Consider the following 118,522-nt stretch of genomic DNA (forward strand, 5'->3'; position numbering starts at 1 on the left):
AAACCACAGATATATATTGAAGTAGAAGCCCCTATTCTCTGCAAGTAATTATAACTTAGCAGCAAAGTATTGCAGCATTTTTATCTTTAGCCTTATAAAAAGATACCCAACTATCAGCACAGCACATAATAACAATATTTCAACACTTCTTTGATTTTTATGATGCAGAATCATGAACTCACACAAAACATTTAGCTAAGAGTCCTTGGACAATAGCTGAATCCTAAGAAGACTCCCAATGACCCTCAATTTTATTATTGTCTCAAGTAGTCATACATAGCCAAAGAAGGTACGTTTTACAGCATATCATTTTATTACACCAAACCCTGTGGTCATAAATCACACATTGAGAATAGTGCAAACCCCACTTTAAAGGTGCTCTGTAGGGGCTATTCTTCATTATAAGAGCCATTAGCACAAAATCAAGATTATATAGTTGGGAATTTTCTTCCTGAAAACTGCATTATTTTGTATAGTCTCAAAGTCCATAATTCATCTCCAGATGGCAATTATTCAAAGGCAAAACTGTAAGGGGTAAGCAGGAGAAGTAGGTCTACATTGCTATTTAGCAGTATTTATAATAGTATTTATTATTTTAAAACATCAGAAAATGAATGTATTTTTGATAGATACTAAAAGATGCATATTCCAAGTTGTGTGTGAGTGATTCACATGCACAGGAGTTCACAGTATCAACATGGGATTGGCTTTTAGAAGCTATAAGTGAATCATTCTGATGGAAAACAAAATAACATGATCTCTGCCAGCCAGTTCTTAGAAAATAAACCACACGTGCATAACTTGTGAAACAAGGAGGCAGAGTTTCCATTCAATCAGCTTGTCTGAAACATCTATGATTTCTGTTTTGCTCTCAACAAATGTGCTAGTGTGTACAGAGGCTACAAACAAACCAAGTGGCTGCTGGGAGGTTGGGGTCATATTGCTGGAACTCCATCTCAGGCAAACATCTAGTCAAAAACATAATGCACAAATGCTTCATAGTATTCTGGGAAGCTGGTAGCAATACGGACCTAAAATACCAGAACTTGTCCCACAAGGATGAATTTTAACCATATTAGCAAATCCAGTATCCCAGCCATGCACTGAATCTGCTTTGAGCCTGTTGGAATATGACTACAAGTAATAAAAGAAACAGCAGCCACATTTGCAACAGGCTGCTCGGCACTTAGGATTGTCAGCATATGATCTATATCTAACCAAAGCAAGGAAAAAACCTCTCTTAATATTGCCAGTGGAATACTCTAGCACATTGCTCTTTTTTTCTCCCTCTTGCTTCATTTTGACAAGAGGTTTATCACTGCAGCTACTATTCAATGCATGATACTGGAGTGTTTTCCAGACAACCAAGAACTGAGGTAGAAAGCTTTGTCCCTTCCAACATGCAGAATCTCAAATAATATTGGGTTATTTTTAAGTTACAACTTGATAAACACGTGAATTTTCACCTTTGCAATAGCAGCCTTTATTTAATGTGTAAATTTTAAGAAAACAATAACAACAGAGGGAGGGGAAAAGAGCAATATAGCATTTTGTGAAACTGTCCACAGTATGATACAATACAGCTTGCTATAATGTAACAAATCAGTTGAGATCTTATCCGGAGCATTTGCTTTATCTGTGCACCTTTTAAATCGTTGTTATTAAAACCTCTTCTGCTTTCGATGCTCGTTCATCAGGAGGGCTTTTGTTATCTGAAGGCTAAGTAAACAGGAAGGAAAACAAGCAACCCAGCCTATTGTATGACACCGGACAATGTCTTACTGCCACCTTGTGTTGAGCAAAAAGCATGACTACCTCATATCTCACAGATATTTAAACAACAAAAAAAAAATAAAACATTGTACAGAAAATAAACAAGGACAAAAACTTTCATGAAGGTGTGTGTGAATATGTGAATTCATATGTAATAGTTTACAAATGGTTTAAGAGTTCACAAGGAGAAGAAAATTAGTATTTTCATTTCAAATTTGTCCTCACCAGCTAGCAGTAAATTTTATAGTTACTCCATGAAGAATGGGATTTTTTTGAGAAGACAGAGAGATTCTTATCCTACCGTTGGGCCACTAATCAAACACTGTAAATGCCTTTTACACACATCCAAGCAATGAAAAATTCCTACAGTGCTGTAGCTTCTTAGAGTTTGGAATAAATCCACCTGCTGCAGACAACTTTCTCACGCACCGAATAAATCACATACGATGTCAGGATTGGTCTTGTGCTTGAACAATATACAAAAATCAATGCTTAGAGAAAATCTTTCCTTGTGAAGCAATCACTGCACAGTAGCACACATACAGAGGCCAAGATAAGAGATGGCAAACTCTTCTGCAGCAAATATTTGACCTTGCAGAATGATGTTAAAAGAAAACAGTTAATTAGGATATATTAGAGATGCTACCATTACAAAATGTTTGCTCTCTATTCCTCATTACCAGATAATGTTGACTCTGGTCAACATTATGACAGTGATGGTTCACTGTACATTCTTTATGTTTTAAACCTGTAGCTTTGAACTTTCAGCTTCTGGTCTGCAGATCTCTCAAAGTCCTGTAAACTATTTCCAAGGTGCCCACAAAACCAGATTGCTTTAAGAAGACATTTTTAAGAAAGCATATATCTTTTGTAATTAACTGTATATTCTACCTTTTTAAAAGGTTTTATTTCTCCATAGGCCAAAATTTAAAAGTCCATAAACTGAAGGAGGTAGGAAAGCACTGAATTAAGGCTCAGACTTGATCCCAAAACTTTGGGCACCACTCAAATCAAAACTTTTTTTTTAGGACACCACATAATTTTACCTTCAGACCTGTTGAAATCAATAAAACGTTTCTATCAACTTAACTGGTGCCAAGTTATAAACTTCTTGAGGCTTTTCAAGGTTGCCATGCTATCATGGCCTTGGATTTCTTTAATATAGTAGATAGCATGATCATCAGACAAGCCTTCAGTAAATTAGAAAGTATCCTGGGGTGGTAATACTGATTGGTGAGAAGTGGTTCCATTAATTCCATCATCATCAAACAGTTTATATGAGCATTATGAAATGGTGGTGGACTAAAGGTGCACCAGTTCCACCTCCCAGCAAGTCAGTGTCTTCAGTCCCTGTATTCCCAGCACAAAAGAATGGAAGCTGTAGAGTTTAATCTAGTATGACAAATGGATGAACTAGTTACTTAACTCCCTGAACATGATAAAGACTCTTTTGAGACATTTATGAAGGTTGCTGCCCAAAGTCATAAAAATGAGCTATATTAATGTACTTGGCAGAGCCACGATGGTGTCTCTCAAGGCTCCACTAACTTCAGTCACTGCAGCCTGTCCTCAAGGCATTATGTGCAGGGTTTGTCAAAGTGCTGCTGCAGCAACTAAAAAAAAAAAAAAGGTTAAATCAAACAATAATAATTAAATATGTATACTATGAATTACCACTTCGGTTTTGAGGTCTCTAATAACTTCCCACTAACATATTAACTCTCTGCTCATTATAAGAAACTCTTATCTCCTACTGTTATACCTAACAAGGAAAATCGGTGCCTTAGGCAGTCATGGGAACATGTTCAGATTTCTGCTGGACAAGGAGAGGTTGGAAGGCAGCTGTCCTCTTACTCCTACTGTATTTGTTACTAGCCTTTCCTTCCTTCATTTAGTTTAATTTCCTTTCCTTATTGTTCCCCTCTGCTTTTTATCTTCTCCTTTTGTTACAAAAATAAAAAGCAAGACATATGCCTTTTTAAGCACAAAAAGTGCTAGGATCACCTAAGTCTGATACCCCTCTTGTATATAAGCAAGAAAGGTAACAGACATAGAGAGATTATCAGATTTTGTTTCCCAGGACATCTTCCATTCTGTCACTCTTCAAGTCTCAGTTGATTTTGGGACTCCTAAATTTGTAATAAGGTAATATGTTTGCTTGAATCTCTCCTATTCTGAAGAACCCACTCCATGTATATAATTCGCAGAAATGCTCAATGGCCTCATTCTAGATCCTGAAAAAAACTATGCGGTTAAATACCAGGAAGACATTAGAGATGCATTAATTTAAATATCCTTAAGTGTAAAGGAGAAGTAATTGAGGTGGTCTCTTCAGTGGCAGCACTATCAAGCTAGCAGTGCTCATCCAGATGCCATGCAGGACATGGGCATAAGAAAACCTACTAAAAACAGTTGTTAAAACTGAAGATGTCCCTTCACACTGCAGGGAGAAAACTTGCCCATACCCACAGGTGAAATACCCATCAATATCAAGGTGGTACAGTATGGATTTGGACTATAAATCCATGAGAAATCTTACTGCTGTCATCTGATCCCAGCAAACCCTTGACTGTGCCACAGCCTTGAGGGTGTTCAGTTGGAAAAGCCTCTCTGGAAGGTCCAGCATAGAAGCTATGCCTTTGGAGGTCTTTCAATCAGACTATTTTGATGGTAGCCATCACTAAAACTTCTAGTAGGCTAGTATTTGATCCTACTTCAGTCTGTAAACCCAGAAGATTAGAAGTCTATAGGACAAGGGGGAATGGTTTAAAACTGAAAGACAGTAGGGTTAGATTGGCTACTAAGAAGAAATTCTTTAGTGCGAGGGTGGTGAGGAACTGGAAGATGTTGCCTAAAGAAGTTGCGAATGCCCCATTCCTGGGAGGGTTCAAGGCCAGGCTGGATGGGACCGTGAGCAGCCTGGTCTAGTGGAAGGTGTCTGTGCCCATAGCAAGGGGCTGGAACTAGATTATCTTTAAGATCCCTGCCAATTCAGACCATTGTATTATTCTATGACCAGCCATTCACTTAATTACAGGAATGATGTTCAGCTGCTTTTCCTTACAAGAGTTAGAAGTAGTTCTTTGTTAAATTCTTAATCCTTTATTTAGGGTTTGGGAATGATATCACTCAATATTGTTTGAACTTGCCAGTGAAAGAAAACACAAGAGAAAATGTATGGTCATAGAGCAGCCCGTTGTGCCTGTTTAGATTCACCCACACCATCATGGACAATGGCTGCTCAGCTGCCAGTATTTAACAATAAATAATCATCAACAAACAAAAGTGTTTGACAATATATTTAACTACTATTGGGACAGCAGTTGGTTTCTTGTCTTACATAACACTGAGAAAGAACTTGTTCAGGAAGGACAGTCAGTATTTCAAACAGAGGTTCTATGCAAGTACATCATTCATGAAAAGAGTCCTGCATCTGGGACAGAAGATGAAAGGAAGCTAAACAGCCAGCAGGATGCAAAATGACAGCTGTTTAAACCTCATTTCTAACTGCTGTGGTCAAGGTTTGATATCTCTGGGGAACAAGCAGGCAGTCATAGAAGGGTGGGACACATTAAAACAGAAAAGATCAGCATATTATTTCTATTGTGATCAGACTGTCTGTTCCTGTCCTTTAACAGCTAATTATTGACTGCCAGAGTTTACCCTGTTTACCCAGTTCAAATATCTGGTTATCTAGACCCTGTTTTTCTCTCTAAAGCTTTAGAAAATTTTAACATGTTTAAAAGAGCATTTCCCTCTGGCTTACCAAGATAAACCAAGGTATAAACAGTCGCCTTGGGCCTGGTACATCCTCTGCTGAGTAGTGTGCCAAATTCCCCTATTGTCCCAGGCAACTTACTTGCCCCCAGACCCCCTAACTACTGATATGCTGAAAACAAGTATCTGGTGAAGTAAATGTCCTATGTCTTCTGAGAAGGAGCATTCCCTAGTCTGTCCAGGAACAAGAATAAAGCTGCTGGAGAGCATCTTACCACCAAATACTGTGGGGAGGATTTGCAGCAATGAAGGATGTTACTTCTGGCTCTGATACTCCTCTGCATGCTGCCTCCATCCACGACAAAGCAAATCTCTCATCTGCACCATCCCATCTGTGAATGCTCCCAGCCCTTGACTGCATTTTTATACTGCTTGCATCAACCAGACCTCCACAATTTTCTCTAGTGAAAGTAACTACAACCCACTCCCTCTAAATCTGTCTCTGACAGGAGGAAGATGGAAATACAGCTGGCAAACCAAGTAATTGAGATCAAAACCAGTCTTCCAGGAAAACGTAGAGCCCTATGTGGCAATGGGAAAGGATGACAAGAAGGGAGGTAGGGTACACTGACCCAACTCCAAATTCCTGGAATTGCCCCAAATATACTTTAGAAGTTCCCCATTGAACCAAACATCTGCCTTCATATGAAACATTGATTATTTTCTCATCCAACTTTTTATTCTGAGCACACAGGATATCTCACAGACAGGCAAACTCTTTAATCTAGCACTTTGTACTGTCAGCAGCTGGAAAGCAGAAAGAATTGTGCCAATTAAAGTTTTCATCCAAAATTCAGTAAGGTGCTTCTACACTGCTTCAAAAGGTTTTATTCAACTGTTTATTCATGGTAGTTTACACTGAAACCAGTTACAAAAATGTAAAATCTGGCTGCAGTACCACATGCAGAAATTGATGATAAACAATCTATTAAGTCTGACAAGGTGTTTGGTGAGAAGTCACAGGGTACTGGATGAAGCTATCCAGTTTTCTGCAGCTTACACAGAACTACCATATCAGAGGAAAAGTGAGTGTGCCTTTACACAGCCCTGTAAGCCTGCTCCTATGTTCACCCAGCCCTCGCTCCATCAAAGACACTCTGACATTAAGAAAATTCAGAAAAAAAAGATAAAAATAGATGGCTGAAGGATGGGTTTTCCTGCAGGCACTTTTTTCAGAACATGGATGATTACCACAGCTACTGTTACTATGAGTTCCTGTTTCTTAGTTCCCAGTCTATCTGTAAGTGTTCTCTCCCCTGCCTTCTCACTACAGCTGCCCTACAAAACGGCTCAGCTACCTCCCCTATCCCCTCCCAGGTGCTGCTGCATACACGATTCCTCTCTGCTCCTCAAGCATACTTCTCTTCAGACCTAGCTATGAGGAACAAGGCCAAGGAGAGCAGAAAGCTTGTGACTGACACCACTGTATCTTAGAAAGCCCCTACCCCATGCCAGGTCTTATAACACACCATGAGTCTCATGCAAATCCCATCTACTCTTATCTGACTAGAACGAGAAGAGAGGGAAACAGCACAACTGAGATGGTTTTAGATTGTATAGATAGAAAGCACAGCTAGAAATCACATCACATACTGGGACACTACAACTGTTGAATAAAACATAGCAGCTGTTCTGCTTCATTCTTTTGTCAGGAAACAGTATATGGCTGCAAGTAAAGCAGAACTTTGTGTCTGGATCCAAAACTCATTTTAGAAATGAGGCATACCTGTCCCTTCACCTCTTAATCCATAAGAGGACAACAGTTATACCTTCTTCTCTCTGGAAGTTAACTGACTTAATTTTCATTTGCCCTTTTCATATCCCTGAGATGAACCTTTGGTCTCCCTGAGAACTGTCCTTTTCTGGAATTTTCTCTTCTCTTTTTTTCCCCTTCCATACATAGGCACATATACACTCAAAATGTTTCTGCTATAGTTACCTGAGTCTTGTAGCACAGGTTATGGGAGGGCTTATCAGAGAAACAGGAAAGATAAGAGTTTCAGCTTAGGCTGCCTTGTGCAGCCTGTCAAAAATGAATGTAACAGCACAGATAGCAGGAGGTGTTGGCAATGGCTGCAAGACTTGAGAGACTGTCACAGGTGAACATTACCCGTAAATCTCAAGTGGTCCCAGCTGGAGGCCAGCTCTGAAATCTCAACTACTGGTCTCCATTTGAGGCAGGACTTCATGGTTCCATATCACATTCAACTTGGATTTCATATTTCTAAGAAAAACAGTGTGTTAAATTGCAGTGTCCAGACATATTTTTTATATATGAGTCTCTATTCCAGATCTGAGATCCCCTTACAGAGTTCTTCGTGGCTCTTGAGATGATGGAGATATGGCTTTTATTTTACTAGAGTCCTCTTAGTCATCATTCTTATATCCAGCTGATAGCCACCAATTTGTCACTGGCTACAGACATATTGGTGAGAAATAGTGAACACATACATAGGTTTATATCTGTGTGAGGTCATTACATCTGACAGATTCTGTTTGAGGGACTTCAGGCATCCATGTAATCAGCCTGTGGAGAAAACGCACAGGAAAAAGCAGCAGCACAATGACACAGACAGACTGAACTGTGGCATTTCCTGGTGTTTCGTAGTTAATGTCAGCCTTTGTATTTGATTTCCCTTGGATTTATTGTTTGCGATTTTCTCTTGAGGATAACCTTTCAAAAGACTAATCCCTTCTGCTTTGAAGCTATGCTGCTTAGACAATAATTACACAGACACCATGAAATGTTGTTGGTGTTTGACTATACATTAGGCCAATTCTATCACTTTATTCTACTCCCCTGTAACACAGCTGCCTTTAAAGTAATATATCAGTGAATTGTGAATAGCATCTTCCATTACTCCCTGGCCTAGCATATTTTTTTTAAATTATATGCTATCTAGTTTTCAATCAGTTTTGGGTTCAGGGAGCTTGGTTTATACTATGCAAGAATAGACTATTTCTTTCCAAATAGAAGCTTTTTTCCCCCTTAAATACATGCTTTCCAAATGCTCATAGTTTTATCAACTAAAATCAATTTTCAAAACAAAACGGTGCCCTGCAGTGCAGGAAGGACTATTTCTAGATCAGTTCCAATCTTCAGCTTTTCTTTTTCTTGAAAATGAGGTACCTTTTCTACTGTAAATTTTTGGGCTTTACTCCATCCAGTATCATTAGCTGAGCAAATGTTCCTAAATCCTTTCAAAGGCAAATGTCTTTCCATGGAAAGCTTCATAGCATTTTAGGAAGATTTTCTACTAATAGCAACCAATAGGGAGTATTTTTGGCTCTGATTTGTTTTTCTTCTATAGATCATGTTTTCATTTGCTTAATCTCCCCAGCTAAGAGCTAGATTTTTCCCTCTTTGGGGAAGGGTATGGCTTTGCTTGCTGACTGTCTGACCCCTTTCCCCTGAGAGTGTACTTCTTCTTGAAGATCCTCACCACCTCAGGGTGCCCAGGTCTGTCCTGAGGGGTAGGAAAGGACAGCTTTGAACACTGTAAAATCTGCAGACATTTGCATATTTCATCAGGCAACAAGGTCTGCTCCATTTCATCTGGTCCTGAAACTAATATCACCTTGAGAGCAGCATAAGGAGTCAAAAGAAAACAAAAACCAAAAAACAATAAAAAAGATACCACAAGCATACACAAACAACCCCCTCACCCAAAAACAAAAGACAAAAAATTCTTACATTCCTAAAGGTGCTTCTTAAAGCAAATACATTTGTACTATCAACTATCAGAGAGGGTGAGCACATTTCTTTTTCCTAGAAACCAAACTGGATAAATACTAATAAAAATGACGTAACACTGCCACGGTTTTGTAAATAAAGTATTTGAGTTTGTTTTCTCACTTCTTTCTCTCAGAATAATCTTCCCTCAATCCACAGTGCTATGCAAAAATCAAAGGCACTTACACCAGTTTAGGGATATCTGGATTTGGTTTGTGGATGAATTTTGACAAAAAACCTTTACAGAAAATGAAAGCTTTGTACTGCAAAGTTTGTCTGCATTTTCAAGCAAACATTTTCAAGTTCACTAAGCCCTCTTAAAATGTGCCTTAATTACACAAGAGAGCTGAACATTTGTGGACATTAGTGCTTTCTCGCAAGTTATCTATCAAAAAAAAACATCTTTTCTCAAGTTTCACTTTCAATTCATATAACCAAAAAATGCCTTAATTTCTGGTATTTTCCAAACAGTTCTACAACACAACAAAACAATGAAATATCAATGTTTGGATGAATTCTCAAATATTCTGGTACTAACAACGGTGTTCAAAATTACTTAACCAGTTAGCACACTTGTTAAAATTAAAAACTAATCATAAATAATATAAACAAGGGATAGACAACTATTATACTTCCATGAAAGATGTACAATGCATAGTTAGATGCAGCTGAATGAATCAAGACAAAAAGGGGAGGGGGAAAAAGATTGTTGGAGGAGTGGAAGCATTTTATCTGCTCTTGCAAATTATTATATACTTTCATGAGAGCTGTCTTCCCAAATTTTCTCAATGTGATTTAATCCAATGGATCATATTACCTTTGTTTAGGGGATTGATCCTGAAGCCACTTCCGTCTGACCTGATAAACAAATCCCCTAGAAACAAATCTACCAGAAAAAGCGTGTTCCCTACACCAGCATTCAGTAAGAAGGCTTTAAGAGAGAAAACACTACTGTTAAGACTAGCCATCAATTAATCAAGGACTTGTTGAAAATTTGATTTAAAAGGACATATTCAATTGGCTATCTTGGTAAGTTTGATAATATAATTTTTCTGTATGTGTGTGGTGTATTTCTGCACTTTTTTTAACAGTGTATTTTCTTTACAAACATTTTGCTGCTGAGAAATTCTGCTCACAAAAGGAACATAGAAAAATCCAAAAAGAAATAAGTAAATGTTTACTTCTTTTTAAAAAAGCTTGCTAAACTGAAAAGCAAAAATGGTCCTATTTTAAATATAAGACTACCATGAAAGATGTCTTTAAACTTTTCTACTTGTAGAACAGATCACTATTCACATGATTATCTGGAAACTGCATACCAAGTTGCAAAATTCTGCCTGGAGAAGAGAGGATTACAAAGAAAAAAATAATGAAAATAATTTTTAAAAAAACAGTGAGAATGACTGGCCAAACAACAATCAGTGAGATGTGATTACACATCACAAAATAAAAGTCTTGAAATATTAAAAAGCATTAACAGCAAATCTCAGAGTAATGGTATGCAATATCTTCATTCAAAAGAGGAAAATAGTAGCAATTTCTCTTTATCATTCTGCAATATCTTAAATGAGATGTTTAATAAGGATAAGTGTTAACTAGTTCTTACCCATTAGAGAGAAATTAATAGAAGCTAATATATTTGTGGCTATTCTCTACAGTTGTGAGAGAAGCTAATTCTATCAAAAAAATATGATTTTTCTCTCTGTAATAATCTGAATTATCATCTTCAAAAAGTTTTGGAAAAAGCAATACTTTGAACTTGATAAATTAACTTCTTTCTAATCAATCTGATGGGACTACATAATTGGATTTTAAAAAGATATTCAATGTCTAATAGTCAATTCAATAAAGAAGTCAACATAAGTTTGAATAAACTAATTCTAATAAATGACAGTTCCCCAAATAAGCTAGTAATCATAAACATATTTAAGATTCCACTTAGCAAAGAAGCTAAATTAAAGAGGTTGATTTCATAATCTTCACTATTACTTGAAATGTCAGTCCAGTTTTAGAGAGACTAAACATCAAAATATGTTAAAACAAAGCTTCATGAATCAAAGACTATTTTCTCATGAATCAACAGATAAATTACTAATATAAATAATTTTCTTCATTATTTGATTACAACATATACATAACATTTACTACAAAGTACTTTTAGGCTGAAAAGAAAGCAAGAGTGATGAGACATGCCTTACCTAAGTGTTATATTTGTATTTGCTTAAGAATTCAGCAAGAAATTAGTACTTGTACACAAAGAATTTTGCAGCAAGTCCTGAGAACAAGTGACTTCATTTTTATCCCACCTACAGCAGTGCTACAATCTCATTTATCGATGGGGGAGCTGCAACCAGAAATCAGGGGGCTGCAGTGCCAGATGAGCAGAGTTTCTGAACTCAGTTACTCTTTACCATCTAATTAGTTCTACTGACTGATGCTGACACTGCTGGCACACTCAAAGTCAGCAGCTGTTTAAACAGCTTGCTAAAATTGGGTCCTGAACCTGTTGAAACCTGCATTTAAGCAGGATTCAATGCAAAGGTAATTGTTTTTGTACTAGCGCACATACCTACCTTGGGTTGTTTTGGATAATTTTTCTATTTGCATATTTTCCCACTTAAAAATTCACATGGCAAGTTTGTAAGAACTGTTTCTGATCATGTTTCCTAGGTACACATGGATATAAATCCTTATGCTGCAAATTAAGAATGCAACAACCAAGCTCTGATTATTCTCCAGACCCAGTCAAAGAAACCTGCACCAGTGTGGAACCTCTAGACAGGGAAGCTGATCTCCATAAGGAAAATGCTGCTTCGTCTGAAAGCAGCAGCCCAGAAGATATATTCAGTTCCTCTGAAATGCAAACAGTACCAGTTTGTATGGACACCACCTTGTTTCCTGGGGACTACATTCTCAGACCAGGTTACACAGAGTCTTCAGTTCTGAGGCTTCCTACAGAGGAGTGCATTGGGATCAACCATGTACCTTTCCAGTTCGACCGTCATGCTCGGGCCAGAATTTCCACTTCTCCAACTTTAAGGCGCCTACGGATGGCCTCTGCCTCACAAGCACTGTCATTTCAGGACTGTTCTGAGACAGCTCAGCTGGGAAATCAAAAGGAATACACTGGCTCTCTCCACCACATTTGTAAGAGTCCACCTCGGTGCATTACAGTTTCTTCATTGTCGCTGCCTTCTTGTGTCCATGCAAAATTATTGTCATCCAAAGCCAAGTCTGAGAGAACTATAGCAGTTCCAGAGTCTGACATACCCAGATCAAAGCTTCCAAGCAAAAAGGATCCTCTCAGCAATGACAGTCCCAATGAGCCACCCAGAAACTCTTGGAGAGCCAACTCTGCTACACTTCCTACGAGACTCCCCCGCCCAAGCCCTACACTTTGGGCAAGTGAACAGGTAAGAGGAATAGACGGATGCAACCTCTTTTTTAGTCTTTCATATTTAGTGTTGGTCTATCATGAGTTTCTACACTTAATGGGAAGGGAGATTTTTCTTTCCAGATCAGCAAGAGACAGCAGTTCCAGCCTTGCCTCTTGGTGACCAGGTTAGCTTAGTCCACTCCTGTACAGGGCCACTCTTTCCCATCTCTGTCCATTCACGCTGGTGGGCCAGTACAACTGTTGGTGGGGATATGGAAGAATAAGACTAAGTAATTGATCCTGTTTAGGATTGGGTTTTAGAAGACTATTTTCTTTCAACTCACTCTTTAACCCTTCAACAGGATTATTCCTAAGACAGGGAAGTTCTCTATTCTGTTTTAATTAATGGCATTACTAACACTAATAAAACTAATAATTAAGCTGGTTGAGTCAAACTTAACGACTGCTACTACCAAAGGAAGAGGTACAATTCCCTTTATTTATTTCAACTTACCTAGCTTGGCCACTCACTGGCACCCCTCCCTTTTTATGTCCTGCTCTATAAACAAAGAAGCAATTGTGCAATCTCTTCTGAAAAAAAGAAACCCTGGTCCAATGAGTGTCAGAATCAGTAAAGAGAAATAAGCAAGGGAGGAGCCAACCCTGCATCTTTCAAGGGCAGGAAACTACAATTCAGGTCTCCACAAGCACAAAAGGAGAAGCTTTTTGTACAAGCCAGGTTTGCTACTAGAACTGCTCTCAAAGACCTACTACTGTGTGCAGAGGCAGTTAAAGTCACAGACACGCTCGACTCTGCCCTTATGCAAAGAGCCTACACACACATTTTGCTGAGGGTATATGGTGTCAAAAAGGTGTAGAGTTCTTCACTAGCTGGTTAGCTTTGCACTACAACCAACAGCTGTTTTCCTCCTCCGCCCAACCTCTTCAAATATAGAAAACATTCTGGATATCAAGTGAGTTCTCCTTGCTCCATAACAGTGAATTAGCCTATGCCCAAGCCTATTACACTGTTATTAGTATATTTCCCTTTACAAACAAGCTCTTTTTTCACAAAAAATCAGACTGCTTGCTTGCTTTCTGACCAACTAAGAATATTCACTTTCTTTCAGGAGAGTGGACTGCCCATGCAAAGGTATGTACATATTTATTTTATCCGATTCTAAGCTTGACTCTCCTACATTTTTAATGAATTTGCTTCACTCTAAGACAAAACTGAACACTGAGTCATATATACATAACTCAACCTTAATTTGTAGATTTGCTATATGAAATGCTTGTCACCAGCTCACTAAACTTCTTAATGAGTTTTTCTTTCAAAGGTGGCCCTTTCCCTAGCACGTTTAGCTACATTTCATGCAATATTTCATCCGGATCATTGGGAGCTTTGCACTAGGAACTAACTGCCAAAAGGTCTGGTTGTTTGGCTTAGCAGTGTCAAACTTCAGCTTGAAGAATGCGAAATACCTCAATCTTGAGTGACATTCTTCAAAAGTTTGTGGAAGGGAAAAGGGAACAAAGGAGCTAGCAGAACAGCTGAATGTTCTTCTTATACATAAGCAAAGAAGATCTAGGACTGCTACTGGAGAGGGGGATTATTAATCCTACAAACTAAGAAGAGTACATAGAATACATGGATTTTATAAGTTAGTGCAGACAAGATAGAGTGCTGCATACCATATACCTGTGCAGTGAATTGTGTCAAGGTCTTTGAAACAATTCTCAGAAAGTAAAATTGGTATTAGAAATTATTTTGATTAAGATATGTTTCTTTAAGATATTCAAATGTTTACAGAAGGGAAGGAAACTTTTATTTTCTCCCCACACAACAAGGAAGCGGGAGATAGTACCTCCATTAATAACGACCCCTCTTTCATTGATGGAGTAGTGCTCACTTTACTGCATAGCCCCCTCAAGGATATTTGGGACTGGGTGGTTTGGAGCAGACTCATATAGTCTAGGAGTCCTTACACAAGGCAGTTTCCTAGAGGAGATTCAAGAGATGTATGCATGCATGTGAAATTACATGTTCACTGAAGAAGAGGCCTCCCGGATATTCTGAACTGTTGCACTTTCCAACCCACCCTTTTGCATTTTGAATTTACAATGGAGATGGAGAGAAAAGGGGAGGCAAATATCTTTTCATGTGGATGCGAAAACAAGTAATCTAAACCTTTTGTGGGAAAAGCCTGGTCTGACCCAACCCAAAACAGGAATACATAAACATATCTCACTATCAGCAGGAAGATTTGCATGATATGTAACAAAGGTCGGGGAGAAACTGAAGATACTGAACACAGATGGTTTAACAGAAGAACACTGAACATTTAGTGTACACACTTTCTCTTGGTGCTGCTTGCCTATAGTGGCTTCAGGAGGGAAGTAATTTTATGCCAGCCAGGGTATTGGCTTTGGACCTCTATCCAGACACCTTTTAAAATCAAGAAACCACAACCCAAGGAAACAATCAAATATTTTTCTTCCATAGGCACCAGCAGGAAAGATTGTCAAAAGATGGTTGGGATGACATATTATGAATTCTATCTAGATAAATATTAGAATGTGCAAAATATATTTTAAAATGCACCAGTTTCTGCTTTAAACATTTTTTGTCAAATCTAATTTGGTCCAAGGTCTGGGTTAAGCCTGTATTCAGCTCCTCCTTTATTAAGATCATTAGTCTAACTCCTTAACAGCTAATCCCTTCTTATCACAGCCAGCAAAAACTGTTCACATGTCAGATTATTCTCTCCATCTAGAAGCACATTAGGACAGTTGGCAACTCTTCTCCAAGAGTGACTTACATATTGTCCTGGGTAAAATCATACCTCCATCCTTCAGTTTTAATGAACATCTCTTCTCCCCACTCCCCAGCTGTATTTTCAAAAAGCATCTTCAATGCACTCATACTCATTTTAAACAGCCTTCTCCCACACAGTCCTCAGTCAAGAATGCCAGCACATCCCTGTCAGCATGGCAACTTGCTGAACTGATGCTGTTTATAAAGAAATATCCAAAATAAATAAACAAAAAGGGCAAGAGGGGCAGCACAGATCGAGGTATATGTGGTGAAGAGCAGGTGAGATGCCAAACCAACACTGCCATAGAAGAAAACATTGATAAAACAAAACCTCAGGTTCACTTTGATCGCCTTTTCTCCTTGCACCATTCAGCATTATTAGAGACTGGGTGGAAAACTGCACTGCACTATTTCCTACAGCAAATCAGCTGCAGGAAGAGCCTTCACAGTAATTGCCAAGACAGCTCATATTCAATGCCTTGAAGGAGCTGGGCTCATCTACCTTGAAGTACTCCCATTCCTCTTTTAATGATTCACACAGCTGTAAAGTGTCACAGCGTCACAGAATCACAGAGTGGGTAAGGTTGGGAAGGACCACAGTGGCTTGTCTGTTACAACCTCTCTGCTCAAGCAGGATCATCCTGGAGCACACAGCACAGGAGGAGGAGTATCAATTACACTAAACCTAACTCCTTATGCAACCATAGAAATAGTTTACTTTTGACAATAGGTCATTTTCCATGCTAACTTTTTGAATCAGGGAGTCCAAACACCCTCCCCGAGCAGCTCGAGAAACAGTGTCACTGCCTGGCAGTTACCTCAGTACTGTGACCACCCTATAACATTTACCTTAGTAACAGCCTCCATTGCTTTTACTCATATCTAGTGGATATTCTTTACATAATATATCTGCTATTTAAGTAAGGTGATCTATATAGATGTCTGCTCCCTGGGACAGCTAGTTAGGCTAAGATTGGGGACATATGAAAATACTTTCTATGCCTTAGAAATAAATACATACACAGAATATTTATTTTGCCAGACCACGACCTGCTTCAATGTCTTTAATACTTTTCCATAACTTTGCCATGTAAATCTATGACATTATCATGTTTCAAAAAAAAGTGGATTTTAAGAACTAATTATTACAGATGATATCTCCTCAGATGCCTGAGTTTGTCCCTAAAGCACAAGAATTTATTTCATTCCATCACTGCAGTCCTCTGCCCCCAGTATGTAAAACCAACAAAAAATAAAGAAAAAGGCAAAGCTACATAGTCTAGAGTATGTAAAATCAACAAAAAATAAAGAAAAAGGCAAAGCTACAGAGTCTAGAGGCATGAGAAGATGCTAAGATATTGCAGACTTTAAACCTAGTAAATTTTACTACATAGAACTTCAGTAATTTAATTTCTCCAGAAAAAAACAACAGAAGCATCTGATGTATCTAATATGTCTACAGGCACCAGGCCAGGAAACCACAGATACCTGTGCTTCCCATGAGTATATAATCTAGACATGTAAGCCATTAACCAGCACAGGCTCATCATTGCAAAGGTATATTGTAGACAGGCACCCAGGTGATCTTGCCAGGCCCCCACATTTCACAGGCTTGTGCACCTATGTGAAGAGTTTGTTTAGCCATGTGTGTGCCTGGAGTTCAAGGCCTTTTTGATCTGGTAAGTAATATCATTTAACTCAGTTACAGTGACTCTGTGCTTCCATTATTAGTCTTCATAAGCCACTAGCCTGCAGCTTCAAATATATTGTGAAAATAGTAGTAGGCTAGATGCTTCAAAAATCAATAGTATACTGGCAAAATTTTACTGTGAAGCCAACCTGAAATAAATCTCTTGAATTTCCTAGTACAGTAAAAACACCTTTGAGGATTATCCTTATACTGTATTGCAGCACCTGACTTGTATAATAGCCCAGCTGCCCAAAAAATTGCACCATGGAATCACTAGAGGTTTCAGTGGCATCTTAATACAATCATTACCAACACTGAAAATTTGCATTGGGTAGCACTTGGTGCACATCTCAGGAAGGTACTCCTGAGAGGAACACTCCGCTCCCTTGCAGAGATATGGGCTTTGAGACAGCCAAGAAACAGATCCCCTACCCATTAAAGCTAACCACATACTGAGGGTTCAATTTCCTAAGAAACCACAGAGTTTCACTGTAAATCCTAAAGCCAAATAAATAAATCCTTTGTTCTCCATTCAGTAGGACTAGCAGAAAAACTTGTAAAGAATGCCTGCATTGCACAGTGTAACCTCCTCAAGATGTAGTTTTAAAACCCTGATATGTCCATGGCTCAAGTCTTAAAGTCCCAGGCCTGGCCCTCTTGACAGCCTACAGATCTCTCTCTAGTTAGGAGCAGCTTTCATCTAGACCATTCAATTGTTTAGCTAAGGCAATTGCAAGCAGTGTACCTGTCAGGTCATAAAAAGGCACAATCTCCGTGTCTTACTATACATATAAATTCCAGTTCTTCACCTCAGATCTCATCTGTCAGTTGATAAGCTGTCAAGTAACTATTTATGCACTTAAAGCAAAAAATACACCTGCCAGGTTTCACAACAAGTGTGGCAAATGGCTAGATACTCACAGTAAGATAACTGCCTAGACAAAAAAAGATCTCAGTAAGAATCATGCTTAACTGACCAAAAATATGATGCACAATAAGTGGTGACTGAAAAATTGAATTTTCATAAATGTCCATGTACTTTGTGCCTCCTCCCTCAGCTACTGAATTACTGGCCCTTTGAGGCCTAATGCAGTATTCATGTACTGAAGGCAACACAACAGCAGCTGCAGACAACAGTCCCTCTGCAGCATATACTAACACAATTCATTAGGTATCAGTGTGAGTTACTGGCAAAATACAAAAAGGTTTTTAACATACACCAACAGTTTCTGTATGTGAATGCAAGCAGCCTCTGGCTGGATACAGAATGCCAGTGTCACTTTTCTTCATGGATCTAAATCCTGGACAATGTTCTCCATTAGCAGCAACAATAGTTGGAAAGAGACATTTTTCGATCAGTAGGGCCACTGAGTTATATTACATTCAAAATATTTTAAATAGCAGAAAAAAAAAAGCCAAAAATACTTAGGAAGAAAATACTACAAACTAGCAAAAAGGTTAAATAATTTTTTTAAAACCTAACATTTTAACTGTTTCACTAGTGTGTTGTCTTTTCTTGAAATCACCTGAGCTAAAGGAAGGCTAAAAATAACAAGACATGTCAGCTAAAAACAGTATTCAATTGCTCCATTAAACTCCACTGCCAAAACATATATTCTAAAATCACCACTCACTTTTTGTCTCACCTCAGAAGAAACCAGAAACTTTCAATATTTAAATGCTCTAATTACTTATTATCTGAGGCAAGCCATGACCATAACAACCTTGATCTAAGCAACAACATAGAGTTTGAAAGACATCTAGGTATTTGCTGTCAATCACTGAAATTCTCTGCTTGTTGTTCTTTTAACACATTATGTTGTAGCTCCTGTGATTTGGTTTTTTAGCTGATTCCCTCCTGCATCAGCATGGAGCCCTTCGGAAGTTTCCCCTGCAGCCTCAGGCTGACAGAGATGACGTGTTGTTCTTGGTCTCACAGATCAGCCGAGCGCAGGCGTAGCTCCCTGGTAGTGAGTCTGCCTGGACTCGAGGTGTTCCCTGGAGATCTCCTGGTGTCAGACAGTGCCATGGACTACCTGCCCTACTCATCCTTCCTGCTCAGTGCAGGTCAGACACAGGGTGGTGTTTGCTCCTCCGAGCCCAGCAAAAACCAGGACTGGAACACATGTGTGTGTGGGATGGGAGGGAGGATGTATACAATGAGAACATGAGGTGGCACAGCTTCTGTGGGGGATCCATTTACACCACACCAAACTGACTTCATTGCCAATTTTAAGATTCTTATTTTCTTTTCTCCTGCATTTTACTGTTGAATGCAAAATGCAAGTAGATGAGAGGGTAGGACACAGATCACATTGCTCCGCCACAGGCTAGAAGCAACCAGAGCCCAGGCCAGGATCTCCATATGGAAGCAGCTGAGGTACAATTTCCTACCTCCACACCTTCAAGCAGAGAGAACAGCGGCCCATGCTGCCCTTTGCAGTAGTGTTCTGATCACAAGGGTAGCAAACCCAACCCATGTCCAGAGTTTTCTCACAAGACATTCCAAAACTGAAATACAGACCTGCAAGCAATTTCCACAAATAGCTATTGTAGAACACAGTATGGTGTGATTGACAGAGATCCTGGTGGCCAGAGATCAAGAGTTTCTCAAAAAACAAGTCAGCCAAGGTTACAACCAGCATTTTCATGACAACAAATAAGCCAGCCATTCCCAGAATGGCTAAGACCTTCAAAATACAGAAACACTGTGTGAGCCCCTGACACACCTGAAAATGGGTGCCACATAAAGAAAAGCTTTTCAGATTCCTTGCTGGACACAGTCGCTCCTCACAAGTCACCAGTGCACTCCTAAATCTAGATCCCCAGCTTTCCCTGTGCCTCACCAAGGACCACAAAGTACAGTCTGCCTCACTGCACCAGCCCCATGACAGATCTGAGGCTTAGGGCTCGTAGGATTGTTTATTCACTGGAGATTTAAATACCTGCATAACAAACTTATCATAATGAGAAGGCATAGACTAATTCTTGTTTTAAAACAACATCTTCAAAAATTGGCTTGAGGTATGACAGTTTTCCCAGGTAAAGAATCACACAGTGATCATAGCAATCACATAGTGATCACCTGTGATAAGTAGGAGTGTTCAGCATCATCCAAGATCCCACCATAGATAATCATAATTCTTGATGAGAGGAACCCAACAGCTTAATGGGTTTTAAGTCTGGTGCACAAACTGCATAAACTCAAGTATTAAATATGTGCCAAGTAGAATACTGTCAGAATTCATCCCCATACGGGCCACCAGTTGCTGGTGTCAGTGCTTGGCACCAACCAACAGTGGATGGGAGTTGACTGTCACTGTTAGTTTATTATCTTACTGTAAGACTTTCATACCTTCCCTCTGTGAGTTCTCATGGGCAGCTCCTTGCAACTCTGACTCCTTTTCTCTTTCTTCTGCACAGCTGGCTAACATCTTACTGCCCCTAACATGAACACTTGACCTTTACTGTCCCTAGCACAACCGCCTGACCCTTGCTCCTTATCAGGTCAGCCAACTGACTCCAACACTCCCCTCAACCAGCTAACCCAGTCTTTTATAACACCCATCCTTATTGGACACAGCTGTGACCTGTTAAAGGCAAGGCTGTTCCTACTCTTTGGTAATTAGTACAGCTGCAACTCCTCAGGGGTAAGATTGCCTTCAGCACCATCTCTGTTATCCCACAATCCATCCTCCCACAGAGTATAGTCTATAAAGTTGCATATAAACAATAGGGTTTTTATCTGTTTCCTTACTGATAACACTTGTTTTGCCCATTAGAGTCCAAAAAGTCAAGGTGGCCGTTTGCCAAAAGAGGAATTGTGAGTATTTTTACCATTTTATTTTCCCTTGCACTGACCTTGCCTTTTCCCAACTCTAACCTGGGTAAAAGTAGCTTCTTTACTTTCTTGCCCTTAGAGAAAGGCAGCCAGCAGGTGAGCTGAACTCAGAGGTGTCTCAGCCCTTTCTGGGACTGCTTGCACATGAATCTGCAATGAAGACTGGGTGGCTCCAGTGCAGCCATTGCATGTGATGCACATGAAAACAGTCAGTGCCACTGCTCCCCATCCCTGTGGGTGGTGGGAGGAGAGGTGTCCTTGGCACCAGGAGGACAGAGTAGGATGGGCAATGAGAGCAGGGGCTCTCATTCAGGGGTGGCAGCAGGCCCAGTGCATCTCCCTCGGATAAGGTAGCACAAGGTGGACAAATCAGTTGCATTGTTGCTTTCACCACCATGTATCCTGTATTTTCTGCGTGCCTTAGGGCTTTGGAGAGTGCGATTAAGTGCCACTCACATGGAAAGGATCTAAGCTTTACCTATAAAAGCAGCATTCCAGGACACTTTCTTAGGCCTTTCCTGTCCTCATGGGTGCCCTCACACTCAACAATGAAAGCACAACTCAGTGAATTTCCTTGTCTAACACCATTTCTTATCTTTTCCATTTATGAAAACTTTCACTCGCTAAGGTATCTGAATTTCCTTTCTGTGTACTGTTCAGCATTCAAAAAAGTATCTACAAGTTTCTTGATAACTTTTTCTCCCAATGCATGTAATTAAGAACAGTCCCTTCCCAGTATTTTTTGCATTTTATCAAAGAATAGTTTGTGTATACAAAACCAATGCAAGTACTCAGGTTTATATGTACAAGAACTCCCTCTTCATTTGATAGTAGTTTGATAGGATTAGAAGGAGTATGAACTAAACCTGAGGATTTTTAAATTCAGCAAAATATTTTAAATCTGCAATAAAAAGCATTTGATATTTAGACAAAAGTGATTTCTAAGACTATTAAATGCCATAAAATTCAATTCATGAAGATTCATTTGCTGCTACACTGGTTCAGTGTGCATATATATTAACTGCATTATTTTTTCTGCCCCATTTCAATCTATCTTTCTATCTATCAGGAGCTGAACTTAAACCCTAAATTTCAAATATTATAATCAAACACATATTTCAAAATTGGCCTGAATTCAGTACCTAAAGTTCAGACACTAGAAATCCATGAAGTGGGAATATACTGTTCCAGAGAACAGATAAAATTTAGGCAAACACCTTATAAGTCTGCACCCACAGTACTAAATTAGAGTTCATAAAGAAGGTTTAAATTTTTGACAAGGACTGAATAAACAAAGCCAAAACAAAAGCAATTGTTTTTATTTTGTGGTCCCTCACACAATGTCCTGCTGTTCTTTTAGCTTTCTGAAAGCTCATTTTACAGACACTACTCTGCAGATGACCAAGGGAGCTTTTTCCAGATGTAGTTCAAAAAATTAAAATAAAATAAGCACATAAATTTGTATACCTATGACAGGATTGCAACTATGAATCCGTTATCGCCTATCTCTGACAGTGCTAAGGGAAGCAAACATTTCATTTGTTCTGTCTTCCAAGGGTAGCCCATTGCCTGTTACCAATGGTTTGCCCTGTCAAAGACTTGTGTATTATGTGAATAATAGTAATAGTCTTACACATCCAAACCTGAGGCATTTCCACACCCCACCCACAGCTACAAAGAAACCTGCCATCACTGCCATGTCTCTGTGTAGAAGAGCCTGGAAATATAGAGAAATCACTCATTTAAGGGGAAACTCCTTAAGGATTAGGGCAAGAGGGGTAAACTTCTTAACAGTCTTTAAAATACTGTATGAATCAAGGGTGGTTTCTTGTCATTCAACAGGGTAAAGACAAACAGAAGCAAGCCTCTGATCTGGAAAGTTGTCTTTCTACTGTTAAGATCACAGACCACTACACAGATGAATTTTTCTGCTTAAAGGTATCAAAATACTCAGTACACTATATCAAGGATACTTAAGGATGGAAGGATGAATTCTATGTTCTTTATAAGCTAACATTTTTCAGTTCATTAATCTGGATATGAGACCTTTCTGTTAAATTAATGCATAAGTATATGGTATATTTTTGTCAAAATGACAAATGAAGGAGCAAGTGGGAAACTGAGGGTCAGAGTAGATTAGCAAGGACCCTCAAAATCATCTGGATTTTGCCAGTGTTCCAGACTTCCCTAGATCAGGGAGGTATCACCTCTAGAAAAGGTCTCAAGGCAACACCTACAGGTTCTAGAAAAGCAGAGGAAAGAAACTACAGCATCAGAGAGATGTCAAATGGGACACAGCCACTCCCATTGCTGTGCTCAGAGGCAGCCACATGCCAGTCAGTGCCAACACCAAGGTTTGGCTCCAGAAAAGCCACCAAAGCCAGTCTGCCAGACAAACAAGGCTTCTGGCCCCTAGCCACCTAACATCATCCCCTCTCTGAAGCAAACCTTTTGCTTCCTACAGCAGGCTGTTATTTGCAGATCCCCACGCGCAGTTGCTGAGGGCTTCTGTCCGTGCCTAATTTATATATGGACATCTGACTTCGGAGCAGGTCCATAATGTGATAGTAGCCACCTTAGGACTAAAAAAAACAATTTCCAAGTGACTATGACCTAGTCCTTTGGTACCTTGATTTTATCATCATCTAGAAAATAAGACGATATCATCCACCCAAGAGCTGCACAACAGAACAAATTCCTTAGCATTTGCAAGCTACCCACTAATTTTTGATACAACATACCTAAACACAGATTATCACATTGTGCTGCTTTCAAATTCAGTGTGTTTATATTGTAAGTGTTTTAGAGGAGAATGGTGGGGTTTAAAATATTTTAAAGGAACTTTTAAGCCTTCAGAAGAAAAATAACTAATACTGGTAGATGAAATTTACACAGTAAATAGGACATAGATTCTTTTCATAAGGTCTGAAGCAGCTGATGCAACATTTTTTCTTTCTTCTTCAATCAATAGAGTACATCTTGGTATGAATTTATAAATGAGCAACAGACTGAGCAGAAAGATGTCAACAGCCAGTTAGAAATGAAAAAAGAAGCAGCAGTGTGGGAACTTTTCACAAGTGAATGCACTTACTTTCTGGATCATTTGCTGGTTCTCAAGATGGTAACATCAGATTTCACTTTGCAAAAATAATGAAACATTATTTGTTCTGCTGTGATGGACACAAAGCCTCCTGAAACCTCTCATTAGAAGTCTGTGGGGGAATGACTTAAGCACCTGGTTTTTCCTCCCACCCTGCCTGCTCATCATGTTTCCATAGCTCCCTTTTCTGTCTTTATGATGGTATCTCTTCTAAACATCACTTTTGAGTGACGCAATCTAGTGCTTTGCAATTACCATCTGACTGCAGAGCCTTCCAGGATATTCAACTGATATTCCATTAGTTCTCTCACAAACACTGTACTGAAGCCATGCTACAACCAGTTATTTCTGTACAATTTCTGTACAATTGCTAATATTGCTAGTGTGCAACATTATATTTGTCATTTAACTTCATATAGAGCTGTGGTTAGATTATCCTGACAGGAGCATGAAAACCTCAGAATTCAGGAGACCTGTAGTTTTAATGTTACACGAAAACAAGTATACTGAAAACAATTCCTCTCCCAAAAACTCTGTATTACCTCCAATATAGTGAATTTTAAGAGCTTGAAATATGGACAGGAATATTACAGACTGTTACAAGAATAGCTGCACTATTTATATTCACCACACATCAAAAGTTAATGTATCCATTCAAAAGGATGGAAGCTTCCACAAACATTTTCTTATCATTTTTCTCTTAGTAGGCACAGACAATTTCTGATTTCTTATTAAGTCAAAGAAAAGAGATTTGTGAAACATCTTCCATGTGGCTGAAGTTATCCTGGATAACACAAGAGCAAAGTAAAGGAAATAAATAGAGGAGTGGGCTGAATTCCTTCTTGGTGGGGCAGAACAGGAAGGGACAGAAAACAGGATAGCAGGACCAGCTATTGGCTCAAAGCAGGAGAAGAGCATCCTTGTTTCTATACACTTTGTTTAGAAATCTGAAAAGTTTAAAAAGTGGTGAATACTGGGAAGAATGAAGACAACAGCAGGCATGCAGGGTCCTTGTGAGTCTGGTGTAGGAATCCACAGACAAGCCTTAGCCAGCCCTGCATGGCCCATGAATGATGAACTGTTCAATCAATGCCAGTTTCCCAACCTCTCCCGCTAAAGAAAGAACCCATTGCATTTGGGTAACCAGTTTTAAAGATACCTGCTTACTTCCAAGTATAGAAATATTCCACTGATTTTAATGAATCTCCACAGGGAGCTTTTAGACCACCATAAATCCCCTTTAAGCTCTCAGGATAACTAGGTCATGGAACTAAAGAATTACACAAAGCTAAGCAAACACTCTCACCAGTTATTCAGTCTTGGCACCTGGGTGACAGGTTTTTTCATTATGCTTTATACACATAAACAAAAAGAATCTACTCAGTAACCTATAAATTTTAAGACTTTTTCAGATTTAGGTCAGATTCAGCACAGCTCAATCAGATTAAAAAACATAAAATCTTAAACAGCCAATAAATACACACAAAGTTTTCACTGAATCCAGGCTAATAAAACAATCCAAAGAGATGAAAATCCTCCACAGGACCTCTACTTACCTTAATCCAAGAATATCTTTTTTCCTCATAGTAACTCTAAACAATTTAGATACCAGCAGTTGCACGGGGTAGGAAGGAAAGCATTTAGAAAGGTCATAGAAATCAGTAACTGTGACTCTGATGTTACTGAGTCCTTCACACAGGGATCTGCAGGGGGTTCACTTGCCCCTCTTCTGCCCAAGGGCACAGCAGGGACACAGCTGCCTCCATGGTAACCACAGAGAAACCCCAGAGACATCACTCACACCCTCTTCTGCACAAAACCCACTATTTAACCTTCAGGCAGATCAGGAAAATTTTGTCACAATGCCATCTTCTGCCCTCCCTAAATCAAACAATCCTTTCATGAATTTCAGTAAAGATGTAATTTGGGGGGTGGGGGGGTGGTGGAATTTTTATTGAATTGGCACAAACAGTAATTAACATGGCTTTGTTTTGGTTTTAAAGATATTTATGAACACTCTAAAATACCTCCAGAGTAATGAATTTCTCTTGGATGTGGATTTGTGGAGACTTTTTGCAAACTTAGAGGAGTTAAACAAGGTGAGTAGAAAAAGTGAAGAGTTACTCAGATCAGAAATCAGTCAGCCTAGTAAAAGAATACAACAAACCAAAAGCTTCTATTTAGTTTCAATGCTCACATTTGGTACTTTGTTCAAATAATCCACCTTTTCCTCTTTTCTATGTGATATATCAGTGAGAGTCAAATACCACCAGTGCAAATCATCTTCTTGTATCTCCAGCCAAAGAAACATGGCATTTTAAACATGGGGGAGAGCTCATTTGGCAGTGGTTTCTGAAGTAAACACACATTTGAGACTAATTCTCATAAGCAGTGACCTTTTAAAAGAGATGAAGAGAAACTACCCAATCCCTACACCAAAACAGAAAGCATAGCAAAATAACTACATAACAAGTCCCCTTTTGCAAGCAGATGGCCACAAAGACTTTGCTAGCTATTATGCCACTCCAAAAGAGCAAGTTAAAACAAAAGGCTGACCCCTTCTCTCCAGCAGAGGTTTCCTTTGGCATGTGTGTGAGGATCTCTCCCACAGAGACTGGATGCTCTGTGTTCATGTACTACTTACTCTGCGCCGTCCAGGAGGAGGGAGGCCACAAGGCTTGGCTGTGATGTGCTCCAGCTCTTTGCTGCTTTTTGTCAGTTGTTGGGAGACCCACTTCAGCTCCTGAAAGTTAAAAACCCCTAAGTCAAAAATAGCTTTTATATTACTTTAGAAACAAAAAAAAAAAAATTTCTTAGCTTGAGGGTCCTTTTATAGGACACCTCACCCTTCATTGCAAAGTGAGTTTTGGAAAGACCTCTGCAGTTGCTTTAATTGATTAACTACTCACAATCACATCACATGCCCTAAATCAGCTGCTAGGGTTCATTTATTTCCCTTACTGTAATTCCCTTGCCCTAGTACTGAATCTCTCCCTTTTTAGCCAAAACAAGAAAATTGGTAAAGGTCTTCAAAGTAAGGACAATTAGCCAGAAGTCAAACACATGAGCAAGGCACTGCGGCTAAGTCACAGATCTCACACCTGGTGAGCTGCTGAATGACTAACCAGTAGGTTTGGAGATACAAGGAAAAAGATTTTTAGCTGACAGGTTTCACCTTTGGCTTATTGTGGACTCAGACTGTACATGCAGGCAACTACTAGAGCTCAGCAGATGTGTGGTTGTTGATTGCCTTGTTCTTGTTCAAATAAGGGAGTGGGATATATTGCTGTGTTTCACTTAGCTTTGGGCTTGGCTGGAGCTTGGTCATGTCTTGAGGGAATTGTCTTAAAAACATGGCTAGCTTTAATTTCTGATCCTTATTGATGAGGATAATACATGATCATCTGTTATGCATACTTTAAATATTGATTAAATCTAGAAGAAAGAAGCTGCTCCCAATGCCTTTGGTGCCTTTTTTCATACATTTTACAGTATGCATATCCTCTAGCCAGCAGGCTGAATCCATGAAAAAAATGTATGCTGTAAAATTGTAAAGGTCAAAATTAAAGAATTAGCATCATCCTATAAGCATCCTTGCCCCCATAAATACACCAAATAAAGCAGCCTGTAGCAGTATCACAGCAGATTTATGTGCTTTTCTGGCCTAACATTTGGTCAGCAGCTTAGTCTAGTCATGAATTTGTGTGAAAATAGTATGAATAGTGAAATTTGTGTGTTCAGGATGTAAGTGTGGGCTTAGGAGCAGGCTTGCAGCCCCATCTGACCGATAAGGTAGGCATTTTGAATCCAATATAAACATGTAAAGTTAACTTATGCAGAATACGTAAGTTTTCATAGTATTTTATAGATACTTCCTTCACCTTCAATTGTATGAAACAAACCCAAAATGAGTGAAAGATGGTGTCTTCCTCACAGACTGTGAAGGCTTCCTTAACTGCCACAGTTCTGTCATACACAATCATTGTTTTCCAGCAGATACCATTCACCCATTGTCATTTTTAATGTCAATACATGCTAAATACAGCTGCTACCCTAAGAAAAGTTTAATGGACTAATTAATCTTGTTTCAAAGCTTTTCTCATCAGGCATTATCACAACATAAGTGGGTATTTGTATAGATTTGTCCTAGTTTCTGACTAAGAAAGCATTCTGGGCATAATTTTGAAGACAATTCTGGCAATGGTAGAGATAGGTATAGGCACCCATTACACTTGGAGCCTTTAGAGAGGCCAGGGATGGAAAAAAAAGCTGCTTTAATCTTAACTTCAGATCACTGATGCTAATTTATCTTTATTTTTTTCCCCTTACTTAGATAAGTCTCAGTTTTCTGAAAACATTTTTTGAAACTGTGAAGAAGCACGTCAGCAAGTCAGACTCTCCTGTGGATTTCAGCTCCGTACTCAGAATGGTAACACAATTAGAAGTATTCTTGCTTTTAATACAAGCAGCAGACCATTTATCATGGCATAGAGGTGCTCCAGAGCAACCAGGTCAGTCAAGTCCATGCCATCTGTCATGGGCAGTTTGGTCTCAGCCTCAGGTTGCTCCTGTTAGAAGGATGTTTTTGTTTCTACTCATTGGTATGATTGAAGCAGTCATGGAAAGGTGCTCTGTATGTGGAATCAAGTGTGGAAAGATTTTCCCTTCCTGGGGAACAGCAGCCCAGACTCTGAGGAGACTTTTCCACTGGCAGAGGCAAGCTTCCCCCTCTATGAAAGATGTTTCCCTGAAACCAGACCCCAGCCCCATCACTGCCTCCTTCCACTCCTTCACACTGATCCTCCTTTACATCATAGACCAGACCCACAAGTGTTTGTAATTGTTTAATTAAGAGCTCATTGACACTGAAATGACACTTTGGCCTGTGTCTGTTGTTAAGCAAGAGAGAGATGCAGCCACAGCTGTCCTAACACTGCCAACCTTGCCACCCTTTTGGTCAGTCTGTGTGGTAAACAAGGCAGTTGCCTGAACAGCAGTCTACAGGAGCTCTAATTCCTGCTCAACTTCCCAATGCCTGTAAAGCTGGAAATATTAATGAAGATAGAAAATCAGTTGATTGACCAGAACCTTCCCTAGCAGTAGAGGCCATTAGAAAACTTCTGGGAAATACTAGAAGACTCTACCTCAGTGTTAAGATTTTTAACAGAGAAATTCAGGCTAGAGCTTGGTTTCTTGCCCCTGTGACCTCTGATTTCAGGCATTCTTATTGATAATGTTTGTGTAGACAAAGTCCCAGACAAAGCTGCATTTTATCATGCATGACATTCAACATCTCCAACGTAAATGAGGCTATCCTGTTATTTCTAAGAGCATACTCAGATATAAGATACCATGATACATGAAGTCATCAAAGCTGTTTCAGAAATAGTGGGTTTCATCTTCAACTTCCATATGAATTTCACATCATTTATTTCTAATGAGAACAAAGTCTGTGTCACACCTCTGCAGATCCGTTAAAACTCTACTCCCATGCATTACTGAAACATTGTTGTGGTATTTTTACTACTTTACAGTTCTATTGCTGTTTAAACTGCCCTCTACTTTTTTAATTCCCTCTTTCCTTCCTAGGTACAAGGAAATCTCATATAAAATGCACATTACAAACCCAAACCCCCTGTTTCTCCCTTTGTCATTATATTTTTCTTTCTTGATAAATTTCCAAACCTTTTCTGCAGTTTTTCCAGGGTGACCTCTGCCAGACACATCAGATTTATTGCCTTAATTATACCTCTGCTGTCTTCTACTTGGAAAAATTGAGACAGAGAGAAGATTTTGGCATCTACCTGAAGGTAAAGTGATGTTGTTGTTGTTGTCTTCAGTCTTCCTACCTTATGACAAGATTTTAACAGCAAACAAGGGATGTTCATTAGAAGCAAAACTGTGTAGACAGCATTTCACATGGATTTTTTGAACTGCAGAGCCTATCAGCTATGGGAAGTCACCCTTCTGAGTGTATGTTCACCTGCATGTGTGAAAGTCCTACTTGTAATTTAGAACAGATTGGGGGGCGGGGAGAGCTGGGCTGTCTTTTTGCAGGCAGAAAATAAAAACTACTAGCCTCTTTCACGTATTTCACACATAATCTCTTGACTCAGTGACCTCCAACTTAACAAAGTGAAATGGTTACAGGAGAAAAAAAAAAAAAAAACAACACAAAAATCAATTTGAAATGTTTTACTTAGGCATCAAAACACTACCAGTAAGGGAGAATTTACCTCCCTCTAAGGCTGGAAAGAGCAATCAGTGGACTCTTTATCAAGTTGCAGTACTACAGCAGGTTTTGTCTTTGCTGACATCAGCCAGTGCAGTGGTGGGGATCTCAGGCTCTCCTCTTTCTGGCATCACTAGCAGACCAGTGTACCCTGTAAATACTTAAGATTAATCTTCAACATTACAGGTTTAGAAAGAGAAACCTGAAGTAGTGGGCTTTTCTCACAGCTAGCCCAAAACTGGAAGGATATCTTTTTGTGGCAAACAAGTTCTGCAGCTTGGACCTTAGAGTTTCACATTACTTGCTCCCTGATGAAGATTTCATATATTCACACCTAGGAAAAATGTTCCCCAGTGGCAAGTTCCCCAGTAGCAGTGACCCCAAAATATAAAGTGGCTTACAAACCTAACTCAGGTTAATTTTCTCTGGTCTTCCTGATAAAACTAAAACAGCAGCTAAATAAGAGCCCTACTTGATATGACAGCATGACTACAGCATCTGGAATGGTAAGCAGCAATGCAGAAACTGAATCTGGAGGGGCAATGCAATTCCCTCTGTAGAGAGCTGTCCTTGGCTTGGCTGGGATAGTGTTAATTTTGTTCCTAGTAGCTGGTATAGTGATATGGTTTGCACTTAAGATGAGAGTAATCTTGATATCACACTGATGTTTACTTGTTGCTAAGCGGTTTGCATTAAGTCAAGGACTCTTCTGTCTCTTACCACCACCAGCAAGGAGTCTGGTGGGCACAAGAAGTTGGGAGGTGACACAGCCACAACAGGTGACCCAAACTGACCCAAGGGGTATTCCATACCATATGGTGTCATGCTCAGTATATAAACTAGAGGGAAAGCTGGCTGGAGGGGCCTCTGCTCTGGGACTGGCTAGGCATGGACCAGTGGGTGGTGAGCATTGTGCACCACTTGTTTTGTATGTTCTGTTGTTTTTTCCATTCTGTTTCTATTCTATTAAACTGTCTTTATCTCAAACTACAAACCTGATTTTTTTTATTTTCCATTTCTCTTCCCCATCCCACAGGAGGGAGTAAAGAGTGAATGAGTGGCTGTGTGGTTTAGATACTTGCTGGGTTAAACTATGACAAGAGACTTTATACTGACCTTGTTCTCACTGAGTGAGACACTCATCTTTCATTAGTCCCTGTCTTGTTACAGTCAGCTAATGATGCAGAAAACTGTTTGCTACCTCCTAGCCAGGAGGAAGCTGAAGCCTAAGGCACATTTTCTTTGTCTTCAGCAGTGGTGTGAACAAAATGAACAGTGCAAAAGGTTGCATCTGCCAGAGTTGCTGGTTGCTCCTCTACATCGACTTACGCGGTATCCCCTCCTCCTCAATAACATCTGGAAGAGGAGCACTGACGAAACAGAGAAAAGTTTTATCCAATCACTTAAAGAGAAGGTGGAAAAGTCTATAAGTAAGTAACAAAGGTTAAAAGTCAAGTATGCAGTTACAAATTAGAAAGCTATGTGGCTTTTTTGTACATGTTCGTTCAAGTGTGAATTGGTCAAGTGTCTCCACAGAAAAGCAACAAGGATGTGTGTGCCTTCCTACAGTCCTGACCCTCATTCTGTAGGGAATTATTTGGGCCACCTTGTGCTGTCAAAGCCTCTCTGAGCAATGTCACAGGACTCCCAAATCAGTGAGTCACTTGTATTTTCCTAGAATCATCTGCAGTGACAGGCAAAAAATTAAAAGCAGATCTCAAATTGGACCATATCAAGAAAGATCTCAAACAAAGAAGTCTTTCAGTTGGATTTATGTCAAAGGAGGATTTTTTAGGGCTGATCCTTAATAGGATAAATTTGCACTCACAAGGGGAATATTATGTCCGTGACCTTTCACTAATGCCAGGGTCCTACTATGTAAAGTTATCTTGGCTACAGATTTTCTCTGGCTATTGTGGAAAACAAGTGGCTGGTCCAGATATTATTTTTTTCCCTGATTTTTTTTAAATATATATAATATTTATATATTTAACATATATAATGACAGCAGTTTTAGGTGTGGCCCCAAAAGACCATGGGATGTTTGTAGAGTATTACTGGCAGAATAAATAGGTCCTTCCAGAAATTAAACACCTCTGGATTAAACAAACCAAAGCTAGAAGGGTGACCCTTCTTGACTCACAGACATTGACAAAGATGTGCCTTCATTTTTTGATCAATGAACCAGTTACATAAGGAATAGTTCTAGTCCAAGAACTCCCCTTCTGGTGGGGAGGTATGTGTCTGAAACCATTATCTGCAATATCACTCCATCGAATACTTGAAATTTTAGTTGCAGGTCCATTAAAGCTTTTCCCATAATGGCCTTGAATCAGCAAAGATACAGTCCCCATTTTTCACATTTTGAGTGACCCCCTACTGCAGTCACTTCTGGCAACACTTCCTCTGAAATTAATTCTCATTCATTTCAACAGTCTGTCTTTATCAGGCTGTATATAATGAAAATTATTTTTCTCTCACCATACCAGAGAGTTTAGAATGGCAGGACTTTTTTTGAAGACATTTTGAAGATTACAGTTTAATTGAGTTTTACATGATGTCCTGTTCCCCAGACAGATTAGTAAACACAACTTTTTCATTTAGCAGTGAATTTAAGCATCTTTGAATGCATGAATTGAAATTCTGTCCCTGCTGATCTAAGTAGAGTTTAGACATTTTTTACAGTGAGCTCAAGATTTCATCTGGGGCCTCACATGTGAGGTACTTCAGCTTTCACTGGAGAAAATCAGTATTCAGCATCTTCTAGAAACAGGACTGCTTTTGCCAGCCCTAAAAGTAACTGATGTTTCACACATTTCAACACATTTCAGGGGATCTGGAAGGTAAAGTCAAGTGGTTGGACAACTTTCAGAAGTTCAGGCAGCTGCAAGAGGTCATAATTTGGCCTCAGGTCTGGGATCGTGACAAAAGGTTCTTTGTCCCAGAGGTAAGCAGATTTTAAAGGACTTTTTTTTTTTTCCTAGAGGAGGGTTTAGTTTCTTATCTGTCTTCATAGTGTGGTCTAAAGTTGGCTGGTTGTCTGTATTCTAGTTAGTGGGGATGGCTCTGCTCTAACAGGAGCAGTTGTAGCCTGGGCACTGCAAGTGCAGTAGCTGAACACACACAATGCCTTGGATGGCAGCACGGGTTGCTCTCAGCATCCAAGAGAGGGCAACGATACAGTCCAGGAGGACTCTGCCATATTTGCTTTTAAGGGACAGAAGGAAATGGGATAGATGTAAGTATTACCAGCATTCAATAAAGCAGAAATTATTTGCCTCTTTCACTTCTCAAGCTGAGCCAAAGAACTTCCCATTTACACTTAAATTGCATTACAAAAAATTACACAGGATACCTGGGTGTGCACATTTTTGCCGTAGCTACCCTGTTAGCCAGAAAGACTTTAAGCAGCACTCCATAGTGGAGTAACATCAAGTGGATCTCATCTCAAGGATTATGTCTGTTCACATACAAACCGGGCCCCAAACACTATTAAACTCAAATTGGAAAAGTAAAACCCAGCTTAACATTGCAAAAGCATAAACACATTTAAGCAATAGCACTGCTGAAGAAACACAGGCATGCTCAGTTATCAGCTGTGTGATGTACTTAGCCTGAGGCACAAACACAAAAATGCTCATCTTGTCTAGCTGCTGGTTGCTTCCCAGTTCATCATCCATTTATGCATGATTAGCCCATTCTTTCTCTCTTTTTTTTTTGGGTCAAGTGTTTGAAGCAAAACTTAAAAGAAAACAGCAGTGAAAACATTTTGTCTTCAGCGAACAGACTTCTCCTTTATGAAGGGAAGCTGATGCTAGCAGGTAAAGTCTCGGAATCTCCTGGTGTCCAGATATAGCTTAACAGAATTATACATTGTTATGGTAGGTCCAGAATGAACCTCTGCAACAGCATTTGGGCAGGTGCAGGAAAGAAAAAGCAACTGCATAGTTTATCAGAGAGAGACTGAGATACAGCCAAGCTGCCAATAGGATGATGGTCTATAAGATTGTTTATTGTCCTTTTTCCTGGCAAGCAAGTAGTTGTTATGTCAGAATGACGTAGCTGCTACAAGGTACAAATTTAGTAGCCAAAATGACTGAAAATATTATTTAGTGCATTTGAGAATGCAGATTGGAGAAAGAGTAGCTGTGAACTATACTGGAAACAAGGCTGCTTTGTTAAAAGCATTCTGTAAGGTGCAGTGATTCATTAGATGTGCCTCATCTTAGTAGTAGCAATTCCTTAAAATAATCACACCATAAAACTGATTTTTTGTTTTCCTTCTCAGAAAGCACAAGACTCCTTGATGTCTACCTCTTTTTATTTGATGATTTCCTACTAATTACCAAAATTAAACGTAACAAAAAGGTAATATTGTCTAGAGATACACATGGTTGCAGTTGTTGCATTTTTTAACTTTTGGATGGCTTTTGAGCATACTTTGGAAGATTGATTTAATGATAAAAATACAAGACGACTAATCAGCATGAAGAACAGCTGATACTTCCTTATGTGACTAGCAAACCATAACACTGATTCAAAAGCCTGCTTCTAGGCTCAGTATGGTACAGGAGCACTATTACTGGCAGAATTTACATTAAAAGACCTTAATATCTTCCTGATGTTGTTCTGATGTGCTGGACTCCTAAAGCTCAGAAAAGTTTCAGGAATGTAAGACTTTTTGTAATGGTCCCTGCAACCTGAGAATTTTTTATCCCAGAGATATCAGAACTGCTGGAAAGAAGAAAAAATTAAAAGGAAAAAAAACAGAGAAAGGCTAAAATGATGGAAGATTGGCTATACTGCTTGTTGTCCTCTCTTTGCCTTGATTTACCCAAGTTTAAAAATGAGATATAATGACTCCTTTTAAGAAAATGTTTCTTGATGAATGATTCTATAGAGTTCTATAGATAATAAATATCTGTATTTAGACACCCACAGAAGAATCAGATGACCTGAAATTCCTAAAGCTTCAGTATAGGAGTGCATTTAGGTAATTAAGTTTATGAAACTGATGTAAACTGAGTCTAAATGAACCTGTGATAATCTCCTAGGTTTTTTGGGCTTTTTTTTTAAGAAGCAGGTGTTCTGCTTTAGAGAGAAAGGAGATAGAGAAAGCATGCAGTGAAAGGTTTTAGAATCGCAGCACCATCCCTTAGCAACGGGGCTGGTAAAGGAAGCAGAAATTCAAGGGACCTGGTACCCTCAGGCAAATCTCTTTGAGGGTTGTCCCACAGACATGTCTTGGTGAACCTTCTGTGAAGGGCTGCTACTCATCTGGAGCTCCAGGAATTCTGTCTTGTGCATATGCAGGAGGGGAGATAAGGAAACTTACACCCAAGGAAAGGAAAAAAGCCCTGCTATTAAAATAAAGAGGGAAAGGGGGAAAATACTTCTGGAACGCTTATGACTGTCTTCTGCTTGTGGACTTGTATTGTGTTTCTTTTGTCGTTTTTTAATGCAAAGTGTGACATTGCTGAAGATCTCCAGGTACCAGTCAGTTTTTCTAAGATTCCTCAGGCAAAGAAGCTGTCTGTGTATCTTTGATAAGAGAAAACCCATAATTTGGAGTTGTTTAGTGCCTATACCTCATGAGCAGATGGCAGACAACCTGCTAACCAGCTTCATTTTCTATTCCCAGAAATATGGAGGCTCAGACACCAATTTAATTCCTGTCTGTCCTTCCCTCACTCCTGAGCTGCAGTCCTTCATAAGAGAGGGGGGATTTTGCACAGTCCTAGACCAGCCCATCCCACTAGACAGACTCGTACTGAAAAATGTTGAACCCATCCAAGTTACAGGTATGTGCCTGCAAGCACTCGAATGCCTTCATAAACAGCATGTCAAGGAACTGTGTGTGTGGTAGCATAAGGACAAGCTGCTGTTTGCCCACAAACCACACCCAGATGCCCGGAGTGCAAACACTGGTGCCTCAGCACTGCCTGGCTTCACAGCTCTGCTCCTGCTGGGAGGCATGTCTGGGCTGCTGCCTCAGACTTCATAGCCCGCAGCCCCCTGCTGCCAGCAGTGACTCACACACACACCAGTGACTGTCACATACTATCCATTCTCCCCAAAGGAGGTATCAAGACTCCAATGACTCCTCCTTCTCACAAGCCAGGTGTTCCCTTGTCCTAACTGTCCTTATATGCTCTCTCAAACCCCAAGCATCTTTCAGTTCACCCCAAGAACATTTTCAGTTCCATACTAGTTACGCAGCATTTTTTCAGCTGCACCACTACATTGTTCTCCTGGGTGTCTTCCCACATACACAGCAGCCATTCTCAAGGAGGCTGGAGAGGAGATTTACATCCTGCTACTGCTCCTACTCACATCTCCACCAGCTCTTGAGAGGATGGAAATCACCCAGCATACATCAATGCTTCCTTGCTTTCAGACATCCAAACGCATCACTGGGGAATACGCCTCCTATCCCTGCTGCTGTGCAGCTGGGTGTGGAGTGAAGGAGGGCTGACTGCCACAGAGAGTGACCAGCCTTACCCTGACAAAACAAGGTTCCTGAAGTCACCAAAATCAGATTTTGGGTCAGGGAACAGGCATGCACCATCAGGCCTCCCCTTGGTCTGAGAGCAGCAGGCTCTCACATGCGTCACCTTGGTGGTGAATAGTGCCACATCCAGTTGGTGGCCAGTCACTTGTGAAGTTCCCCAGGGCTCAGTATTGGTGCTAGTCCTGTTTAACACCTTTACAAAAGACCTGGATGAGGGGAGTGTGGGAAGCCTTATAGATGGCATTAATTTGGGTGGGAGAGTTGATCCACTGGGAGGTAGGAAAGCTCTGCAGAGGGATCTAGACAGGCTGCATCGATGGGCCGAGGCCAACTGCATCAGATTTGGTAAGGCGAAGTGCCGTGTACTGCACTTCAGTCACACCACCACCATGTAGCATTATGAGCTTGGGGAAGAGTGTCTGGGAAGCAGCCCAGAGAAGGACTTGGGGATGCTGGTTGACAGCCAGATGAACATGAGCCAGCATGTGCCCAGGTGGCCAAGCAGCCCAATGGTATCCTGGCCTGTAGGAGCAATAATGTGGCCAGCCCAACTAGGGAAGAGACCTGTACTTGGCACTGGTGAGACCACACCTCAAATTCTGTGTCCAGTTCCAGGCCACTCTACAAAAAGTACATTGAAAATCCAGAGTGTGTCCAGAGAGGAGCAGTGAAGCTTGGGAAGGGTCTCAAGAGTAAGTCCTAGAAGGAGTGGCTGAGAAATCTGGGGATGTTTAGCCTGGAGAAAAGGGGTGACATCATCACTCCCTACAACCACTTGAAAAGAGGCTGTAGCCAGGTGGGAGATGGCCTCTACTCCCAGGCATGCAGTGATGGCACCAAAGGAAATGGCCCTAAGCTGCACCAGGAGAGGTTCAGGTTGGACACCAGAATAATTTCACCAAAAGGGTGATTAAGGATTGGAATAGTCTGGCCAGGGAGGTGGTGGAGTCAGCACCCCAGGAAGTGCTCAAGAAATGACTGGAGGTGGCACTTAGTGCTGTGGTCTAGCTGACATGGTGGTGTTCAGTCAAAGGCTGGACTCCATGATTTTGAGGGTCTTTTCTAGCCTTAAGGATCCATTGATTCAATCTAACACTGCCAAGATCACAGAAGCCTCCTATATCAAAGAGAATGAAAAGAAATACAAATCTCTGGGCTCCAGGGTCATCCTAATCTTAAAGACTGAGAGGAAAAGCTTAGGGAGAGAGCTCTGTGAGAAAGCAATAGATAAGGAAAGTAAATCTAGAGTCTGTAAAATTTATGATAACTTTGAAATACATTCACCCAGACTATTTAGCATTCAGCATCAATGCTGAGAGGATATAAAGGTAGGCAATAAAAGGCAAATTACTAAAGACAAGATAAGGGGAAGAACACAAAGAATAATAACCTTTTTTCAAAACATGTTCCAGGCACTGCCTGCCTGCCTAATTAGTAACCCTACCAAACCAGCAGAAATGGAGAAAATGTATCAGATACCTCTTGCCTGCAGGGTGGAGGGGAGGGCAGCCCCACATCCCATGTAAGCCCAGGCTGAATGCAAGGTCAACAGTTCCTGGGTGCTGGAGAAGGCAGTGCAGCCACCCCTCCAGTTTTCACCTAATAGATTGGCAATAAAAATCATAATGGAGATGGAAATAATATTTTTGGTTTTTTTTTTTCCCAAACCAGCATTTCCCATAGAGATTCCTAACCACAGTCTATCTCTGTGATCCAGCTGCAATCATTAGAATAGAAAAAGCTGACTTGTGCCTAGGCTCTGTCCACTGGTTATGACCCTTCCCTGCACCCTCGGCCTCATTGCTTGACTCCTCTCCCATATTTTCTTAACAACTTTATTACAGCTGTAGCCATGGCAGTCTCTGATACTCACTTGTAGTCTTATAACACCTTGGAAGCCCCATCCTAAGAGAGGACCCCTTGGGGTGAGGTACAATAAAAACAGTGAGAAAAATTACTATTGGAGATTGTAGTTCAGATTCACACCATTCTGAGTAAAACAACAAGCCAACATTCCAGTGTCAACAGAAAGCATCCCTTTGCAGGAGAAAGAAAAATTTTTAATATTGTCTGGAATGTGTGACCTTGGGGAACGTTGCCAATATATCTGCGCTCTTAAAGAGACTTTTTATTACTGGTGGCACTAAAAGATTAGTTAGCATGCTCTCAGAAAGGTCATGTGATCTATCACAGTAATCAAAAATTAAATCCTGATTTTTGATCTAGCAAGTACTTTTGCTTCTGTTAGTTTGCTGAGAGTTGACATCACTTTGAAAATAAACAAAGCTCAATGCAAATACTAGAAAAAATATATGTTGCAATATCCTAGAAATACCCTTTTGACAGCAGGCAGGAGGCTGATAATTATGTAGGATAATTCTTGTCCAAAGCCTTCTATGCATTAGTGAAGGGATAGAAGATAAAATGGTGTGTTCATAACACCAGGAAGGTACCCTAAAAGCAGAACTATCTGCAAATATGAGATGCAACTTTACATGTAAATACAATAGTAGGAACCCAGCTCTGAAGGTTGTAAGCAGCAACATACTTTCTGATTAGAAAATCACTAGCCAACTTAAGCTCTCCCTTTATTCCAGATGTGTGACATTGGTGTCACTTTGTCTCCTTGCAGAGAAACGCACTACATGACGCTCACAGTCACCCTCAGGAACAAAAGTCTGGCAGGAAACAGAGGCAACATGCCTGGCTTCTGGCAGCCAGCCAGGGCATCCCCGGGAGCACCAGCTCAGGCACATGCCCAGGGAGAACCCAAAGCCAGCACTAGCCTGAGTGCAGCCACTTCCCCATGCGCCAGCCATCATACAGACTTACTTAAATAAAATGGGACCTCTCCTTTTAATTTTTGATATTTGCTTTTCTCTAGCTTCAGTTATTATTTAGGCCAGTTTGAATGGAAATATTTCTTAATGATCCTCAGGTAGACTCAAAAGCACCTTAGCTGCACCATGATGAAGCAATTAAAAATAAAACAAACGCAAGTAGAACTAACATTTTGGAATAAGAAAGCTTCCTACACAACAAAATTAACTCACCCTGTGAGGGTGAGGGTGCAATTGCCCTTTTAGAAACCTGAAAAGATGCTTACATGTATCATTTCTTTGATCATAATCAATGTGATATAAAATTGGACTGTCAGTTGTATGAGGTGCATTTATATCACTTCTTTACATTTTCCACAGTCTTCAGCCTGCGAAATGCTTTTCTAATTCAGCATGAGAACAGGTATCAGCAGTGCATTGCAGTCTTCTTGCTACAAGCTCAGACAGAGACTGCCAAGGTAGGTAACACATCTTTTTTTCTTCTCTAATTACACAACTATGCTTTCCCTAAAGGAGGGTGGCAGCCTAAAAGTGGTCATGCTGTGATAAGAATCTCTTACAGTTGTGACACTTGACCAAAACTAAAACAAAACAAAGTAACACCCCAGTGCTCTGGCTCACATATTTGTTAGAGAATTTTTGCTGCTGAACATGTTCCAGTTTTCTATCAGGGTTGATAGCAGGTCATATTCTTGTTGAAAAACATTATCAATTCTGACTGCTAAAAAAAAATATCCATTTCCTATGTCACAGAAGATGGTCAGCCCCTCCAGAGAAGTCAATAACAAAACAAACCCCTCTATACCCAACTCACATGCAGAAGTACTCAGATCAGAAAACTGTCTTGTGCTCATCTATTCACAACATGCATTTTGCAATTTCAGACTGAACAGATGGCATGATTAATTCCACTGTTCTATAAATTTAACGCTCATTTTCACACCATGTCACATTTCTAGTAACAGCACTGTGTATAACATCTGAAAGTGTGTCAGGCACTTCACAGTATTTTGCTTTCTCATGTAAGTTGAATTTCCCTCTCCAATACCTAATGCACAGAAATTTGACCAACTCTAATACTAATTTTGACAAGTAAATGGTGGCAGACTTCTTCTAAGAGAAGCACTGAGTGAATTCTTTCCATTTTCAAGTCACTGGCTGGTACTCGGAATAGCTATCCACTCAAGAAGTCATTAATTTCTCCTGTTACTGAAATATGACCTTCCTTTTCCAAAACTGCCTTCATACCAGGGCTACCATCTTCTCAATGTCATGGAATCATAGAATACTTTGGGTTGAAAGGACACTTGAAAGGTTTTCATCCAAAGGATAAATCCTCTTAGGGTTAGTCCAGTGTCTAATCATAACAATTCAGAGACAACTCAACTTCTGTGACCAGACTATCTGGACTAGTAGAGAGAAGGAAGTTATATATTTAAAATTATCTCTCCATCACTTCCTGTCCTCATACCTGGATGACAGCAAACATAGACCTGAATGCTGTCAGCATGATAACAGAAACTGAAATTCAGTTGGCAGATCTTGGAGGGGGACAGAACTTGTGATGCTGATAGGACTGGAGCTGTCTTAATCAGAAAAATAAGGAACCCAAACTGCAGGGACAGCATTAAGCTAAGGAATAAACACCACACAGAAAGGGGTGAAATAGCCTGCAACAAACTTCACCACTACAAACAGAGCATTAAAATCCTACCTTCCAACCACGAATGGAAACATTTGCTGGAAATCCCTGGCCCCAGACACAGATTCCAGCAGCATGTAGTGGCCTTAACAACTGGGAGAGTGTCAGTTGTGGGAAAATTCATGTTTCCTTCAGCAATTATGAGCACAAGCCTGAAGAGCGGCTAAATAAAACTAAAAGCTCTGGATGTTTATGTGTCTAACTTACTGGAAATATTTTGGTTGTCTAGGTTTACAAATATTTCTTCTTATTACAGAAAGCATGGATGTCACAGATAGAAACAGCAATCTCCAATTACACCACACAACATGAAACCAAGAAAAGTACTGCTTTCTGCTTCCCTGTTGAATCCTCTGAAATTTAATAATGTCAGCATTGCACTGATAGTGGAAGACTATTGTGGTGATAATACAGTTATTTTATAATATAAATATAATGCCTTAGGTCTCTGAAGCTAACAGATTTCTGACGTGACAAAAATATGGCGCATAGACCACATGTGTAGGAATAAACTGGAGGAGGGGAATGAGCCATGCAATAAATGTATCGCTCCTAGATGCTCCTTTGCTTCACCTAGGGAAGGCTCTTGCCACCCAGGGAAGCTTTAATAGAGCTTGTCATTTCCTATAAAGCATGACAGGGGAAAAAACCCCTATGTTGGTAAGGACAACTCATTCACCAGAGAAGTTCAGAAAGGTTATTGCATCATTCAAACTGTATTAATAAATTTCATTAAATTAGAATTGTGTAGCCATATCTTCTGATATTTATGCGTCTCTACCCACTAACCTATAATATCCCAATATGTTTTTTGCATTAATACTGAGCGTGTGTATATATGTATACATATGTATGCACTTACCTGGTCCGGTGCTCTCCAGATACAGCCTGGCCACTATGATACACAAATTCCTGCTCTTTCCCTGTGCCTGTCATAGGCAGGTTTTTCCTTCCTGGGAAAGGAACAGCCAAAAGGCTCCATGTCAAGTGGTGAATGTGTGAAGCAGGAGGGCAGAACAGAGTACAGACAGATCTGCACCAGGGCATCACATAAGCTGCCAGCACCTTGCCACAACTTGGCTGGCACAGCTGTGCTCCATCTCCCCAGTCCCATGCTCAGCTGCATGCTGCATCACACCGAGGGCTCACCAGAACCTCACAGCATCCTGAAACCAGTGCTGACAGGACAAAGGTATTTCAAGCCTAGAGGAGTCACACCTGACAGACTAAGGTGTGTGCTTTGTGTGCTGGCAGAAGGGAGACGGTATTTCACTTTGCATACTTTTTAACAAAACAACCTTTAGCCAGGTCTACTCACTTTACCAGACAAGCAGTCATTCCTGACCAGCACGTCTCTAAGGAGGACAGCCCAGGGGAAGGAAGTATTTACACACAGGCTTGTCTTCATGGAGATGCAAGCTCAGTAGGCTCTTCTGTGGTGTCAAGAGAACAATACCTCAGGAGGCAGCTGAGGCAGAAACTGACTTCCCAATTCAAACTGCCTTTCAGAGGAGACCTCTCCTCTCCATCTTTCTCCATATCTACACAGAGCCCCTGCTTCAATAGCTAAACATGGGGTGTTTGCTTGTACCTCCATAATTCAACAGTGGCTTTGTCACAGGACTGATCTCCCACATTAACCATCTGGCTTCTCTGCAACACAGTTCCACCCTGAAAAAGCTTTCCATTTCACAAGTGAGACCTTCATTGGTCTAAAAAATAAAACAAGTGCTACTTTTTGAGTCTTCCAGTTATGCCAATGGTCCAGCTGCATTGATTATGATGTCAGAACACAGCCAGTGACAGAAGGACTTTCATCAAATGTGGGATACTTGGCAGCCTTGCACAGCTATTGGGAATGAAAAGACTACTCTGAATTTAACCTGTGAAAAAAACAGATTTGAAAAACAGCCATTATTACTGTGTCCTCAGGAATGTGAAAGTCTTTGCTGCAGCTCCCTACAACTCTAAGAAACTGGAACATTTAGCTTGTTCTTACATGTGTGTAAGAACAGTTCATCTACATTTGTAAAACTATATATCCACCATTTCAAAGTAGTTTTTCTGTCTGAAACAGAGCAAAGTAGTTTTAAATGATATAACCTGGTCTATTAGAAAGGTCTAATTTTTTTTTATTATTATTAATAGTCATTCCTTTAACATATTAGAAAACAAAAATGACATTTCAGCAACAATTCATCATAGTTTATACAGAACCCGTTGATGCATGGTGTCACCGTCCCATTCAAATCCACAGCCACCTTCCATATCACAGAGTTTAAGAATTACAGTGCACACTGGACTAAATTCTTTCACAATGTAAGGCACAACTACATGATCACAAGTAGTAAACACAACCACTGAAAGTAGAACTTAAGAGAATAAAACTTCAATTAAAAAGAAATAAAACCAAAACAGACTCATGCAAAAAATCTATTTACACCTACCAAGATGGTATGATCCAGTTTAGAAGTACAGTACTCTGGTAAGTAAAACTGCAACATAAGTCTTTTATAATACATTACTTCTAAATACCAAGTAAAAACTTATATTTTTTCCATTTATATTTTTACAATTATACAGAAATTAAGCTGTATGAACAATATTCACAACTGCAATAAACTGATCATTAAAAGTCAGAAAAGAGGCAAATGAGACCATGTAATTTGTGGCACGCATCCATTACAGAACACCATTCATCAAGTTCACATCTCAAGTACTGAAGAAAAAAACACAACCAAGTGAATGGTACATTTGGTGCCTGAGGCTATCTGCAACCAAACAACAAAGCTCCATACAAAATTGGTTTTACCCAGCAGATCTTAATTATGAAAGCTTGTGGTTATAATTTATTTCCTGTCCAGCAGCTAGTTTGCAAAGTTGAAACTACAGAAGTTAAAAAAAAATTAAGAGAATTCACATAACTTGAAACTGTTGGATTATTTCAAATACACATAAAAAAAAAAACCAACTCTTTTCCTTTTTGTCGATAAACTTTTGCAATTTTGGCATTCACTGTAACTTTTACTTAACGTGACTGTGAGAAAACCTTATTAAACTTATCAAATGTTTGAATTTCACATTGAGAGGTAGCTTAAATTAAATCTTATGTAATGGCATCAAATGGGGAGGTGGGGGATGTGACTTTTTTTGTGACTTTTTTCCTTTTCTTACAAAAGTGACTATTTCTATACAAGCAGCATTTCGGACATATTACTATAAAAAGTTCTGGTATTTGCTAACCCAGCGAGATGTTCTTTCAAACATCCCTTTTGTGCCAGGAATCAAGCTCCAGCATGATACAATGGAGGACTTTACCATAAAGCCAACAGCAGTAGCCTGGGCCTGCCAGCACTGACCTGTTGATATATAACAATGAACATCCTCTCCCAGCCCTCTTTACCAAAAAAAAAAAAAAAAAAAAAAAGCACGAAATACAGACAAATTTGGTTTTAGTGTTACGTTTCAGTCACAGGGGGAGGGAAAATTGGAAAATGTGCCTTCCAGGCTCCTGCTTTCATACAACATTGATCCAAAGGGATAGCAGGGCTTCATCAATCTTTAAATGCACAGACACTTCTCTATCCACTGCATAGTGAATGCGTAATTTGTGGACAGCTACAGACAATAGGCAGAGTTTATTACATTACCTAGTACCTACACTCTTCATTACTGGGAACTTAAGTGGTATCTAATACTCTCTTTAAACATGCAAACTTTTTTATTCAGTGTCCATTTAAAAAGAAATAGAAAAAATACCATAAAAAGCAAATTTCCATGGCGGGACTTACATGCAATTATATCTGGTTTTGAAAAGTACATCAAATAGTCCTTTTGGAGAGACTACATTTGGATAATAGTTTTAAACTCATTCTAAAATCGATGCTGAGGTCAAGACTTCAAAACCAAAGAAATGGACAACTGGCAAGATCCTTGCAAATACATAAAATTATTTTTTTATTCTCACTTTATAATCTTAAAATTAAGTTCTACAAAGACACGTGTGTGACCAACAAGGTTTTTGTTATATGTGCTCTCAGATGATGATTGTGTTTTTGGTAAAAGGAACTGTGAGTGCAGTTCTCCTTCAGGCCAAATTTATACAGCAAAAAATCCAGCTGATTATAAACCTGCTGTCCAATGACTACAGCTAACACATGCAATGCACATGATGCCATTCCACTTACTATGGATTCTCTTAGACAGCAAAAAGTGCACAGTGCAAATGACAGTGTTGTTTCCTAGTTCTCTGAGAATATGAGAGCAGGAGAGGTGGTACCTGGAAGAGTAATTTATCAGTTTCTACATGCTCAATGATATTCTTCTTGGCATAGTTTAGATTCTATTTGAACTTCAGCTCCAGCACTTTTCTGTCCGTCACTGAGTACTGGCCTTAATTTTTTTTTAAGTTTTGCAACAAGCATTTGTTTCCATTCCATGGTGAACTGACACTTAACAATCCAGAAAAGCAGTTGAGCTTTCCAGGTTCCTTTATGAATGTCACTTCTCTTACATCTAGCATGAGAAGCTCAATTGTTCTGGCTCATGTAATACAAACACAGAGAGGTTACTTCATGCTTCTGCTCCCAAATCCCTTCTTGCTTCACTAATAAGAAAGCTTTTCCAGTGAGGATTCACAAACAACCCTAACGGTCCCAAAGCCAACAAATGTTCTCATTGTTCTTGTGTACCTTGTGCTCCACACTCCATGGCAACTTGGTTACTTGACACCTTCCAAACACAGAGGCAAAAACCCACATTTCACCCTACAGTCTTAGACTCTTGTGCCAGAGAGTGAAGCCAGCTGAAAAAATAAGAACCCTCTAAACCTCTTGCCTCTGTTGGAAGCTGCAGTAGAAAATTCCTTTTGTCTCTTCATCTCCAGAAAGCAACTTTTCCTACTGTGACTCATTATTTTTATCCTTTTCATTCAACCTTTGCAGAAGGGGGAAGATTACCTTAAGGAGTATATGGGAAGAAGAAATAAGTAACAGTGAAGCAGAGCCAGCTAAGATCAAAAGCCTGCCACTGACCTCTGCAATGCTACCTGTCTCCAGTATGATGTACTGCTGACATGAGGCCAGAGTGGAACAGCAGGATTTGGCATTTGCAAAAATGCAAGGGGGACTGTGGGTCTTCGACTGGGAAGAGAGGTGTTGTCTCCAGAAGTTAAAAGAACCTCTCCCCACCCTTAATAAGACCATCCTCTCCGCATTTACAAAAGCTTCTGTAGCTTATCTCTGTCCATGAAGCAGCTGGTCTCTCACAATCTGCTCTTGCAGCAATTCTGAATGTGGATGGAGTATCCAGCAGATGGGACAGTTTCAAGAACAAAGCCCACACTTCACTGTCCCATTCCTGATGCCATAGTAATGACTAGTAATCAAAGGTTGCTTGAGGATCCCACAAACCTGCTGGTTTGAGTGTTGGTTTTGCCATCATTTTCACCTCTTCCTCTATAATGGCCACTCCTCAGTGAATCAGAGCAATCTGCCTATTGCTAGAAGCTGTAAAAACACATAACTATGCATCCTCCAATTCCAAGACTCAGTCTCTTCTGCCATTTTATTGGTTTTCCCCTCTGTTCCTGTGTCTGCAGTCTGAAAAATCAGTGAATTCAACTATTTTGCCTGGAATCCTTTATTTTACTGTCGTAAAAGTCACCAGGCTTTTTACTTGGTTTTCCAGTTACTTAGATTTTAAGGCTGTGGAACAAAAAGCCCATATTCCTACTGAAACATGCCCATCAAAACAGTCAGAGTCTGCAAGCATATTTGTAAATACACAGCTTTTCACCTTCCAGTTTCCCTTATTATGGGATATTTTCTTGAGCTTGAACACAGCTTCCAACCTGGTAGTGAAGCCAAGTATTAGAGTCAGTCTACCATCAATTCGTCAACAAATACAGACCAGCACTAAGAGTTACAAGTACAAAAGGAGCATAAGACTCAGCAATGGAGTCATTAATTCACTTTTCACAGTGAAAAGCTGTAGAAATCATGATCTATTGCTGCAGAATCAAAGCTCAAACATGAAAGTCTCTACCCCACTGTTCCTCCAGATTTTAACAATCCTTCTTTCTGTATACAAATGTGCGTTCAAAAAGCATTTCCATCCCCTCAAAAAGCTGCTTATATAAACTGGGCAGCAAAAAGCAACTTTCAAAAATCAACCTGGTTTTGCCCCTGAAGATGAAGAGCTCCACACCAAGGTGTGATCTGCAGTCAACCAACTGCACTGTTTCAGCAGCCTACTGAGAAAGGTGACTCTGCTTGTCTTTACAAAATGGTATCCCAAAAGGCTGAATTAAGAGACCTTCCAGAGCTTCCATCACTGCAGAAGCCTCTCCTGAGCTTTTACAGGTTCCCAAGCAAAAGCAAAACACCTAAATACAACTGAATCTTCTAACCACTTTCCTACTTCCCCTGAAAGATCTCCATCTTCCTCTGCCTCATGTGTTTTGATCTTAGGCAGCTGTGGGAAGTTTCTACCTTCCTGCTCAAAATCCCTCCTGTTCTATGTGGTTGTCCTTCACCCCAAGAACAGCACAAGGCTCTTGTGTGTTACACAAAAGGGCAGAATGCATCCAGGATGGAGCACAGCTGTCACGTCTCTACTTTTCCCACATTTCTAAAGTCAGACAAAGAAAGATTCTAAAGCAATTTTTTGTGTTTCTCTCAGTAAACAAATAACTAGAAAAAAATTCCCAGAGGCAGAGATTCTGTTCGTATTTTCTATTCAAAAGATTCTTATGCCAAACAGTTACACTGATGAGGAGAAACAGGGAGTCCAGAGGCTCTGTTCATATGGAATTGTTGCAGCAGTTGTTTCTTTTTTTTTTGAGCAAGCAACTCTCAAGTTCAAACCAGAAAAGCAGGTCAGTGTTTTGTATGAACCACAACTGTAACCCAAACCCTTTTACAGAAACAAGAACAAGTTACATCATCCAGTTGGCTTTTGGGAAATAAGAACTGAATTTTAAGAAAACTTCTTGACAGTGCAAATGTAGAACTTGCTGGGTAAGTTAAAAGGGAATTTGAAACACATAGATCACTACTTCTGGAGTAGAAGGATGAAGTTTCTTCACTTGACAGTTAATCAAGACATTTTTTATAAAGAAGACACTTCTTCACTCACATCTAGAGCTGTTACTAGATAAAAGCTAACAAATCTTTCTAATGATGACTAAGTTACTATCATTGTGACAGAATTTGATTCCTTGCCTCAGAAAAGAAGTAGAGGAATTCAGGACACAACCTTTTTCTCTGAACAGCTGGCAAAACTTGGTAAGATACTGAAGCATTTGAGGGGTGGAAAATTTATTAGGGTATTTAAGACAAAAAATCCTAAATATTGGAAGGCATAACCCCTGCTTAGAAGGAATAATCTTAAGGGTTTTGAAATACCAGATACAAACAGAAGGAAAGTTAGTTAGAGACAGGTAAGCAAAAATGAAGAGGTACAAATAAAATCACAACAAAAAAGTATGGAGCCTACATGAACCGTACAAGAAACTTCTGTTCCCAGTACAGAAAGTATGAATAAAAATTTATAGTCATATATATTGGCCTCTTAGAGCTCTTTGGCTTATAACAAAGCCAGTTTTCCATTCTAAGCAGACTAAATCACATAACTAACATAACACTTCAGAACCCTTGGTAATGGGGGTCAGATGGAGTAATGGAAAAGTGAGGTTTGGTAGGTGTTACAGAGGTTCAGCTTCTTCCACCAAAAGCTGAGGGAAGGGACAGAAGAAAAGGCCAGAAAAACTACAGCTGTCTCAAAAATACATTTTCTTATTTGGATACCTGTCTTGGAAGATCTGGATGTCCCTTAGAACAGCAGTGATCTCTCAGTGCTTCCAGGGTACAGGCAGGGGCAGAAATGTGCTATAAGCTTCTACCAGGATTGTTTGTTTGCTTTTTAAAAACCCACATGATGTAAGGGTTTCTTGAATATTAAAATATGTCAACCAAACTTGTAAAAGAGAAATCAATTACTATGGGATGAAATATTGTAATGTATAATACAATATTGCTACAATGCCACATAAACTTTGTCTCATCATTTGTTCACACATACTCAGAGAAACAGATGCACTCACACACCAACTATGCAATATAGGATGTGTAAAGATGTTCCAGCACCCAAGTGCTGTATTAGATAAGGACTTGGGTGCTGATACTACAAGTGGGCAAATAAAACTGAGTTGAAGTTGAGTTCAGCCATTACCCTCATTGTGCAGTTCAAACTTTAGACAGAAAAATGCAAGAACCAGAGAGATAGGAAAAAAACCAAAATCACAGGGGGTTATAAAGACCATCAGATATGCAAGCAAATGTAACAATTAGTTATGTTTTTACGGCAACATTTGATACATAAAATCCTCACAAGTTTTTGCATCTTCCTTTTTCTTTGAAGGAAACAAGAATAAACTTCAATATCACATAAATGCTGTTTCTCTTGAACAAAAAAAAATAAAAGATAAAAAAATACATTGTTACTCCTCTGTTTAAACTTTATTTACAAATAACTGGATATTCCTAATCTAGACATAAAAGCTCTTTCCATGATTAATGTCAGTAAGCTATGAATGATTGGAGCCCATTTCTCACCAAAAAATACAATAGTTTTGCTTGGTATCAATAAACATTTTAAAATAGACTAGATTTTGCCAAGTGTTACAATCATTGTCCAAACTGAATAGTAGTCTGAGTGCTGAATGAAGTGCATCAACCGAAATAGTAAATTTTAGTGTAACATTTCTTTGTCACTCACGATAGCCAGTTATCCTTGCAAGTCATTAAAGCAAGTATCACACACTCGGACAGGCTTCTTGGAAGAAGGAGTTAAGGCATTCTTTGCTGAGCACTCAGCACAGAAGATATTGCCACACTGTCTACAGTGATGCTGCAAAAGAGAAGAAACATACATGCTGAACATCAGTGGCAGAGCAGTGGTCACTAATAGAGATCACTATCATGTCAAGTCAGCTCTCAGCCAAATCAACACTCATGTTTCAAAAATTAATCTTAATTTTTAATTGGCAGTTACACAGCATAGAGAAGGTCAAGTAAATCCTTTCTAAAGGGTAAATGAGTAAAACATTGAGAAGTGCTTCACTGAGTCAAGAGAATATACCACTTTCAGAAAATAGATGGTTACGTTCATCTTTCTCTTGAATTTGTTCTCCTGATCTTGTTCTGGTCACATGAAATACATTCTTCTTATACGTAATTACCTGCTTTCACATTGAGAAGTATCCTTGAGTCAAATGATCCAGCAGCCTCTGTTCAAAGACTACTCAAAGAACATCACCAAAATATTGCAGGCCAGGGGGAGTCACCTAAGACTGTATCAGGAAGCTCTGCAAAAATGAACCTCACAAATATCCCTCATCTATTTCATTGCCAAGTCACTTGTTGGAGGGGTGCTCATCTCTAGATGAATGGCAGACCCTGCCAATTGATGCTAACATCTTAGCTGACCACAGCAGTTTTTCAAGCAAGGTCTGACTCCAGACCTAAAACACATCTAGTTGCTTCTTCTGTTCCATGGTTACAAATGTATAGTCACAAAGCACCAGATCATGGTGATGCCTCATATTTTCATACATACCTAATTTCAAACAATTTACACTCCTTTTATACCCATAAATCTAGTTCAAATCAGTTAAAAATATATTTTCTGTAAATATGCTTACAACAGTGTGATTCTGCCTGCTTGCTTTGGGGATTGAAGCATTTTAACACTGTTTATAAATTGATGCTGTTAAAATGGAAAAAGAATAATGAATAAAGCAAGCTCCACAGCCATTATTTTTAATATGTTAAGGCACTTTAAATAATAACTGTATTCTGAGATGTCTTGAGAATCACAGTACTATTCAGGCCATTTTCTGAAGTCTGTATCCAATCCAAGGGTTTGAAAACAATAAAAACAGAAAATCACCATAGACACAGAGTAGAACACACCTACCCTTCTTACTGTCACTGAAAACCCTTTTCCACAGGCCATACAATTCTGTACCTCATTGTCTTCTGCCCACTTCCTGTTGAGAGCTTGTGTGTGTTTTATCTATACAGAAGATGTAAAAAAAGCATCAGGCGTTTTAAAAAATGCATGTCTATTCCCTCTAATATTCTCTATTTACACAGCATGCACTACCTATCGCAAAATAAAAGCGCCAATTCTATCATGATACTCAGGGTTTATGGCTGTTCAGCAAGGAAACCTTCCAAGCTTCAAAACTATAAGAAGATTTAATAACACACAGACAGAAGTATGACCCTCACACACCACAAACATAACACCTTAATTCACTCTAGAAAGGCAACCCACCACCAAACTGACACAAATTTGAAATTCTCCTAAGGTCCCAAACAGAGAATCAACGGGTTTTATAGCTTCAAATCAAATTATACCTGCAATGACTGGTTTTCTCGGCCAAGTTCCTGCATTGCAGCGGTTGTATTGTCCAGCTTTTTCTTCATTTCTACAAGTTTGGCCTGAAGCTTTTCAATTTCTCCCTCACTTTTTATGCACCTGAGACAAAATAAAAAACAGTCAGCTCAAAGCATTTAAGACAATGTACACTGTGTGTCCTTTGGGCCAGCTGTCAGTCTGAGTACTTACCCCCATAAAATCCAGCCAAAAAAATCCTTGCTCTGAAAAGTTATTGGATGCCTTAACTAGGAAAACATTATGTTGTAACAATCAGTTAAAGATTATACTGGCATTGTTCCTAAGTATCTGCAGCTTATCAATACCTAGCTGTTACACCCCAAACCAGGGACAGTGCTGAATTCAGTCAATCATCAGCACACCCTGATAAATATCCCTGTGCAACAGGACACACTTGCAAACCAGCTGCTGCAGATCAGGTCAGGCAACAGAGCAGAAAAGAAACCTTTTTCTTCGATCAAGGCTGCCTTCCATCAGCTGAAACTCAGCTGATCAAAGACAAATTTCAAACGGTATTTTTCTGCCAAGCTGTAAACAGCTACTGGATGAGTTCAACACAGTACAGCAAGGGATTGCCAAAGAAAGATGATCTCACTTCAACTGATCCCATCCTTTTCCAAGGTCTACTGCTCAAAATTCAAACCACCAAGCTTGACAGCACCACCAAAAGTTTTCCCCTCTGCCTTCACCTAACATGTCAGGAAAGAAGGACAAAGGAAGCTTCCTGTCTCACAGGTGCTTCTTCTACCCTGGAAATCACTGCATTCAAGTAGCTCCTGCTGCCTTGCAAGGCCTCCTGCTGCCTGAAGGAAAAGCACTCTGCTTACCTTAGACTTAAATACACTGTAGAGACAACAGCAGGACAGGAGAGAATAAGACTGCAGGTTTTCAGGAGGAAGAAAATGCCTCCCTTGTGAACTTTAGTCTATCTAATCCAATTACACGTTCAGTCTCCTAACACAGAGTAGTGGGCACACCTGGGAGTTCCTATACAAATTCTATGTTACTTAAGGGGTCTCTTCCAGGCTTCTGGATGACCAGGGCATGTATTCAAACTGAATCAAGGCATGGGAGCCTCAGAGTGATAGAGAAGGACAGTTAGCTCAGGTAAGAGAAGTTCTCTCTGCCAGGCCTCATAAGGTTGACACAACAGATGAGAATCCACAGCCTATCCACCTGAAATCTCAGAGAAGCCCAGTGGATTTAGAAGGGTCTTACAGATGGACATAAATCTTTGAGAGCAAGCAGAGAGCTGTGGCTTTGGTGATAAGTAAAGATCCTGATAAGCCTGCCTTGTTTTCTACAGAACAATCACAAAGAGCACAGTTGGTTCCCAAAACCTCTTGCTGTGCTTTGGCAGGGATGACAGAGGGTTGCACTCTGGAAACACCACCCACAGCCCAGGCACTAAGAAAAAATACAGATTTAAATGAAGCATGAATACAGATTCCCAAATCAACTCAAACAAGTTTTCACCCTCAGTTCATTTAATTTCTCAAACTACACTTCCTCATCATCATGACCACAGCTTACCTCTCCAGCAATGCTCTTCTCTCATCCTGATTATTCTGGACTGTTGCTTCCAAGACAGCATTGTCCCCACGTAAATCATCTGTCTGTTTCTCCAGCTCGCTCACTCGTCTTTGACTGCTTTGCCACTCTTTCTTCATGGTAGCCAGGTTTTCATTCAGGGCTGTGACCTGCATGGTGAGCTTGGTCTCTTTTTCCTCATGTTTCCGTTTTTCTTCTTCTTTGTCTTTTTTCTCTGTGTGCTATGAAAACAATGGAAAAATGAAAAACAAGCTTCCAAGCATTCTTTCCCTATTCCCTACATTTAATTGAGGCAAAGAATCTTACTGTAATAGAATCACTACTTTTAATTAACATACTCCACTGGACAAGGCTGTCACCTCACTGAATTTTCCTATACCATTAAATGCCTCAAAGATTTTTGATCTTCTCATTTAAAGCTCATGTAAAGTGAAACTAAAATCAACCCATTGCTTCCTTTCTGTCCCTGGAAAAATCCAAAGGCATATTCACAAAACAGCAGTCTCATTGTCTCTAACATACTAACCAGTTTGGCTTCAATTTCAGCACATTCTTTCTTCAGCTCCTCTTCTCTCTTTTTCAGCTGATCTCTGACAGCTTGATGTTTTTGTTTCTCCTGTTCCAGAGTTGAATTTGCATTATCTATTTTGCCCTGCAGTTCTAATTTCTGTTGAATCAATAGCTGGTTTCCATCCTTGAGATTTGTCACCTCCTGTTAGGATACAGTGTTCAAAGTTAAAGTAGAAACACTGAAAGTGTAAATGGATTTAAATTCAAAAATACTGTAATTCTTTCCTAGGAGAGGACAGCAATAATTTTTAGTTTCATCACTAGAAGAAAGGATGATTTTATACAGGAAAGTATCAGTGATTTTCATGATCAAAGATTTTAAACTCATATTATGATCAATATTCAATTTTTAAAATAATTTTAATGTATGTTTCTACTAAAGTAGAGAGGAAGATCTGTTGAATTGTTTTCTACTACTCCTTGAAAAGACTTATCCAGTGTCACTTTCTAGGTACTGCTCTAAAATTTACTTCACATTGTTCTCTGTTTGCAATAATGAGGTTAAAAACTTTGTAATGACAATGTAAAACTGAATGCTGATGGAAGACAGTTAATTTCTATTAGTCTTCAATGTATAAAAAATTACTCCATTTTAAGCAAGTGGGATGATATAAATAATGACTTTACTTGTCCTTCTGTAACTGAGCTCAAGTAGAATAGTTCATTTAATTTATAGAAATCATCTATCTTAAAATTACACAGCCAACGATATAACAGACTAATAGGGGTGGACCATTTTCCGTAAATCAAAATTCACAATACAAGTTAAAACCAAACCAAGGACAGTGAAAAGAACATATCCTCAGAACAAGAGGATGCCCTACAGATACATATACAGCCATTCCTTGCTAGGAAATGGGAAACAATTTAAGTCTTTAGGAGATTTTCAGTCTGATTGCTTGAAGGAAAATGAAGACATTACAATTAGGCTGATATTGGTGTGCACACCTTTTACATCTTCATAAATTTTATTCTTTAGAATAGAGATTTTAGGAACAACAAGAATTAGAATACCTTTCCCCAAGCACAGAGTGCTCAAAAAAAAAACAAAGTACAGTCTTATATCTAAAAATTACAGACCATTTTCTGAACAATGGAGAACAAAAGAACATCTGAAAGTTCTAAGTTATCATGTTATTTTCTTTTTATTAGTGTATAGGGAATTGAACCTGTATTTATACTTGTGCAACAATTTAAACTAAGTGCGCTTAACAGATGCAAATATAACTGCTAATAATACATTATGGAAAGCACAAACTGCAGCCTTTTAGGAATGTTAGTTTTTATAGAGACTAAAAAAAAACAGAATATGTAGAGTGTACCAAAAAAACTTAGTTAGTTTCACTGAAGACTAAAAATTATTTCATTAAAGCCTCCCAACATTTACACTTTAGAGAGCTCAACTGATTGTTTTGATTTTGGAAGAGAGTTTGTCTTTTATGAAGCTCCTGACATTTGCCTTTTATGAGGCTTCTCCAGCTGTGACTTTTTAAGACATTTTAAGAAACAACAGTAGAAGAGCTTCAACTCTACCATGCATCCTTGAGAAGTCCCAGATGTGCCTAGAATATGTGGAAGACTTCACCATTGTGACTCTTTTGGACAGCTTTTCATTTCAGAATAGTCAAGCAGGGCTATGCAGAGCGAATTTACAGTGGAACTGAAGAAAAGCCAGGATATACATCCCATCCTGAAGCTAAGACAAGTTATGCAGCCCACCTGGCTCACTAGGCCGTGGTGGTCATGGATCATCACCAACCAAATCATTACTGAGGGAGCTCAATAAAATCTGGGCTTTGGTTCCCTTACCTGTACTACCAATATTTACAGTAACCATCTTTGCAAAGCCATTCCAGATAACATCTACTGAGTAGGCACATATTTCTCATCAGATAACCAAACACTTGAAAAAGACTTAGTTTGTCTCAATGTACCTTCTCAAATTCTTGCTTGCAGGCTCTAAGCTCTTCACCCAGCTTGGCACTTTCTTTTTCAAGTCTAGTCCTTATTTCCTGGAGCTCTGCCGTTTTACATTTTTCGTTAGCCAAATCTTTTTCTTTCAAAATCTTGAAGAGAAATAGAAGTGCTAGAAAAGTTACATCTTCCAAATTCACAAAATAAAAAACTCAACCAATCAAAAAAACATCCAGGGCCCAAAAACTACTGGTGACTTTGTAATTATGGGGAAACAACTGCCATATATCTATCCACAGTTCGTAATGCAGCATGATTGCAGTTTTAGATTTAAAACTAATAATTTTTTCCCACCTGTCTAGACACAAACCTGTCTAGAAAAAATTAACGCATATTCTGAACCAAATTCAATACAATTGCCTCTTTTTTAAGTCTTTTCACCAGAGGTTCAGTAAAACTGTTATTCTTATGCTCTACAACAGTGTTATGCTCTCAAATTAGGGACGCAATAGAAAATAATAAAGGGTGCCTGCATGGGGTGGATGTGAAATCTCCTGTGTGGAAATTTCAAAAGGCAGAGGCATTTACCCTGTCATTCTGAAGATCTTGTAGCATTTTGGTCTTCTCACCCAGCTGCTGCTCTTTCTTTGATGCATCCTGCTCCAGTGTAGACTTAGCTTTCTTCAGTTCCTGAATCTGGTGATTATTGCTAGCAATTTGATTCCTGCTGGAAACTAATTCTTCTTGAGCTAGAGCAAGTTTTTCTTCTGTGGACTAATTACAAAGAGAGTTCTAAGTTATTCGTCAGTATAAAAGTTTCAGATACTAAACAGCCACTTAAACATTTTCCAAGTAGAAAAACTGCTACCTAGTGTGCAACATTTAGCTTCAAATTTTGACAGAGCATAATTACAGAAACATCTAGTTTACAAAGTTACCCTAAGTAAAACGAAACTATGCCAGCATCATATCCAGGAACAAAAACTTACTGTACTTATTCCAGCCTGCATCCTTACACAGACAAAAGGTGGTAACATGCAGAAGGGCAAAGAACAAAAGGTAACTGACAAAAAGAGAATACGCTTGAATTTGCTCACATAAATTAATTTTATTATCTGGGCAAATCAACTGCTTTATAACTCTAGACAGCTGTTACTTAAGAAGCAGTGAAGCTGTACTTTGAAGATTTCAAAAATCATTCAATGCTATTTTTCACCAATGGCTTAATAAAGTTAGTGCTAGGACAATTGTAATTTTTTTTTAAATTCTGAAGTGAAATATATGAGATAAAAATGCTAATATGAGGATAAAATGTTTCACAGTTTCTGCTGCATAAGCATTATAAACAGTAAGTTTAAACTTTCATTCAAAATCCAGAGATGATACTTTATTTGCTTCTAATTCTCACCATTAGCTAGAAAAAGAACTTTGATTTATGTCTCTGAAACAGGTCACAAAATGCCATGAAGTAATACAAAACTTGCACCCAAAGCCAAGCTCATTCTGTTTGCCCACAACAAAATCTATCTTTGGGGGTCTTTTTGAGTTAATATTCTGAAGGTTTTTTAAACCTTCTAGCTTAGATAAAGGCTAGTTCCACTTGAAACCAACAAGAAAAAAAAAAAAAAAAACAACTAAACAAACTCATAATCCGCTTCTCCAAAATACCGGTATTTTACATAAACTTTTGATGCTGCAATACAGAAGGTGAGCTGAGATTTGTTATTACTAATAAGTTTATTGCCTTCAGTGCCGTAGTAAGGATTTAAATTCTTTCAAGACAAACTCAATTCTTTTCAAAGTTCTTGCTTAAATATTAATCAAACCTCTTGTTGAAGGTTAGTGGTTTTAAGAGGAACTATAAGCAGAATTTTCACTTCATTCAATTATGCATATGCTTTAGTCACTTCCATGTTGATTTAAAAGCTAATTCAATTTGGATGCCTCATGACCCTCCTTTGTAATATCTACAGTATTTTGCCTGTAGAGTCAGATTTAATTTGAAACAGCAGTGATGGAACACTGCTGATTGAACAGCATTTTCAAGAATCACCATGACTCTTAAAAAGCTCACACCAGCTTTAGAATTAATATTCAGACAAATTACTTTACTTGTTTTCTGAGATGTTAGAGTTTACTACTTAATAATTTGAAAGGTGTTGACTCAGAATTTTTTGTAAAAAAATATGAGATGCTTTTGCAGTTCCAAGGTTTCAGTAGGGTGGGTATTTCAGAAAGCAAAATTATCTCACTCTGTTCCACTGTGTGCAGTGGAATACCATCTTTTCCTAACACTGAGGAAGCATAGGAAGTCTAGCATCATCATATAACATCTTCACAGGAAAACCCAACAGTCTCTGAAGTTTTAGAAAGAAACACAGTAAAGCCACAACTTTCATTCAATTTTGTTTCCAGTAGAAGAAATGTGGTTACATCAAATTTGCTACACCTGATGATGAAATGTGATTAAGTGGACAGTGACACCCACACACAGTGGGTACTTCTCTCTCAACGCATGCCTCAAAGTGTCTGCACTGTACAGATTATCTCACTATTTCTATACCGAGGCTGAGACAAGGAACAGGTACAGAACAAAAGAGGTCAAACAGTACTTATTTGTGTAAATAAAGAGAAGTGCTAGGATAACTAGTACAGAGTTTAAATAAATAAAAATATTTTAAAATTACAGTTTGATTCACTCCAGCTTGGGCTGTGCCAGTGCAAATCATAGCCCCAGCACCACAACTGGTGCAGGGTGGTAAGATCTAGATTCACTCCACCTACATGAAGTGCACAAACAGGCATTTGAGTCTGTGTGCTTCCTGATCCCAGTTCACAAGGTTCAACATTAAATAATTCACAGATGCTAACCTGATCTCTCTTCACCCTCTAAGAAAAAGAGTTAGACTGACTGTATGCAACTTAGGCTCCTGACTTACACAACTGAGGTCTGGCAAGTATGAATTTTCTTCCAGAACATCCACTGAATACATGCTGACAGCAATGCCAGCATTGGAGACAAAGAAATATTCTTTTGAAACACAGAAGAAACCAGGACTGACTACAAAAAGCACAAATGCCAAAACTCAAGAATATCTGGCAGAGCTCAGGAGATCAGATTCACAGAAAGTATTCTCGCACTAAGTCAAAAATCAAGGCAAAAATAACAGTTTGTACATTTTTATTAACTCTTCTATATAAAAAATGCCTTTTTCACACACACACAAAAAAAAAGTGTGAATATACACACAGAGATATTTGTATAAATACCTTTGTGTGTATACAAAAGTTATTTAGTGGTATTCTTTTTTCATTATATATATCCCTTTTTTAATCAAAAACTACAGCTTTAACAAACACTCAAATCGTACCCTATTTCTTTTTCCCGTCACAAAGACGAAAGCATGTGTGAACGGTGCTGTTAGAGACATTTTTAACCCAAAGTAAATTTGCAGCAAATAGTATCATAAAGTTATAACTACATTCCCACTTCTGGTTTTTTTGTTTTGGTTTGGTTTGGTTTTTTTTTATGACAACGCTTCTCCAGTTTCCTCTGCAGGACTCAGAGCTCCACGGTTTGCACGTGGCCACACTACACGGCTCGGTGCCCTGCTGAGGGGCCAGGAGCTCGGGCTCCGCGGTGCCGGTGGAGAGCAGCGCCCTGCCCTGCAGCTCTGGCTCAGGAAGCGCCGCGTCTCCCGCTGCAAAACCGCCCCGGAGCGTTCAGTCCCTTCCCTCGGCTCACCGCGGCCCCAGCCGGAGCCGGGCCGCGGGTGCCAGCAGTGACTTTCCCGCCTGGTGCCGGCAGATGGTGCTCTGTGCACAGCCCAGCTCCGCCGTGCCCTCCCAGAGCAGAGCACCCTACGCACGTCACCCACCAGCCTCTCATCATCCATCCCCACGCCTGGGACCTGGGCCCCGCCACCGGCATGGTGCCACACCACGTGAGCGTGGTTCAGTTTTCCATTCAATCTAGCATTGCTAGGAGGTCACGATATGGTCTGGCCATGCCTGGTCTGGACAATGCTGGCCTCCCGACAGTGCTGACTCAACACAGCTCTGCAGAGAGCTCATAACTCTGCTAAAAATCCTGCACTGAAAGACACCCAAGCTGACTCTACATACGGACAAGTTTTAAAAACTTCTGCCACTGCCTATTAAGAAGATTAAGGCCAATCTAAAGCTCAGCCTGCCTATCAGCTTTGGTTCCAAACTTCAGTCAAAACACACAGCTCTGGCTGAGATGAGCTACTTTTAGTAAGTAATTTGCCCAAGGCAAAATATCATGCAGATAACTGATTTTGAGTAAGTTGTGAAATTCTACTAGGAAGTTCTTCAGTGGCATTTTGATATTCATCTCTCAAGACTAACACTGTCGCTCTGAGGCTGTCTGAATGTGCTTTTCTCTTTTGTGGTCTTCTAAGACAAGTTATCACTGCTTCTTTAGTTTAATGTTGTACTGAGGTAGCACAGCCATGACTGAAGTTCAGCTCCCCACCTTTTTCCTCTTCCAGGGGAAAAAAAAAAAGTGGCTCCAATCAGACTTCACTAATCCTAATATATGTTTTTTTTTCAAAAATTTTAAATCAGGCAAACAGCCTCCAAATTTGTATACCACTTCACTACTTAAATCTTCTTCAGGCTCTCTAGGCTCCACATAAACTTACATCATAAATCAAGTTACCTGATTGCTCACCTTAAAAATCTTGTTTCCCCATTGCCATCACCTTATTTTACCTTTTAGCATAGAGCTCTCCCTCTCTCTTGCTACCATCCTCATCAGGTCTAAATACATGTGAGACACTGTTGTATTTTATACTTGCCAGAACTAGAGGTCATCAAACTGCTTTAATAACAATACTTATTCACAGGTATTTTGCAACAAGTGATACTTTAATGAAAACTACACCAAAAAAAACCCTGAGTTCCTGAACACATCCAATGCTTCTACAGGCTACTCCATTACCAAAAGGTGATTTAAATGCATTGCAGGAAAGAAACTCACAGATGTTTATGTGCAATAGTAACAAACTGAAAGAAAGAATATGCTTAAACCACCACTGTTTGTTAATCATGCAGAAATTCTCCACAATTCAGCGTGGCAATTCAACCATGGTGCACTGAACGTAAAGCTTCAGTAACCTGCAGGGAAACATGGCGGGTAATTTATCACTACAGAGGAGTAAGTCTAATAAAACTGCAGTGGCCTGTATGTAAAGGAGGTATTTCTCTGTTTCTTAAAATAACCTGAACCTGGCGTTCAGTCTCCGTGGCACAGGATGTCCTGGGACTAACTGAAGCATTGGCTTAGTACTGACGCAAAGCAGAAGGCCAGAAAAAAGGGCCAAAAAACACATTTGCTGACTGGCTCTCAGCAATACCTCTTTGAAGGCACTCCACACTAATACAAAACCAGGTAACTTCAGTGTAGGAATAGCAAAAACTTCAAGGACTAAATTCTGGCACTTGTACTCCAGGTAGGTCCCTAAGGCTACTGTTTCTTTAAGTTTGACATCTCCTAATATCTACCATCAGCCAGGAATATTCTAGTTAAATCACCTGGAAGACAGCAGTTGCTCACATGTAGCAGACCTTGCCCTAATTAGCTATGGTATTTAAATTAGTTGAAAGCTACAGTATGTAACAAGAAAAAGCAACATTAAAAAATAACTCTGATGAATATGAAACCAAATCACCTTTCACTTTGCTGCTGCAGAAATGCAAAGCATTTTGCAAACTGGCAAATCTGTTTGCCTTTTAATTAGTTTCAGAATATCTTTTGTCTCAGGGGAAGGGATTAAACAGCACTAAATTCTATATATAGCAGAAGAATTTTTTTTTTCACTAATACAGTTCTTGCATTGTTTCTTGGTCTTCAAAATGGATATTAACATCTGCTAAGTAACATAAGACATTAAAATGACTGCAAGTACCTTAAGGTCTTGCCTGGTTGCCAGCAGCTCAGATTCTTTCCCATAGAGATCCAGCTGCAGCCTCTCCATGTTTTCTTTATGCTTATCATGGGCTTTCTGTAAGTCTGCTAGCTTGCCTTTCTCTGCTTTAAGCTCCTGTGCTGACAAAATAGACTGCTGTTGTAGTTTATTCTCCAGCTCTGCCTGAAACATAAGCATAGGAAGTTTTAGTTACAGACAGTAAAGTTAGCTTAAGCATTTCAATAAAATATATTTCTACTGCAAGAAGAGAATTTGTTCTTCTTATGGAGTAACAGTTAAGTAACTTGATATTTGTGATTTTACAGTAACATTTTGTAACTAATTCAACAACAAAATTTAATTCACTACAAAAGACAAAGTGAAACACATAAAGACTAAACAATAAAAATTGGAATAATGTTTCCAAGTGTGGTGGTTTTGGCTGAGGTAGAATTTTCTTCATAGTAGTTGGTATGGGGGCTGTGTTTTGGATTTGTGGTGGGAATACTGTTGTTGTCACAGGGATGTTTTAGCTACTGCTTAGCAGCACTCACACAGAGCCAAGGCCTTTCTTGCTTCTCACACCACTCCACCAGCAAGAAATCTGGAGGTGCACAAGAGTTTGGAGAGGGCACAGCCAGGACAGCTGATCCCACTGACCAAAGGGATATTCCATACCATAGGACATCACGCCCAGCTTATGGAGCTGGCAGAAGAAGAAAGGGGAGGGAGTTTGGAGTGATGCTGTTTGTCTTCCCAAGCACTGAGCAGCTCTGTGGTGCTGAGTTGATGACTGGGTTAAACCACAATACCAAACTTAATGTTTCCACAGGCTGTCAAAAGCACAAATGTGAACATGCAGCATTGGGCAGCCAAAGTTGGAGCCACATTTAACAGTGCATGGCACATAGCACAACATTCCCTAATGTTGTAAGACATTTGAACTCTTTCCATTATGGTTTATGAGTTTTACACTGTCACTCTCATAATTTTGGTATAATATGAGAAGACTCGGTTTAAAACTGCCATGGACATTTTAAAACACTGCAGAGTTTGTCTAAAAATACTCTCACTAAATGCTTCTGCTTTATAAGCAAATGGCAGCTCTTAATTTGCTCCTGAAGCAAAAAACCCACATTCAATCTAGGTTATTTTATCCCTTTATTAAAATTCAATTCCTATGGAATTCATATTTCAGCACTGGTTTTTTTTCATTATTGCTGTTGATGTTGTTGTTTTTATCTCCAACAGCATCTGAAGATCTCACTTCCACATCCTGACCTTATCATTTCCAACAAGACTACAGCAAACGGAGTTTATCACAAAATTATTGACATAAAAGCTTCAACATTTATCAGAGGAATTTACATTCATTTTCTTATAAGAGTAAGAAAGGACAGTCTTACCTTTTCTAAAAGGGCAGTTTTCAATTCAGCTTGCAGTGTTTCACTGTGTTTTTTCTTCTGCTCAAAAGATTCCTTTAACTCTCTCAGCTTTCCCTGGAGATGTTGCTCACTTTTTTCTTTTTCCTTCAGAAAACCCTGGATTTCCAGTACTTGTGCTCTTGCTGAATCAAGGTCTATAGACAACTGCTTAGAAATCTATATCCAAAAATATTAAGTAACTGTATATAATTTAAATTTAAATCACTTTTTGTACATGCTGTTCACAGAACCAGACCATCCCACAGTGCCACTGCTGTTTCATAGCTATGTGGTTGAACACTGGCAAGCAGATTTAAGAACTACCATAACATATTAAAATAATCTGTTATTCCAAATTTACTACCCAGAGATCAACAGCAGTCTTTTTTATCCATTCTAAATTAAGATCAGGCAAGTCTTCTCACACCAGCAGTGGTTTGGGCTCTCCTGCTGCCAACTGCAGCATACGCTATGCTCATCCTTCTGCATTTTCCACTGAGCACCACAGCACTTCAGCTGAACAAGTGAGGAGTCAGGGAAGTAGCAGCAATAGTCACAGAGCAATTACCATCACACCTGCACACGCCCAAACCTCTTTCAGACAGTAAGTGTCCATCACAGTCTATCACACTATCTCCACCGATCAAATCTTTTCTGATTCCTTTATGGAACAGAAGGTGCCTTGGGTAAAGAAATCCATGAAAGCAGACATGTCCTTCAGGCTGCCAGCTGCACTGCATGCTCTGAATGCTCATCTTTGAAAAAGTACATTTGTTCCTTATGTAGTCACAAGCAACTTACACAAGTTTGAAAAAGCAATCCAATCCTTGAAGAATATCTGAAAATGTCCTGTCAACTACACTCAGAACATACTGAATAAGTCTGAGAATAAAATAAATCTAAGGATGTGAAAGAACAACTTTTATTGTATGAAAATAAAAAAAAAAATAAAAAAAAAACAAGGACACAGTAATAAAATGTAACTGTTTCACTAATGGAAAAACCTGAAGGGCTAAAATCTCCTGCTATGGTATGTGGAGCACAGAAAACTATGACTAAAACCTCTATTTTAAAGCTTCACATTACCCTCTAGGAAAGTTTTAGTATCACCTTATTTCAGTGCCAAAGATAGTTTACAATCTGAGAATTGAAACATCATTATCTCTCACCAGTCCCAGCAGGTGAGACTGAATATCAATCTTTTAAGCATTTATTATTATTGGTTTTTAGATTTTTGAAACTAAGTGGACAACTTACCCCCTCCTTTTTCTCCAGTGAGTTTTTCAATTCATTCCTCTCTTTAGCTACAGACTCTGTTTGTATCTGAAGTTGGTGTTTTAATTCTTGGCAAGATTTTTCCTAAAAAACATAAGACAAGGAAATATTCCTGGTAGCTTCTAAGACCGTGTATGGGGTATTTTTGCAGGAGTTACAAATCCTTAAAAATACCACTTTCATTTTCAATGAAAAAAATCTTACCTTCTCAACTGCAGATATTTTCAGCTCAAAACCTCTCAAAACTTTAAGGGGCAAATCTAAGCTACACCTTAGATGCCCTGTACTAATGAACTCAGCCAGGTGCCAGAGTTTTTCTGATTAGGGATAGTCTCCCTGTTTGAAGCTGTGGTTGGCACCCCTTCTCCTTCTTGATGAAGTAGCAGGCTCATTGGTCTCGCTCAGGATCTAAAATTCCCTCATGTTCTAAAACTCACAAGCAAGTAAATTTGCAAACCTCCATGCATGTGCAACCATATATTAAGTCCAAATATACATTTAAGACAGTGGAGAGCCTCCAAAAGACTACAGAACTAGAAGCAGAATCTGGACTACTACCTTTAAGTCTAAACTGGGGAGAAAATCCTTCAAATTTTTAGGAGAAACAAATCTTTAAACAGCCGTAAGTAAGAAAAGCAAACAAAAGAGCTTTTCTTCAAAAGGTGAATGAGTAAGAGAAAAATGTTCTTTTAAACTAGGAGCAGATTTTTTTTTAGATCAAAATAAAAGCAGCTCTAAATGGAAAATGGTGACATGTAGGATGAGAAGAGTATGAGAAAGATACCCCTTGCCACGTCTGAGACAAGGGTGTCAGAACAACTGCATTCATATGGTGCCCATTCATATCACCAAGGCGGAAGAGGTAAGAAAAAGGTGTATCTTAACCCGAGTAATAGTTTACTTTCTTTACCATAATAGGTTGCTCTGGTGATCAAGTACTTCTTATTCTGTCACTTGTAAGACCTTTCTGAAATTCTAACAGTTCTAGTACTCCAATAATACCTTAAGCTAGGCATTCCCCAAATCACAGATGATGTTACTCTCTTTGACTGCAGTATGCAGCTTTCCAGACAAACACATGTCCTGCTGCAGTATGCAGCATGTCCAGACAAACACACAGGAAGTTCTATATACAGACTTCAGAAAGGGAATTTAAATGGCCTCAGAAAAATAACTTCTTCAATACAACATCATTTTAGCAAAGGTTCTAAAACTTTGTGTTGTTATAATACGGTTGATGTATTTTTTAAAAGGGGGACATTTGCCATCAAACTGTTTCATCACTTGTCATGTCCATTTAGTTTCTTCATTACGTTAAAGGCATGCAGCAAGAAGAAAGGATCCTGTCACGTGATATGACTGATGTTTACTTCTGTAAATATCCAGGCAAAAATGTAAGGTGGGAAACATGTATGAACTACTTAAAATCACAATTTTGTTTCCCCTACAGTTCTAAATATTCATGCATTTTCATCATATGTACACTGTTTTCAAACAAAGCAAAGTCATTTTATCAGAATGTATATACACCAAACTTAATACCTAACTAAAGAATCTACTAACCATTTCTGCCATAGCTGCTTTTCCTTTTTTAATTTCTTTTTCTAATTCCTCCTTTCTTTTTTTGAAGGATTCAGAGCTTTTTGAGAGCTTATCTTTGGTATCTCTAAGGTCCTTTAATAGAGTGTCCTTCTCTAACTTCACTTGTTGCAGCTCTGATGTGGCTGCTTGCATTTTACAATCAAGTTCCTTGAGCTGTTTACTTGTATCTTGATTTGATTTCTCAAGGTTTTGTTTGAGACTGGCCTTTTCTGCCACCTGCTTTATAATTTGTTGGTTTGCTTGGTCAAGGGCCTCAGATTTCTTCTGCAAATCCAGTTGAGCATTAGACATCCTGCAAATACAAAAGGATAAAAACATACTTTTTAGAAGTTCTTTTTCATAGGTTCTTTTGTATCCTTAAATGTCTCTACTTTCATACATGGCCATTACATCTCTCCAGTTAAGACAAAACAGCAATTTCAGAAACTAGTTTTGAGATTGTTCTTTCTTCCTCAACTATAATGAACAGAAACTATCCCTTTGCTGCTTATGCATAAATTGCAAATTTGTATTTGAAAAAGGTTACAGAGCTATAGATATTTAAAGATGGACCTCACTACATCAAACTGTTCAGACATTCAGCTGACAAGCAGCACAGTGAATAAAATGAGGAAGTGTAGTGAATCACAGCAGTCAGTGACTCCTGTGAGACAACACGGCAGATGGAGTGAAAGACAACAGGTGGGAGACAACACAGTTCTTGTAGCAGAGGGGACACAGCACTTATTTATGACTTTATGAAATCACAAGAGAGAAGCAGAAAATTTCAACTCTAGTCCAAACTGATGTAGTTTTATGTCTGACTTTGAAAACTACTGTAACACAGGAAAGGCATACGCTTCTCTTGCTGCTTCAAGTTGTTTACTCAGTTCTGCTGTGTGGAAGTCTAACTCTTTGTTCTGATGTTGCTGTTGCTGTAACTCCTGAAGAGCTTGGTCTTTACTTGCTTTAGCCTCAAGAATGTCACCTTCAAGTTTCTGAGAGAGAAAAATAAAAAGATAGAGCCATCAGAACACAACCAACAAAATAAAAATAGCAATAAAAAGCAAAGTCATCTAGTCTGTGAGTAGCATTAACTGTAGAAAGCAGTCACAACTCTCACATATCATCTGTTTCATTACTTTGCAATTTATCTTTCACTATTTAGTTCCTTCTAATCGCCTGCTCCTCCAGAACAGAACTATTGTGGTAAAACATTCTAAAAGCATCTCTAAATAAAAGGCCAAGCAGGCATTTTACTGCAAAGTAATAGTCAAAAAGCTTTACAGCAGAAGCAAAAACACAAACTACAGTGGTGAGGAAATTCTATGCTTGACTAGACGAGGTTTTTCTTCTGTTTTTTTTCCAAAGCTTTTTCACTCACATGGAATATAAAGAACACAGGAGCCTTCAGCAAATGGGCACTGTTTAGTCTCTTCAACATACTGACTGTTTTACAGGCACTTCTGCTTTCAAACAGAGGCCACAAAAAAAAGTGGCCAAGTTTCTCCAAAAATTTCCAAAGGGCCTTTTGTTTTCAATTTTTTTTCTATTTTTTTTAATGCTAAACATTGAACAGGAATAATCTCAAAGAATGGTGATAATGCCAAGATTTTACATAGAATTGCATTCCTGTTGACAGCATCCACAACCCTGCTCAGTTTCAAACTTCAGCTACCAGGAACCTCATAAAATCATACACAAGCATGCTCTGTACTTCTCCCAAGCATTTGTGTCCATTGGCTGTTTGTGAAACTTGAGCAAAAGAATGAGAACTGAAAACACAAATCAAAGTAGGCAAGAAAAAAACCCAGTGTCCAAAAGAAGAGATGGAAGAACAAAATAATTATCCTGATAATGAAATGCATGACAGTTTTAATTTTTAATAGCTTTGGATTTAAAATTTCATACAGGGAAAACAATCTTTGTTCTCTTCTATAGAGCACAAAAGCTAGGAAAAACACCCAACTCAATCTTGAGCAAAAAAGACTACTAACCTCCCTCACAGATAGACAACACTGTAAAACCAGTTCTGTATGGCTCCCATGATCCCTGAATCATATGTTTTTGTGTGTTATGAATTTTGACTACCAAGATTTTTTTTAAATAGTGAACAAAGGTCAAAGCCCAAATTTTAAAGCTCTCGAGCATTAAGACTAATCCATATCTTTAACTGAAAATACCAAAAAGTTCTGCAAACCTTCTGCCAGAAGTATGTGGACTTTAAAATAAAAACTGATTTCAGAAATGGAATGCAAAACTCCAGATCAAGTTAAGAGATGCAGTAGTGATAAATAAATCTTGCTAAAAGCCTACTGAAAGGCTTCAGAAATAAATTAAACCAGACAGGTGGTGTTAAGCAGGGCTAGCCAATATAACACATATTCCCTGCTACTACTTGTAAAATGTGTAAGTTCAATTTGAAAACTATGATTTTGGGACCTTCGCATAACAATTTCCAAGCAGCAGAAAGGTTGGTAGAAGCACACACAGAGGAAATTACACAACAGTGGCAGTGTCATAGGCCTATCTTTTTAATGTGATATACTAGCATGGAAGAAGAGAACAGGATTAAATGGCGAATCAGGAAATATTAGTGAGAAATAAAACCCACAAGAGTGATATTGATATAATCCTTCCCCCCAAATTTGAGCACAGCTTTTACCACATGCTGTGTAACAGCAGAGATCAGTTTCTATAGGTCTAGATACTGTGCTCAATACAGACCTTAATCTGTGCCTCTAGTTCTTCAGTTTTCTGTTCTAAAGAAAGGCATTTTTCTTTGTACTCTTTAAGACTGGCTTCCAGCTGAGTACAGTATTCCTGCTTGTCATTCAGCTTAGCTGTAACCTGATCCAACTGAGCGCTGACCTTATTTAACTCCTGGGTAAAACAAAAATACAAAGGTTGTTACTTTCTAAATAACTTCAAAAATTACTAATGTCATATATGCTTTAAATGATCTAATGTGTTCAAATTAAAAGGAAAATAATGTTTATTTTTTATTTTGAGGGGCAGGATATTGAAAGGAGAAACACAAACACATGCACAAATTCCCTCTGTTTCACTGAAAAAAAATTATTTTAAAGCCTCAATATTCTCTCAAACCTTACAGGCTCTGGGCTAAATGTTAACAAAGGTGTTTGAAGTTGTAAATGGAGGAGGAACTGTAGGTAATAAAGGCACTAAATCCTCAAGTTAGTACAGCAGTAACTAGAAAATGACATTAAAAAACCGAGATAAAATTTTTGATGTCTTTGTCATGAAATCAGCCATCAAAGAGAAAAGTCAATAATATGGAAATGCTCAGTTCCCCACAGACCAGAGATGATTTCAAAACATTTTGTTCAACACAAAACAAGTAAATTCTGCAAGAGACACAAACACATTCACCTAGTAACCACTATGATGACAGCTACATCAAAGTTCACTGTTCTCCAACCAAGCTGATGTATTTAGTTATTGATTAATTATTTAATGGCTGCAAAAAGTTGTCTCCTGTTTACAGCAACTAATTACATTCCCATGCTACGAAATGGTACCATATTAACATCTGCTGGATGTTTCCATGAAGACCACAGCAGCACTGATTTTAACTATGCATGTATTTGATTCAACAGACAGTTCAGTGCTTCACTAGGATTAAAACGCATTAAAAAACATGTAATTTTGTCACCAGCCTTTTGAGTTTTTATGTCAGCTGGCACACAGATAATTATTTCTGAATACCAGCAGCTGATAGGAAATTTATGAGTCAGCAATAAGAGTTAGGAGTTTTTGCTTCTACTGAGTGCGTTCTACAGTCTTTTCTTCATAGCATACACACAGGAATTGAATGATACCTCCAGAATACCTAAGGAAAGCTTGGATTCTGAAGAATAACCCTACAGCAAGGGGTGGACTCCCAAGTAAATTCCTTGCACTGCGAAATACATCTGCTCCAGAGCAGCAAAAGGAATTGAATGCATACCACATGGTTAAAATATCCTAAATTATCATTCCCAATCCTTACTCATATGTGCATTGAGTTTGTAAACAGAATATTCTTAGGCTTTTAAGCAGTTTTTAGGTAACATGGAAAATTTATGTGTTGCTTATTACCTGTTGTTTATCTTGCAGTGCATTCTGGGCAGTGTCCAGATGGTTCTGTAGATCTGCTCTCTGAGCAGCTTTTGATGCTTCTGCCGAAAGTAGCAATTCAGTCTTTGCTTTTACCTGAAAGATAAATTGTACTTCACTAAAACATCTGTTTTACCACAGCTCATACTAATTTTTTGATAGCCATCAGTAATAGTAAAATCAGCAGTATTCAGGAGTTAGTATAAGCATTTCCTTGTAGAAAAACACATATTTTCCGAAGTGGGCAATCACAACCAGAATTTTTCATCACCATAAAATACAGAGATCCATTACCTGCACATCAAGTTGTGACACTTTCTCTTTACTTTCATTTAACTGACTGGTTAGTTCAGTGATGTTTGTTTCTAGGGAAAGCACACGATCTTGAGCAGCTCTTAGTTGTGCCTTTTGTTCCTGCACTTGTTCATGCAAATTCTCTTGGGCTTGTTTATGACTTTCTGATTGATTTTTCAGCTTTTCTGTCAGCTGAGTTACCTGCAGTGGGAAATAAAACAATGTGGGAAGGCTGGAACAGCATGTCCAAGGAAGTAAAAACTTAATTTTAGTGTGTCTTATTATGGCTCTGGAGACTCAATGCTATCACATTTCTTTTCCTGAACCATTACAGTAAAGCTATATTGTATACAACACCAGAGTTTAAATAGGTTACCGGCTGAGAATAGAAGCAAAAGGGAATTGTCAATTTGGCCTTAATGTAACAGAAACAAAATACTAAGGAGACAACAGATGCAGGCTAAACTGAATTTTGGTGTTGAAAGCAGGAATCAAACCTCTTTTTAAAATGAGTAAAACAAACATATATTATATTTATTTACATACAGTTATAACTATATTTATAGTTTTTTTACAAGCATACACATATACCAATACATATATAAAGTTATGTGTATAACTATTTGTAAGTACATATTACTAGCATATATACAAATGAAATAGCTAGGAATTCCTTTCCCTACACTGATAGCATGGAAGTCACCAAAACACAAGTTATGTGAAATTTACAGTAAGATTTTTAAAGCAAGTTTAAAGAAATGGAATAGTATAGAAAAGATTAGTGTAATATCTGATAGAAAAAAAAGGAAATAAGATTCAAAAATGAGAATTAATGAAAAGAACCAGATCTTGAAGTTCTTACCTGTATTTGCAATGCATGGTTTTTCTCTTGTAGCTGGTTAAGAACTGCAGTTTCTCCTTCACCAGCTTGAATCTTGGCATATAAGTCCTCTCTTTCCTTTTCTAGCAGAGAGATGTTGTCCTTACTTTTTTGAAGCAAAGCCTCAAGATTTTGAATTTTTTGGTCCTTATCTCCAATTTGTCGTAGTACTTGCTCCAGATCATTCTAGACAAGAAGATAATAGTGTTTAATTATAAGGACCTTAAAAGTTGCGCCTAATGCATAAAAATATTGGATAAATTTATCAAACACTTTCCGTATATTCTATTCCAGATTTCTAAGTTAATTTCTTGAAACTAATTTAATTCCTGCAAGTCACTTTTAGAAAGAAGAAGTATTTAGCATAATGAAACCCTGGAACCCAATTTCACACAAGGATACATAACTACATTACCTGGGCTTCTCGTAGTTTTGCTGTTGTATTTTGCTGAAGTGTCTGCTGCTCCTGGTGCTGCTGCTTTGCCTTTTCTAACTGATGTTGCAATTCTGTGGAATTTGCTGCTTTTTCCTTTAGCTGAAAAAAAAAACCCAAAACCAAATACCAAACAAACCAGACTAATAATTGGAAAAAAAGCACCACTCCGTATGCCAATTTTACTCAATGTTCACTCTAACTATAAAAGATTTTAGTCTAAACATGGATATTTAAAAACAAAACTCGGTAACACTGGATCAAAATCTAATCAAAGCATTCATTACAATTAATCGGTGAGATTCTATATCACAAGCAAGAACTATAAAAGAATTATCAGATGCATGTAATTTAGCTCTCAAATAATCTAAATCATAAGAAATTTTTAGTATGTTTTTTGCAATAGTTGTTAAGATGTAACATGACTGATAATAGATACCTGTAAAACAACATTATCAATACTTTTTTTGGCAATTTCAGTAGCAACTGTCAGTCATTATTTTAGTAGCAACTTCAGTTTAGCAGTCTCTCCACTTCTATACTAGTTAAGGCTTGGCAAATTAGCTACAGAAAAGTTTAAAGATTTGACAACATACCACTCAGATATTTGGCCAATCCCCCTAAGTCAGCAGAAAATCAGCAACATATACAAGATATTAATTTAAAAAAAAATGTATAAAAACAAGTGTTTTCTGCCCATCCAACCCACACTGATTATTAACTATCAGTGACCTGCTGTACCATGTTTACTTTTTCTTCATGTAGGGCTTTATCTTAAAAAAAATATATCTACATACAAAACTACCCCTATGGGCCTATATGCACCTAAGTTATTTTTTCATAAGACCCTTAGACAAAGCTCATAAGTGCAAAATGCACAACTTTTGTTCATTTGTTAAGCACCACAAACACACATACATCTGTAAAGACAAGCAGCATCTAAGCAGATTTTGATAATTTTACTGTAAGTCCTTGACAGCATTAGTCAAAGGAAATTCCCATGAAAAACAAACTTTATAAACTGCAATATCACCACAAGTGTGTGTACAGACATATCACCAGAACAAACTATACAATCTGCATAAAACCCCTACCTGCTCTTCAGCACGAGAAAGTTTTAACTGTAGGTCAGCCACCTGCTGCTCTTTGTCCATCAGTTTCTCACTGGACAACTGCCTCTGTTCCTTGAGCCGCCCATGTGCTTCCCCTAACTGGCGCTCTGTTTCTAGGAGTTTACTGTGCAACTGCAAAAAAAGAGTCATCCACTTTTTCAGTCACTCCTTAGCCGACAGTGACATAGACTCATTTTGTGCAAGGTTCATGCAAAGTTTTCATAACCCAGACCAAAACAAGTCCATAACCTCCTGAAGTCATGTATGTACCTCGTACACCTCAGAAACACAAATCATGTTAAAAAACAGCGTCAACGGCACAGCCAAGAAGAGACATTCAAAAAAGTAGGTTGGAAGGACCCAGAAACATCCTCATTTATCTGCAGGAGCCCTTCAAAACAAGTTACAGAGATTTAACAGAAAGAGGGTGGTCCTTCAAAAGTATAAGGACTATCATGTAAAACAATGATGCTTTGATCCATCTCAGCTTATCCAGTTCACCAACTGACTCCTGTAAATCCAGTGGCTGAAGCACCCTGCCTTTACCTGCTCCACTGCCTCCCACAATGCACTGTTTTGCTAGAATATTAAGAGCGTAATTTTTAGCTTGAGCTGGCTACATCAGTGGCATTCATTCTCTGAAGAGAAGAGATACATGAACAGTTAGTGTAGGGTACACGGCAACTTTGGTGGCTCATAGTCCAGTACCTTCCACCAGCAAAGAGTAAGTAGGTGGATGTGCTCTTCCAGCTGGACACAAACCTGCTTCATGATTTTATCAATCAAAAGCAGTACTGCACCATCTTCAAAGTGCATGGATGGCCTTTTACAATTCACTGCTCTAAAAAGCTCCTTTCACAAAGTCAGCTTACTCTATGTGAAACTGCCACTATAGATCCTGGGTTGCCTCCTGCCTACTTCTACACGAACACGTTCAAGGATACAATGACCTGTTAACTCAGTGCAAAACCAGAGAAAGGATCAGTCCTTGCAGCACAGCAAGAACTTTCCATAGGTTGTGGGAAAGCTACGAATGAAGCTTGCTCCCCCTATGCATTTATGTCCAAGGCCCTTGAACCATTCACCTTTTAACTCAGGTCCTCCCTTCAATACCCCTAAACCTTCCTCATTCTTTCCTTAAGTCCCTACTAATATCTATGCAAAAGGCAGCCCAATTTTACTGTTCACTGCAAGCAATCACTCTTTGACTAACTGGCTGCCTAGCAGAGCAGAAAAAGGAACAGTGATTGTGATACCATTACACTTTCCACCCAGGCATTAAGGTGGGGTGAAGCCTCTCTCCTGCTGTCTGTTTCCCAAAGAATTTAACACTGAAGTCCTTTGAGCCATGTATCAAAATTTAGCTCAAGTTATCAAAAAAATGCAAAAGTTTAAAGGGTTTGGAGACAGGGAAAGAAATATATCCATTTCTTACCTTCTTAAAAAATCAAGCTAAATTACCTGCCCACAACCACAAAAATCATGAGTGAAAAGCTGTTTGTCATGTGGCCAAGATGCTGACTGCTAAGGGTAACTGTACAGTTAAGAAAGAGGTAGGAGAAGAGGGAGGACAGAGTGAGGAGAGACCCTAATCTCTCCTCCAGTAACAAAGAACATTTGTCTTTTCTTGCAGGATCACCAATTTATAAATATTTCCTCCTCACTAAAAATACAAACAAGAACTGCTAGAAAAAAACTACTGAAGAAAGGGTGCAACAAGATAACTATTAATTATTCATGGCTATGCTGATACTGGGAGAAAATGTTTGGAAAGAGGGAAATCAGTATACAATATTTTACACTAGTTACTTTTATTACAGGCATAGTTAAGTATTTTTGAAGAACTTTTAGATGACATGTCCTGTTTAAGCAAACAAGACCACAATAGCCAGGATTAACCTATGCTACAGAAGGCAAAAAAAAAAAGAAAAAATATCTAGACTTTGAAAGATATAATCAAGTAGATTCACGTTTTCTCAACAGAATTTATTAACATTTAACATTTCTTCAAAACTGAAGGAGTCCAGACTCTCTTGTCCACACCCTCCTCCAACTGCCACGCTGGAACCAACACTGTAATTGAAATTTCTTCCATTGAGATCACATCTTCCACATCACCCAAATTCTAAAATGTACAAACTTAAACCAGACATGCACTCATTCAAATGAATTTTGAGAAGATGACAAAGATTCTTAAAAAATGTGATTTGACTAAACAACTATACATATACTTCCCTAAACAGAATTCATATTCTAAATGTAAGCTAATGGACTACATGCATAAAAAGGTAATTCCAGTGAAGTACCAAGTGAACAAACATGACACATTTAGTCTTTTCATTACAATAGTAAAGTAACTCTTCTTTGCAGGAAGAGAAGGGAAAATATATTTATGCTTGGTTTTTCTTTTCTTTTATACCAGGTATAATGGGGTTTTTTCTTGCTCTATTCTTTTACTATACAATTCTAAAACACATCCTGAAGTCCAGCAGTTTGTGGAAGATTTCTTGCTTAGGCTGTCTTCCTTCCCAGTGGTATCACCAGAGAATGTGTCATGCCTCCATTTCCTTTCATAGGAATTCATTCAGCAATGCCTTACTCACATCCTCCTCCTTAATTTTCCCACCCCAAAAATCCTTCTTGAAAATGCCCTCTGAGGCTGAAGACAGATTTCAGCTCAACCACTTGGCTATGCTTCTATTGCCCAGGCAGTTTCACCAAATGCAGATAACTAATATAATTATCGCCTCTCACCCTATCAGAAGACTGATCGGAGAAGAAAAGACATTCTGGGAATGTAATACACACATAAATGTGGTTCAGCCAAGTCACAGTTCTCCCAAGATAAACTATACACAGGGAGCTTGCAACTTGATATGTTTCAGATTTTACAAAGGCTTGAAAACTCAAAAACACTCACTTTAAAATAAATAAGCTTTAACAAAATTAAAATTAAGTATGTCATACTAACAAATATATAATTTTTTACATCTTAAGACTGGACATGATTACTGATACACAAATATTTCTCCAGTCTAACACATTACTCTCCAAAAAAAGAAAAACTGAATTCAACCAGCCTCAAGTTTCAAAATGCTCAATGTTATATGAAACTCCTACTTCTCTAAGTCATTTGACTCAGAAGAATAATAGGTTCTGATGGGGGGGATGTAGGCTCTGGGTGCTCTCCCAGCTATCAGCAACATAAAGAGATGATGTTTGGGGAGAAACACTAAGGAAGCAATATCAAGATTTCAAATGACCCTGGCTTTTCACACTAGATATTCCCTACTATATACACTACTCAGACTTAAATCAAACACTGTTCAGTTCTAATGTAAAACCAAGACTCACTTTTCTCAAATTCTATAGAGTAGTAAAATACAAGTGCTGGTTGATTACTCTCCTTCAAATAAGGAAATGTAAATGCATGTCCATAAGAAATAAACATGTGCAGTTTTTTTAACTTATGAGATGGTTTTAGGGAACTATTCAAACAGGATGCTCTAGAAGGCTTAAGGAAACTTACCTGACTGAGCTCGCTTTGGAGTTGCAGGCCATGCTGCTCTTTTTCCTCCCTCTGCTGCTGGAGCTGTTTACATTCTGCCTTGAGATGCTGGTACTTTGCCTCTACTTCAGACAGCTCTTCTTTAAGTTTCTGGCTTGCTTCTGCCTTCTCACCTAGCTCTGTCTGCAATCTCTGTACTGAGGCCTCAGATGCAGACAGCTTTGCCTGAAGCTGTTGGCAGTCCAGGTCCTTCTGGTGAAAACTTGCCTGCACATTCTTCTTACTCACAGATACTTCATTGTGTTTTTCTTCCAGCTGGGTGTAGTCCTGTTCTTTCTTCAGCAGCTTCTCAGTCAGACTCTGTGAAGAGTTACATAGCAATTCAAGTACAATTCTGCTTGCAGCTGTTTAACGTATTATTCAAATTTCTTTCTAAGTGTTGATGCTGAACAGTGAAGAACTTGCTCAAAAACATTATTAAAGAAAATATTAACCTGTATCTTGTATTACACGTTGGTTCTGGAGCCCACAGAGAACACGGTTTCAACTGGTAATACTGTTTTTCATATTCTCACATAAATTCACTTCCTCTTACTGAGAACAAAACAAACTCTATTTCCATATCCTGAAAACTAATTTATTTTCCCTGAATGTTCAAATCAACTTAATTACAACTGCAATTGCTTGGTGAAAAGTTGGAAAGCTTTCCATGCTAGCTATCTTCTGGGCTACAGGCCCTTACTGGCCTCTGCAAGGCAAGCCAAGCCCCATAATTACTGTGCTTTAAAAATGACAGAGTTCCAGCTGGTCTCAGAAAACTGATCCTATATACTTACATATAGCTCTGTTCTTAGTATAGCTCCTGAAAATATAAGAAACAGCTTTCTTGCTTGAGGTTGCAGATGAGCTTGAAAATCTTCACATCAATGCACAGAAATATCTTCCCACATTGCAACTGGATTATAAATCAATGCTCCTATGAAATGTATTATTCTATATATTCTACATATAATGTGTTCTGTCATGAATTAATGGCTCCTCCCTGACAGATTTTTCAAGGATGACACACTGTTCAAATTGAAAGCAATTTCTCAAATTGGAAGCTAGTCTTACCTTTTCCAGTTCTAGGTCCAACTCCTCCAGGGCCAAAATTCCTTAGCTAGCATATAATTCTTATGGATTCCACCTTACAAAAAGCTGCATTAAGAGATGGCTGTAAACTGCTTTAAGTCACTAAAACTGCAAGAGGAAAAGCAGTTCACTGCCACTTCATCTCTTCCTATTCCTCAAGATGTGTTTGACATTAAACTGACATAGCAGAGGACTCTCTCTAAATGTGTGGTTATGCATCAATCTATTTCACTCCTCATTGTTAATGAAATACCAACAGATTCAGGAAAGGGCTCTGTATTTTACAACACCACTTATACCAAAAGCTTGTTTCATTGTTGCTAGTCTGTGGAAAATTACGGCATGACAACTCTTACTTTTTCAGTTCCACACCTGATTTAGTGAGCCAAACAGAGTCATCCTGATAAAGGTAGTTTCATTTGCCAAACTTTAATTGCACCTTCTTATATTTTTTGCAAATGCTTTAATATTAGATTACATTAAATACACTGTTTGGTCCCTGCCCTTTCCTATTTCCAAGGCTGACAAGGTTCCTAGTAAATGCATGTATATAATGTCCAGTTCATATCTAGTGTTACATGCAACATAAAGCAGTACACATCTTTGTCCTTGTTTCCTGTCCCCCTTTATTTCCATTTTCACCCCCACAATACATGACTTCTAAACACACATACAAAACGCAGCAAGCTCAAAGAGCTCTGATAACAGCTCTCAAAGAATTTGAGAAGTTTCTGGAATTAATTTCCATTTTCTACCATTCATGATGCCAGTAAATGGCCTAAAAATATGACAAAAGTACAATCTAAAAGCTAAGAAACTGGAAAACCAACAAAGATAACTCAGAATATCTTTCAAATTGTGATTTTTAGGCAAATGTATTATTTCCAAGAGTACTACTTTTAATGTGTGAGATGGCAATTCTGCTTAATGATAGGTAAGCATAAACTACATCAATTAAAAATTTGGAATCATAGCAACCAAAAGAATTTCAGTTGTAGGATATGATGATCATTAAAATATGGTGTTTGCTTGTGCAGTATAATAGTCCAATTGTTAAACAAAATGGCAAAGGAATTCTCAACTCCTGCAATAAGCCAGTCTTCAGTGCTTCCAAAGGCATTGTGTGATGTGTTTCCATTTTAATATGAGCTGACAAGCATAGGAAATAATAGCATTCTCACCTGATTCTTCTGTTCTAGCTCTTTGACAGAACTTTGAAGTTTTTGCAGCTCCTGAACATACACAGCTACCTCCTGAGGTCCTTTGGCAAGTTCAGCTCTTAATTGGTTAATGGTAGCCTGAAAAAACAAAAAGAAAAATCCACATTTAAAACAAAGCTTTCCATGCATAATCCAACAAAAGCAAGATGTCTGGTAGCAAAATAAAAATACGTTTTTACGTTTTCTATACAAATAAAAAGCCTAGGGAAAAAATCACCTGTAAACTAAGCTCAGAACACCATCAGAAGTATCACTGAGTGTAATTTCCCAGCTGAGATTAATTTATGTTCTATTCTGGAAGATGAAAATCTGACTCAATCCAGTAGCAAATGCCAGGTTGAACCCAAAACTGATGATTACGATTTTTCATAACAGATTATCCATTAATAATTATCACAGTTCTAGGCAAAGGTGAGACCTTTCCAAGTAATTGCAGTTACATGGCCAAAATCTTGGCCACTCTAGGAAGGGAAATGTGCTGGAAAAGGCTCTAGAAGCAAGTCTGGCATTTGATGCAAACTTGGCGTGTGACTTTTGGACACATCAACCCTGCAGGTTAGCATAAGCAGAGGAACAATACTATCCCATTAAACAGGATCAGTACAGAACAGAATATATCAATGACTGCAGTGACTTCAATACAGTAACGGAAGAAAACAAGAAAAGCACTTTAGGGCACAGCTGCCCTAAAGCATGTTGTGTGTGAATGCACTCATTTCAAATACACTATATAGTAGTGACCTTTTTAAAAAAAGTTTTCTTTCCTATTGTTCTCATAAGCAGACATTTCAGCACAAATGCATAAAAAGCGAACTAAAGCAGAACAGAAGTAACAGACAATTACCATCCAATTAACAACCTTCCTACAGAAAAAGGAACACCAAAGAGAACATAAGAACACAGTATATGACTGCATATAGTTAACTGACTTTCTGTAATGCTGTGCTTTACAACACTGTTTCATAACAGAGCTGTTAGCTAAAACACATCCTAGGATCACTCATTTTTGGCCAAACATTCCAGGAAGTTATCAGAAAACAGTATGGTTATTTCATACTGAGAGAATATAATGCAGAAAATGTGCAGAAGCTTACAAAGGACACCACTGCAGGCTTTCCAGCTAGAATCGTAATTTAAATGCATTAAGATCCATTTCTTGTTCACAATTCAGTAAGACCATCCCACATTTCTTTCTTAAGAGGGAAACACATCCTGGGTAAATATTCAGTCCTGGTATTTTCTTGCTGATGTGTTTGTATGAATAATGAACCATTAAAAAACGAGGAATGCTTCTGTTTAATAATAACTTGAATTGGTCTTGATATGACAGAAATTTGCTATAAAAATTAAATGCTTTCCAAAAAATTCACCTCAAATTTAAGTGTCTCTATGAGAAAGCAGAAAAATAAAGTGGATAACATGGAAAGATGGAAAGAAGCAGTGTAGTAGACACACTTCCTCAAATTTGTTTTATAAATATTCCAGTGTTTCTAATGCTTTTGCTTAGTGGGAGGGGAAAAAAAACCCAAAAAAACACTAGTCCTGGCTTTATTAAATTTACCCTCAATTTAGGCTACTAATTCTGTTTACTTCTTTGGGCACTCAAGTTAACAATCAAGCCCAGGTGCTGCATTTAATGAAGATTTCTAAGATATTCAAACAAATCCCAATAAGCAGAGATTCATAGCAATGCTTAGCTCCAAAGCAGTGCAGCTGTTTTCATAACACATTCACTATGCAGGAGCCACTATAGTGAAAAACTAAAGATGAAAGGAACCGCTCAGTATAAATATTCAAGTGAAATATGTAGATGCCAGTTTCAGGTACAGCTCTGAAAAGAGGTATAAACACCCAACAGATTTAGGTGACAGTTGTGGACTGTACTATTCTTCACATCCCTCTCCTGCAGTATTTGAAGATGCTCATATAGGGCTAGTACGATTTTTGTTATTTTCACCCATACTGAGCATTTACCTTATTTTAAAGATATTCACTTTGAAAACCAGTATTAATATGTGTATCCCCAGCCAGCCTGTAAAACCAGCCAAGGATGGTGTAAAAACCACTTTAAACTTTCAGTCCTTGATGTGATCTTGAAGAGCACTTGAAGCACTGCAGCCAATGTGCCAATAAAGGACTCCCAGTTTTTATTTTCTTATGCATAACACTTAGCAAAATTGTGTTTTACTTAGTAAAATTGTGTTTTAGCCAGGAGCTGTTTGATACAGTTTGAGGAGTAGAGTCTTCTTAAAGATCCAAATCTGAGTTGTTGCATCCCTTTTCCTCTGCTTGTATGCAAGTGGAAGTCATAACTGACAGAAGAGCAGAATAACCAAAGCTTTTGAAGAAGTGAGAAGATTTAATTAAGAAAAATGCTTTTTCATTGTGATTAATTATTATTTTCCATTTTCATATGATAACCACGACAAAGCTAGAAATCACATCTTAATGTATTATTATTATGCATGATTATTATACCTCAGAGTTAGCCTGCTCAGCCTGCAAGTGCTTGCACTCATCTTTCAGCTTTTCAGATTCTCTTTCACGTTCCAGGGTCATTTTATCCATCAGTGTTTGAACTTGGACCAGCTCCTTTTTCAGGACAGCCACATCTTCCACACCAGGCCTTTGTAGCTGAAAAGTTGTGAGCAGTGAGCAACATCACAATGGCAGACATGCTTCCAGTGTCAATGTCATTTCTAAAAATCTATCAAATCATCCATTTATAGACAAGGTGACATATACAGTGTTACACCTAGGCTTAAAAAATATATATATATAAAAACCGCCCCATAAAAAACCCAAAACCACAGAGAAGTGCTTATAATTCCCAAAGAAAACTGTATTTAAGGGCTAATTTTAATTTTTGTCTGATAAATTTTGATCTTGCTAATTGATTTCAACCAAATTTGACAAAAGGAAAATTGTCTCAAAGATTTAATTTTTTTAACTTTTATGTAGGCAGATGGCTAGATACAGGATACTGCCCCTGTCTTCAAGAATTATTCCAGAAAATCACCACAGACAAAACAAAAGGGCAGCTGAAGGCAGAGTCTTGAAGATACTATCAGATATGGCTCATCTGAAACCCACAGGTAAAATCTGTTGTTAATTGCTTCTCGAGCAGCATAACATCCCTCAGCATGAAACAGTATGGAGGGAAAGGAGAGGGACGGCAACTAGGAGCACTAAAGAAAGCAGAGAAAAGGAGTATTGGCATCTTTAGTAGAGAAAAGGAACAGAATAAATGATAAGGAAAACGCAAGACAAGAAGCAACTGAACAGGGAGGAATGGATAGGTCCAGCATTTGGACAAGGCCAATAGGCCCTTAAGGGCAGTCGGCTACAGGGAAGAAGGGGATAAACAAGTCCTACTTTCCTCCAGAGTCTAAGCAGTAGCTGAGTGTGACAAACTAGGAAATTCCTTGCATTACTGCTTTAGAACTTGCTGAGTCACTGGGATTACTCCCTGGAGCCATGGCTGAATTATAAAAGTCATCAGGAGCATAAATGCTGGAATACACACACATTGGTATTATCAGCCAAGCACAAGAGGGACAAGATTAACATAGGCATGATGATGACAGCTGCCAGTTTTTCAGCCACCACGTCACAAAACACCTCTCAGAGCACTTCTTAAAAATCCAGCTGCTCAAGGACAATCAGAGCATAACACCTCATGGAAAAAGAGGGACCTAAAGATAGCTGTGGCAATGGCATGCTCCAAGTTCAGGTCAGTGCAGCACATCTATATGTGTAACACACTGCAGAAATGCTGAAGGGCAGAGCATCAAATAAAAAGACTATAACATAATGCAGGGTGAATTTTAATATATGTCAGAAACAACATGAAATTTCTCACTGGAAAATCACTGAAAATGCAGATCAACTTTTTCAGCCCACAAGCAGATATCTTCAAGTTCAATAGTGTTTCACTGCTTTAAAACTGTGTTTGCAAGCACTTAAATAAACCCCTCCCTTGACTTGAAAACAGCAAAAATATTAATGTGATGTGAATACCAGTTCTGTCTTTAAGTCTTCTACTGTACTTCTCTCTTTCTGTAGTTCTTGTCTCAGGTTTGTCACTTTCTGTTCTGCACCGTCCCGAAGGCTGATTTCTTCATCATACTTTGATTTAAGATCTAATAAGAAAGAAGTTGAGTAAACGATCCCTTTCACAAATTGCACAAGTAAAGAAGAGAATCAGATCTCATTCTAATACACTTACCCACAATTTCCGTGGCCAGTTGTGCTGCTTTTTGCTCAAATAAGTCTTTCATTTGCTTAATGTTAAAATTTTCTACTTGGATCTCTTCTAGTTGCCGTTCTAATGATTCTATTTCCATAAAAAGAACAGTATTATTTTCTAGAAGAACTAGGACAGTACAGTTCCTCATGCTCATAACTAACCATGAGAGGTGAATATATAATCAAAAATCCCTTAACATCTAATCATCTTAGCAAAGTGAACAACTTCACTGAAGTTCAATATCTGCAAGCATGACGTCACTGTCACTAGCTGAGTACTCTGCAGGATGAAGTACATATTGGTTTTCATTGGTCACAAATAGTTCTTCAGATCACTGCAACATGATGTTGAACTCTAAGCCCTGAACTGTAATTAAAAGCTTTAATCAATATAATTCAGATATTTTATGTATAAATAGGTAAAATTTTATTCTATGAGAGCCTCAAAGAGAAAAACAGAGGAAAAATTATGGGTCTTTAAAACAAAAAAAAAAAAATTCACTGTTTTCTTTGCTAGCGATGAGCACAGAAAAACATCACTGAAAAATGCTATAGTTTATATAGGACAGTGCTATAGTATATATCTGACTGCTTGAATATATGAAATGATTAAAGAAGTGTTCAAAATGCCTCATGAAAACTGCTTTCAGATTCAGAACTCCTGTTTTGCTTCTAAAAATTTCAAACCCTGAGCCCCTGGAATATTTCCCCAGACTACTGCTTAACATAAATAGTTCTTAATAGATCTTAAAATTAACTTTTTTTGCCAGTAATTGTAACATTCCAGCTTTCTAGCTCTTTAATTTAGCAAAAGTGCTAATTTACCTAAAAGCTAAACCAAAATAAATTCCAAAGCTGTGCAGAAGTTAATATAATAAAATGTTAGCCACCTGTAGACGTAGCTGTTGTCAATCCATCAGATTTAGATTCCTTAAGAAAACAGAATAAATGCAGCATTAGATAGTAGGAATATAAACTACTACTTCCAAAGTTCATCCATTTTTTGGAAAAGACAGGGAAACAAAGACTTCTGTGCTCAAATTCTGCACAGCAGTATAAAAATACCTGAATTCAAACAGTTGTATTTGGAAGACTCGAAAAGGCCAAGATGACTTTTCATTTCATATATTGCTACACTATTAAGGTTTCCACTCGTAAGGCTCCAGTAAGAATGCCCTCCCCCTCCCTTTCCTCAATATAGAAATCCGTCCTAAAACCAGAGGTTACAGACATCAAGAAGTACATCCTGAGAGGGAGCTTTGTCAGAAAGCAATTTTGGAGGTTTGTAACTATGCCGCATCTAAGCAGCTCATAGTAATGAAAAAAGAGCTTCCTTTAGGGAACAACAAACTACAATTTGCCTTGCATTATTTTTTGAGCTCAGCTGGACACCTATGAAATACCACTGCTGTTTTCCAAAAGTTATCACAAGAAAGACTCCATAGCCTTTTCTCATAAAAAATGAAACACCACATTCAATTTATTTTCTTTAATAGACTGAGTTCTTAATAAGGTCAACAGAAGGAAAAGTCTAAACTAAACTTGTAGTAAGTAATATGGAATAGATAATAGTATCTATTCTGACTTTGTTCTTTATATTTACATATACAGTTACATTGTGTAGAGATAACTAACTTTGTTTGCAAGAACACGTCAATATTTAAATTACAGAACTAACTAAATCAGGCCACGTGCCTTACAAAAAAGGTTTTAATCTTCAATGTCAATGCTGACGATAAACCTGCTTCAAGTATTTTAAAGCAATTACTTGCTGCCGCTGCCCCTGCAATTTCTCTAGTTCTTTCTTCAGCTCTTCTGAATACCATCTCTCCTCCTGAGTGGGAAAATAATAACAAAAAAAAAAAAGGAGATGGGGAGAGAGACTATAAATTTGGTTGCTTAATACAGTGGAACACTTCAATTTGAAACAAAGAACCAAGTGCAAGTAAAATACATTTCCAACCTTCAGTGAAGCTTGCAAGTCTTGGACTTCTTGTCGGAGCAGTGATACTTCATCTCTGAATAAATATATCCACAGAGTGGAGAAAATGAATACACAGTGGTTATATTTTGTCAATTACATACAAGTTGTAAGGTGTGTTAAGTAATTGGACTGATAGTCATGTACTACATAAATATAACTTACATAATTATAAATATTTATTTTTAGGGGTTTTTTTTAAACTTGGAACAAACAAGATTAATATCATTTTGCACATCTCCTAAAAAATGCCAAACATATTAAATGGATAAAAAGTAAAGAAATAGATATTTTAAAAAGTCTAATGAAAACAGAATGCAAATTTATATCAGTGCATCAGCTCAACCACATGAGTTCAGAATGACAATGCTACGCATTGGGACATTTAAATGGTTTGCATGCCTTCATACAAAAAGGACAGGTTTCTTCTCTTTCTCTTTCCATATCATGTAAAGGAACACTGCTAAACGACAGCATGCTATCTTACTCCTGAAATATGCAGTTACATAATTTTTCATCCACACAGCAATTTGGTATGCCCCACAGGCATATTCACTTAATGGTCTGAATATTTAAAGCCTTAGAATTTTAAATTCTCAAATTTCATGCTCAAGCCTCCAGCCACACAAGAACGCACAATCCAAGGCTAGAACTGTTAGTAATTGATTGACACAGAACCCTTTAAAATCACAGGTCTCCTTACAGAGCTGCACAACTATACACACAAGGATAATGTTGCATTACAGAGATACAGCCACTCCAAATCAAGAATACAAGGGTCATTAAAATAATGCAAAAATACTCTTTCTTATTGTTTGTACAGTGGCAACACTAAGGATTACACAGAATATATACGTGAGGGTACCAGTGCCAACAAATCCTCTCAGTTTTATAAATTTTATTGCTGCTGGTGTGCATTATCCCCTCCTCCACAGATGTTCTTTCAAATTATCTCATACTTAGGAGAAAAGAAACCACCAAAGCAAGTTATTCCTTAGCTAAACTGGTGAGGAATAAATTTAATCTACATTAGCATATTAACATCAGGTCAGGGTCATCAAGTAGCAAGTGAAACATGCATTTGAACCAGTGGAGCAAGAACTCCAAGGTGCATCAATTTTAATGACAAAACAAACACAGGATATTGTAAGATCTAATTTTTTTCAGTGGAAAATTTTGTTATGTATACATGATTCTGCCTGTGTGATACATTTACTAGAGGTTTGCAAATACAACTTTACTGACACAGGTGTAGCTGCATTCCAAAACCTGTACATTGGTTGTGGGTGGAGAAGAGGGAGTCACTTTCTCATCAGTATTAATTAAATAAATGAGCTAAGACTCAGATCTAATATTATAAATAACAAAGCAGGTGGAACAGTTAGCTATATTGAAGTGAACATATACCAGACTTGCAATACCAAAGCATTTAATATGCTTTGGTCTTCACAACAGATTGAAGGGTTTGAGTTGTATAAAGCAAGTTTGTAGTAGAGGGGAAAGCGGAGGGGAGGAGAATGGAATCAGTTTGTTATTTAAGGAGCCTTCTACAGCCTTGATATCCCCAACAAAATTTTGCTCAACCATTCTAAAATGAAACCTGAATTTAGTTTAACCAGTGGAAAATGCATGGAGGAGGGGGGATGGGGGGGGGGTCTGGAGGGATTCGTGTAAGGGATCACTACAGGCACTGTAACTTTGCTTTTCTTCCCATCAGCCAAATCCTCACCCCATCTCCTTTTTTTGCTAGCACTGTGAGTATCCTTTCCTCCTCTCAACACATCTGAGCCTACCAACTGGAAAATCCTTAGTGCCTTTTCATTATGGTCCACTTGGTTTCCCACTTGTAAAGCCAGTGTCTCCACCCTAGTACTGAGTACTGATGGCCTTGCTGAATCACACTGAAGGGAGCTATACGATTTACTCTTGGAACTCATTCATCATAGTTTACTGGGGAGTGAGAGGAAGAGGAAACTGTAATCCCCAGTACTTAACTTGTCCTGTTTACTACAGAGGGAATTTCACCTCCCAATCTTGGTCCTAAGAATTGCACATAAGCTTCACACATGGAGAGCAAGTGGAGTGGCTCCCTGCTGCAGGCTGCAATATTTCTTTAATATGGAATTCCAAGGCTTGGAAAAACATATTTATGTTGAATGAGAGTTTTCTCAAGCAAGCACACAAATTAGTAGCATTAAGGAATGCCATACTAATAGGAAAATATAGCTCATGTGTTACACAATGGCTCTCACCAGACTCCCTTTATTCCATCTAAACTCCCTGACCTCGTCCACTTTTTCAATTATGTGAGAGAAAACAAAACTAGTTGTCCTTAAACTGTCATGAGCCAGGGAAAAATAACTAAATTTCACCAGTCAACATCTGGCTGGCTTTGGAAATTTGCAGTCATAAAAATAAGTATTTCATAAGCTATATAAACAATATAGTTATGACCAATAATTTTCCCACGTGAATGCTATTATCCTACAAAAGTACCACTTCAGGTCAAAGTTGAACTACTCCAAAAAGACTTAAATCAGGCATGAAAAGAATATTCATTATTGAATAAATATGTATATCAGAAGCCCAATATGACTTCACTAGTACTCTATCACTTTATCCTGTATAAAGCCCCAATTTTGATTTCTTTTGATACAACAGCTGAGAGAGAAGGCAGCTTTCCACAAGGAAGGATTCATCCAAGACCTCTGCTAATGCTGGCTCCTACTGGCTTGCCAGCTTTGCTCACTACTGGGGAGATAGAGATCTGCATTTGGGTAACAACTGAAACATGCTATCTTACACACTCTTTGGTCACTGAAGAGCCATGCTCTCTTGAGCTAGTTACATAAATATATGTATGTCTTTCAATTTAATTTTTTGTCATTTGAGGCCATATTTCTACTTGTGACAAAACATTTGAACTGTTTACTTCCCAGGATCAGCAGAAGCCACAGGATCACGTGCTGTGTCTTTGTGCTGCTCACTCTGACTCTCCTGTGTACAAACCAAGGGAGTATGGGGGAGTGTGACAAAACAGCAGTATGGACTGCTATTTACAGCAGCACAAAACAAGCACTGAACTGAAAAAGAATTAGCAGGAAGCAAGGGGAAACCTATGTAAATTTTACCCCCAAGAAAAACCTTCCCAAATCAATTCAGACTACTAAGTTAAACATTTCTAGAGAATGTTTCACATTATCAGTTCCTGCTACATACCACTGCTCTCAAAAATGGAACAACCTGATAATCTTCCTAGGGATGTATTTAATAATACAGTTTAGACAAAAAAAATTTAAATAAACTAGTTAAGATTTCTGAAGATCAGCAGAGATTTACTGAAACACAGAAGGAGAATTACTGGCACACATAGAAACTTCTCAGATTTGCAAATAACTAGGTAATAAGGGAAGCTATTTAGGCAAACACAGATATTGTAATTACCCAGTAAGTACCCTAATTAACTAGGGACAAAACTGGGTTTCTTCTCTATCTTTAGGGTTGTCCTCTCCACTCTCCAATGATGATATTTCAGCTTTATGTTAGAAACCCATATTTGTTCTGCCACACTTGTAAAAATCATTCTGGTCTGTAATGCTGCATTGTCTACTGAATCAGAAACAGGTGGCTTAATATCATAAACACATGTATCTGATTTTCACTTACTGTCAGGTCAGTATCAGACAACATAAGTTACAAGCTGCATTTTAATTCTAGTTGGAAATGGGACCTGAACATTTAAATACTTGACTGCATAAGTTCAAATTAATAAGACCTTCAGCGTAACTAGAAGCAGCTCAACACTGGCACAAAAGCACATGCACAAAGGAGTTCTGTTTTACCTTTCCAGTGACAGATGACCTTCCCCTCCGTGAGTTGAATCAATGCCAGAATTATGAACTGCTTCATAGTGCTTGAACAGCTCCTCCGCTGATCCATGAGACTTCATACAGAGAGGACAAATAAAGCCCTATTACAAAAAGGAAAAACAAACAAACAAAAATATGAAATATGTTTCTTTTCCATCTTATTTTTATACAGAATGGTAAATTTTGTTTAAACATTTAAGAAGTAGTAAATGCAATTTTGAAGATTCATACTAATTCTTTCATGCTCTAATAAGAGTTTTTGCAATTAAAATGTTAGAAAATGTCTGCAAAAGGCACATTCCATTATTCAGTGAGTTTTTTCCCCAACAGTATTGCATACTAGCAACAAAATTTTATTTAGCAAAATAAAAAGGACTGTTCTGCAATTTCTTCCCCCCCGCACAACAAAACAATTTCCCATACAACTTTTCATAAAGTCCCATTCTTATTCCAAATACAAGGTAGCATCTGGAGTTTGGTCTTTAAAAAGGAGATATTAAAATCCACTCTAAAGCACAGTTATTAATAAACTGATTATCTCCATATTGAAACAACTGATTTTAATATGGGCCAGACAACTAAGAATCACTTTTTTCCTTTCATATAATTAATTGGTAAATGCCACTCAGATAAATACCACATCAAGAAAATCAGATCTCTACAGCCTTAAGAATCAGAAATCATCCATTTTCTTTCCAGCATATATACTACAAGCTTACCAGAGTGGAAATTTAGCAGATCAATGCCCTCATTCTACCTATTAGCCCACAAATGAAAACAGTGTTATGTTCCTCTTTATGTATCTCTAAACATTTGTGGACTGTTCAAGCTGCCACTTAGCAGAAGTACCATTCACCTAATTTTTCACAGTTTATTGCATCTGGTGTTGACTGCTGGACTACACACTGGCTCCTAACTCATGTGGTTATCATGCCAACTCTGAGCCCAACTCCAATCCACACTTCAGCCCATAACAGTAGCTACACTGAGACACCCCCAGAGTAAGAGCTAAAAGCCTCCCTGTAATTCCTGTAATTCAAGCAGTGCAAAAGGGACATCATGTAAGTGGGATGCCTAACTTTTTTAAGGCCCCTGTCCCTTTAATTCATTTCAAATATGCATTTTTACATTTATATGTTATCCTTAGGTTTCTTATGCCACTACAAACTGTGGTGTACTCCAACATTAAACCAAGGCTCTCCAGTATCCAAGATGAGAGCACTCCTCTAAATGGGATTATCACACTTCAACTAGCACAGGCTCACATACCAGTTATGAAGGACACATGAAGACTTTTGACACTTTTCTGCTCTTAACTTTGCATCTGGATGCTAATAGATTTAAATATTAGGGCAAAGTGAACATAATGAATGTGTATGTTGATAACCACAAATAGCACTCATTTATTAATTTGCTATTCACAGTATTTTGTTTCACAAGTCACTAAGTATTCAACAACATTTACATGGTTTTAACCCAGGAAAACTACCATGTTCAGCTACTCAAATGTAGCCAAAGCTATAAACAGAGCCTTCATAACTTCTATTATTTATTTAGTGTTTCAGAAATTAATTACTAAATACAGTTGCTTGTCAAGTCCACCACATATCATATAGAAAACTAATTTTGTCACAACTATACCAAACAAAAAAGAGTACTCTTTCCTAAGCAGGAAACAGGCATCCAACCTTAACAACCATTTATTTATTTGCAGAGTTGATCAGCACATTTTCACTCCAGATCAAACCAAGTTAACTAATATGTAAGTATAGTACAGAAAATTTGTTCAGCTACTAGGTTCCCAGTAATGTTTATCTGATACAATTAGCATAGGGTGCCAGTGAGAGTCACTCTGAGTGCAAGAACCAGAGGTAGTTGCCTGGCACACAGCAAATGGCAATGAACTATAGGGGGTCACAAAATATAGGAGTGAGTTTTTTCCTAGTAAGCTTTATACAGAAAGAAGTCAATTTCATAGAGTGACAGTGCAACAGCATCCTTTTGGGATGAAACTCTACTAAGCAATTCTTAGCGTTGTGTTTAGTTTCCCAGTGATGGGAAGGTCTGCTGTTCATAGAGAAAAGCTGTTCATAGAGAAAAGCATGTGTTCCTCATAGTTCCAGTAAGAGCATCTAGAAAGAATGAGTGCAGAAAATTGCTCTGGCCTCTCCTTCCTTTTGCCCTTTATCTCTTTTCATTTAAACAGCAAAATCTGTTTTTTTGATTGGGTTTTGGTTTTTTTTTTTGTGGTTTTACTGTGCTTGGCTTTTATTCTGTGCAAACAGGAGCCCTAGAGAAGAGGAAAGAATAGATTACATGTGCAATTAGCCCAGGGGGACAGCAATCGTTCATCTCAATTATTGGGCAAAGCCAGCCAAGATCTCCCAGGCAAGCAGGGAGGAAGATTTGAAGGCAAGGTCCACAAAGACAAGGGGCCAGAGGCAGAGCAGAGCTGCCGAGCAAAGGGAATGTGCCACAGTTGTGAGCCTCCAGGGTGGATGGGAGCTCTGGGGAGGCAGGCATACTGTCATTGGCAGAGAGAGGAAACATGGACAAAACCTCCTCCTCTTCTTTTTAGAAACTGCCTTCCTCTCACACAAGAAGGGATAAAGTGAGCATCACCCACCAGTCTCAGGCTCTCCACCAGCACTGTCATGATTGTGCTTGGCCTCAGTTTTGGGGGACCTGGAACTGCTGGAGTCAGCTCTCACATGCACCCTTACTCTAAGGCAGCTTTTGCTGGAGGTCTGACATACAGGCTATAACAGAGTGAGCCGTCATCCTCTGGCAACAAGGTGCCCTTGCCATGGGAAATGTCATCTTTCCTGTACAGAGGTGGGCAGGAACACCAGCTCCTACAGATACAAGCAACTACCACTCATACATCAGAGCCTCAAACTGCATGAACCCAGGAACCAGCTGCACCTCACAGACTGATAATATCCAATGTCAACTCTGATGTTAGCAGCACTAATTCAGTTGTCTTTACAGTAGGAAAATTAGAATCATCAGGATCCTTCTGGAAGCAGGCAGTAACAGGTAGAAGTGTATAAGTTTCCTGGATCAGTAACTATCAGCCCCAGTGACAATTTTGTTTGGGAAACTGGGTTGGTAGATCACTAATTTTATCTCTTAAAAAAATTAAAATTAAATACAGCCAAATAAAAAATATCTCTCAGTATCATCTTGAGATTAACTTTGTAAATACGTTCAAAAGTGTATTTTACTATTCTAAAGACAAAGTATATTTTACTTCAGAATAGTAAAACACACTTTTTTTTGCAGATGCCTGCCAGTTTCACAGAAAACAAAAAATAAACCACAACAACTGCATGCACTAGTTTTTATCAGGAAAAGGTTCTTGAGATCACCACAGAATTTCTGAAGCCATGCACAGAAAGAACAATTTTTTTAAAAAGGTATTCAAACCAAACCCCAGTATACATGCACAAACAACCAACTAGGAGACAGCACACAATTTACAGCTCAAAACAGTCCCTGACCCAATAGTCCAGGCACTCCAACGAGAATGAGTGAGACACTAAACTTCAAATCCCAATTTTCTGATCCCAAGGGAAACATTCTTCTTTCAGGAGGCCCATGAGCCATGCCAAGCATCAAGCACCACCAGAGTACCATGCTGTTTGCAGCAGGACAGGCCTTCCTCAGTGCAAAGATTCCAAAACACATGGGTTTCACTCACAACAGAACAGAAACTGCTACATAGAAGTTTTGTAGGAAAGCATCTTGCCTCAGCTTGAGTTATAATGCCAAATTTCACTGAAGATCTCAGACTTCTAGAAAGCACTAGAAGATTTTTTTACTTACCTTTCTCAAGATAGACTTACAAATAAGCCCAAAGAACAAAAAACTACTTATCTCCTCTAATAGTTGAGGTTTATTTTCAGGCTTGATAAAGTTAAGCTTCTAAGTGCTCTATCTCCTTAAAGGCATTCAAGGTAAATTATTTCTTTCTGGTAACATTAGTATTTGTATGAATCATTAAGACAGCATTCTTTGGGAAGTATGCCAGGATACTAAAAGGAACACTAGAAGGAAAATCTCACTACAAAAACTAGCATGGGTTTTGGGAGTTTTTTGTACTAAAATAATTTACAGAGCTATTAACTATTGGAAGAACTTTGGCCAAGAACACTGAAACACAGTGCCCAGCAAAAGCAGGGCACAGACCCACAGGCAGACAAGCACACAACCAGATCAACTGCAGGCTACCATAGAGTCCTCCTAATCCTCACATAAACTATTTGCAGTTTAAAATCATGTAACAGGAAAATGAATGTGTACAACTGAAGGGCTTCTGGGTTTCTGTCTTCTCCTTATATTACTCTGTAGGACTAGGGGTGATGGGGTTGGCTGTGTAAAGAAGTATTTTGAAAATTTCAGCCTTTTCAGAATATTGTCTTACTTTTAATGATTTTTTTTTCATCAGCTGAAGGCTCCCAACTGACATTTAAAAAAACCCAACATTAACATGTAGATTACTACTCCCTAGTCACTACCAATGCAGAGCTATTCAACACAGTAAACAGAGCAAGAAACTAGTCACCTGACTGAACAGATGTGTATACCTTAAGCAGGGTCAGCATAACAACTCCCAGGGCTCCATCATCAGTAACTGGAACCTCAGACACCTACATATAGATGTATTCAATCTCTCTTCTTCTGCCAACTGCTCTCCTTTTGCCCTGAGCTTTAATGAGATGGTCTTTTAGAGCTAATATGAAATCTTGCCTTAATTAGTTAATCAGTGAGAGCACAGCTTACTCTAAAGTTCCTTTTTCACAAATTAAAGCTGGAGGACAATTGAAGGACAGTCCCATGGGCAAAACAGTTTTTACAGGATAGAATTCAGATGTGCTCAGGTCCTTAGAATCCAAGAAAGTTGGAATGTTTTTAAGTTTTAAAGCCACCGCCATAACAACTCAGCTTCCGTTGCACCTTCTAGCAGTATCTGATTATAGTGTAGTCAATCCATTTTAATACTACATAGAATTAAATAAGTGGTCCCATTTAGGATGCTATGGTTGCTGATGATCTACAGCTGTGTGTGGTTGAGAGCCACGTAGCACAAATAGCTTGATATAGCACAGAGCTGCATTTACTGATACAAACAAAGCTTCTGCAACATCCTGTATTTTTATTCCAGCACTCCCATCATAAGTCAAGCTTAGAGAACCATGTAACTTTACTGCTTCACTGTTTTCCATTCTTGGAAATTATTTAAGAACTTTGGTAAACAAAATTTAATTATTTAAAATAAATTGTGGTAAACAAGAAAAAAAAAATATCCTCAACCCCACAACCCCAACGAACCATTTCAGGATAACTGACACTTTACCATAATGAAAACATTCATGACTATTCTACTATATACATGCTATAGGACACCTTAGCCCAAACCAAAAACCAGGATGCACTTTAACATGCTTGGCATTCAAATGACTAGGCTTTAAGTTTACATAGATTTGAGTATCTAAGTTTCACCACTGACCTTCCAGAAATACCAGGCCAGCACTCCCAGCTACAGCCTGTTTCCAGTGAGCTGCATGAACAAAAAGCCAATAGCAGTGATTGAAGCCCAGGGCTGTAACACCTTCTGGCCATGACCTATGTTTGCCCATGTCTCAGAACCCAGACTTACATTAGCAATTCTCACGCAGCTGTACTGGTACAATAAGCTGTATGCTGTGAATAGACTCCAGCATGTTTAGAAAACTGAAAGTAAGCTCACCATTAATGTTTCTTCCACTGCAGGTGAACCTCTAAAATTTTCCTCAATACAAGATACACATCTTCACCAGCACTCAAACAGTAAGTCCAAGCTAAAACCCAGATATTCTCCAGTTACACAGTGATTCAAAGTCTGAAACATTTTACATGATGGAAGATCAGAAACTATGTATTTAGGGCCAGTGGAGAGAAAGGTAAGTGATATTTCAGAGCTGAAAGAGGTATCAAGTAGTTCTAGATAGTATTTTCCAAATATATATCAAAGCAATTAGCTGAATCCTCAGGAAGTTCTCAGAAGCAGATTAAACAGTCTGCCTAGACAGCAAGGGCAAGACTACATTTCATAATTTATTTCAGAAGGCTTACATATTGATTTTAAAAATCATGACATATTTTAAGTTAAAGAATAAATAAATAAATTAGGTCACTCTTTATATATATTTCTAAAAAGAAAATACAGTTGACATTTTTCATTCTTCAAGTCTTTCACCAGATAAAACCCTTTCCTCTGTGTTTATGTAAACAGTAAGATGACAGTGGCTTTCTCAGATAACATCTTCATTTAATCATTAGAAAAGCAGGTAAAAAGGTCATGTTGAGTATAATTAAGACCTGCAGTCCATTTCAATTTTAAGTATTTAAATTTCTGGACAAAGAGAACAAAGATGTATTTATATAGTATTTTATACCAGAATGTAGAATTGATTTCTTCCTAGAAAAGAAGCTGGATTCTTCCTGAGAAGAATAGAACCAACAAAATTTCTAGCTCATTTGTCTTATGTTTTTACTGCTATTGATGAGTAAGACTAAAATTGTGTCATAACCTACAAGAGTACAACTTTGTCATCAGTTAGAAATTCTAATCTGGTGGGATCTCTGTTTCTTAAAGAAAAGTCATATTCCATGGTCAAGTCAAATCAAATCAGTATCTCTAATTCTGCATTCTCTTATTACTGTTCAGATGTTGAAGGAAGTTAATATACTAATGCAACTCAATCAATAATTTTTGTTCCTGTGCAAAGCAGGCAAGTACTGTTGAGGTGAAAACAGACACCAAACCTGATCTGAGAATCAACTGAAAGAGAATAAAATATCAGCTTTAAAGCATTGACATGATGTTCTGTGCAGTAACAGCCTGCAACATTCCAAGGGCATGCATAGAAACAGAAGATTCAATCAATTGCATCTACAATAAGAGACAATTAGGGGGAATAAACATAAAGAATGTGGTCTTTTTAAAGACTGACTTAAAAAACACACATTTTTGCACAACTACTATGCCCATTTACAATCTCTGTAACTCTGCTATGAAAAGCCTATTCAGAAAGCATCAAGGTCATATCTTGCCTGTATTAGCCAAGAAACAGATTCCTACCAAATGTCTGGAAATTTATTAAGACTACCCAAAAGAACTGTCTGAAAATTGTCTTAGATTTAGCCCAATGGTGGATAAGACAACAGATATTTACAGCCACTATATTCTAAATGCTGCAGGGGTATCATTCAGTGGTTGCTTCAGATGCCTCAGATAAAACAGGACAGGAGGTCTCAAACTATGCCTCAGTACTGACTCACTGTTTAGATGTTCTGAACATCCAACAGAGACTGTCAGGAAATGCAGGACACAGTTTAGAAATGTATCATTCCTTCCAAAGAAAAGAAAACAAACTAGAAGCCGCCACACAGCTTTTGTTAGTGACACCACTGTATACATGAGAGATGGGAAACAATGTCTGGGACCTTTCCGATGTGTGTGACTTTCATACTGTTTCATACAGTATTTGTATGGTTAAGTTGGCTATACATGGACAGATATTTGCCAACATTTTCGTGGTTACTCCTGCAGCTGAATAGGCTCTTGTAATTTAAAGCAAGGCTTCACACCTTGGGGGGCAGGGGAAGTATTACACTGACATTTTCACCAGTTATCATAGGTTTCAACCCCTAGTTTGAAAAAGAGGGCTGCAGAGAGCTGTTCAAGAAGATGGCCATAAACCAGGCTATAGGCGAGTGGCAAGAAACCTTTTCCACAACAGGACACTGCAGGTGTGAATGCTTGTTACTGAAAAACATACACCAACTCTCACTGCATGGAGGACAGAGAGGAAGGAAATGCAAGGAGAACAGAGGGGCACTTGCTAAAATTTTCATCAGCTGATAGGTGTATCAGTGGAAGGAGGGCTAGCAAAGAAACTACAAGTAAAATCGAAAGCAAGGTACCAAGGCTTTTGTTAACCGAGTAACAATTTTTCAGGTCTAACAAAGTGCAACTAAACACTGGCCTTGCAACACATCCTATCTCCTTTAAGGAGAATTCACTAGCAAAAATCCTGAACTCACAAGCTTCTTCAGCACTGTTTCAAACAAAAGGTATTTGAACTCTTCCCAGTACTATATACTATCCACAGTACTGACCACAAGCAATACCACTAAACATTAACAGATTAAATAAGGCAAACTGAGCAATGTTTCATATGTCTGCTACGTAAGATGACACTGATGACATTTTATCATTGTTATAATGCTGTCCCAGAAACAACAGAGATTGAATAAGGTGTGACAGAGCCTGGCTTTGTTGCTTTTTCAATGTGTTTGCTATAAATGCAAACTATTCTTTTCCATCAGCAAACAATCAGCTTGCTTAGTGACTTCTCAGTAGTCAAACACGTTAAACTTTTCATACTAGTATTGACTATAGTTATTAACAGAACTTCCCACTTTTTCAGTGCTTCTAGACTTTCTCATATAATAAAAGATCAAACTGAAAAAAAAAACCCCACACATATATTTGCCTTCTTTGTTTCTCACCTCTTACAGATATTTACTGAACCAGAGTACAAAGAAACACAGCTTTAGCAACAGGAAACAGCAACAGCTAGAAACAAGTGAATTAGTATTTCAAGTGCTACACTCAATACATAGGTTTATCAAGTTAAAAGCTGTAATCAGCTCTTAACAAGTGAAAAGTACTGACCAAGGAAATGACAAAAAGTCAGTGGAAAAACAAAAAGTCAAAGTGGACAAAAACCGTGCAGCCAACACCATAAAATATGCTAAGCAAAAACAGCTTAAGTAAAACAGTAACTTCTTCAGGTAATCAAACCGCCTCTGATGGCTCACATGCCACAACCTACTGATACCATCACATCAGGAATGCCACAGCTTATTCAAGTACAGCACTTGCATCGTGGCCAGATAATAAAGAAAATAAGAAGTTGACTTGACCACAACAGAGCACTACTGACAGCCTCTGCTTCAACAAGAGGCAGTGAGGATTCCATCAAAAGCCATACTCAAGTTACCCTGGCTCTGAGGAGCTCCCACGCCACTTCAAGACAGCAGCACAGGTCAGTCTTGCCACAGATTTTTCTCACTTTATCAGGTGACACTTCACACTCAGTATGACATCTCAAATTGTCTCTAGAATAATCAATGTATTAATTCTTTCCATCATTTTTGGGAATAATATCCAACAATTTGAAGTTTTCCCATCAAAAACACACTGTAAATACGTATCAAGTATAAGGAAGGAAAAAGGCACTACCTAGCAAATATAACAACAAACCCAATAAAATCACATCACACACACATCCTAGAATAAACACTTAGATTTCAAAACTCATCAAAAGTAAGGTTGGCAGAAACAATGTAAAACTTCATCTCTATACAAATCCATTTAGTGCACAGCAAACTGCCTACCCCCAGAAATCCAATATACTCTCTCAAGGTTTGCAGCAAAAAGAATCAGATAGCCTTGTGCAGTTGGAGGCTGCTAACTTCCAAAATCTAAATTCTTCTAGTTGTGGAACAAAAACCATGCATTTTGTTTTAAGTGTGTAGCTTTTCACTGCACAACTGGAAGAATTTATAAATGCACTACAATTTATATCTACTAACTGAAACACCCTTTGCATTTTATTGGGGGTATAAAAAATCCAGCAAGATTATCTATTAAAAATTTGTTTTTCTAATTATTTTTATAATGTTGCTGCAATACATAAGCTCTTAAACATGTTCAAAAAGAGACGTTTCTGAGTTTTTTATATTACCACCCTCTGTTCTCTTTTACCCAATGTATCTATCTTGCACTAGAAATTGCTTTTAAAAGAAGTTATCTAATCAGACCTCAAAACATTTCTTTTCAGAAAGGATGTGCCTGATCCAACACTATGTTTATCACGATACTGAGTCTGATGTGAAGACAATCAAATAAGGAAACAGTCTTTTTTATAAGAAAATCAAGCAAAAGCTGTTGTAAAAGAAAAGTGTATATATCAGTGACTGCAAGTCTTCCAATACTGCAAATGTTTCATGACACAGACAACTGCAAACCAGAAGACTAGACATGAATTAATTCTTTTGCTGAATGTATACTTTGGAATCATGCATATGAGATCAAATTGTGTTTAAGCAAGGAATCAAAAGAAACAATTTAAAAGGCTGACACCAGAAAAATATGCAGTTCATTTAAAGCAGCCCATCACCAAAGCTATTTAAACAAAATAAACAAGACCCACAGTAATGGCTGGGAGGTCACGAAGCTCCTTTCTTCCTTCTGTCCCAGTGTGTTCACTCTGGTAATGTTCAGACAGATCAGTAGGAGTTACACACACTTTCATACAAAATGGACAGATGAAGCCCTGTGAAATGTATATTTGTTTTTAAGAAACTAATAAAGACAAAAAAATGCAGATCTGGAATCAAAAGTTTGAATTCTTATGCTGAAAGCTCTCTACAATCACCAAAAGCAAAGTCTGTTTTCCTTTTGGAGAGAGAACTTTTACAAACCATAGCAATACCATAGAGAAAGCAAGAAGGAAGAGTTATTAAGGACATGAAAAGAAATAAATCTAAAGTATGCCTTAAAAACTAGAACCATGCAGCATACTACTATGTGTTTTCCTTACACTCTTGGTGCCCCTTTCATGTGACAGAGGAACAAACTGCATAAAAAATCATGAACAGAGTATTACAAGGCATTACATCACATCCATCACAAGGTTTCCCATAAGGGTGCTCAGATGTTTCAGACAAAGAGGGAGAAGTGGTGCAGTGAGACTGCAGAAATGCCTCTATAAATTAATAAGCAAGTTTGCAACAGCAGCAGCAGGAGAGGCTGAGGCAAACCTGTCTAGTTAACACAGTTAGTTTATACTAAGGAAATCACCACCTCACTGGTAGACTCACTGCAAGCATGGGGTATTTAGCAACCCTATACTGTTGACAGTTGCACTGGGACCTAAGCTGCAAATGTAAGAGAGACTCAAATGTTTCCTCCTTGGGCAGATTGCACTGCGAATAAAAGACATCATTATAGGTCCACCTCTGACCTGAAGTGCCAACATGGTCATAGATGGGATATGAGCAAATTTTTACCTCTTCTTGAGCAGTTTGAGCAGTCTGAATTCAGACTTTCCCACTCCTTCTGTTTCATACTACAATTCTCAAAAATCAGGATTTATTTCAACTAGGCTTGAGGAGAAAGGAAAGATACCAATTTGCACAGATTTCATAATTATTCTCCATTTGAATCTTGCAACAATACAAATTAGAAAATCTAGCTAAGAAACTGCAGTGAAAACAAGTTAATGGACTTCTGACTGCATAATAATGGAGAACCAGATAGGAGTATCATGATAAAACAAACAGCAAACATTCTGCAGAGACCAACTATGGTGCTCCTGAAGAGAAGCTCCAGGAGAGACAAGACCTCATGGAAGCTGTGAGGGAAAAGGAAGGCTAACAGATTCGAGTAGCATTACATGTGAATCTAAAAACCCATCACTGGGTTCAGAGCTCAGTTTCAAACAGACTTTGAAATTCAATGCTAAGGATAATACTCAATGCAAGAAATGATGGAATTATGGACAACTAAAAGATACTTTTTTATGTAACACATGCATATCAAGAGTGAGAAGGCAACCTTTGGTCTGATCCAGTTTCAACTCAGTAGAAAGAACAGCCAATGGGGCAATAGTGCAGCTATTGCCACCACACTGAAAGCTCATCCCATGTCAAGAAAATACCGCTCCATTAGTGCTGAGGGACCTTATGGCACCCACAAGGCCTACAGTCAGCAATGTTGCACTCATGTTAAAAGAACTATATCATTTTAACCAAACTTTAGAAAGAAGGAATCGTCTCATTGCATGTTTTTATGCCTTAATCAACTACAAAAATAATAAGATTTTAGTCTACAATTTAAGAATATTTATTTGCTTCAGGGATTGTTAAATATGCACACAAAACAGATTAGGTCTCAAAAACGTGTGACATGTAGAACATGCAGCAAAATATTAAGGAATGTCTGATTACATTGACTGCAATAAGGCTTTAAGAAAGAAGAAATAAGCAGATGCACAGACAAGATTTTAAACAGCACAGTGAAAGTTTCTCTTATCTTGTATCACACACAGGAGTGAATATTTTAATCATCACACACTTTATTTACTGTAAGAAAGGGTACTTAGCTCCATTTAATATTGTAATAGGGTAATTAGCCCTGCACTGTATATGTATGTTAAGCTCAAAACATTTTCAAGATAGGTAATCAGGCTACATTAGCACAAACGAGCTTCAACAGCCAATGAAGTCAGTTTGTGTTTTTCAGAGTTAATGTCAGACAACAGTGTAAATACAAAGACATTAAAATATGGTACTGCAGCAAGAACAACAACTTATTCTGCTGATTAAGTATGGCATACAGCACATGAAACACTGATAGGATTTACACTCCAAATATATTTATGTACCAAATAAAACCCAATATATTTGATACTTCACATGAAGGAAGAGGTTTCCAGTATGCATTGTAGCTTAGCAAAAGCAAGGTGAAACTGAAGTACAAGCATGATAAAATGTCAATCCTTGTTTTTTGCAGCTCTCATGAAAGATTTATTAACAAGGAGTCTTAAGCTTACATCTCATTGCTTTTAATTTTAATAATGTGTCTCCTGAACTACAGGAAGAATTGCTTGTGACTATTTGGATAGATAAGCCTAATTAATAGTTATATATAAACATGGCCTAGTCTTCCTTTATTTAAATAAAAAACATTTTTTAGAATATGACATTTGCATGTATTTGTTTAGTACAGCTAATATTTAGGAAGGGCATCAAAAGTTACTCCAACAGCTCCATGGATGAGAGAAACGGCATCCAAGATTTAAGACACCAGTCCCGTGTATGGTGCACAGTACCTCTGAGGAGCCTTCATTGTTCACGTCCACGGCATTTCTGGGTGTGGCAGATGAATCCGAATCTGAACTTTGAGACCCACCTCTACCTGGAGTCTGAAATAGATGGGGAAGACAAAAATGAGAATCTATATTTTAGTACTCAATATATATTTAATAAAGCACAGTACATATCCTATGCAAAGGCCTCTCTTCTACTTGTTGGAATACAGAGGTACTTTCCCTCCACAAGAAATGAACAGGTTGACAAGCAATTATATAATTTTCAGCACAACACTTCAATAAAAGCTTCTCTCCAACACTCTCCATTCATAAAAAAACAAGCAGATACCAGAAGCAAAGACCAGGATTTTAAACCACTTCCTCTCATGAATGCTCACCACAAAACAAAAACTTTGGCTAAACTCTGCCCTTGTATTACTCTCGGTGATGTTAAATTAGGTCGCTATATCCTATAGGAAAACAGAAGAAATTACAATCTAAAAAGTTTCATTAGTAATAAACTACTATCATCCTACTTTCTTGATAACTTTTCTACATTCTGGACAAGCCCTTAAATATACGAAAGACTGAAAACTAAAATTTGAGAACCCAGCCAATTCAACAAGCACACAAGCAGGTACACTGTCTTGATTGGAAAAAAAAAATAATCAAGCCTGTGGTAAAGTTAAAACATGCTAATCAGTAAGACAACCTATAAAGATATACTCCTATGAATATGCTGAAAATCAAAACAACAGTAGTAATTTGAAACTACAGATTTAGATAAAATAAGCAAATAAACTTTAAATACTGTATGATTCAAAATCTGGGTAGATGGACTGTATCTTATAATCCTTATTTAACTATAACTTTGATTTAAATTTAACTTCTCTTACTCATTTCCAGAATGTCACTGCTTAACTGATGGCAGAAGAGTAAGCATTCTCAAAAGAAGCATCATTAAAAAATTATCTCAATATGTATATGCAATCCTAGTTTCGACAAAGAACAAAAAGTTCATTATCTAGCTCCAGTATGACAATCTCAAATGGGATAAAGTAACACTACTGCTGTGTATTGGCCCATCTGGAAATATTTGTAATGCTCTAAAGGATTTTATATTTTAATATAAGAGGATAAAGAATTTAAATATATAGATTGAAATCTACAGAGAGAGGGACAGAATTTTAGTTTCTTGATCTTGGGGCCTCCAAAATCTTATCTGGAAAAGAATTTTCTTGCTCAAATAGACCCTTTTTTGAAGACAAATCAGTTATATAACCGCTTATAAGATATCTGCAGCACATATGATTCCCATTCTTTGAATATTAAGTATATTTTCCTGCCTTGTTTTTAAAAGAATGTTCTATTTTCAACTTTCATTGATAACAAAGATAACAAAGATAACAGCCTTTTACTATTTATCAAATCTAAAAAATATGTCATCAATAGGTCACATTTACTGATTAAGGACTTAATTCCCAATGAAATACATTTCAGTTTTGGAAAGGCTCTGAAGACTGGCCAAAGGGAAGTGAGGAGAGAAGCACTAAGCTATGGGGACTGGTGACAGTAAGAGAAGACAACCAACTCTCCTTATTCCAGCCTTCTCTGAAATCATGAGTTAAGTGACCAACATACTCTGGGTTTCCTACTCCATGCCTTTTTCACTCTAGCTGTATTGTATTTCTAAAGAAAATATGAACACCATTTCCTTATAGCACAGCATACAAAAGGAATAGGCAAGGCCATGCAAGCTCTGCAAGTTAATAATAGGAGAGGCAAAAAAGGGGGTAAGCAGAGATACTATACACATGCAAAATATGTCCAAGTGAAGGCATTGGTACTTCTTCCCAGGTTTACTGATACAAACACTAAACAAGGTACATCCCAGCATGGACCACAGGTGCACACTCTTCATGTTTCCACATGACATCAAACTGGGAGGTCCAGTTGATACACTCAAGGGCAGGGCTACCACTCAGAGGGACCCAGAAATGCCAGAAGAAACAGGCTAAGGGGAACCCTGTGCAATTCAACAGGGACAAATGCAGAGTCCTGTACCAGGGAAGGAAAACTCCTGGCAGTAACAGAGGTTTCTCTGCTGAAAAGGACTAAGGCCTTGTGTCAGCCAGCCAGCTGAACAGGAGCCTGCAGTGTGCTCTGTCTGCAGAGGTGGCTGCCAGAAGCCTGGATTGTGTAAACAAGGAGCCCAGCCAACTGATCGAGGGAAGTGATCATTCCGCACTGGCCAACAGCTAGAGGACCACGTTAAGATACTGCTCTCCCAGTCCAGGAGATAAACTGATATACCAGCATATGTTTAGCAAAAGGCCACCAACACATCTGGGGATGAAGCATCTGACCCATGTGAGAAGCTGAGGGAGCAGGGCTGGCTCAGCCTGGAAGCACAGACAGCTTTGGGAGCACCAAACAGCAGCCACATCACCACTCATGAAGAGGCCATCAAACAGAGGAAGCCAAGCTGCTCTATGCAGCACACAGTGAGAAGACCAGAAACAAAAACTGAAATTAGAGATTCCTATTGATTGTAAAGAACAGCTTTTCCAGTATGAGATAGGCCTGAGCAACTTGCTCTTGACCTCCAAGCTGATCCTGCCCAGTGCTCAGACTAGGGAGCTCCTGAGCTCCCTTACTGCCCCAATTGTTCTGCAGCATTAAGAAGTGCTGCCCACAGATACACACATCCCCCAGGAAAGCTTTGAAATACAAGTTAAATAACTCCATTAATGAACAAGTGAATTGTGTTCCATTGACAGTTAGAAGAATAATATCTAAAACAAATTGTAAGTTGAAGCCAGGTCTCTCAGGAAGACAGGTAAGTTAGAATACTGCATCTAATTTTCAGTGGCACTAAGAGACGGTCCAACTGTGTCTTCAGACAGGCAGCATCTACCTCCACTTTTACAATATATGAACATACCCTTTCAGCATACCTAATGAATCATTTTCTCCCAAAAACAAGAATCTTCTGCAACAATTAATATAAAATTTTCTTCACCTCATATCGTAACTCCTTATACAACACTTCTGTACATTTTTAATTGCCCATCCCATTTCACCCGAGTTGACTCCATTTTGCAATGAGATTTGCATATTTAGTTCTGCTAGTTCTAGCACTACAAATTTGAGATTATTACAACCTCCAGGATGCAAGCTCTTCTGTTATTACTCCACTGTACACTGTTATTACTCCATGGTTGCTTAAAGTACTTGCTTTATGAAACACTTCAGACATGCTCTGATCACACTAATATGCACTGGATGGCATGTCTTATTGCATGCACTGTATAACAGAAACTATTACACAGTACCTGGTAAAATCATTTTAACCTTTCAAAAATCAATGTGTGCTCTTGAAAAGAGAAAGTATAATTCCAAGCTAGATTTAGAAAGCTTAGTACAAATGGTGACATTTACTGGTGAGTGCCATGGGCTGGAAAGAAGAGTAGGAAGGAAAGAGGTCATTAAGTAACTTTCAAGTTATAGTTCATAATCTCCATTTGCAAAATGGATAAGAAAAATTAAATAAAAAATTGGAAGAATGTTAAGAAAGCCAAGATCAAAAATGAAATTAATATATCTTTCAAGATTGTAATGTAATTTAAATATCTTTCACCTACCAAATAAAGAATGGGACATGGCAAATGTCTTTTTTTAATTGATCATTGCATCATCAAACTGGTTCACACAGAGTCATGCTATGCTCATGTACCACTGTGGTATCACATTCCATTAAACAAAAAAGAATCACAAGACATTGAACAATTTGGACTTTGTGATGTATGAAAGGACTCAAAATGATGTTCTTTGTTTTCAGATGGCCTACACAGGGGAGCAAATAAATGACTTACTAACACCAGAGAAAATTTCCACACAGGCTTCTGTACAATTACAAAATTAACATTTGACATCCGAAGGCATACCCAGAGTTGAAAGACTAATGGAAAGTTAGTCTTTGATCCAGCATACTTCTCTCTTAGTTGTCAATTGCATTTGTTTATTTCGCCAAGAAGCCTGTGTTTCTACTGCTAGCCCTACAGTTGTACAAGTAATATGCTAAACTTCATAATGCTGTTCTCTATCTTTTCTCAAAACTGCAACCTAATATAAAGAAACATCATTAACAACAAAAATTATGAAAATGACTGCAGCTTGTTTTCTGAAAAGGAATAGAAAATTATATAATGAATGAGCTGAGTTAATGCTTTAAGATGAGGGAGTATAAATATGGACCACTACCGTGTCATTTTCACACAGTCTTTTATCTGCCTATAGCTACATTCCTTTCAGCCAGAATACTCTATTCAGCAAATTTAAATTCAGAATAAATTAAAACCACTGAAAAAAAATGTAAAGCCTTTAAATGGGAAAAAATACAGACTTAACAGTTTTTCCAGCACAGATTTAAATGCGACTACTAAGGGTACTACTGCAACCATAAAAAGGTCTTGAAGCAACAAACAAAACACAAAAATGAGAAGGTAAGAGGGCCAAAGCCCTTGTTGCCAAAGAACTCTCAGTGCTAGGAACAGGGTATTTTGCCATATAGAACAGAAACACCATTTACTTCTAAAGCAGTATGACGCTACTTTATGACTGTAAAATGAAATTACTCCTGACTTCAGAGGGCATAAAACTTTTCTTTCTCATCATGCCATCAGTTTCACACAAGCACATTTTGTGCCCAGGAAGAGGCACACATTTGACTCTGAGGAGAGGGCAAAGGCACAGCTGCAGTTCAGCATCTATGCAAGTAAATATGCTATCTAGCGAGCCCTGCACTTATAAATGTGAAAAGAAAATTGTAAGTCAGGTATGAGATGCAGTGATTTTAGACAAGACAAGTAAATACCACTGTGCCTGAGCCTGAAGTAAGAGAAAAGGTGACTGTACTACCTGAGCTACAGAAATGCCTGCAAAGCCCCGCTCTCCCCCAGACACCACAACCTCAAGACCAAAAACTCAAGCATTAGTTAGAAATAGAAAGCAATAGAAGAGCACAGAGAGCACCCAAACACAGCACAGTAGCCAACAGTTGTAGACTGTTAAAGACAAATAATGGAGACAAAAACTAATATAAAAGTAGTCACACTGGTCCAATAGATGAGTCGCCTACTAAAAAATCATGAGCAATGGGAAGAAGGCTCAGAAGGAGGTCAAAGTAATCAGTTTTCTACCAGCTGAAAATAAATGCCTCCTCCTTGCAAATACAAGAAATGAGCTCTGCTTTAACAGGCCAGAGGCAACTGCCACTGTCCCACAGTAGATTAACAATGGAGAGACGACACAAGGCCCACAGAGGGCATCAAAGTTGAACACAATAAAGAAAAGACTGCTCTCCAAGCAATCCACTGACAAAAATCAAACTATTTGAGCAGGAAAGGTGTGTCTCAGACATTCCACGCAGATGCCTTTTGGGAAAAACAACCTTTTTCTAGATCAGCATAATGAACAACGCAGGAAACCAGGACGTGGCACCAACGTACAAAAAGGAGTTTTATGGTGCAAACATACAAGACAGGTGTATCCCTGAGATGTCACGTTGAAAACACACATAAAATTTAGAAATTTGTAAAATACTTTAGAAGCTTGTAGGGAAAGGACGTAAAATGAGAAGCTAGTTGAAGATAGCATGGAGATACTAACCTCAAAAACTAAGTAAGTAGTGTTTAGTATATAATACTTTCTACTTTGAAAATATGTCATTCAAAGTCACAGTGAAGATGCTTTTAAAAACAGAAATTACAACTGTCGACAAAATAGAAAGGTGATCAAGGTAGAGAAGTAGTACAAAAAGGAAACATTTGATGTTTTGAAACTTCAGGAATCAGAAACTATAAACAATATCTTTAGCTGTTGTCTTCCTCCTTTGCAGCTTGTCAGCCAGCCTAATAAAGTAATAAAAAATGTAATAAAGAACGTAAATAATGTAATAAAGAATTCCTTTTTCAAAAAACATGCTTTTATAACTCAAGTTATATCGCCATTAATGACTAGCTCTCTGGCTAGAAAGGGTGGCATCACCTATAATTATATAACAAACCAAAGAGATATGCAAGAAGCTCTGCTTCAGTGACAGAAAGGCAGTGGTTTTTTTGCCAGCTATACAAATGATGGACAATAAAAAAGTGAAGAAGAGGTTCCTTATCCTTCAAATGCTGTACATGAAACATGGAAGATATTACTAACTATGTTTTTTATTAAAATATCTGACATAAACCTAAGATTCATTTTTTATACCAAAGTACAGCAGAAGTATTTTACACAGTTTGCCAACCAGAGTGCAAGTCAAAGTGGTCCATGTGTATGAGGTTGTGCATGCAATCACTATTTTTACAAAATGCCTAAAACCCCTATTAATATGAGGTGAATTTTTAAAAGTCTAGTTATTTTCAGCAATTAAAAAGTTTACACCTTCAAAAATTTTGACATTTCTCTATTTAATTTTTAGGCAGGAATAAGTCTGTTTCACCTTTCTTGACAATAAGCTCTCCTGTAATCTCGTAATTTTCGGGAGCAACTGGAGAACAACTATTTGTTCAATCTTTTAGGAAAAGATGTCTGTTTCTCACACAGAAACTTTTGCACTGACTTTAGATGTCTATAAGATGTTTTTAGCTGAATTCATACTTAGGGACAAATATCCTTTGGCACTGTATGAAGCTTTTTCCCCTCTCACAGAAGCCTTCCTTCATGGCCTGGTGTTTCTCAGAATCAATAAACACCCAGTTAACTGCTGCCAATATTTAATTAGGTCCGTACTAAGTTTCCCTGCTTGTTAGCAGGGCTTCCCATTAAGCTTCAGGAAGGAAGTTCTTCCTTGTAAACACACACAAAGCTCCAAATAGACCAAGATCTTCACCTGCTCAGGGTCTATGACCGAAAAATAACCTGAGGTATGTTTTATGCTGAAAAAGTTGGTGGTATGCTTACTTTATTTCCCCTCTCATTCTTGTAGCAACGCTTCTCTGCATGGCAGATAAGGAGAGCAAGCCAGCGTTTCCAATAAAACACTTTCGCAGAGGTGTTACATAGACAGCACGCTTTGGAAGCAACAGCGGATCAAACACGGAGAGAAGCTGGTTTTCCCTCTATCCGTGAGCGCCTCCTGCGTGACACCGACACCGCTCTCTTGCGGTACGGGATCTGGAGCACTGCCTGCCCACCGCCGGCGTGACTCAACCCTTTTGGGTGCATCGCCCTGCCGAGCCCCCGGCCGCACGGAGCCGGGACCACGCCGGCACCTGCCCTGCGCCAGCGCCTCCTGGCAGCTCCCACCCGAGCCGCGGGCCAACAGCACGGCGACCAGCACGGGCGCGGGGATCCGGGCAACCGAGAAGGGTCTCATTAACGAGTGTCACAACTTGGCTTCCCAAGCCCGGCAGAGCTGCCGGAAAAGCCGGTTCCTAAAACACGGGAGGCGGCCGGTCGGTGGCTGCCGGGCTGGCTCTCGGCGTTAAGAGCCTGCTGCCTGCCGGCCCCTGAGGAAATCACCGCGGGTCCCGGCGGCGGCTCTCCTCAGGCCGGGCTTCCCTTTACCCTGCCCTATGCGCGGGCGGCCGCAGCCGCGGCGACAGGAGCAGGCGGCGGGCGGAGACGCCGCCGCGCTACGGAAAGGAGCCACGCCGGCCAGGGCCGTCCCTCGCCCCTCCGACAGGCCCGGCCGCGGGAACCGCCCGCCGCCAGCACCTCCGCCCAGCCCGGGGGACGACACCGCCCCCAGCCGGGACGGCGGTCCTGGCCCGTCCCGTCGGGGCTCGGGCCGTCTCCCAGCGAGAGGGCGGGGGCGGACAAACTCACGGCCTCCGGGGCCGCGACGGCCCTAACCCGTACCCTGCGCCGCAGGACGGGCCGGACAGAGCCGGTGGCTCCGGCTCTGCCGCGGGGAGCGCAGCTCCGAGCCCGGCCGGCACCAGGAAGCGACACCGGGCACGGCACCGGCACGGCACACCGCCCTCGCCGCTGGGGCGGGCCTCGCTGCCTTACCCGCTGCAGAATCCGCCTGAGCATGGTGGTAGAGCGCGGATGCCGTCGGGCGGCCGCGGCCAGGCCGAAGAGAAGCTGCGGGGCCCCGCAGGAGCCCGGTGCGGCCCGCTCGCCCCGTGACAGCCGCCGCGGCCGGGGAGGCAGGGCAGCCGCCGCGCTCCGCCCCGGGGAGGGGCGGGTCCCGCGGGGAAGGGGCTGCGGCCACCGCCACCGCCCGGCCGCGAGGAGCCTGGGAGGCACTAGCGGGTAGAGGTGCGCAGCGCGCCGGGGGCTGCTCCCGGGACGGGATGGGGTCTGTGCCCTGATCGCTCCGCGGGGGCCCGGGCCCGGCTTCTTCTCGCCGCACCGGGCCCAGCGCCGCAGCTCTCGGTCTGTCCCTGCGCTGTACCCGGGGTCTCCGCCGCCCGAGAAGCGTCCGGGCTGCTGAGGGCAGGACGGGGGAAAACGGAGGGCTGCGGTGTCTCTGCCCTTGGCCGTTCTCCCCTCGGGGAGGCTCCCGACAGCTGCGGCATCAATGTGGCATCGGCCGAAAGAAGGAAAAGGACTGTGGTTTGAGCTTGCGGCTGAGGGCTCACGGAAGGAGGCAAAGCGCAAATGCAGCGCCGTGTTACTTTGTTACTCGTGCGGCACGGAAAGTATTGAGAAATGTGCGTCCAGGGAGGATTGTTGAAGCAAACTTGTTAGGATTATTAACCTCAAATTTAATTCTGATGACGCAGCTCCTTGCTTCAAGCCCCCAGCTGAAAAGACGACCTTGTGGTATGAGCCATTAGGTGTTTTTAAAATAGTAGAAAAGAACATTTTACTCACACAAACACACACCTACCTTTAAAAAAAAAGTACAACCCAAAAAGCATCCGTTTGAAAGGAGTGAGAAGGAAGTATCTTTACAAACAAACTGTGGGCCTGATGGTAGATAAGGCCAGGTATGGAGACATGAAAGAAGCGATGGGGGGAATCATAAATTCAGTAGGAATTCCACTAATTGACACGGTCTGTTACTCACTCAAGACTGTGCTAAATCTCTGGATTTAGAGAAAAAGAACAGAGACACAAGGAAAAAGAAAAATGGGAGGGTGGTATACATTAGAACTTACGTATTTGGCATCTTAGGGAGCCTGTACCTCTCAAGTACCTCAGCCAATGGGGAAAGAGAGAGGGAAAATGCAGACAGGAAATTAGGATAAAATGGAGCTGTGTCTCCTAAAAGTTTGAGAGACCCCATAGGGAATGCCCCATGACCTCTCCCTTTAGTCAAACAAAGTTACAGGACTCATCTGTCTCTTTTTTGGACATGAACGTCTGGTGTTTGTGGATTAATTTTCAAGTTTAACTGAGAAAGAATCAGTATCCATAGCTGCTGAGGCAAAACCCCACATCAGACATGGCAGGAGAGTTACTGGAATACCTGTACCCTCTAGAATATGTAATTCAACAAGTTACAGTTCCGTGTTCTGTCCAAAAGCTGCAATTTTCACATGCTGGATACCAGACAAAGGGTCATGAGTAAATAATAAACTTAGTCAATGACTAATTGTGAACAAATATCACAGCAGAGCACCAGCTGTAGTGTAAAGATCAAAAACATTTTTCCACCCTGAAGCTGACATTTCTAAGTACTCTAAAATCCTCACACATTGCGTGAGTTGAGAGCACATGACCAGAAGAATTCGGCTGCCGCAGCTGGAGGCTTCAAGCATGGCAGCACTATGTGACTGGACGCAGTTGGCTCCAGCTACAAGTTCCAGTGTGTTTCATGTTAATGTCATTGGATCCACAACTGAGGCACATTAAGAGCACACACACACTTGGTAATGGCTTCAGCTGATAAGTGGTGACTTTGGTCATACCCATGACATCATTTTCACGTGTCCATAGTACAAAATGGCTTTGAAATTTGGCAGGTAGGGTCTTTCAGAATATTGTACTTGGATTTAATAATGGGAATAAGATTGGTTTTGTTCAGGTGTACAGATCTTTAAATATTTAGGCAGACCATAGATACTTACTCTGAATGTAAACAGAAATAACTGCAAGTTTTATAGATATTTCAAGAAGAGTGACAGCCTACACAACAAAGTGCCAGACTGCTTAATTTGCCAGACCCAAGTAACTTGACCAACCCATCTTTGTAGAATGTTTTTTACTCTCCTAGGTTAGCAATTCCTGAGTGCTCAGAGGAAGATGATAGCGATTTGAGGACACTAGTTAACAGTCTTATATCAGAGGAGGCTTTTCTTAGCAAGACTTGAAAGGAAATACATGATCCTTTCCTTGTATGAATGCTAGAACACACACATCTGTCTCCCTGTTCAAGCATGATTCCCCTCAGTAACTTGTTAATCTGTGGGCCAATTTCAAATACAACAGAGTCAGATAAGGCTCAAAGATACTAATGTCCTACAAATTTAAATAGGTAGCCAGGGAAAAGAGAGACCCTATGGAATCCTGGCCATAAGGAAAGACTGCAGTGTGGCTGCTTTTATGTACCAGAGAATGCACATAAAAACTCACCCTTTGGGCAGAGATCTAGAGGAAAAAAATTAAATCTGTCCCACTTCTAGTGGAAGTCCTTGGTTTTAATTATTGTGTGTATGGTAATATCTATGAATTCATATCGTGCTCTCCTAAAATTCAACTGAATTTTTGGCTGTTGGTAAATAGGCTGTGTCCTCAGGCATGGGAGCTGTAAACTTTCATTTCATCCAAGCTTATAAACTGTTTTAAGGGTTTGGTAACAAGAGGGTTAGAAGGTGCCTTTCCAAAGAATCAGTTGTTGGTAGAAAGTTTCAGAACAGAATCACAGCAAAGATTTTCCCAAAACCAGCTGGGAACAGGTACCTTATCCTTTAAACACAAGCTGAAGACTGAGAGTCTGAACTACAACAAACTCTTGCATATCTGTCAAAGCCAGCATTTTTTTTTTATTTCAGTACAGAACTGAAATCAGTCTTTTGACTGTACAAGCAGTTTTCAGGATGGCCCAGTGTGCACCAGCACTTCTCAGGTCTTCCAATAGATAACTGCAGGGTTTTGTTGGGACTTGGGGGAGTTGTTCTTTGTTTTTAATGGCTATGTATATAGTCAAATAAAAAGCAATGATGTCTGGACCATGGATCACAAGAACTGGTGTTCACACAATCTTCTACCCAAACTGAGGGCTACAAGGAACCACTCTCATTTGGAAGAAAATGGCAAGTAACACATGTGGTATATGCATAGTACATATGCTTGCAGATACTTACAGCCTACAAGTTTCTGGGCTATTTATTGTCCTACACATTTTCAGTGTTCATGCAGATGACTATTTTCAGTCATGTAAATTCCTGACCTCAAAATTGCATGGTCACAAGCTCCTTTGGTTCATGATGTGCTGCACTGGAAATGTATCCCATGTTTTTCCAAGATGTTGTTTCTAAGAATCCTGTTTATAAAAGATCTCAGTCTCTGGCTTGTTTTCTTTTTCCTAGCTCTTCAACTGTACACTTTTGACTATCACTGTGTGCTGTTTCATACACTTTCAGTAAGTAGCTTTCAAATTTACCCACATCTTTTTCTGGAGCTCTCTCCTTTCAAGTTGAGCTCTGTGAAACTCAGTTGAACACAGTTTGTTTAAAGGATATGGTTTAGTTTACATGGTTATATTTGGTCAAAGGTTGGACTTAATGAACTTGCAGGTCTTTACAAACCTCAATGACTCTATGAAAGTTGTATGACAAAATTTGGAAGATTTATGTAGAGCAGATTTGGGCAAAAATTTATTTTCAGCTGAAGGCAGGACCATTTAGTAGCACATAGGGTATTTTTAGTCTATGCTTGAACTAATCACCAATGGTTCCTGACCCATTCCCTTGTCACTACAGGGAAAAATAACAGCCCTCCAATTCTTCACTCATAGTACTGAAGAGGTTGGCCAGAGCACCAGTACTTCCCTCTACATGTATTAGAGAGTATGTTTGCTCAGCTGCTTTAGAACCTGGCTGACTCTGTGGTGATGTCTCTAACAAAGAGCTGGTGACTCAAGGCTGGTTCCTGTGCTACAGAGAGCCTCTTTCAAGTCAATGCAATTGCTTGCATGAGTAATGAGTGTGTGTACTAATAAAGGTTGCATGGCTAGCATTAATAACAAATCCAAGAGCTCCAAGTCATGACTTCATTCTAGTATTACAGAATCTAAATGTTGTAAAATTTGCACAGCTCTCCCTAAGAAACCCTAATTATGGACAGAATAACAGAATTATCTCGTTTATCAATGAAAAAAAATTGCTCCAGTCATTGATTCCTTTTCTGTCCAGCTCAATACTGAATCCCTGTGTAGCATATGCCATGTAGCTTTGCTGGAGTAGCCAGAGAGGCAGGCACTGGAACTAGAGAAAGCCTAGCAGCATGCAAGGGAAAAGTCATACATATGTATAAGTTCATGTAAAAAATAAACCACATACTAATATAACCAAAATCTGAGATGGAGAAGATGTGCTGCTGAGTCATGCAGAGCACTCTTTGCCAAATGCCTCAGCTAAGAAATTATTCTGCATGAAGTTGAAAGCCTGCCACAAAAGAAAGATTTTCAAATTCCACCATAAAAAATTGTGGTGAAACCATGGCGATTCTGATCCCATTACTCCAGAGACATGAGGAATTTTTGGCAATTTGCCTGGGTACTTTCCAGTAAATGGCACAGAAAATTGGTCAAAAGGAACAAGAAAGGGCCTTTCTGGAATTTCACTGCAGAGTAAAATTAAAATACTTTGAATAACAGATTTTTGGGGTTATCTGTTCACCTTGGCATGTGCTAATATATATATGTAGCTTCTCTTTCTCTCCTCTTAGAAACAATCTTATTCATCTCCATCAGTCTAGGTATATTTGAGACTATTTCAAATATTTTTAAGTGAAATGGTTTAAATGCTAAATGAAAGAAGTTGGGGAAATAGTGATCATTTGCATGTCAGTATTAATGGTTATTAAAATTAACTTTAGAATTGCTCTAGTTACAGCAGAAACATTAGATGAATTCTCAGTGTATGAAGATTTAATGATAATAGTTAAGGGCATAATTTTGGTCATCCTTCTGCATAACTGCAAAAAAAAAGCTGAAGGTCTGACATGGGTTGGTTTTTTTTCAAACACAAATCTAACTAAGTGCAACAACAAGCTTTTGCTTAGGCTATTTTGTTTGGTTGGTTGTTTTTTGTTAAAATAGGAAGGATCATACAGCACTGCTTCAAACACCGTCCTCTCTCTCGGAACATTAATGCACTATTTGTTCATGGCCTTGTATGTAAGTAGATACAATAAATGTTGGCTTTATTGAGTCACTGTGTACATGTGTTGCAACAGCAATTCAGTTAAACATTTTTAAATTGTCAGAATACAGGCTGCTAAATAAAGAGGCTGAATTTTAACTATGCAAGGATGTTAAGAGGCTTTCTTAAAACAGTAAACAAATAGACCCATAGCATTACACTAATCACATGATGCCTAATGGTATCTGTTATTATAAAGTTAACCTCTCAAAGCCATCGAGATTTGTATTTTAATGTCTACTGCATCTAGGAACCAAAATGAAATTTTTGTGTAGAGGTGTAGAACTAAATGCACACTGCAAAATGCTGGCTGGCCAGCCCTTGATTTTCTTGCAGTACTAGCCAAACCTGTCCATGTAGCAATTGTAGTAATGACTTAGACACAAGGAAGGATCTTGGTTATAAATAAAGGAGGATGAAAAATCTTTCTCACTTAAGCTCTTTTTTCCCTTTCTTTTTTTTTCATTCTTTTTTTTTTTTTTTTTTTTTGAGCTAAAATGTTCGCACTAAAAAAATAAAGAGAAGGAACTTTCACTCATCTTCTCGTACAGAGCAGGTACAATTTGCAATTTCATAAAATACTGAAGCAAAAAAAAAAAACCAAACCACTCAATCTAAAATAAAATGCATGTACCAAAGCCTAGGGCAAAGAGGCACTTGGTATCAGTGAAGGAAAAAGTAACAAATACATTTCCTGTGGCATGATGAAATGCCACATAGTTACACAGTTATCAAGGATCAAATCTTCCAACAGCTGAGGCTCCTTTCCATTAATGCCAACTAGATGCATTACTGGGTCAACTAACAATACAGATTTAATCTGGAACAAATACACATGCACCACTGAATTTCTGTATCATCTAAGCTAAGAAGATTGTGGGTTATAGTGTTAAAGCAGTTTTATACTTTCTGTTGACTGCAAGTTGTTTGCAGGCAAAAAAATATTCCACATCAAATTCATTATAAAGCTGGTCAGAAGACATTAAGTACTTTAAAACAATGTTAATACATTTTGTTAGGTAGAATAAATTTGCAAAACAGTTAGAATTGTGCTGTTTGTGCTGGTAGCTTTTCTGATCTACAGCTAAGTATTCTGAAGCCCTGTTTGCCAAGCCATGTAACCCCAGCCTGGCCTCTACACCTCTCTTTTCTTAGATGAGTGTTATCTGTAATGGTAAGAGCAATTCCAGTGATGTATCTGCTCCAAAAATAAATATTCACTCCTAACTTACAGCTTGGCACTGAAATGGCTTGATCAAAACTGGATATATATTGTAGAAGGTTTTAGCACGGACCATGTCTGTCTCAAAAATTTTTAAAACCAAAGAAGCAAGAAAAGCATCATATAAAGACTTTTTTAAGACTTAAGATTACAAAACCAAATTAAATCATCCAACCTAAAAAATGTCTCAGTGGTGGTTTAACTACCTGGCTAGAATATGTGTTTAGTGCACTAAAATCTCTTGATGAGTTTGACAGGTGATTTGAATGATCAAGAAATGGAAAATCAAGTGTACTCTTTGAAGTTAGGGCATTTTACTCATAATCGACATTTCTGATCAAATACAGAGACTTCACATAGGGAATAATAAAGGCCTTTTTTGGTAGGCAATTGGAAAATACTGATTTGTATGAAAATACTAAATTTTTAAGCTTGTGTAATGTATTCCCAGATTCTGGCAGTATAGTTGCAAAAATATAAGGGTAAAAATGTCATTTGTCTTTAGGAAGAAGGTGAGGATCATCTACTTCTGCATCATTTCTCAGTTGCCCAGCAATATTATGGTCACAATAATTTCTACAGGACATCTATTTTGCTGCATGGCCCAAGGCAGAAAAAGAAATGAGGAGGCACTCAGTGTTTCAAGACATTCAAAGAAATCTCCCAATATTGAACGTTGAAGTCTTGGCTCTCTTGCACACAGTGGGACCTGACCCCAGTATGGTTTTGAAATCAATATTCCAGTCTACACTAAGGGAAGAGAAAACCCACTACACAAGGTTCATGACTGAGCAGGGCTTTTCTGGTCATCCTGACATTTGATTCCCATTAAGGACTGGTGTTCCTGTTAGGGAGAAACACAGCTTGAGGCTCTGTTGACATGGTAAGGTGGATAGCATGTGGATGTTCCTGTCAGAGAGGTGTATGAGACCATAACCATAGACATGGTAGAGTGTGGGAACCCTGCAGATGCACAATGCAATGGCCTGGCTCTGAAGTTTCACAAGGAGACCTGAGACTTAGAAATACATGGGAAAATGAAGGGGAAAAAAATTATTTGAGGGTCACAATCTTTATATATTGGGATACCAGATATGGAGCTTCACAAGAGCCATAAAACAGAAAGGGATTTTATGAAGTGGTGGGAAATTAGCAGCAATGAGCAATTTACTGAAGTGATCCAAACAGCTTATTTTTTAAAGGTTCTTTTGATGTTTAAGTGCTATCCTTATAAACGTAAGAAACAGCAGATAATAAAAGGTGCTCTCAGATCCATGCAAAAATTGATGCTGAATGAGGTTATTAAACTGAAATATATTTTAAGAGCATTAAAGAGACTTCAAACTGAAGTCGCAGTCAGGAGTTCAAATTGCAGTTTCTTATTAAAGATACTGGTTTCCTGATGTCTGCTACTCACAAAGAACAAGTGCCGGCTACTATAACTATCTTTGCATTGCAAAAGCTGTTACAGATGATTATAGCAGGTCTGTCCACTTTCAGCTGGCTAGAAAGGCCCAGGCTATTTCCTCCCAAGACAAAATTATGTAAATCTAGAATTTTGTACAGTTATTCTTTGCTTCTCCCTGAATTTTTAGGATCCTTTAATCCCATTCAGAGGATGGCTAGGATTTGAGCTCTACAAGTTACACTACTCTGCATCTGTAGGGTCATAACATAAAACATGAACCCCCAACAGCCTGTGATGGTTGGGGAGGCTCCTGGAGCTTCTCAGCTTTTCTCCAGGGCTATCCCCCCAGCAAGGCTCACTCTAAATCTCTGCTCTCACTAAATCCTCCCTTGAAGATTCCAAATGCAGTTTTGCTATGGTCTTTAGCATGCCCTTCTTCTTGTGTGTTCTTTCTTTCTCATACCACTGGGAACATCTGCTCCCTCCACAATGATTTCTGTCATTCTCTGAGAGCTGAGCTGACACAGGGACAGATCCCAAGGGCTGTTCCCCTATGGCAGCATGCTTCCATCAAGTGACCACATTCATCAAGCAATACACCAGGGGGGCAAGATTCTTTCTCAAAATAAATCCCATTTCCTTTCCATATATCAAAGGATATTTTTAAGACCTACAGCCGATGGCAATACTTTTCCTAACAATGAAAGCCCACAAAACAAAAAGCTACTTGAAGCAATTCCCTCTGAC

General features: G+C 38.8%; 2 protein-coding genes and 1 long non-coding RNA gene across 8 annotated transcripts; 1 reads left to right on the forward strand and 2 right to left on the reverse strand.

Annotated features, from left to right (window-relative positions):
• The first annotated feature begins 10,217 nt into the window (after positions 1-10,217).
• PLEKHG7 (pleckstrin homology and RhoGEF domain containing G7) lies at positions 10,218-45,589 on the forward strand. Its single transcript, XM_068190376.1, has 17 exons — positions 10,218-10,312; positions 11,954-12,696; positions 13,790-13,812; positions 19,107-19,234; positions 20,950-20,990; positions 22,851-22,946; positions 23,980-24,129; positions 26,112-26,207; positions 28,442-28,537; positions 29,805-29,918; positions 31,596-31,770; positions 33,172-33,287; positions 34,068-34,161; positions 34,629-34,708; positions 35,982-36,141; positions 40,052-40,149; positions 41,650-45,589. Exons 2-17 carry the CDS (start codon positions 11,992-11,994, stop codon positions 41,755-41,757), a joined length of 2,280 nt encoding a protein of 759 aa, XP_068046477.1. The 5' UTR covers positions 10,218-10,312; positions 11,954-11,991; the 3' UTR covers positions 41,758-45,589.
• LOC137474087 (uncharacterized) lies at positions 12,768-26,853 on the reverse strand. Its single transcript, XR_010999134.1, has 3 exons — positions 26,753-26,853; positions 13,174-13,250; positions 12,768-12,917 (listed from the first exon to the last, which is right to left on the reverse strand). It is a non-coding gene; the product is annotated as an uncharacterized lncRNA (long non-coding RNA).
• EEA1 (early endosome antigen 1) lies at positions 43,503-109,996 on the reverse strand. Of its 6 annotated transcripts, XM_068190370.1 has the most exons (30): positions 109,840-109,995; positions 101,851-101,943; positions 99,169-99,291; positions 88,874-89,001; positions 85,014-85,068; positions 84,819-84,884; positions 83,941-83,980; positions 83,031-83,138; positions 82,823-82,944; positions 81,281-81,436; positions 78,764-78,880; positions 76,473-76,811; positions 72,926-73,075; positions 71,814-71,933; positions 71,381-71,584; positions 70,519-70,719; positions 70,207-70,320; positions 68,833-68,988; positions 66,964-67,103; positions 66,088-66,418; positions 64,507-64,608; positions 63,232-63,426; positions 61,826-62,008; positions 56,481-56,666; positions 55,913-56,044; positions 53,935-54,120; positions 53,391-53,629; positions 51,818-51,938; positions 51,372-51,470; positions 43,503-50,303 (listed from the first exon to the last, which is right to left on the reverse strand). In XM_068190370.1, exons 1-30 carry the CDS (start codon positions 109,861-109,863, stop codon positions 50,181-50,183), a joined length of 4,353 nt encoding a protein of 1,450 aa, XP_068046471.1. In that variant the 5' UTR covers positions 109,864-109,995; the 3' UTR covers positions 43,503-50,180. The 6 variants fall into 6 exon arrangements, with proteins under 6 accessions (XP_068046471.1, XP_068046473.1, XP_068046472.1 ...); XM_068190372.1 differs by lacking the exon at positions 99,169-99,291; XM_068190371.1 differs by lacking the exon at positions 84,819-84,884.
• Positions 109,997-118,522: the final 8,526 nt, after the last annotated feature.

This window comes from Anomalospiza imberbis, chromosome 5 (assembly GCF_031753505.1).
Source record: "Anomalospiza imberbis isolate Cuckoo-Finch-1a 21T00152 chromosome 5, ASM3175350v1, whole genome shotgun sequence".
Lineage (NCBI taxonomy): Eukaryota > Metazoa > Chordata > Aves > Passeriformes > Viduidae > Anomalospiza > Anomalospiza imberbis.

Coding starts and splice junctions, on each gene's coding strand:
- PLEKHG7 (XM_068190376.1), top strand. CDS start 11,992: ATGCAACAACCAAGCTCTGATTATTCTCCAGACCCAGTCAAAGAAACC. Junction 20,991..22,850: donor CGTTTGCCAAAAGAGGAATT/GTGAGTATTTTT, acceptor GTCATTCAACAG/GGTAAAGACAAACAGAAGCA. Junction 31,771..33,171: donor GAAGGTGGAAAAGTCTATAA/GTAAGTAACAAA, acceptor AACACATTTCAG/GGGATCTGGAAGGTAAAGTC.
- EEA1 (XM_068190370.1), bottom strand. CDS start 109,863: ATGCTCAGGCGGATTCTGCAGCGG. Junction 53,630..53,934: donor CTGAAATTGAAGCCAAACTG/GTTAGTATGTTA, acceptor TTGTTTTCATAG/CACACAGAGAAAAAAGACAA. Junction 50,304..51,371: donor TTTCAGTGACAGTAAGAAGG/GTAGGTGTGTTC, acceptor TCTCTTTTGCAG/CATCACTGTAGACAGTGTGG.